At 39.3% G+C, this 144,179-nt stretch overlaps 8 protein-coding genes across 13 annotated transcripts in view; 5 read left to right on the forward strand and 3 right to left on the reverse strand.

Annotated features, from left to right (window-relative positions):
- Positions 1-3,107, forward strand: part of LOC141431012 (NPC intracellular cholesterol transporter 2 homolog a-like) — a 10,687-nt gene extending 7,580 nt beyond the window's left edge. The window contains exons 1-4 of one of the 2 annotated variants that reach the window (XM_074091946.1): positions 20-127; positions 822-935; positions 2,189-2,382; positions 2,873-3,107. In XM_074091946.1, coding sequence (XP_073948047.1) covers positions 55-127; positions 822-935; positions 2,189-2,382; positions 2,873-3,013 — 522 coding nt within the window. In that variant the 5' untranslated portion in view covers positions 20-54 and the 3' untranslated portion in view covers positions 3,014-3,107. Of the gene's footprint in view, positions 1-19; positions 128-821; positions 936-2,188; positions 2,383-2,872 lie in introns of those variants that run through there. The other variant, XM_074091947.1, reaches the window with a different exon arrangement.
- Positions 3,108-9,403: 6,296 nt separating this feature from the next.
- On the reverse strand, positions 9,404-34,727 carry LOC141431013 (uncharacterized). Its single transcript, XM_074091948.1, is given in 12 exon segments — positions 9,404-11,765; positions 12,902-13,312; positions 13,469-14,087; positions 14,090-14,153; positions 14,155-14,728; positions 14,730-15,727; positions 16,571-16,756; positions 17,997-18,097; positions 18,259-27,223; positions 27,365-27,431; positions 27,538-27,715; positions 34,550-34,727. Coding segments are annotated over 11 exon segments (13,521 nt in total). The 5' UTR covers positions 27,708-27,715; positions 34,550-34,727; the 3' UTR covers positions 9,404-10,399.
- A 2,044-nt stretch (positions 34,728-36,771) lies between these two features.
- LOC141431011 (uncharacterized) lies at positions 36,772-86,410 on the reverse strand. 4 transcript variants are annotated; one of them, XM_074091945.1, is made up of 25 exons: positions 76,596-77,272; positions 71,876-72,056; positions 71,197-71,275; positions 69,891-70,134; positions 65,887-66,016; positions 64,389-64,481; positions 64,069-64,137; positions 63,451-63,556; positions 62,638-62,883; positions 62,143-62,250; positions 61,848-61,959; positions 60,680-60,868; positions 59,884-60,002; positions 59,215-59,304; positions 57,642-57,749; positions 56,406-56,514; positions 56,005-56,126; positions 55,462-55,564; positions 54,281-54,340; positions 53,038-53,198; positions 51,525-51,629; positions 50,683-50,763; positions 49,240-49,302; positions 48,193-48,217; positions 36,772-38,401 (listed from the first exon to the last, which is right to left on the reverse strand). In XM_074091945.1, exons 1-25 carry the CDS (start codon positions 76,882-76,884, stop codon positions 38,376-38,378), a joined length of 3,018 nt encoding a protein of 1,005 aa, XP_073948046.1. In that variant the 5' UTR covers positions 76,885-77,272; the 3' UTR covers positions 36,772-38,375. The 4 variants fall into 4 exon arrangements, with proteins under 4 accessions (XP_073948046.1, XP_073948045.1, XP_073948043.1 ...); XM_074091944.1 differs by lacking the exons at positions 36,772-38,401; positions 76,596-77,272 and adding exons at positions 43,774-47,343; positions 85,962-86,410 and having other exon boundaries at positions 48,103-48,217; XM_074091942.1 differs by lacking the exon at positions 36,772-38,401 and adding an exon at positions 43,774-47,343 and having other exon boundaries at positions 48,103-48,217.
- A 1,375-nt stretch (positions 86,411-87,785) lies between these two features.
- Positions 87,786-112,386, forward strand: su(w[a]) (suppressor of white-apricot). Of its 2 annotated transcripts, none has more exons than XM_074091976.1 (17): positions 87,786-88,195; positions 90,338-90,507; positions 91,144-91,304; positions 92,100-92,316; positions 92,546-92,607; positions 92,743-92,941; positions 94,036-94,197; positions 94,805-95,065; positions 96,142-96,434; positions 96,734-97,046; positions 97,535-97,656; positions 98,831-98,921; positions 99,749-99,800; positions 100,627-100,662; positions 101,512-101,681; positions 103,624-103,802; positions 112,058-112,386. In XM_074091976.1, the coding sequence occupies exons 1-16, from the start codon at positions 88,002-88,004 to the stop codon at positions 103,800-103,802; spliced, it is 2,682 nt and encodes an 893-aa protein (XP_073948077.1). In that variant the 5' UTR covers positions 87,786-88,001; the 3' UTR covers positions 112,058-112,386. The 2 variants fall into 2 exon arrangements, with proteins under 2 accessions (XP_073948077.1, XP_073948076.1); XM_074091975.1 differs by having other exon boundaries at positions 87,787-88,195; positions 97,532-97,656.
- On the forward strand, positions 105,037-109,748 carry LOC141431475 (uncharacterized). Its single transcript, XM_074092665.1, has 2 exons — positions 105,037-108,348; positions 109,658-109,748. The coding sequence occupies exons 1-2, from the start codon at positions 105,257-105,259 to the stop codon at positions 109,746-109,748; spliced, it is 3,183 nt and encodes a 1,060-aa protein (XP_073948766.1). The 5' UTR covers positions 105,037-105,256.
- Positions 112,387-120,672: 8,286 nt separating the features above from the next.
- LOC141431017 (inositol oxygenase-like) lies at positions 120,673-127,844 on the forward strand. The gene is made up of 7 exons (XM_074091978.1): positions 120,673-120,753; positions 121,311-121,488; positions 122,517-122,725; positions 124,346-124,482; positions 125,597-125,731; positions 126,007-126,102; positions 127,061-127,844. Exons 1-7 carry the CDS (start codon positions 120,739-120,741, stop codon positions 127,167-127,169), a joined length of 879 nt encoding a protein of 292 aa, XP_073948079.1. The 5' UTR covers positions 120,673-120,738; the 3' UTR covers positions 127,170-127,844.
- A 7,238-nt stretch (positions 127,845-135,082) lies between these two features.
- LOC141431018 (inositol oxygenase-like) lies at positions 135,083-139,434 on the forward strand (the record flags this gene model as incomplete). The annotated part of the gene is given in 7 exon segments (XM_074091979.1): positions 135,083-135,190; positions 136,305-136,482; positions 136,992-137,200; positions 137,654-137,790; positions 137,897-138,031; positions 138,648-138,743; positions 139,116-139,434. Coding segments are annotated over 7 exon segments (876 nt in total). The 5' UTR covers positions 135,083-135,178.
- Positions 139,435-143,957: 4,523 nt separating this feature from the next.
- LOC141430780 (cytospin-A-like) overlaps positions 143,958-144,179 on the reverse strand; it is a 1,379-nt gene continuing 1,157 nt past the window's right edge. The window contains exon 2 of the mRNA XM_074091638.1: positions 143,958-144,179. This exon is cut by the window's right edge and continues 49 nt beyond it. Coding sequence (XP_073947739.1) covers positions 144,139-144,179 — 41 coding nt within the window. The 3' untranslated portion in view covers positions 143,958-144,138.

The raw sequence follows: 144,179 nt of genomic DNA on the forward strand, positions 1-144,179 counted from the left end.
TATTTAAGTAATGATGGCTTCATTTTGATAGCAGTCGCTATTGTCATTTTGACGATGCTGCACACGATTGTGATTTTTGGAGCCGTCCTGGCGTTAGTCAGTGGACAAACGACCCAGGTGAGCCAATGTGAGTATCCTTTTACTAATAATAAATATAGTTTCTATTAAAAAAATATTTTTAAAGACATAGGTACTTTTTTTGCTGACTGTACTTGCATTGTCGTCCAACTTACACATGTATACCAAATTTCAAGTCAACCCGACCACTAGAAGTGGGTCAAAATGAATTTGCAAGATTTGACTCAACAAAACGCCAATTAAGTAAAGAAAGACCTAGGTCCTCCTACACATACAACTCATCTGGCCACATCATCACCCTATTAATGACGAAATAATAATAATAAGCTCCCAAAAAAATACCCTAAAAATGAGCTTTTTATTCTCCCGGTGACTTTCATAGCCACATAGAGAAAATTACGTGATCCCACCAATGATGCTCATGGCCACATTGAGAAGATTACGTGATCCCACCGATGATGCTCATGGCCACATTGAGAAGATTACGTGATCCCACCGATGATGCTCATGGCATGGCCACATAAAGAAGATTACGTGATCCCTCCTATGATGCTCATGGCCACATAGAGAAGATTACGTGATCCCTCCTATGATGCTCATGGCCACATAGAAAAGATTACGTGATCCCACCGATAATACTCTTGGCCACATAAAGAAGATTACGCGATCTCACCAGGGATCCTATTGGCAGCTAGTGTGCTAAAGAAATATAAATTTTAGCAATTCAAAGTTGAACGTTGCAGGTACGAAGAACCCGGGTGAATTGCCGCTAAATACATACATTGCTGGCTGTGGTACGCCGCCGTGCCAACTAACGCAGCTTGAGGATGCAATCATTAACATTATTTTCGAAGCACGTAAGTCATCACCAGGGATCGGAAACGTCATTGTTCGCAATTTTGCAGACATGACGCCAAATTTAATTACATTAATTAATTTCTTACTCAATGACGGTTGAATTCAGGTGAAAATAAAATAAGACCAACTTAGGTACTCTATAGCCATACTCAATCACTGTTTTTGTCATTGACATCTATGTACTTTACGGTAAGTTTTTGTATAATCCACAAATATGTGCACGAAGATGCAAACAATGCACAATGCATCTGCAACTTCCTCCAGAACTCTGCCAGATCCAGTGGTGGCGCAGGACCTAAGTAAATTTGGCGTGGACAAGATAAATTTGCGAGGCCCTTATGATGACACACCACACATTATATCAGTGTTCCGCAAACTTTTTGTGTTCAAGGTACATCTAGGACAACGAACATTTTTGGAGGTACACCATAATTTAAATGAAAAATCAGTTTTAAGTATTTTCCGAGGTACATCAACTAATGTGCACGGTACACCAGTGTCCCACGGTACCTACACCAGCGTGCCACGGTACACCAGAGTGCCATGGTACACCAGCGTGCCACGGTACACCAGTGTGCCACTGTACACCAGCGTGCCACGATTCTTAGTTATGCAACGTTTTTTTAATAATGCTAATAATCAGATCCGTTAATATTTTACGGTCTATCCCATTGCAATTTAACTGTACCGGAACCAATGAGACTAATTTTATCTTGCATAAACAGGATGTCAGTTCCATTGAACTACTTGGAGAAAAAAAACAATTAGTCCCATAATGGAACTACTGGGATACGGGGCCACGGTACACCAGCATGCCACGGTACACCAGTGTGCCACGGTTCATCAGTGTACCGCGTGCACACCAAACTATACCAAAAAAAACGAGAAACTTTCAAGGCGCTAGGCCCCTTAGACCGAGAGGCCCGTAGGTCATGGCCCACGTCACCTAGTCCTAGTGCCGCCTCTGGCCCGATTGCACACACTCACAACTCACTCACACATGTCTCACACACATACACACTCACAAATTAACGCATGATATTCTCACAATTTGCCAATCAATTTTAACACTAACTGTCCGTCCATTACATGTAATGCACCATCAAACTAGCTCTGCCACATCTACGTAACGTTATAAATTGAAGATTTTGTACATTTGGGTATTACCTGTAATGCACGGAGACGTATCGACCCATAATTAGCGAAAGCGAATGCGAGAGACAGGTGAAAGTGTTATCCTTGATGTCTACAGCTCGCGCCATGAGTTCAATGAAGACTCTAGCGACAGCGTACCTCTCCTTAATCGGACTGCCTGTGCCTATCCCGTACGACTTGGGTGACAATGCGTATACCTGTAACTTCCTCGATAACTCCTACTGCCCGGTCGTCGAGGGAGAAATACTCGTGTACACTCTCTACATGTACATAGAGAGCACTTTCCCTGTGGTAAGCTTTAATTGCTTTAATTATAGCACGTTTTTAAGATACCAAAATGTCATAATGAGATCCTGTTTAATCCATAGTTAACTGGTTCATATCCGGTTCGAAGTTGCGTGGACTGTAGACGAAAACTCTGGTTCTTGATTAATTATAAATAATTAGTATGTTGGAGAAATTAAAGAAAGAAATGGAGCAAGTTTACAACAAGTATTTCGTGCCGGCGATAGAAACAGAGAAGAGTGGGGGAGCCCACAGATTGTATAAACCTTGTTGTTGGTGTTGCCAACTCTAACGCCGAACGAATTCTTTTTCGCTCTTGTTCAGCCACTGATTACCCCCTCAATCTATGTGCTCAGCCTAATCAGCTAAGGCCAAAATTAAGTGCTGATGCAGATAGATGTGGTGATACTCTACGCAAGCTGTCTTTAACAGCTGTAAGTATCTATTTGAATCATATAAGTACCTTAACCAATTGCCTTTGTGACCTTCGTTACAGGGCATCTCGCCGACGATAGAGTTCCGCATCGTGGACCAAGATGGCGGAGCTATCGTCTGCATCCGTGTGCCCATTACCATCACCGCGCCCAAAGCTCTTACAGCGCGCAACTCTACCGTCAAAGTCGTCGACACCGCCTGAAGAAGCTTGACTTTAGGTGGTTTCAGACTAGCATTTCATTTGCGCGTATAAGCTCGTTTTTGGAAGCGCATGTACGCGCGAAAACAGGGGGAGGGGGGGTACTACGAAATTCGAAGTTCGTATCGTTCCTCTCTCTTTCGTATTAAATAATATAAGCGTCAGCGGGGTGGCAAGACATGAAGTTCGAATTTTGCACTTCGTTGTAGGGCCAAATGCCGTTTTATTCGAGTGTTAAACACACAGAACCGAGTGCGTTGCGTACAGTCACCAGTACCACTATCTGAAACAACAAGCGTGCATAAATATCTGATATGACTCTATTTCTAGGGTCGGAAGGACGTGCCAGATATTAATGCTGGTGACTGTACATGCGCGGTCAGTTTAATATATTGCGTGTGTAAGCGCGTTATGCCAAAACCGTCCTATACGCGCAGAAAAACACGCGTCTGAAGCCGCCCTTAGCAACCAAAGCCGTCCATAGAAGTAGAAACCGGTAACATACCGGTATTTAGGTAATAATACTTGAAACTTGACCGAAATTACGGTATTCAGCTACTTATAGTAATATAATACAGATCATGTTCATGTTTGTATTAGTTAGTATTGTCTAATTCACTCGTAAGTAAATAATAAAATACTTAGTTAGTTACTTATTTTTATACTTCCTGAAAAAATATTTAGACGAGAAATTTGAGTGTCAGTAGACACAAGTAGGTTCTAAGTAGATATATACCTATTGCCATCCACGAAGACGCGTGATTTTGTCAAATGAGACATTAATGACATTGTAATAAGAACCACGGCATGCGTCGTCGTGAATGACTCTACCTATATATAGGTACAGTCACCAGCATTAATATCTGCCACAGCGGAGCGTGCAAAAATATCTGACACGTCCTTCCGGCCCTAGAAATACAGTCGTATGAGATATTTATGCACGCTTGTTGTATCAGATATTGGTGCTGGTGACTGTACCTAACTAAAGTATTCTTATGATAAACTAAAATTTTATTATTTAAGATAAATAATGGTACGCGAATTTACGTGTTTTTTATTCACTTCGACTTCCTTAAAACAGTTTAAGAGGACGATCAGTAACAGACAAACATGTCAAGGTAAAATTCAATTACAGAATTAAGCTCTTTACCGCCACAAAACAAACGAAGTGACGTACTCTCACAATTATAAATAAGTCAGGAACGGTCCGACTAGTTTCGATCTTTTTGGAAGATTTTGAAAAAGTTATTCTGAAAAGATCGAAACTAGTCGCACCGTCCATGAATACAAGTAGTACTCATGAGAGCTTAGATAATAATTACCATGCATTTTAGAACAAAATTAAGCTATTACGACCTAAGATTACGACTACTTATACAGTATTCAGGTGTCCATGGGCGACGGTAATCGCTTACCATCAGGCGATCCGTTTGCTCGTTTGCCTCCTATTCCATAAAAAATACGATATACGATCGAGACGATAAGATACGGACATTTTACTGCAAAGTAACTTCCTAATTATAATTACATACCATTTACTGTGACTCAAAATCTACACCTCAATAAGTAAGTCCACGCTACGAGATACTTCTGTATATTCCTAATCCTAGAGAAACTACAACCTCTACTTCCCCCCTGATATACTTAAAATCTACAAATTTAAACAATCTCCCCCTAAGTAGATAAACAACGTTCAAACGAAATTCCTCTTCGAATAACCACATTCCACTAACTTTGTTCGGCAATTCAGAATTTCAGAGCTTGCAAAACGTGGGACGTCAACGAGTCGCAACGATTCGATGCCGGCCATTTTGTGAGCACGTGACGGGAATGCGCAAACAAAATGGCGGAGACGCTACGTAGAGATGCATTCAATTAAGATGCGAACAGGGCGATACGATTATAAAATTAAAGGAGGAAAGGATACCTTCCAAAATATGTAAAATGTGTTTGTTTAACTTGTAGTAGTGTTTGTGTAGTAACTTCACACACACTATTGAACTGCTTCGCCTGTTTGTGCAGGGTTTTTCACAGTTTTCCTTCACCGTAAGAGCTAGTGGTAAATTTCAAATGTAAATATAAATTTTAAAAAACTCATGGGTGCGAGCCCGGATTTGATCCTCTGCTTGAGAGGCTAGAGGTCAAACTACGCCACCAACGGCTGGAACCTATTTTACTATAACCTAATGCTCTTATTATAACTTAGCTGCTTTTCACAGCTAGACTTGAGTAGCAGGTATTCGTACAACGTTAATTAAAAGAGGGAATACTCTCGTCAGGGCTGTCCACTGCTCATTCATAACCTTTTTTAACCGACGTGTTATAAGTTTGAACACAATGTCTGTCTATGATATTGTAGCTCTCAAGCAGATGGCCCGAATTAATGCAGTTTTTAGGGTTCCGTACCTCAAAAGAAAAAAACGAAATACAATACAATACAATATAATACAAAGACTCTTATTGTACACCAGACATAGTAACGGAATCCTTATAGGATCACTTTTGTCCGTCTGTCTGTCTGTCAAGACCCTTTTTCTCAGGAACGCATGGAGGTATCAAGCAGAAATTTATACCAAATACTCAGGTCTACTGTCTCTCGGAGCTGTGAAAAAATCAAACTTCTAAGGCAACGCAATCAAAAGATATAGCCAAAAACAACAAATGCTGCAAATTTTTGACGTTCGCAAGGGAATCAAAACCTACGGGGACTTCCCGTGAACTCAATCTTGAAATTTGGTACAAAAGCAATTTTTTTTACATTATTTAATAAAAATATTTTAATATTTTTTATTATAATTTGTAGGGAACCCTCGGTGCGCGAGTCCGACTCGCACTTGGCCGGTTTCTTTACGGGAAAGTGAGTTTCCTTGTAGGTGATTCTTCGCTACACAGTCGCCAACATCTCATACACGCTAACAATACATGGTAGAAATTTAGATTGTGAGTCCAAAAAGTAGGTAGCAGTAATATTTTAAAGTGGATTAGCAACCCTATTTGCATCTCAAAGGCAGGCTGAAGCCTGTTGCACTTGAATACAAGAAATCCTAATTACAAGTGTTGCTTTCTCGGGCTTATTCTTTTGTGCAAAATTAGTCACGATGTAGGTAAATGCAGTTTCTTTACTTTGGCAATTCACCTACTGGAAGTTAAAAGAACCTAGGTAGGTATTTTAGGAATCTCACCAGTGAAAATGTCTTTCAGGAATGGAAAAATAAAAATTATTTCAAATCAAAATGAATCAGTGAAACTACACACAGACGTATTTTTAAGCCGAAGAGTGATCGCGCCTGTCAGTCGTGTATCAATTTCTCTTTTGTTAATCCGACATTTGCTATCATCTTTTTTGCAGGTGTCATGTTTATAAAGATTCTAGTTCAAGACTGGCTCTCTTTTGCAGTTGATAGTAACGTAGTTTTCATATCTATTAACCTGTCCTCTCCCAGAGGCACAAATTTGTGCCCAAATTCCTTTGATCCTGTTATCCTGGGAGATGACAGATTAAATATCTCTTTTACTGACTGTATCATAACTCGTCCTGCAGATTCGGCAATGCGGCTAATATTCGTGGTGATACAAGCATCTTTTGCTGCAGTAGGTAAATTATATTCTATAATTATAAGCGATCCTTTTAAAACCTCTTCTTAATACCTAATCTTTCTTTGGTGCGTGAATTTGCTAGAACGAAAAAGGTGCAAAGGGCAAATATATTATGTTCCATGTGTGATCTACAACGTGCTCAAATGAAGTTATGCATTAATAGGTAATTTTGTATGTAGTGGGCCAAATGGTGTGCCGCTGAATATAGATAGATGAAAGCGGTAGGATTATTTTCCACTAGGTACCTACATACCTACACTAAACGAAAGGAATTTCCTCGATGGACTTACCTTGTACATGCTTGTACGTACCTGGGTGTTTTTCCAAGTATTATAGGTAAGTACACTAACTTCATTAAAAATGCATGATAATGAAACTAAATGGACTAATTTCCTGTTGGCACGGCACGTCATAGATATACCTACTGTCACGATGCACATAGGCGATCGCTGACATCTTAGTTAGCTCAGTCAAGCTAGATGGCGCTTCCTCAATAAGGGATCTCTGAGCAGAATGACGGACGAACTCTAGAGGTCGCCACCGTAGTTTTCTCTTGACTCATTTATTTACGTAATAATAATGTATTAATATTTATTTATTATTTACTTATTTATTTTATAAAAGTAGGCATTTTATTACATTCATTTACTACACGAGTTGTACGACTAAATAATAATCTATAACCAACTCACCCTTGACCGTTTTTGTCGGCCAAGGGGGTGTCGTCGATCAGCTGTGACCGGGGAATTCTAACTGTAATATCTCGCCCTTAAAAGCTGAAGCACAGCTGTAAAACACACATTCAACAGCTCAGACTACACTAAACAGCTCCTCGAAAGCTCCATACGCCCAGGATTGGTAAGTTCTCCGATATTTAACTCTTGTGTTTTTCTGTGTATTTTATTATAATTATTTTCTTTATAATTTAACTTTGTGTAATTGAACTGAAGGCTTCCCCTGGCCAGGGAATCTTTTATTTCAAACATTTCTTATACTTAATATTTTAACACTTGTTAATTTCTCTCATCCGTTGTTATAAACTCAGAACTATGTTAATGATTATTACTTTTATACAACGGATGCTTACCGGTGTTAAAATAAATTCAAACTCAGCTAAGTAACGTTTAATTTCAAATGTAATCTTTTAACGGTTATTTAGTGAACCGTGTATTCAAATTTTAACGGTCACTTAGGCTATTTATTTTTCTTTTGCTTTATAAAATAATTATATAAATCTAGAATCACTTTCCTTTGCCTGCCTGTAACTCCGTATGATTGTCTCTGCCACTCACTGCAATTCAGCACACCCTAAGAGTTGGGGCATCGCTGCAGAGGAGTGACTGGCAAACAATCTAGCACTGGACCACAACTGACACCACCTAATTTACAGGGCACCTTTGTACGGCTTACAACCTTCGTACAACTTTCAAAGCTCCTTTCGGCTACAGCTCTCACGGCTCAGGCGGCTCCTTTACGCCCTAAACCTGACACTAAGCCCTGACGGCCCTAACTTCCGGAGTTGCAATCCTTAGTGGTCATACAAGACCCTGTCGCTCCAGTGGAACATTTGTTCTATAATTATAAGCGATCCTTTAAAACCTCTTCTTAATACCTAATCTTTTTTGGTCGTGAATTGACGAACACTCAGCTGCACACCCGGTTATGTGGCCATGTGTGATCTACAACGTGCTCAAATGAAGTTCTGCATTAATAGGTAATTTTGTATGTAGTGGGCCAGGGAGACCGAATAAGATAGAACCAAGCGGTAATAATTTCCACTTTGACTTACTACACTGAAAGAATTTCCTCGATACTTACTTGTACATGCTTGTCGTACCTGGGTGTTTTTTTTGTATTATAGGTAAGTACACTAACTTCATTATTGTTTCATGATAGGAATAAATGGACTAATTTCCTGTTGGCACGGCACGTCATAGATATACCTACCCATCGTAGTAAAATCACGGGAAACCATAAAGGGTCGTCTTTTTTTTTCAGCGCCACCTCTACGGAGCGATTCAAATCATTTACTTTAAAACAAAAAGATAGACTTTAGCCTTACTTTAGCTTTTAGCAGTTGCGCAGTGAGATTGCAGATGGCGCTGCTATCGAACGTTTCAATCCCAATGAACACAAGGCAACCACAATTTTAATTTACAATATCTTCTGAAAGGATAACATCGTAAGTTCGTCGTTTCGAGAGAGGGCAACACATGAAATAATTACCAGATATTTAATTAACAGATGTCGCCACTTTCCTCCTATTGGCAGCAATTACAAAACATCTTCATTGAATTCATGCATCGCTGTACCGCACGCAGCTACGTAACGTTTTTCTTCATGCAAAAAAAAAAAATAAAATAATAATATAATTTCGTACGTATCATACGGCAGGTAAATCTATTCATCTGGTAAATTTTAGGAATCCAATCCAGCTGTCTGAAATGAAGTCTCGGCGCATTTCATAATTATAAATTTTCGTCTCGCTTTCTGTACCTACTAAAATCAGTAAATTGAAGCGGCGTAACATTCACACAGGTCCTTGGTAGTCATCGGGGATAGGCTTCGTCAGTATAAGGAAGTATTATCACATCACCATCCCTTCTGTCTTTAATTATCCAAGCTTCTGTAATTCCCGGGATTAATATAGTTTACGGCTTGAATCTTGAATTTCTTTCTAAGTTCGTCCTTGTAAATTTGGATACTGATCCCTTCCACTATCCCGGTAACTTCGTGTTTCAAATGAAAGCCAAGAATGGAAGCCAAGTCGCATTAGAAGGCATAAATGAAACAGGATTTTAATTGAAAAACTTATATTTACACAGTACGTAACCGATAAATTTAAGTATTTGGCGAATAAACTAAGTCAACATAAACATTCATAAGTCTTATTATTCAGTTTTATACGGATGAAATACCTCAAACCGTGAACTGACAAGATACAGATTATTGATTCTCAGAGACACCATTTTAACTTGCTATTTTTAATAAACAATGAACAAAGTATTCCTCGATGTCAGTTAAAACAGAAAGGAATTCTTCGTCAAAGGAAATAGCATTGAATATTTTCTATTCTACGCCCAAGGGTCAAATGGAAAAACTTAATGTCAATTACTTATGATAAAGATTTAAACAATAATAGCAGGGCTTAGGAACGAGTTTCCGTTGAAGCTATGGGAAGCGAAAACACACTATCAATAGCATTATCACTATCACTTTACAAAGAGAGCTGGCGAATGTGGATTTCAAGTGATTCGTCCACAAGTCTTCGCTATTCCTCACAGGACTAAACCCTGACTACCCAATAAATAAACTGGTTTTAATTCAGTTTTTGTCACTTAGCTCAACGTTTCTGTCCGAATATTATCTGAAAATATCTGTTCTTTTGTAAATAAATGGCTTATTTGAGATTGCAATTGATGTCTCTAAGTTTTAAAATAAACTCAGTACACCTAAGGTATTAAAATAATTTGATAACTTTTGATTACTTATTAATTATAGGCTTTTTCATTATCTTGTCAGTTCCCAGGTCAGCAATTGGTATGATTATAAAAGACAAAACAAAAAAAAATAACAAAAAGCTACTCCCCTACATTTACATTTATCGTGCAAATGACTGAATGACATCACTTATCAAATAATGCTCTACAACTATCATTGAATGTTGCCGAAATCACAGATTATCTTTTGCCATTAATTATAATTATGGCGCCAATACAAAACTATTCTTAAATATAATTAGTTCAGTCAATCCTGTACACAACAATATCGTTCAACAACCACTAAAAATGTTCACTTCTTTACATCTTTAACAACAACTTTCGGGTCTATACTGATGATTTCCCTCAGTTTTTTCAACGTAAATGGCACCATGGTATTATAGAATGGCATAAGCGTTGTAACGTTCGCGAAGTTTTCCCAGGCTGAAGGTTTAGTGCCATAGTATGAATACTCCTCCTCTTCACTCTCAGAATCAGAATCAACGTAAAATGGCAATTTTGTCGTTGATTTCTTGGCAATAGACTGCGAGCAAGGCAATTTAGTAGTAGATTTCTTCGCAACTCTCTTCAGTGACGACGCGCTCGTGTGTTCCGTTGCGTCAGCTTTCCTTTTAAGACAGTTTGTCTCTGATCCAGTATTTTCGGTTTTTGCATACGGGATGTAAGGACTGTTTTTGTACATAAGTTTGAGCGAGCTGTGAACAGCGTTATGATGGGATTTTAAGTCAATAAGACGAGGAAATCGCTGATTGCAATGGGAGCACAGCACAAAGTCTCTAGTGTCGTGTAGCAATTTGTAGTAAGCGTAGTTAATCGGCGTGGAAGGATGGTCAGCCGTATTGTGCTGCTGCATGCTAACTACGTCAGGTAATAGCAAAAAACACTCGCAACATTTCACGACCACTTCGCCCTTCTTACCAAACTTTGGAACATCTTTGCCATGAACATGAAGTTTGGCTTCCGAATCACTAAATACTTTCTCACAAGTCAAACATACAGTGTCATCTACTTTCTTGGAAGGAGCCATCAATTTCTTCTGAGGTTTCGATAGATCTAGAATGGTCGGCGGTCCGAGCGGTTTCTCAGTTCTATTAGCGAACGCCCGTTTGTCACTGTGCTTGGACGCGATATGCTGAAGCACCCCTACTTTGTTGCTATTAAATTCACAATACGGACACGTGAAGGGTTTGAGGTTATAGTGGCGTAAAATATGCGCACTCATGATTTGTTTATACTTGGTAGTGAAAGTGCAATGAGGGCAGTCCGTTTTCTTGCCTCTCTTTTGTGTTTCGTCTATAACCAGATTTTCATCGTCGCTGTCGGGGGCGGTGGATGCAGCTCTCTTGCGTCTCAAAGTTTCCTCTTCAGGTGTGGGAACATTTTCTTCATACCGTATGACTAGTAAAGAGTTTTCTTCAGAGTCGTTGGATTCGTTATCAGGTTGGAGGTTGGTAGTTTGTTCAAGTATAGGGGCAGCGGCGGAGGTTTTGAAAGAGAGTCTTTGAGTGCTTAGGACGGCGCTGACCCAAGCGGCGCGCACACTGGGGTCCCGCGGTGCTTCCACAGGCCGCGCCGCCTGTCCCGCATGCGTACTCTTACAGTGGAACTGCGCCTCGTGATATGTTGTGAAATTATTAGGGCAGTTGCTGCAACACCATCTGAAGATGAAAGTGATGTTTTGTTACGTTTGAAGCTCGCTTCGCTTGTCAGTGTACATATGTATTAACTAACAATTATACGTTCGTTCTTGCTCAGGAATCTTCATGCAACATTAAAAGCATCTGATGTGTGAGCATCTTCTTATTCTTCTACCTACCCTACTTTGTTTTTGTGTAGTTAATGTACGAATTGTTATTGCACGCTTAAATAATGCACGGCCTGATAATCCGTGCTTATGTGCACGAATTATCATGCCGTGCCCGTGCATTATCACCCCGTACCGAACTAGCAGGGAACCAATAATGTACGACGTGATAATCCGAAGCATTATGTCTTCCGATTATCATGCCTTACGATTTCCGTGATTGAAATAAAAAAATACCTAACGAAGGGCGAGAGCGCCCTCGCCCATCAACCTAACCCGGCCGGATCGGATCTGCTCCGACTATATCGATCTCGCTCGCTGCGCTCGCTCGATCCGCGGCGAAAAATGTCTATTCATTAGAATCGATTGGATTTAGATTATCACTACGTACATTACAGCGCGCGCAATATTTTATATGCCCTGATAATGCGCGACCATGATTAATGTACGGCATGATAATCGGAAGCAATAATGCTTCGGATTATCACGTCGTACATTATTGCGCGTACATTCCGAGTTGTACATTATTGTTTCCCCTTTGTTTCTCTACCTTTACTTATTTTGCTAATTTTAGTGTTAGTTTTGCTTTTTTTTAATGCAGTTTGAGCACTGGATCAATTTAGTGGACGGATGCATTCCATGCTTTATTTTAAAATGAAGTACAAAAACTTGCAATGACGATCTTCTAGTCAGTGTCAAATAAGTAATAAGGACCGCCTTTGCCCTAGGCTTTTAAATAAAAAGTTAAAACTGACAAAACTTAGCTTGAAACTCTTGCAGTAACATAATTTTTCGCTTGGAGGAATATTTTGGATTAGGCCACTTCACCACTGATGGAGCCAAATTCTAATTTTGAACAAACTAAAAACTCAAACGCAATTGAAAACTATTCACATTTCAGCTTGTAGGCCAAGCATAGCACTTCAGATAATAGACACCACGAAGCAATTTAACATGCAAAGCTTTACAAACAAAGAAATCATAACTTACCTTATCCTGGTCAACTCTAATTCTAAATGATCCTGCATAGCCACTTCTTCCTTAGCTTGAAATTTGCATTTTGGGCAAACGAACATCATGTTGCTGGCAGCTCCTAACGACCCAAAGGCTTTTTCCAATTCTTCAACCGTTAGTTTTTTCGCTGAGGTATTGGGCATTTCTACAGTCCTCGATGGTGCCGGAGCCGAAACCCTCTCGACTTGTATTTTCTGCTGCGCTAATTTGTCTCTATTCTTCTTGATAAGATCTTCTTGGTAGTCCAGTAATTTGGATACCCAGGCTTCCACATTAACATCGACGGGGAGTTCTATAGGCTCCTGGTTTTGTCTGTGTTCGGTCCACATATGTTCTTTCAAACCAGTCTGGTGGAATGCTTTGTAGGAACAAAGTCGGCAGCCCCATCTGGAAGTGAAATGGTAACACTAAGCATATGGGTACTTATTCGGTCGTTATATCGTATAAAAAATGCAAGTTGGGTATTGAGAGAGCAAGCAGATACAAAAGCTTCTATTGCTACATCCATCATAGTAAAATATGACACTTATGTAGGATACTTACTTTCTGTATTGAAGTTCTTCGAACAGGTGAGACTGCATAGCTAATTTACTGTCTTCCACAACTACTTTGCACAGCGAGCATCTGTAGTTAAGACCGTTCGGTTCGCAAAACTCACCAAACTTCTTACACAGGTCTTCTACTGTTTCTAAAACAGAGTTTGAGTCTGGGTCCACTTCCTGTTTTACTAAATTGAGGTTCACATTAGCAGGGGCGGCTGGCGGTCGGATTTGAGGCAAGATTGTACCCATAGCCTGTATCGTAGTATCCGCAATTTCAGCCTTCACTTCCTGAGTAGGCCCCAGACCTATCTTTTGCCTCTGCTTCTGCCAGTGAAGCGTGCCGTCCGCGGCATCAGGCATAGAGCCTTCGCGGTAGTAGAAGTAGAATATCTCCTGTTCTCTATTCGGATGTGACGAAGTCTGATGCTTAGTGACATTTTCCGGCATCGACGTTCGGAACGGGCAATAGGCGCACTTGTACTGCATCTTAGACTGGTGTAGTTTTGAGCAGTGATCGACGACTTCAGGGCGAAGCATGCTCTTGAACTCGCACAGGCCGCACTGCCACGGCTTGAGGTCCATCGTGGGCGCGGCGGCAGCGGGGCCGGCGGGGGAGGCGGGGCGGTGTCTTCCCGGACCACGACCACGTTGCCGCTGCGATGGCTCTCCGCGAGATGCTTTTCCAAAGACTTGGCGCTTGTAGTGATAGTATGGGCAGACGGAGCACGCGTACAGCCTCGTGTCGTGCATTTTGAGGTGGCCGATGATGCGGGAGGCTGTTAGCGGCTTTGACTTATCGAGGTGCTGGTGCGGTGGGCAGTGTACGCAGTGGTAATCCGTGGTGCCGGGATGAAGGGTCTCCCAGTGGCGGCGGAGCATGCCCTCGTCTAGCGAGATGTAGGCGCAGCCACGGGCGCCGCACGCGAGGCGCTGGCGCTCCGGGACGAATCTAGGGTAGCGTGCGGCGGCCGCGGGTGGCAAGAGGAGCGCGGGCTCGCGGGCTGGCCGGTCGGCCGCACGCACCGCCGCCGAACTCGACGCCAGGTTAACCATCTTGTCAAAGTGCTTCTCATTAGTCTCCAGATGCGGTACTGGATTGACGGGCGCGGTCTGCGCGACCGGCTGCAACTCCAGATGTTGCTGTAAATGCCGCACCATATTCAGACGCACTTTCGTGTGAAACTGACAAATCTCGCAGTGGACGGGCTCGTCCATTATGGGATTGATTGGTAACTTGTCTATTTCCGAGGGACCGAAGCGGCGTTTGGTGGGGTGTCACGGGCGCGCCGGCAGAGGGCTTCCGGCGCGCGACCCAGCTCGCCTTAGTCGGCCCCGGTTTCCCGGTCACGATGATCTCCCCCAAGTTTGCAGACGATGTGGTCACCACGAGCTTGTTAACGTTGTGACTCTGCTTCACGTGTCTCTTTACTGCCGACAAAGTTACCTCGGAACGCTGACATAAGCCACAGCTGTATCGCGTCGGCAAGCCGTGACTCTGGCTGTAGTGAGTGAGCAGGGCGTCTATGGTTTCTACTGGGTGGCCGCAATGCGCGCATTTCAGCTCAGTACCTTTCGCGTAGCAAGAGATTAGATGCTTCTTGAATCCGCCAATGGTGCTGCAAATCATACTGCACTTGTCACACTTTAATAGGTTCGTTATTTTTTTATCTGTCAAGAGCTGTTTCAGTTCCGGAGAAACGCCCGGTTGGCTAGTGTTCGCAGTTTCGTCATCGGAGAGGCTGATGATGCCTTGTTTGGAGTCCTCGTCGTCGCTATCCAGGCAGATGACGTCGTCAGAACAGACTTTCTCGGGTGTGGTATCTTTCGGTTCCTCTTTAAGGACCGGTGTGAGTTGCTTGGACAGATCTTGGTCTACGGGCGGGGGTGGGGTGATAGGGGGCACAGAAGTGCTTGCTTCCATGGGTACGAGCGAGGGGACTGGTATCAAAGTAGCCATAGGGTCTAGAGTTGGGCCTTCTAGAGGGTTCGGTTCGATATTATCGATTTCAGTGCTAAGGCGGTCGGGTATTTCCGTGACACGTGCGGAGTCGTCTGTCGGGGCGGCAGGGGCGGTCGGCGCAGGGGACGCAGCAGGTTCCTCCAGCACGCTTAAATGCCCGATGAGTTTCTCCAACTCGATGGAGCGCTCGGCCTCTCGCACCGGATTCTCTGTGATTTTGTCGGCTGCGACTTCGTCTGAAGGCAGTGCCGCCTTCTTTAATTCAACGAGGGGTAAAATCTTGAAGCTGCCGTTTCCACTCTGAAATTGAAATGAGATGAAATTAATATTCATGTTATGAAAACTCGATGATTTATAATCAATTAATATACTGAGCGGCAAAAAACACAGCCCCCAAATGTATGTAATAATAGGTAATTTTGTATGGAGGGTGGGCCAAATTTAGATATAACTATATTAGATATATCTAAATCAAACAATAATTTGGTCAGGTAGAGCAAGTTTAATCTTAGTGAACATTTCATAGTTTTCGAGATATTGGAACTTTTATGGAACCATAATCATACTGGATTTTTTTAGTGCCAGTATCTTGAAAACTATGAATTTTTTAATGTCAGTTTCATGTAATCCGATGGTGTATAAGGTTTATCGGTGTTTTAAAATTAATCCGGAATATATATTTAGGTGATTGCGTTAGTTAGACTGTTAGAGACTGTTAACTAATAGATATTTCCATGAATTAGTTGATGTTGAAAATGTGCCGCGTCGAGACGTGACTACATTTTAAACAAAAAAAAAATGAAAAATCTTTACATGTGTGTTAAATAAGTAATGACTTACTCAACTAACTCAATTATCCGCTGAAATATTCCTGATCCCCGCAACCACTAAGACCAACGCTGGGGTTTGGGATTGGTTAATATACGTCCGAGTATATATACCTAATACCTAATGCACACCCTGGTAATTCATGCCCTTATGTAATTTGCACACAGTACATAAATTCTCAGAGTGTGCATTATAAGTTCATACATCCAGGGCCTTATTACTACCATTCTATGGATCGAAATTGATCCTAGATAAATCATTATGAGTCGTACATTAATCACACCCGCTGACTCCTCCGAGTTTATAAAAACTTACCATGCCGCATATAGTGCGAATGTAAGCCAGTGGTGGCTTGGCAGGATGCTTGGCGGAGCAGTGGGCCAACAGTTCTTGCTCTGTATCTGCGCCGAACACACAGCTCGTGCAATGGTAAAGCTTCAGACCATGCGTCTTCAGATGAAGCACCAATCCCGTCGCATTGTCACTCACCAGTGCACAGATCTGTAAATAAATATGATTAATAAGGGTGACACTATTTACCGGCACGGACAATACCGACATGGAAATACCGACCCGATATTTCGTGTACACGCCCATACAATTAAAAAAAATATATATATATATATAAGTAAGTAAAAGATACAATCTTTTACTTTTTTACAACCTTTTTTAAAATATTTTTTATTTTATTGTATTAAGCATGTTCTTTATAATAATTATAATCAAATGTGATCATCATTTATATTAAAGTGATAATGTATTTTTGACAACTAGATAGCCCAGTGGTTGGGCAGCCTGACTAAAAAGCTTGAGGTCCGGGGTTTGATCCCTGGGTCCGGGCAGATATATGTGTGAAAAATACAAATTTTTGTTCTTGGGTCTTTAATTATGTATTTATTTATAAACATGTTTATCTGTTGCCTAGTACCCATAACACAAGCTTTGCTTACTTTGGAACTAGGGTCAGGTGGTGTAAAGTGTTCTGTGATACATTTTTTATTTTTATCCCTCCGTAATCTTGGTAAAGGAAAACATCAGATGTCCCACTTGCTTGTTTGCCTCCCTCTCATAATAAAAAAAATGCTAGTTGTTTGCCTCTAGGTAAAAAGGTTTAAGTTTATTGATAGGGATGTCTGCAAAGTAACCCCTGAATCAAGCTAAAAGGCCACCTATACTTAACTATTGCTTCCCTTTAATTTTTTTTCTCTACGCACCTCTATTTTCTACTGCTCAATAATGATTCACTGTACAATTATCATACAAATATAGGTACATATATAGGTATTTATATATATATTAGCTCTTTTACATCTCTTAACTTAACAGTATCAGTGCTTTCGGAAATACCATCATTGTCAAGAAAAATGTACCTCAAGAAACTGAGCAGAAAGTCAGTTATTAACTTATTAGTCATGCGTCACACACACTTGCCAAAAGAAAAGAAAAGAATGATGGCTTGCGATATCTCGGTAGTTGTAAGTCTTTTGTAAGTACTGAAATGATATCATATCGTCGAATTATATCCAAAGAATCTGATTTTGATTGTGTCGCCTCAGCCGTTAACAAATATTTATGTTTGCTTTGGTCATTGTTTTAGATTATGAGCATATACAATGCATCTACACGAAGTTATTATATTAAGCACAAATACAACATTATTAAATTTTTAAACCTCAATAACATGTCAATTTAGAACTTACATCGGTGGTACTAATTACAAAATAATTATGTTAATACATACATAGCAATTGAATCCTGTAGCTTCAGGGTGTCTCTGAGTCAAGTGTTCCCAAAACTTAGTGTGGGTGACTGTTCTGAACGAGCAAGCTCCCTCGCGGTCATCTACAATCAAATATTCATAAATTAGTAATGTCAATACTCCAAACATCAGATATCATAAAGCATATTAATACAATTACTTAATGATCACATTGTCAGCAGCGACTGTGTTTCAACACTTTTAATATAAAATGAAAGTAGTTCGTGCGATATCCGATACTTACTTTGTTTACAAATATAGAGCGGTACGGCTACTTCTCGCGTCAGGTGTCCAACGGTAACATCGCGGCGTGGCGGCGCGTTGGCCGCTTTCAGAACGGCGCCCTGCCCTGGCGTCACCTGGTGGACTCGAGCTATGTGCGCGCCGACGAGCTGACTTGCGGCTGCGCGATAGAAACACAATCCACAGACGAACTGACAACTCCCATGACTCTTAAACACGTGCGACACTAAGTCGATTGCGTTCCCAGACGAATCGAAGTCGCAGTATGAACATAATAATGCGTTGGTCCCGCCGACGCGTTGATGGGTTGATGCGTGAACTAGCGCAGATTCTGCCGAATAAGTAGTGAAGGAACAGAATCGACCGGCGCATTTGAAAACTTGAACCAACTTTGCTGGAGCCATCATGACGTCGAGAACGACGCGGTGTTTCTTCGACATAACTTCAGCTTGAGCCTCTTCGTAATTGTATTCTTTAGGGGGTTCATCTTCTTTTCTAGTAACTGGATAGGTCGGACTCGGTCGTGGCGGTTCCACCGTCGACGGCAAGAGGCTGACAACGTTTTCTATAACCGGTAACGCCTCTGGTGTTTTCACAAGCGCTTCAATCGGCGTGTCTAACGGCGTTTCTACCGGCTTTTCTAAAGGCGCTTCAAATGATTTGACAAGCAAGTCAGCCAGCGGGCGAACATTAATGTAGGTCTTAGGTGTCGAAGATCTCACTGGAGGCTCAGGTGATTCCAACGGTTTTACCGTTTTAGCTCCTTTCTCATAGACAGGGAAATCATCGATATGCTTATCAAGGAAATGAAGCAAGCATTCACTAAATTTGTGCTGTCCTTGAGGAGTCACGATAACTTTGCACACGAAACAGTAGCCGTCCCAATTTTCAGAGTGTTTGAATTGTACATGTTTTTTCAAAGAGATCAAAAGACCCGTCTTGTAATGATTGTCTGTACCGTTTATACAGCAAACATATTCCTTGTTGCCAGTATCTGTGTAGCGTATTTTGAAATGCGGGTAATCCATTACATCATCAGAAGCAGCCTGTATAGTATCACTTTTCTCAGTTCGTACATCTTCATCATCTCCGCTAGGTGTATCGTCAGGTTCATCAAATTGAGTATCTTGCTGGTTGTCTTCTTCATCATCACGCTCAATTTTAACTGCGGTATCGTCAGTGTTAGCTATGTTCGATATGTCACTGCCATATTCATCGGTTTCAAAATTAATTTTCGATTTGAATGAGAAATTTGGTGAATCTACAACTGGGGCGCCAGGTTTCTTCCCCACTTTAGCCAATTCCGGTTCACTCTCAGTAATATCGCTGCGATCGTCGCTCGGCTCCGTCAGGCTTTGGTTGGACCGCGAGCTCCTTGTTACTCGTGGTTGATTTTCCACACACCGCTTGGCCAGGCTATTAATAGTCTTTTTCGTCATAACCGCAAAGTTGATAGTGTACACCGCTGTTTGTTCGTCATTATGCCGAACAATAACGTGCGTTTTAAGATTCTCAAGCGATATCTGAGTAAAATTGCATTTACCACAAATGAAACCGATGAGTTGGCCTTTGATGTCTTTAGGCGGAGGTGGAATGTCCAAGTTGAATGGGCATCTTTTCTCATTGATACACTCCGAACAAAGCTGTTTGTATTCTCCTGTATGCATGCTGACCACGTGCCAGAAAAAGGCTTCCAACGACGCCTTCTTTTTAGCGAATTCTTTATAGCAGAATCTACAGGTGTACTTTTCAGTAGGTATTTTGCTGATAGCTTGAAAATTGATTTCTTCGCATTGTTCAATGGCCTCTTTGGCTATTTCCGGGCTCATGCGAGAAAGCGGAATTTCGGAATGGGGATGACGTTTCTTGTAATGAAATACAATATCTGCAGCGCTGTGCGTTGATTCGCATAGACGACAAGAGTATTCTGATAAATGCTTCGAGAAGCAGTATTTTTTATCCGTGAAGCAGTTATGATCTGGTATAGAAATCTTACGTTCAGTTTCAGGTGCTGGTTCGCTAGGTGGTGATTCAGCACGCTTCGTTTCAATTTTCCTTTTCTTGTGTTTAGGCTTAATAACGCCCGCTTGCCAGAATTTTCTCTTGCGTTTTGGTTTCTTCTTTAATTCTACAAGCAACTCTGAACTCTCATAACTTTTCGAAGATGCTAATGATTCATCATCAGATTCCGAACTGTTATCTAGAGCTTTATCACTTGCTTTCGAATCATTAAGCGAATCAGTTTCAAAATCGTACGGATCTTTATCTTCCTGAATTATTCTAGTCTTGGACTTAGGTCCTGGTTTATATTTCGCTAATGGTTTTTCCGCTTCGATAACTTTTTTCTCGTTAGGGCTTATCACGTCAGATTTAACTTTCGGTTTAGGCCCAGGCTTTTTCCGCAATGGTTTTTCTTTGGTGTTTCCGTCCTTTACGTCAATGTGCTTGACTTTTTCCAAAACCACTACTGGCTCAGATACGTCTATACTGGATACTCCATCATTTTGGGAAGATTTTTTGTCGTCTACCATTTTTGCCAATCGACACATACGGATTCCCGAAGCGTTTAGAATGTCTTCACTCATAAACATTTCTTTTATGGATTCTTGTAATTGTTTCAATTCTCTGGAGGGTTTTTTTTTAGAAGGTCCTGGTTTGAATTGTAATACGGCGGCTTCGGAACGGGTAACACGTTTACCTTCACTGGGTCTATTAACTTTCCCCTTTTTCATCTTTCTGGTTTTAAATCGTTTTAATACTTTACCCGGCATGTTTTTCACCGGAGAAGGTGACTGAGGTTCTTCGTCATTCTCAGGCATAAAATTATTTTTATCTTGCACATTTTCTGTTTGTTTCACTTGATGTGATTCCTTACTATCAGCCAATTTATTTATATCTACTGAATCTTCTGTTGCTGTATTTTCTGACTTGCTTTCCTGCTCGTTATCATTTTTCTCGGTTTCAATTTCAACTTTATTTTCGGAGAGAGTTTTACCTTTCTCAGTTTCCACTCCGACATTAACCTCATTTAAGTCCTCTTCATCTGAAACGATTTCACTGAGTTTTTCAAGCTTCTTCTTAATTTTCTCGTTCTCACTAGACTGACCCCCAAGCATATTGAGTAATTCTTTTATTTTTGATTTATCTTGTAGCATAGATAGTAAATTTCCAATAGATTCGATTTGCGTAGCAGGCTCATTGACCTCATTAGTCTCTTTCGATACCTTGTCAACAGTATCATGAGTAGATGAAATATCGGAATTCATTTCACATTGTTTTTCAGCAGTGCTATCAGGCTTTCTTTCTGCGTCAGAACTATTTTTTGTTACCACTTCGGCATCATTTGTACTGTCTGGTGTAGAACGGCCATCAAGCTTCACACAGTCGGCACTTATGTCTTTATTTGGCGTTTCATCTTCATTTACTGAAGTGGAAACAACAGCTTCTGGATCATTTGTGTCATCTGGTCGACTGATAACTTCAGTTTGAGCTTTATTTGGTTCTGGTAAATCATATTTCTTTTCGATTGAATCTACAATTCGTCCCTCGTCAAGACATGTTGTATTTGGAGTTTCTTCAGTTTTAGCTTTTTTGTCTTTTAATTGGTCTATGTTAGTAAGATTACTATTTTCTTTTTTTTCAGCGTTGTCTTCCGTAGCAATTACAGATTTATCGTTCTCAGTTGGATCACTACTCGCACTTTCTTTTAAAGAATCAAAAATGTCTTTCTTAATAGTTGTTATGTCAGGGCTTTGAAATGTTTTACAGGTTTCTGGTTTAGTTGGACTGGTAGTTATTTTCTCAAGCATATTTTCAATGCTTATTTCATTAAATAAGTCATTACAGGCAGAGCCTCCCTTGGGTGCATCTAGGTCATTGTCTAGATCAGCGATAAGTGCATTAATATTATCCAAAACAGGATCAGTAATAATATTATCAGAGAACAGGTCAATATCGTCCAAGCCAAAACTAGAATCCAACGCTTCTTGATTTTCTTCAAGTTCTTTATCCTTTTCACCTGAAGTTTTTTGCTCATTCAACTTTGGTTCTTCAGTAACATTGTTTTCGTTAGAATGAGTAGATTCGTCTTTATTTTTAAGTACGGGCAACTTTTTAGGAGACTCAATTTTAGATGTTACCTTAATATCATCGCCATTACCATCAGAATCTGAATGATAAATTACTTTCTTAAACTTTCTTGTTTTGACACCAATTTCTTCATCTTCGGATTCATTCATAGATTTGTTTATCTCATTTTTTCTCCCAGATTGCCTCGTAAGACGTTTTTCTGTTTTTTCAACGGTAATTTTTGATTTGTCATCACGTACTTCTTTTTTGGAGATTTTGTCAGCTACCGTTTTCTTCTCGGGCTTAGAAACTTTCTCGACTTTATTTGTTACTGTTACACATTTTGACTTTGTATGTTTTTCGATTTTCTGTCTAGCAGAGGTTTCTTTTGCATCGACTTTAACTGGCACAACTTCGACTGGCGCAACTTCCTCTGGTTTTTCTTCAGGTGCCCGCTTTATTTTTGGGATTTTATAATTTTTTACTAAATTTATAACTGGACTTTTTATTACAGTGTCACTCGAAATCCCGTAACTATGTCTATCTCGGGAATTTGAGCGATTTTTATCATTACGATCATCAAACCTACTTTGTAGTCTTTGTTGTTCTTTACGTTGTCTCGGGTCCCTACAGTTGAATTTTTTAGCGGGTACATTAGTTTCTTTTGCATTTGTTTTATTCCCATGTGTTCTATCTTGCTGTTTGTCATAACTGTCCCTACGACGTGGATCACGGTTTTTATCTTGCAGCTTGTCATAACTGTCTCTACGACGTGGATCTCGGTTACTATCTTGCTGCTTGTCATTATTGTCTCTACGACGTGGATCCTGGTTACTATCTTGCTGCTTGTCATAACTGTCTCTACGACGTGGATCACGGTTACTAATATTTTCATTAGTTCTAGATGGTATCGTACTCTCACTTCTAAATGTATTCTCCGTACGCCGATAGCGCTCAAATTCCGCTTTTATATCATTGAAACTTTTTTCACTCTTATTTAAGTCTCTTCCTACACTCTGTGCTCTGGACAGGTCCCTTCCCACGCTCTGTGCTCTAATAAACTTGCTTCTGGAACTGTTCTGTTCTGTATGGTGTGAAAAGTTATTTGGTAACATTCGCCCAATACTCGACTCTCTGGTAAGCGAACGACCTACACTCGAAGCTCTTTGTCTGCGGATATCGAAACTACTGCTATCGTTACTTCTATGCGAATCGATCAATTTTTGGAAGGTACTGTTGACGCTAGTGTCTATGGTAAATGCACGACCCGCGTGCGATTCAACTGATAATTTGTTACTTTGGGGTTTTCCAAACGTCCTGCCTACACTGGAGGCCCTCGAACGTTGGTCGGGCATAGATCGGCCGATGCTTTCCTCGCGGTGAGCAGTGCGTCTCGAACCTACATCTGCGTAACTCCTTGAATTATTAGGACCTTGCTTCGTATTTTTAGAATAATGCCCGTCTCTTTCGTTATCTTTGGGTAATGAATGTCCAACACTATGTTCGCGTCGTGACAGGTGTTCTCTACTATAACTTTGGTCGGGAGTGTAAGGTTTTTTATCATTCCTTTCTTCTTTTTGTTCTCTGCTTGAATTTCGTGGGTCGTTTCTTATGTATGTATAACGATCATTGTATGACGCCCGATCACTTCGGCTGCTAGAATCGTTATCATAACTTCTGTTCAATCGCGGATCTTGCTGTTTGCCGTATTTAGAAGTTTGGTTATTGTAGGAGTAATCAGACCGCCCAAATGGATGGCTTGGCGTCATTGGAGCTTCCGACCGTCCGAATGGATGACTTGGCGTAGTAGGTGCCTCCGACCTTCCAAATGGATGGATTGGCGTAGAAGGTGCCTCGGATCTTCCGAAAGGATGGCTTGGTGTAGAAGGAGAATCGGTCCTTCCAAATGGATGACTTGGAGTTAGCGGCGGTTCTGACCTACCAAACGGGTGACTGGGAGTTAATGGAGCTTCTGATCTTCCAAATGGGTGACTGGGAGTTAACGGAACTTCTGACCTTCCAAAAGGATGACTGGGTGTCATAGAGCCTTCAGATCTTCCAAAGTAATGGGATGGAGTCGCTGGAGCATCTCTACCAAAAGACGGAGTTGGTGTAGCAGGACATTCCGATCTTCCATAAAAACTCGGCGGTCGTAGACCATCTTGTCTAGTGTAGTCTTCTCTGCTACTAAATCTATCATTCCTAGATCTGTTGTTACTACTTTCATATTGAGAATCACCGTATCGAGACCTCTGACCGTCGTCTCTATGAGAATAACTACTTCTAGGGTCTCTATCATCCCACTTCCGAGCCGAAGTTGGGTCCCTATCAGGCATGGGTACTTTCCCTGGGGCTTCCCAAACAGATTTATTAACCGGACTTGGCTCTGGTGGCTCCCATATCGGGGTTCGATCACCGGTATTTTCCTGGGTGGGGAACATCGGGGCATAAACGTGCTTTTGAACGACTTCATCCATTTCAAACGGCCGACTCGGAGTCATTTCAAATGATTTAGTATTAGATTGAATATTCTGAACTCTGGTAGGAGTTCTACTGGGCGTCATGTTAGGAGTTCTCGTCGGAGTCGCGTTAGGGAATCCCATAAGAGGGGTAGGAAGTAAAGCGTCTTTATCTCGCCTGACGCGCGGATCTACTGGAGGAGCAGGCCATTTCGGATCCGTTTTTACCGGATTTCTTGGTTCTGGAATGTCATTTTTTCTGGGTTCAGTAGTTAACCCAAAAGGCACTAAAGGAGTTGGAGACATATTCGGCATTTTTCTCATATCTACGTCAGTTTTTGAACTCACTATTGTTGTTTTCACAGGATCGACTGGTATAATAACAGGAGGAGAAACACTAACATCCTTTGTAAAATCGATGTCTGGTGACTTGGGAGCAAAATCTATACCATCTGGTGACTTTATAGTTTCATAATTATCATCATCATCAGAGCTGTCATTCAATGCTATTTTTGAAATTAAGTTAAACCTTTCGACTTCTTTTTCAGTTAGTTTTAGGCTTTGTTTCCTGGATTCCTCTTTAGATAGAGCAATGCTAGGATCATTAACAAAGAGTGAAGTTTTATTTGGTTTAACAGATTTTTGTTTATAATTTTCTATGGTAATTCTTTTTTTAGGTAATTCTTGTACATTGGATACTTTAGTGATTTTAGGTTGATGCAAAGCAGGTGTTGAAACTTCAGCACAAGGTATGGCTATAGTTTCACTTAAGATCTCATTTTTTAATGCTTGTAGAATATCTATTTCGGATACAACATCTTTTGTGGCAGGCTTTACTGTTGGTTCATTAAGCAGAGGTATTTCTTGGTCTTTGTCAGTAGTTACTGTATCTGGACTTGACTTTTGTGGCTCTGTCACTATATTCCCAGTTGCAAATTTATTTTTCATGCTATCCATAATTTTGGAAACTTGATTCGAGACATCCGTGTCTTTTCCAGTCTCAGATTTTTGTAAAGAAGTGTGTTTTTCCAATTCAGATTTATCTGTTGTATTTTCTACTTGAATTCCCTGTTTGTCAACTGATTTACTAATAGGTACACCAATATCCACAGACTCTTCAAAGGATTTATTTTTGTTGTTTGCATTAGTTGCTTCAGCCGGTTCAACCAGCGGTTTGTAAAAATTTGCTTTGAATGGAGTAGAATCTGTCTTTGAGACAGCACTAACCTCTTGTGTTTTAGAATTATTTGAATCACCCTGTAGATCAAAATTATTCATATCAATGACTCCACAACTTAGTTCTTTAGTAACATTTTGCTCTCTTTCTGTGTCAACATCATCAATAGTAATTATCTCTTGTGATTTATTATGATTTGCTTCGGATGGTGAAGTTAGCTTCTTAGTTTTGAGACTACTAACACCTCCTTTATCTTTTACGGAAGACGGTGGGTCTGTATTTTTACTTCCGACACCATCATCAAACATCTCAAAATCAGTAATATCACATATTTTCTGTTTTTCACCTCCATTTTTGTTTGAAGTTGAGGACGTATCCTCTTCTTTATCAGAATTGATAACAAGGCAAATTTGAATTTTACGAGGTACTTTATCTTGATCCAACTTGTTATGATTCGATGAAGTATCCTTTCCTTTGTCTTTTTCAACTACAACTAGGTTGCCGTAAATGCTTTCAATAGCCTCGCTTTCGCTATCCGATAGTTCTCCTTCTTCGACATCATCTTTCTTATTTCTTCGTTTTTTATTTTTATAAGACTTTAAAATTAAATCGGATATGTCTTCGTTAGCTCCTGTTTGTTTTAATTCTCCCAGTATTTGTGTCCTCAATTCGCGCAAAGTTGTAATATCAACATCACCATCGCTACAATTAATTATCCTTGAAAGTATATCTTTTGTATTCAGAGAATTCAAACTTTCTTCAGGAACTTTTAACGTAATATTTAAGTCTTTAGGTTTACGAGAGTGAGATTCTTGCTTGGAAGACTTTTTTCGTTCTCGTTTGTGGTGAGAAGGGGAGTATCTTCGGGATTGTCGAGGAGGAGATCTTCTGCTGAAAAGCGGCTGGTCAGAAGCAGGTTCTTTGGATGCAGACCAATCCCTATTACTTCGCTCTGGTGACAATAATACTCGCGTGTAGTTCCGTTTTGAGCTAGACTTCTGCGGTGATTTGTCACTTGACGAATGCTTAGTAGGAGATAAAGAACTTTTGTTTGGCCTTCTTTGGAACAACGCCGGTTCTTTACTGCCCGGAACACAGACGACTTCAGTCTCACTGGCCCTCGCTATTTCCGGAAGTGTATCTGGAACGTGAGATTTATCTGCTACGGTTTTTAGTTTACTTCGTGCTAAATTTAAATCAGACTTAGCATTTGGTGTCATGACTTCGGATGCGGGTTCTATGCCAGGTAAAGTGTCCCCCCTCTGTAATCAAAGAAACAAAAACAATCTTAACGTTTTTCACAGGCTCTTTTTCATTCAAAAATCAACAAAAAAGCGAGTTACTGAAATAACATTACATAAAAGTCTGACATGACATGCATGAATAACACCTATTTAGCTTACCTGTTCTACTTTCGCATACAGGTTAACAAGAACTTGCTCGCATTTTAATAAATTCTCCATCTTCATTCTGTAACAAATAAAATTTTAAATATCAGAAATGAAATTTCTAAAATAGAAAATAAATTGAAAAATAAATAAATAAAGCACGATAAAAACAAAAATATCCTTAAGACCTTTTCTTCTTGTCTAGCAGGAGATCTCGCAGAGAGCGTATTTTATCGAGTTGGGCCTGACGTGGATTTGCAGAGGATGAGCTGTTACTCTCCAGCCTTTTGATCATATTCTCCAGGAAGGGGATATACTTCTTCATCTCCTCGAATTTCATGTCGTACTCTAAATCCATGTTGGCAGCTAGAAGAATTATTAATAAGCGATAAATACAACAGGCAAGAACAGGTCCTGCGCCAATTCAAAGTAACTGTGACAGTGCACAACGAAAATCAAATTATAATAAGCATTGCCCTTTCAGTATAATTAAGCTTTTCCCGTCTCTTCGCATTATAAAATTAAGTAATTACTCATTGCCTTTGTTGAATAGTGACTGATGATACATAACGATATTGGATTTTAATGTTGTAAGTAAGGTATTTTTACAGTTTCCCACAAGTTACGGCCACGTTAATTTGTCGAACAACAAAGACCAAAATTGATCGTACAAATTCTCTTTTCTGTGATTTTCAGTATTTGTGATTGTGCAAGCAGTGTACAGTACTGAACTGTTCGGTGCGTAAGTAGTTGCAAAGATGGTTTAAAAAAACAAGTTCCGATCACCTGGTTAACCCTCAGTCAAATTTGATTAGTTTCGAAGCAACTTCGCCGTATAAAGGTCAGGTCAACATAACAACAATACAATACAATAACTCTTTATTGCATACCAACACATAGCAAGCAGTACAGAAAACAGGTATATACACAGAGACTTTCTGAGGTAAGCAATAGGCGGCCTTATCGCTTCAGAGCGATCTCTTCCAGGCAACCTTTACAATGGAATGGATGGAGAAAATAAATAAATAAATAAATAAATATTGGTTAAATAAATTATCAGTCTTTAATCAGGTTTTTCAAGCTTTAGTCAAGCAAACGTTTTAGCTCGTAGAGGAGCAGGATGCTATAATAATTATAAAAACTAACACTTCAAATTAAATGCTTCACAAATTGAAAAATGGACTGAACAAACCTACAATGTTTTTGAAAAACCTATCTAACGATATCACACGTTACTTATATACACGAAAAAAAAAACTATCGTCCATCTTCACGTGTCGATGCCCCCCAAAATAAATATATAATTTTTAATATTTCGCACTTACTGTTTCACCATAGGCCTTATACTTAAATAGACTTAGACAGAGCTGCTCAGCGAGCTATGAAGAGAGCTATGCTCGGGGTCGAATCAGAAACGAGGAGATACGTAGAAGAACGAGGGTCACCGACATAGCCAAGCGAATTAGCTCGTTGAAGTGGCAATGGACAGGCCATATAGCACGGAGAACAGATTGCCGTGGGGGGCGAAAAGTTCTCGAATGGAGACCGCGGATTGGCAAGCGCACGGTGGCAGGCCGCTTCCATCCAACCGAAGTAACTACGAGTAGAACTCTATGGGGGAAACCAATGTACAACAGTGGATGTTCTACGTCTACGACTGATATGTATGTATGTAAACTCTTTATTGTACAAAAGAAAAGAAACAAAATACAATAGGTATATGATATGATGATGACGATTTCGCACTTTATCCGCGTAATTGCAAACCGTACTCATGCAAAATTACGCTTTCTAGCACCAAATATTGTACAGAAGATGCAAGCTCACAAGTCTCATTGATGCAAACTGAATCGCCTACCTAAAATTATGCATTTTCAATTGTAACACATTTTAACCTTGCCAACGAGTCATGATATGTGTGTATGTAAACTCTTTATTGTACAAAAGAAAAGAAACAAAATACAATAGGTATATGATATGATGATGACGATTTCGCACTTTATCCGCGTAATTGCAAACCGTAAGTCAGGACTTGTAAAGGAAGGAAGGGTAAGTTTATTTTCAATTGAGAATTAGTGTTTTTGTAACCTTGTGGTCCCCACTAATAATAATGAAATCAAAATGATTCTGAATCGAAAAGAAAAACAATTTAAATGGTAGTAAGTAAAGTACGCCGTACGCCAAATAAAAAAACATAGGGAATATGAATTAAGCTCTCCTATACTAAGGGGGCGACGGACACGATTGGACACCTATTGCGCCGTAAGTTTAGCATTACAATACTTTCTCCCCACTAAGGTGACGCAGGTGTTGCTATCTCCTAAATACCAGGATCCACTTGGCAGCTCGGGCGTATACGAAATTACATCAGATTGCGGAAGGAGAAGGACACGTGTGAGGGAGACGGGGCATAACGTGTTTACTAGAAACACACACACACATACACACACACGAAAGCACACACGGAGCCTTAAGAAGATGGACACGAATAATTCCGCGGTGGATGTGTCCTGTCCTTGGTGTTTGCACGTCTCATTTTATTAGGTTTGACAAGACAAGGTTACTTCGGGCGGGAGAATAGTTTTGTACCACGGACGACCCAAGAGCTTGAATGCGAGAACCGTGATAGTGGCTGGGTTTTGCCGCCGACTTGGAAGCCAGTTGTTTCCAAATGGACATTTGGCACATCAAAAAATACGCCAAATAATGATTTCGAAGACACGGCTGGCGTTTTTTGCTTACGGTCATGCAGTGAGAGATTCCATTCCATACCGCCTACGGATTTAACAGCACCGACGCAGTATCCCACTCTCCCTGTTGCCTCCGCACCGCACCGCGTGAAGCAGAGCAAGGGGCGCCACCGTCGTGAACGCACTCCCCACTCTTGAAAAATATCTTGATCTTCCGAAAAGATCAAAACTAGTCGGATCGGTTTAATTTTGTAATTTGATGAAAAAAAATAGGTGACCGACAAAGAAAGAAGGAGAAATTCGACCAGTAAAGAATTATTTTTTGTAATTTCACGTACAATTACGTACGTTTAAATTATGTTTTATTCGTCCCAATCCCAACCAACCCTGTAAATTGAATCTGGTTCGTAAGACAAAGATACCGCAGCAGAGTATTTTCAAACCTAATTATAATTAACCTATAGGCTACCCTTGGATTTTAAAATTTGAAATCCAAGGAACTGAACTTATCTTTAAAAAGAAAAGTATTCAACACCTGCGTCCTGCCAGTTATTACATACGGCTGCGAAACATGGTCTCTAACTAAGCATCACAAGGCTAAGCTGCAACGTTGCCAAAGAGCCATGGAGAGAAGCATGATGGGAATAAAAAAGCTGGACAAAATCAAAAGTATAGTTATAAGAAGGAAAACGAGACTTAAAGACATTACTGAGCAAATAGACCAACAAAAATGGAGATGGGCGGGACAAATGATCAGGGATCCACAAGAGAAATGGAGCAAGATTGTCTCGGATCGGTACCCTAGAGACGGCAAGCGCTGCCGTGGACGTCAACAGACGAGATGGGAGGAAGATTTAAAACTAACAGCTGGACACCACTGGAGAAGGGTAGCACGCGACAGAACCGAATGGAAAAGGTTGGAGGAGTCCTATGCCAACAGGCACGCTGAACTACGAGACATTATTTAACCATAAATTTATTATTATTATTTTCTCATGCTTGTGGTTCAGAATAAAGGGCTTTATTATTATTTATTATTATTATAGGCTACCCACCAAATTGATTTGTTTCTTTTGTGGAAACAACAACGTTATATTTTTTTAAGCAACTTCAAAAAAGGATAAGTTCTCAATTCGACTGTACATTTTGCACCTAGTTACCTCAGAACTTTCTAGGTAAACGGATTATTTTTTATTTGAAAGCTAGTGCTCTTCATGTGCTCCCATTCAATTTTGATTAAGATTTGACCAGTAGAACTATTGTTAATAATACGAACAGTGACATTAAGGGGCTGTTTCACCATCCATTGATTAGCGTTAACCGACGGTTAAATGTGATGCCGTCTCCGTCTATTCGATCATAACAAATAGAGACGGCATCACATCTAACCGCCAGTTAACACTAATCAATGGATGGTGAAACAGCCCCTAAGTCTCGACTTAAATTGGGGTTTTGTTCCGCGTACCTTGATTTTCTTGTTTTCTTTCTTTTAAGTTTCTAAAACATTGAGTGACATTAAGCTATTGTAACTTAGATTAATTACAATAAAATGAGAGAAAAAATAAATTGAATCGATTCCAAGAAATACCAATGTGGAAATAATTTTATGCCGGTTTGAAGTCTGTAGGTACCTACGAGCCAGCAAGAGTGATAGAAGCCCAATAAATAGGTAGCAAGAAAGAAGACTAAATAGCCCCTCATTGCTGGCACGTGCAGAAGTTTTGACTCCACCAAAGTGATAGAAAATTATTTTTATTATTTATTTGAAGTCTGTTTAATTATTTTTTTCATACATTTAATTAACAAGCATAATAGGTACTATAATAACCTATGCCTGTTTAACGCCGTGGTCCCTACAACTGGAGTCAGTCTAGTAGTAGCGGCAGATCCAGTATAGTTGTTTGGGAGGGCGTTGACCCTTTGTGCGTTAGGTTTTAGCAAAATAAAATAGGAAAGAACACCGCTTCACAGAAGGGCACGAGTCCTTTAGCTGGATTCTTCCGTGGCGCGGCAAGGTTGTTAGCAAAACGAGTATCGCAGCGGTACGTTCAAAATCCTATCTATCCACCTACCTATTTATCTTTTTTTAGAACAGCAACGTAATCATATTAAAGCAAATTGGACTGTTATGGTTAAGTCAATAGTACCGCGGGACAGTAGGTATAACACTATCTTCATCAACTACGGTTAACCTAACATTGCCAAATAAGTTCAGACAACAAACAGTAGGTAATAATTTTTAAAACATTGGCCACTCCGCGTTTACAAAAAAGGCACAAAAGTAACGCCCGAACCGATCCTTTACCTAGGTAGGTAGGTACGTATTTGGTAAATTCCTTAAAAAAATGCCCTGGCACAGCGCACGTTTCATATGCATGCAAAGCATGGAATGGGATCCCACAACGAACAATAGAAAACGGATAAAACATGATCGAACGAAAAGTTTGTCATAAAATTTATTGCCATATTCAAGAATTTTACGTCAAATATGTGGCTGTTACCTACGCAGCAAGCGCCCATATTCAATTCATATTATTTATTCTGGCACCAGGTACCTACCTAAGCGATTTTGGAGCAGTATGCCTACTTACTATCGGCCTTAGTTAATTTTACAATTTGTTTTTGCAGTATGTAGCATATAACAATAATGACAATATTTTGAAAATCCGCAAGAATCCTAACGGAAGGTTATCATCACTCAACTATAACATGTCTGATATATCTGTGCACTTCATTCGTTGGCTTCGCGTTGACAATCGCACATCATTCCATGTTCACATACAAAATTCCAATAGCAGCTTAGACACAAACGTACAATTGGCATTGTTATTTTGTCGAGTTAAAGTTCGATGGCCCTTTACGACATTTTTAAGACATGAAATGGTCAGGTGCAGTGCACAGACATTTCCGACCACGGGCAACTTCTTCAACAAACTGAAAACTACACGAAACGACTGAAAACTACACGAAACGACTGAAGCATAGTACCTACATCATGCAAAATTTCCTAGTTATGAAGAAAACAAAATCAACAGCAGTGGCGGACTAACAGGGGGGCGGAAGGGGCAGTCCGCCCCGGGCCTCTGGTTTTGGGGGGCCCCCAAATCACAGAACCATAAAAAAGATTTTTTATTGTTCTGTTCCCCAAATGCCTCCGCGTTCCCCAGATCTAATTCTAAACAAGACTAAAAATGTGCTTAGTACCTATTTTTCTTAAACTACATTTTTTATAAAGCTGGGGGCTTCATTCAGCTTTGCGGCCCCGGGCCTCTGACGGGCTTAGTCCGCCACTGATCAACAGGTAATCTACCTACCGTCAATTCATAATTGAGGAAACATTATCAGATATTAAATCGCATAACCCATACCTTGCTTGCACACTGGTCTGTACTACTGTCTAATCACACACATTCACAATATTTCAAAATATCAAAATTATGAAATAAAAATACTTCTAAAACAAAACATGATTCTTTCAACCCAAGATGGACGCCAGGACGCCCGCCAGCGCCTCGGTCGGTAGCACACACCGTCCCTCTTCGCTTCGTAACGCAGAGTGAAAACAAAATGGCGACGCATGCGGCCCCTCTACTCTTGTTCAGTTTCGAACAAAGACAAGATCACAAGAAACGAGTTTAACCGTTATAATTTTATAATGTTTACAATTACTTAAATCAAAAATAATCACGTGTTATTTTTTTAATATTGTATCATTTGGTTTTAGAATAGAAGTATAACGATTTACTAATCAATATGGAACTCAAACCGGATACGGATGGCTGCAATATAGGAACGTGGTGATTATACACGTACGCAGACTAGACTTACTGTCGATAGTCGATGTATTATTATATCTTTGTTCAATGCTTCGATGCAACTAGCAAAATAAAAAATGAAATGTATTCACGGGGTAGAAAAGCGTTTGTGTAAATTGAGTAGGCTGTTCTTATATTTGGCTAATACCAAATAACAAAAGTGGTTAAACGAAAAAAAAAACAAAAATCTATTGGCTGTTTAATAAGTTTCTACACGTACCTTCCACTCCAAACCATTATGTACTTTATTTAGTTACTTCGGGAATAATTGAATCCACTTCAATAGCTGCCAAATTAAAAACAAGTATAAAATTCAGTGACCTGCTCAAATGCAGTAAGTACCTTACCTTACTTTAGATTATGTAACAAGACATGACTAATTTTGTGGATGTTAGTAGTGCGGGGCCGTGAACAGTCTACTCCTTAATCTTTGGCACCGAGTGGACTTACAAACGCTTTGTCCGATTACAACATCAGAACGTTGATCTAAATAAAATCTAATACTCATCAATTACGAAATCACCAATTACTTTTACTATTGTTGAAAATTAGCTAAAGGTAAGTGTGCTAGCTACAAGCAATAAATCTAAGACGCACTCGAAATATGCACTGCGTTCATCTGACGCCATTTCATAAAATCTTTGCTCTGCCGTTTGCGCGTAGATATTTAGTAGATAATTCAAACTTCCACTAACCTTTTAAAAAAATAAAAAATAATACTAAAAATAGATTCCTAATCACTGGTCCGCGTGGCGATTAGTCGTAGGGTGCACATTTTGCCTTGGCTGTGCAATATTGCCGCGTTCAGCGTGTTCCTTGCCTTTGTTCGTGCCTCTCGGACAGGATGGCGACTGGATTGACGCGCTAGTCGGGCTCGGTCGGCGACCAACCCACGCCCCACCGCGCGCCGCTCGGCAATCGGCAGCGCCACAAATTCCAATATCATTCGACGGACGAGCACCGTTGCTGGAGCACGCCGCGTTCGTGCAGTCTTATTATTACTTCCCGGCTGGCTCTCGTCTGCCCTTACAAGTTACACATTTTACTCTGAACAGTCAGTTGATTGCAAGCGTTCTCGAAGCACGTTTAAATTTTCTTTGTGACGTCTTTTGTTTCAGTAATTTGCTGCCAGTTAGCCTGGAGGTTCAGGTTTGTCCACGTAAACGTAAAATAATTGATTGTCAAACGTCAAGTGTCAGTGAGGAGTTAAAAAAAAAACAAGTTAGAATGGAAAGATCTATTCTCAGCAAACGATGTAGGTAAAAAATTGTGACCTCGTAGAGCTACAGTTACATGCTTACGTAAATTGACACGGTTGATAGCGTTACGGTGAGCATCTAGCTAGCTACTTTCTTAATATGAATTCGTCAAGAAAAAGAAACTAAATATAGCAAGGAACGTTAATACCTACACTTACGGTACCTGTGTGTGAGATTATACTTGGTAGCATGGAAGTCTACGTTAATTAAGGTGAATAATATTAGCCTAGCCTATACCTACATTGACCTTGGATACTTGAATATTTCATTAATGGTTTCGATTAAGTTGTTCACACAATGCTAGGCGGTATATTACTTAGAAGGTAATTAACTACCTAATGAATGACTAATTTGTACATAATTCATTCTCATAACCTTGCAGTACCTACCTAGGTACAACATCAACATAAGATAGACAGTGGTAGCAAAATATTTTTAGTTGCGATTTCCAAACTAAACCGAAAATGAACCCCCTCAGGAGTTACCTACTTGGCTACTTACATGTTGTTAATACCAGAAATCTTTTATCTTAGCTAGGTAAAATAGCAAATATTTAGAAAGAAAGAAAAAACATTTATTTCCACGGAATCAGTTTTTTTATTTTGTTTATTTAGTAGGTATAGCGATATAGTACTCACCTTCACCAAGGCATTTAGTACTACCTACTTTTCCGTCTCAATCAAGCCACAAAACTAGCAAAATGTACCTATGTCTTTTTGTGCTCGGTAAAAGCAAATGAGAATGAATTGCTAACCTACTTAGGTACGTAATAACTTAGGTAGGCTAAGTTATGTTGTACTGTATAATATATAGCCGCTAGTACGCTCGTGGTTCATCCTCGTAGACATTATTTTTCCTACTAAACTTATCCCACCTCACCAAGATTAACTAATCTTGTGTCTGCAAACCATGTTCATGTTACGCTACCCATCCATTCGTTGCTTCTGCGACAGCCTTTCGTCTCGTTGCTTTCTGAGTCAGAAAGCACCATTCTGCGACTTTTCAATGAAGAAGCTGTAAACACAAGCTGAATATTTAGGGGCAACCACATCTGTGGTGGCAACCGAAACCAAATACGAGTTAACCTCTAAACAGGAGCTATACAGACCTTTGCGCTAATAAACAACGTTTTTTTTAACTAATTCAAAATATTTCATTACATCAATTTGGTTCCCAATCCGCACTGAGCCCGCGTTGGATCTACGGCCCAAGCCCTCTGGAGCCACTTGTAGACGTCCCTTGTTTTTACCGGACAACGGGCTATCTATTGCGGTGCTGCACCTATTAGACCGGGAGATGGTGACACGAAATATTAGATGATTTGTACCAGTATGGCGGTTCTTCAGGGGTCTAATTACGGAATGACAAAAAAGAAAATGATGGTCATAGCGCTGGTACCGGCGGCCCAATCGCGTGGGCGTTAATCGAACGTGTCGGATAAGTAACGAGTGTCAAACGATTTGTTCCACAAAAATGATTGTATTTTCCGATAGTCGATAAAAAAAGATGTAGGCGGTAGCGTAATGCCATACTTCTCCGGTGTGGCTTACAGCCCGCCATACCGACGCGAATACATTAATTAAAAAAAAACAATTCAACCATTTGTTCCAGGCTAATTTTTGCACATCTAATCATCGTCGAGTAGCTATTCACGAAATACAGTTGTGGTCATATAATTAAGAACGATTTTTTATAGAGAAGATTTTTTCAAACTGACAAGTGTTACTAACTGCATGTATATTTTTGTAATTCTCTCGGTATCGTAAAACTTTTCCTTACTAGCGGTAAATTCATTTATACATATAATTGGCTAAAAAATAAATAGATAAACTTTATATATTACATCTAAACCTAGTATTACTACTTACTGGCTGGTCATATAATTAAGAACGCTGAATAGTTTATTTTTTATTCAAATTTAAATAGAGAACGGACCGCCGCTTTGTGGTTTTAGGTTATTATTTGAATAATTTTGGCACCATTTAGTGCCGTAAAAGTCTTTAAGGCGATTGCTTCATATAAAAACAACGGGGAAAAATAAAAGTTGTGATAAATCTACAAGAAAAGTAATACTAAAACTTCGCGACAAGAATTGGTCGTATAAACACATAGCCGATCATCTGCAATGTTCAAAAACTATGGTTTTCCACGCCATAAAGCATTTTGCTACGTATCAAACTACTTCAAATGTTCCGCGTGTACCTAGACAAAGAAAGTCATCTCGTCGAGATGATCGAAATATCGTTCGTTTGGCAAAACAAAATTCTTTTAAAGGGTCTAATGAGTTGAGAAAAGAATATTTTGGCGAAAACAACCCTTCAGCAATCTTGGCACGCAGTATTCGAATGCGTTTGGTAGAAGAAAAGTTGCATGGAAGGATAGCAAGGAAGGTGCCTATGTTGAAACGGTGTCATAGGCAAGGCCGGCTTGCATTTGCAAGAAGATATGAAAACTGGACAGTCAGACAGTGGAAAAACGTTCTTTTTTCTGACGAGACAAAAATAAATAGGGTATGTTCTGATGGCAAACGATATGTAAAACGGCCTCCAAATAAAGCATTCGACCCAAAGTACACAAAAGTAACTTTAAAGCATGACGGGGGAAATGTAAAAATTTGGGGATGTTTTTCTGGACATGGTGTTGGACCTGTTAGGCTGATAGAACGAAACATGGATCAATTTCAATACAAAAACATACTGGAAGAAACAATGTTACCATATGCTGAAGGCGTGCTTCCGGTTATTTGGACATTCCAGCACGACAATGATCCCAAGCATACTGCACGTACCGTTAAGGAATTCCTCACATCGCAATCAGTTTCTGTCTTAGATTGGCCAGCCAACAGCCCCGATCTTAACACAATAGAGCATCTTTGGTGCGAAGTCAAGAAAAAAGTTTCAAATCGACAGTGTGGCAATTTAAGAGAACTGTATGACGTATTCTTAGAAGAATGGAACTCTATCTCTCTTGCGAAATGTCAAAAATTGATAGATTCAATGCCTCGCCGGTGTAAGGCAGTAATAAAAAGCCGTGGACATGCTACTAACTATTAATTTTAGTTAAAATGTATTACATTGCTTTTTTTTCTGTACAAACTTCACGTTAGTGTGATTTAGTTAATCTAAGTTTCAAATAAAAAACTTTCGAACAGTTCAATAAATCGTTCTTAATTATTTGTCCAGCTTCATTACTATTTGAATTTGTTACTAAAGAGAATAAAAACAAAATTTGTAAAAAAATGACAGTAATTTTATTCTTTATTCTAAATCCCGTTTGCTCTATTCATGTGGCTATTTCATAACGTAACTAGTTACTTCTAAGAAGGACCCACGACTACACATGACATGATTTAGTTAAAAATAATCTGGAACTTCAAATCGTTCTTAATTACATGGCCACCACTGTACACCATGCCATACGTTACTGGCGGTTCCAAATGGCCGCCATACCGTATTATATTTTTCAAAGGAGTATTTTTTTTCTTTCCCAAAACGATTTGTACCAGCCTAAATTTTTTTTTCACAGTTCTGTTCATCACAAATAGAAGTCTGATAATGCCATACCTGTGCTCCCACACTGCTTCTAAATTCTAAGATTTGGACCCCTGAAGAACCGCCATACTGGTACAAATCATCTAATATTTTGTGTCACCATCTCCCGGTCTATATAGCTTCGTCGCCGGACAAGTTTTTTTTTTCGACTGGATGGCAAACGAGCATGTGGGTCTCCTGATGGTAAGAGATCAAGTGTCCGGTGCATGTGCACACATTCACTGTAAGTAACCATACAGGTCCGCCTTATTCAGAGGCCTGTGCCCAGCAGTGGGACCTATACAGGCTGGGATGATGATGGTTCCGTGTAAATATTTTTCAGATCTTTTCAATTTTGGTTGTCAAATGCTTCAATTCATTGGCCGAAACTTTCTCTGTTCTATTACATACCTACTACTTACCATGTATGGTGTTCAATGAAGTCATTGTAGGTATTGTATTGTCGACGTCCAAAGTGTAGAATTGCGGAGTCAAAGGCGTAGATACCTAAGAACATTTAGCAATCAAAAGAATCCGATAATTAACTGTTTCAGGGGAACAGTCTTACTAACCCATATCGTCTGTTGAATTATCTATTCCAGATTAATTTTGAAGCATATTTAATTTTTAAAAGGTAAGTAGGTATGTTCTTTAATTTAAAATATTTTTTCATCGATACCTGCTTACTGAACATGTGATATTCTTAGATACAAGTTGTTATTGTTGTAATTGCCAACTGTTTTGTTACCTACAGAACCTACATTGTGCTCTTAAGATTAACGAAGCGATCTTATTAATTAATTTGCTAAGCTGATGTGCTAGTGCCTTTAAAATAATCTTAAAAGTATTTAAGTGAACAGAAATCAATGTTAAAAAGTCATCAATAAGAGTTTAACGGAAACTTAGTTTCAGACGTTACCATTAGACGGCTGTAATATTCTATTTAGTTTTAGTGCTAGTTCTAGTCTTAGTTTTAGGTGGTACTTTTGGAGCCAAAATAAACCTTTCTTTCTTTCTATTTCCATGAACACAGCTTTTAAATCATCACCTCGCTTGTATCAAATACAGTCCAATGTTTGTGATTATTTACGACGGTGTAGTTATTTGGCAGGCTTTTTGTTAACGGTAAACACTTATGCACATACATATTCATATAATCTAAACAGACATATAAAAGAGTACATTAGTAAATGATTAACAGACAGACAGACAACGCACAGCCTAAACCATTGGATCTAGAAACATGAAATTTGTCAGACATACGTATTCCTTGAGGCTCTCACCTCTAGAGTTTATTTTCTTCCCCCCGTTCCACCTGTCCCTACCAAGCTATCTCCACTGGTAGGGATATATAGATTTTTTTTCCACCTGTCCCCACTGGTAGAGATAGGTGGAACCTATTCAGACGCTTTTATTTTAATGGGATACGTGGAAATATTATGACTTTTATCTCTACTGTTAGGGACAGTTGCACAAAATAATTCCACCTATCTCTAGTAACCATGAAAAACTTTAAAATATCGTAAGTATGATGATTTTGATTAGCGGTCCCACAAGCCATTGACCAACAGTGGGTATCAGGTATGTAGGTAAGTTAAATTACTGGGTCCACTCCTGCTGGCTCATGCTGAGGCACAGACTTCAAACAGATTAGTAGAAAGATATTATATTATAACAGGGGAGACGGATGGAATAGGGGATAGATAAGACGTCCGCTTCGCCCTACTAGTAGGGAATAATGGAAAATAAGTCCAGGGCCCAGTTTCTCGAAGCATATTATTCTAATTATATTAGTGTTTTGTCTCATTTTATGAGAAAATGAGACAAACACTAATATTAATAGACTTGTAAGCTTTGAGTAACGGGCCCCTCCTGCAGGGAAATTCATTGGTTTGTGGGATGTTCCCAATTCGCGCTGGGCCCGCATTGTAACCATGGCCCAAGCTCTTCTATTTTTAAAAAGGTGGCTTGAGCCCTGCAGTGGGTTGTTGACCAAGATGATGATTCCTTGTGGGTCATAGAGATGTATTAACAAGTGATTTAAATATTTTTCTTTCTTTCTTTCTGATTTTTCAAAATTCTTTGATCTTTGATCTTCTTTGATCTTTGATTTCCACTGGAGCGAAACCGCGGGGCGAAGCTAGTTTAGAATGTATGTATAAAACGGCTAAGAGCATTCGGTTTTCTTATATTGATCGTGCACTTTGCCCCGCGTAGGTAACTGCGCAATACGCATGTCCATGATAAGCTTAAAATACACAGTAGCAAGCGAAGGCGAGAACTAAAGCAGTCTGCCAGTGATCGAGTCGAGGCACGGTCACTTTTGCTCCGTGTATTTAATAGATTTAACGTCCGACTTCGGGAGTCTTTATAAATAGATTTTTACATTTGGTCTGTCGTTCAGCGCCCGTTTGTTTTCTTGAGCATTTGCAATATTTAACAAGCGGGGTAGGTATCTTTAACCAGATATTGCTTTGATTTGGGTTGTTTCATGGCCTCGCACGGTATAGGTACCTGTTTGCGTGACATATTCCGTCGGTTAAATGAGGCACGTGGCAGTAGACTTCTTATATTTCTGAGCAAAAATTTTATCAAAAATATGTGAACTCGACTGCGTAAAAGCGTGTTCAGATATTTTTGATCCAATTTTTGCTCAGAAGTATAACTTGAATGTACTTGTTAAATTTATTACCTACAGTTACGGTATTTTGTAATAAACAAAACTCTCCGCAAAAGGTCCTATCGCAGATTTTATAAGTTGTACCTAGAGTTCGTAATTGTCCAGTTGAAATCTTACATGTCACATTTTGTCGGTTACCGCGTAATTTTCCATGGTATAATTTTCACTGTCAGGACAGTACAATGTTAGTACTGTTAGTACAGTGGAAATTATATACCTTATGGAAAAAGCTAGTCACGCGGTATTGCAGTATCACCGACTATTTGCAATCTTACCCACTAGGTCATCCGGCATCCTAGAAATCATAAAAATAAGCATAAGCGGCTGCCTCGCTCCGAGGCCGCGCAAGTGGAGACGCTGCCAAAGGCAGCTCAGACTGAGGCTCCTTTGAGCACGGCCAAAAAACCGACAAAATATGGCTCGGCTCGCGGTGCTCGGCCTGATGGATACGCGGCTATAGTACAATGCACTTGCATCAACAAAAAGTAGGTAGTTACGAAAATTTGTTTTCTCTGAAACATTGGCTACATTTTGCCTTGGTCTATATTATAATCTGCAGATTACGAAACATGTTACAATGATGCGGCCTGACGAGACAAAATGAAAAAAACTAATCCTTGTGGGGATATAGGTAAAGCATACTAGATGGCGGGGCTGTTTTCGAAAACATTCTTAACTTCGAATGGTCACACGGTCCTCCAAAGGGAGACAATGGTATCCTGTGATGATTGTAATTGCAAAATACCAAACTTTCGGCTGTAGTCTTCTGTATTATAGGGAAAGTATGTTGTTTACTGCATAAGAATATAGTGTTGAAGAAACTGAATCTCGTATACCTAGTGCCATCCACGAAGACGCGTGATTTTGAAAAAATTAGACATAATAGCATTGTATTAAGAACCACGGCACGCGTCATCGTGAATGACTCTACCTATGCCAGGGTAAAAAGTTCGCAGTCCATTTCACCCATGATTTCCTTAGCAAAAAGGTTCAGTGGTTCAGTTTCCTTGCACCTAACAAATCTAGAAATGTAAAATTAACCCCATCATCGAATGTTGCTAAAAATTCGAAATAAAGAAATTAAATTCAGATACCAGGAGATTTTCTTTGTTCATTTGACCAGACCTAAATAAAATCATGTCAAATCATTTTTTTATTCTATTTTTTTTGAAGAGCCCAAATCTATTTATTGGCAATTTAAAGGATGTAAGCTCTATCACTTCTGACGTATAAAAAAGGTTCACTAGGACTAAGTTCACTTGAACAGCTGGTACCTACCGTAAATGTTGTTTCAAAGAACAGTGTTCATTGTGAATGTTGTGAATTGTAAACATCGACGACACCACCACATTCCATTCTGCCAGCAAGTTGGATAAAAAAATCTGAGTAGCCAACTCATCCCTAAGTCATAGAAAAATATTAATGACTCCTCTGATTCGTTAAACTTTGGGGGTTCGTTTGGTTGTGTCCTTAATCAATCACACATTTTGGTCAACGGACAGTATTATGAACCGAACACATATTACATAAATAATACATATACTACGTAAGTGGTGTGAATGTGAAGTGGATAGACGTATTTAAATACCAGTAGCGCCATCTAGTTACACCAGCACATAACACTTAGGACCACAGACTACTATTACTGCTATACTCCCACGCGTTCGTGCTGCCATCTGCCGGTCCATCTTACGAACGTTTAGCATGATATGATGACTTAGTGATGCCAGTATATCGCTTATCTTATCAGCATGGACACCTCTCTATTTTCTAGACTGAGCATAGTCTGTCCGCGTGTATTTGGGGCACTTGCTCGCTTTGGTTATTTATACTCTGCGGCACAAAATTTGGCCCACTCGTACATTGAAAATTATAGGCGGCAATTACACTGAGTCGTTTGCCGCATGCTGCATGCGGCGACCGCAAAAGTGTAAAGAACACAACACGGCGAGCGACAGCTGCCACCACCTTAATATGGCCGCCGCAGTAGAGTAGACGAAAATACTAATGTAAAGACGACGTTCGTTCGCCGAAGTACTTTAAAACAAATTCGGCGACCGCATTAGGTGAACGACGCAGTGTAATTGCCACTTTACTGCATACATTTGAGGACCAGATTTTTTGCCGCTAAGTATATTAAACGCACCATACAAACGTAGGTCAGTTTTCGATGAACTAAGAGGTCCATTTAGATTCAAACGTTAAAAGAGTTTACTGCGTAATTCAGCCTGAAAGTTGCGTGAGCAAGATAAATATTCCGAGGCCCTATGATTGCACACTACACATTAGATGACGGATTTTTGAATGACTAAATAAAACGAGAAACTTTTGAGGCCCGAAGCCCCTTAGACCGCGAGGGCGTATGCGATGGCCCCACGTCTAGCGCCTCTGCCTAAAATAATTACAAATTAAACTACATTTTTGTCTAAAACAAAATAAAACGAATAAACAACTTTTAAATTTTCTTTAATCAATAATTTAAAGCTTACAGGAGACATATTGATGTTGTAATACGTAAGCGACCCCGCGTCAGCCGGGACGCGGCGACACAATCCGACAACTGAAATTTCGCCACTATTCACAACTACATAAGAACAAAAAAAACACAGCGCCGCATCTAATGTGGCGCCGCGGGGCTTCTAAGTCCTCGCAACCAGCCATGATTGCTTCACACTTCCGAGTCAATAATAATGACATAAAATATTTGAAACCTGCGCGACTGCTCCTGATGATCTGGTTGGGGCCAGGACGCTGTAGCAGGGACGGTGCAATGAATAAAGATGTGCTAACTCGAAACCATGACTAGAGTTATTCACGTAAAGAAACCGCAGATACACTAGTCAACGCTTATTTTTCGGGCTATTTTCACTTCGCGTTATTCCACATAAACTTATCCAAGTGACGACCTGTCATCACATTTTCTAACGCACTCTGAATCACAATCACTGAAGAGATGAGAAAGGAAAGAGATGGTGAATGCGATCCCGAGCGTCTGGGCATTAGACAATATGGCTTCTGGTCTCGCTCTTTCTTGATTCTATTATGTAGCTCCAGCTTAAACTCGAGTAAATCGAGTTAACACATCACAACCGATTGCTTATTGCACTGGTTCAACCTGATATTGCTTCGTTCCTGCGACAGAACGCGCCCGGCCCGTGCTTCACGATGGTCGTTCACACAAAGGCATAAGGCGAAATAAGGGTTAAAAGTATACACGATATTGCTTCCTTCGTCTTGAGCTGACTCTGACACTTCTGGACGGTAACAAACCCTAACTATTGTCCGAGGTGTCTTTCAAATCATAATTGACATGCACTGACCACGCGAGCTCAGGTCCAAACTTGTTCGAAAATCAATGGCAAAAAAATCCACATTATCGCTATAACATCGAACTCGCACAGTGGAAAATCGTAAAACGTTTAAAAAAATATACCTTTAGAGGAATACTAGCACAAATGCAAGGTCGTTACATTTGCGGATGATTCCAAAACATTTTAAAAAATCTACTTCGCAACGACAAATGAAGACATCATGTTTCCTTCCAGTAAACGAAAATACTTAACCTCCTTCCGAAAATGACGTAGTAACAAAAATGCTAACAAACACAACCGTAGATATAGATAATATAATACATATATATTTCGCATTTCGTTCGCACACAAATTCATTCGCTCATTCCGTTCACTCAGTAGACCAGTTCATTGTTCACACAGTCAATCTCACAATCAGTGTCTTCAGTTTGAACGCATATGGAAAAGTTCATGTAGCCACCACGTTCAGCACTGCAGTTTATACAAACTGTCTAGCAATTCGAAAACAAAAGATTCAACAGCATTTCTCCATTTGCCGACTCTCAATAGATCTGCCGAAGTGCCATTTTTTTAGAGAATTGCCGGTAGACAATAATATTCGGGATACTTAAGTTTTCAACAAAATCAGACAGTTTTTTTGTGGCGGCAAGGTCAAATCTCATTTTCGTATCTTCATTCACATTTCCACTTGTCATGGTGGTTGTAGCTTTTTACCTAAGTATATCTCCCGTTACACAAGTCAATGTTAGTCAAAAGGGAGCTGAGTCTGGGATAAAACATACATATAACGTTATGCCACATAATCTAAGAGTAAACTCACTATTAAAAGGAATACATCAAAAATTACCCCAGACACCAGCTGCAACCTCTTTATGCGCATCCTGTCGGGACTAGGCGCGAATATCTATTTGATTCACAAGTAAACCATATTCTGGATAATGTTCTCTTGGTATATAAGTGATTTGGGGATTTGTTAAAATTCTTGGGGACCAAAGAGCTCGGGGCCTCTTTGAAAGGTAAAAAAAGTGAATGATATTGACAAGATTAACTCTTTTTTTTTTTCGTGTAGGCGAGTATAATTTGACTTCGGGCATTTTATTATGAGTTATGACCAAAGTCAGTGACACTGGTCTGGTTCCCCTCTGATCAAGACGGCACTGGTTCCACAGGTAAAAGTAATGCCAAAAGTATGAAAACTCGATGCCCCTTCTTCTGGCTTATTTTATTAAGCTATATTAGTTTGTATGTTGACTAATGATGTTATTCGTTTTTATTCATTAATTCGTTGCAATAAGTGCTGATATTGATTTAAAATAAAATAATTGATTCAATCATCCTTTCGTTACATTTGTCACGCGCTCTTCTCCCGAAATGAATGCACTTTACTTCTTAGTTTTTTTTTTTGACAATTCAGCGAGAATTAAGTCGTCTCTTTTTGGAGACCCATTAGTTATAGAACTTCTGTCATCACATTAATGATTGATAATTGCACAGTTATCGTTTATTCAATTAAGTACACTAATGAGATAGTGGTGCAACATTTTTTTTTACGCAACTACCGAACTGTGGAGACAAAAGTTTTACAAAACACACAAAATTCACATTGAGATGCAATGGTTACAATTGCGTCAAAATTTAAGGTATTAATTTCATGTTGCTTCCGATTAATCCCGATTCACAAAATACGTTACATACAAACATTTTGAAATACACTTTGTATATACGTGATTCGAAAGCTTCATACAAAAACAACACGAAATTAGTTATTTCCCGTACCAGAGAAACAACTAACAGGTATGCTCTTTAAACATTCTATTACGAATATTTCAATGGTATAGAAATGATCGACTCTGAAATATACTGATCAATCATAACTTCATGCATGATATATTGATTGATCGATCAACAATAGCCAATGTTACATTAACGTATAAATACGCTTGATGGCTCTTTTGTAAAGGTATAGCCATACAATTTATAACATGTGAAAAAAGTAGTCAGAAAAAACACTGGTTGACACTGTGTCCAATCGGTTTTGGCTACCATCGGAATACTTCCCCTAATTATTTCGGTTCACATCATGGTATAATGTCCTGTTCCTCCAAAGCACTTAAATACCCGCTTTGCGCGCTTCGGGGAAAAAATCGCTCTAAAAACATATTGATAAAGACTACAATAAAATGAGGGAACACAACTTGAGGGGGCTACAAATACATGCATGGAGAACGTCCGCTCGAGAACCGACGAAGTCAGAATACTGTCAGAAAGAAACAAACCGTCTGCCGGTAATCGTGACACGGTAGAGCGATGAGTCACCGAGCTGTCATAGTTCAGTTCAAAGTCACAAATAATTTCGACACCGCACAAGGGTAGGCGAGCGCACCGTTGCAATCGCCGCGATCTGAGCAAAAGAAACGCGTCAGAAACAAAAGAGCGCCACTTACGAATAATCGAGGTCCGGAAGATTGGAACCGTCCGCTCGCCAGTTTGAAATAGTGTGTCGTTGGTGTGTGCGGGAGCTCGCGTGAGCTCAGTTGCGCACGGGCGGCGCCGGGGAGTGGTGGTGTCTCTCGAGGTCCTCCAGGGAGAGCGCGTTGGGCACGTGCACGGAGGGCAGCTTGCCGGCGGACGCGCGCGCCAGCAGCTCGGGGGAGAACCAGCGCGCCAGCTGGTTGTCGCCGCCGCCTGACCCGCCTACGCCGCCCAGCTCTAAACATAAATGTACTAATTACGATTGTTCTCGAGGGATGGTTGATACTGTGACTTTGTGTAAATCGGTCTCTAAGGACCACTCGTTGTTTGGTCAGCCAGGCTGGGCCGATCTTCCCGCTGTTATTGTATACTACCGGCTTAACCCATTCAGTGCCATTGACGCTCATGGACGTCATAGTGGACCCTTATATAATGCAATGCTGCAGTCGCTGATCGGCGTCCAATTTAGCTTCATCTGGATGCCGCAGACGCCGATGGGCGTCTGTCTACAGAAGCGTCGACATTGCGGCGAAGTACATAATCTGGCGCTCGGCAATAAATGAGTTAAGCAGGTTATTCTTCATCGATAAATGTGTGGCGACCCTAAAGCTTTTTTGACCGGAGAACACTTTGGTTTCATGATTATTATTAGGGATTATACAGCTAAAAAAAAAACTGTGACTGTCATTAGCTTTTCTTTGGCGTACCTTTCAAACCCGGCGCTGCCCGGGCATGCCGGCGCGCATTCGATCAAATCTTTCGCGATCCTCTAGCTTTTACGGACAGTGGTCAGGAATGAACTGAGCGTCAACAGTGAATACAGCAGGGCTACTGCGAAACTCGTTACTCGAAGTTCGTGTCGTGCGGTCCCTCTGACACCTACACTATTTAATACGAGAGCGAGAGGGACAGCACGACACGACCTTCGAGTTTCGAGTTTCGTAGTAGCCATGCAGTTATACAGAAAGAGTGTGCTAACAGTAGTGGCCGACTCACCGTTAAGACTCCTCTGGTGCGACTGCACCAGCAGCTGATGCAGCGTGGTGCCGCCGGCGATGCCGCGCGTCATATTGCTCATATTCATGCTATTCATATTGTTCATGTTGTTAAGCTGGAAGCAAAAAGAAATTCAATGTCAATGTGCTAGCGTATTGTATGTATATATAGTAGATTGTTGTCGTGGCCTGGAAGTAGGCAATTGCTGGCTGAGTATGAGTATTAAACGGACGAGGTTGCGAGTCCGTATAACTAATACGAAGCCAGCAATTGCTATTCCAGCCGAGACTAATATAAAGCTTTACTCAAATTATATTATAACATTTAATTTTATTCCAAACTTTTTCTTATGCTTTCCCGCCTTTTTTGCATTGCAAATAAACTGCAGGTGTATTTTTCCACCGAAAACACCACAAGCTGTTTCCGACCCAATAAAAAGAGTTCGGAGTTCCAACAAAATATTTAATACCGGCCATTAGACTTGGCTCTATACGACTTGTGCCAAGATTTCCAGGGCCTGTTTAACTTTAAAAAAAATTGTGATTGATTGCAGCAGGGCTATTACGAAACTCAAAGTTCGCATCGTACCGTCCCTCTCGCTCTCATATTAAATAGTATAAGTGTCAGAGGGACCACACGACACGAACTTCGAGTTTCGCGCGCTAATTTACTATCGTCGAGCTAGCGCGCCTGCAATCTTATTAGCTTTTTAATTTTTCGCTGACCATAAACTATGTACTTCACCTTCTGATATGTAAAGAATAATGTCAACTTTTACGGACATTTTTGAGAAAAACTATTTATTGTATAGAAACAAAACACAATTGACAAACTTTGAGCTATTTCTACAAAGGCGGACTTATCCCTTTAAAGCTGCGTTTCCACCAGAGATATGCGATGATGTTTGGGAGGAATGTGTTTCATGAACCAATAGAACGATTCATTTACCTATGATCGCGCAGCACAGCTCGGGTGGAATCAGCTGAGCGGAGCGAGGCGAGGCAAATGAAGCGTTTCTATTGGTTAATGAAGAACACATTCCACGCACATTATTAGTGGAAAAGCGGCATTACAGTTATGATTTACCAGATATTATGAAAAAGTGTATCGCTCTAGCTTTAAAAAAAAATAACTCACCGAGTTGGGCACTTGCTGCCTCTGCTGCGAGTGTAGGAATTGGCGCACGCTGCCGGACATTTGCTGCAACAAATACCAGTCAATCAACTTTTTAGTGCAGCTTTTTGCCATGGTAGCGTCGCCCGAGTTACATACTTATGTATTAACTTTTACCCGCGACTTTGCACGCGTAAAACAATTAGGACTAGCTGTTGAATTGATATTCGGGGATTTTGATTACCAAACAATTACATCGTTGGTTTTATTAACGTACCTAGCATAAATAAGCTAACCAATTCAGAAAAGTTCTCATCTCAAAAACAGCTCAACCACTTTTAATTAAACAGCCAAGAACCATCGTAAAAAAACTAGCATTCACGTAACAAAAAACGAATCAAAATTATTCGCAGTAGAGTTGTAGAGTCGCATTTGTTGTAGAGGCTAGAAAGTAAGCAATACATGAACGAGTTAGTTCGAAGGCCCTTCGATAATACGAGTTTATCTATTGCACTTTAGGCCGAAACTAAACATCGTGCTTTTCACGACCACTGCGAGGAAATAAAAAACATTTATCGCAAAACAAACAAGAATCCAAAGACTGCGTTGCTCCCGCCGATTTTAGTTTTTGTGACATAATTTTTTTTAACCGTTTTTAGTGGCCAGTATCCAAAACCACATATTTAAAAAATAAAAACTGCAGCCTGGCTGCAGCAGCAAGTCGAATATGACGAGAATGTATACTTGCGCACTGAGCAGCCTGGCTGTTCAGCCAGTGCAGTGCCGTGCGTAGAAGATTTAAAAAGTTAATGCTGTGGCATTTTTTCATGCTTAAAAAATTAAAGATTTTTGTGCATATTATGCATTTAAGGAAAAAAGAACACCTCACAAAAGTCATAAATGACGCATTCTCATTGGTCAATTTAATATCACATGCAGCAGACTATTACTTTTGATTGGTCCAATTCTCTTTTCAGCACGCCGGGAATAAAAATCTGAAATATACTCTAAAAAGTCGTATCGTACTACATATATAGATACGACCTGTTGACGTAATTTTGTTACACATTATATTACATTGTTGTCGTGTTTTGCTAGCCATAAACGAGTCAGCTGTCAAATGTACATATATACTGGATTTAGGTTATCTATGGCCACATTTTCGAGCAGTGTCGTCAAAAGGAGAATTATTAGTATGAAAAGAAAGGAACTAAAGGACCTACTGCGAGTAATCCTGTCTGACGAAATCTCTAGACGCGCGCGATTTTCGGAAGTCCATTTAGTTGAATATTTTAGAGCCCGCACCCACCTGCCGTTTGTCGGATCCGATTCATGTCGGATGTCGGTCATTTCTATAGAAAATCAGTGTCGGACAAGTGTGAATAGCTTAATTTAAAATGCTGCCACTGACACATCCGATTATAATGCGGGCCCGACATCCGACAAGCTCCAGCTCTTATTGGTTACCTGCTGCTGTTGGTAGTGATGCTGGTATTCAGCCGGCGACGGCGCGTAGCCCATCGGCGGCGCTGCTCCGCTTTGGTTGCCCTGCAAAATAGAGCAGTCTCAAAACACCATTTTGGATTTACTTGAAGACCGTAGTAACACGCTGCAATAATAAAGCTATGAGTTGCAACCACAGAATACAAAATATAAGAGGTAATTGCATGTCTACGAGACACGCAGATCATAAATAAGTTCACCACAACAGGTACGCGGGCCAATCAACTTTTTACCGACACTAATTTGTCCACAACATTTTTCAAACAATCGCAGATTTTTGTAAGTAAACATGTTTTTCTGTAATTTAATAGATGGTGTACATGTATACATGCCATCCTACGTAAGTTCAACCTATTAAACCGTGAAATATCTTATTGGAAGTACGATTTTTTGTAACGCCAGAGACAATTTTGGTAACGCAGGAGACGCCCAAAGTGTCGGTAAAATAGTTGATTGGCCCACGCCTGTTACCGTCAAAAATATCTGTACACTTTTATGCTTACTTTTTTTAGGTCGATGTAAGTATACATATTTTGACGGTAAGTCTATAAATTTTTGCATTCGACTGTACGTAAATTTTGCCGTTTTAGAGTTTGCTCTGAGGATGAACTCTGGTTGAGTTCGAAACTCTTAAGCGTAGTGAGGTATTGGTGGTATTTGGGTTTGAGTGCTTCGTGTGTTTTTCTAACAATGTGGAGGTAGAGGAATTTACAATGTTGTTCAAAGATACTAGCACAATAGAACCAAATTTTTAACACAGTAGATTCGCTATTGAAAGTATGGGTGTTCTGTTTAAATATGGTCACCTTGACGATGGGCCGCCCCTGAGGCATCTTGGGCGGCTGCGCCCACTGCTGCTGCTTGGGGCTTGGCGCCTCCAACTCTTTGTCTGCCGTCATCTTGCGGAGCACCTGCACAAACAATATCCTATTAACAAACATGTCGTGACGACCGGATACAGTCCCCGGCGATAAAGATTGCACATCGGTCTTCGGAAAAAGACAATTGGCTGTTCACGACAATTTCCGAACACTGGCGACCGCGTCCATCAATCGTCTTATTTATTAAGTGAAGTTTTATACTAAAGAAATACTGTACCTTTATGGACTTAATAAATTTACTTCGAATTAATGACATGTAAACGTTTGTGCGTGTATTTACGGAATTACTTTGTAAATGTCACGAATAAATGTTTTTCTTTCTTTCTTTGTAAACTTTGGATACCTATAGAGAGCTGTTGCAACTACTAGAAAAAGGATATTTCCCACTTTTTCCTAAAGATGCCATCGTACAATTTAAAGTTTTGGGGGGTTTCAACAACTCTATATTATAAATTTTCTCTCTATTACTAGTACTCTATTGCACCTGTACAACGACTGACAAACGAAACGTCACATAAGTAGTGTGTGACAAACGCTGTACGAAGCCGAAATTAGCAGAGTCTCTTTCCAAAGTGCAATCTTTATGGCCGAGTACTGTAGCCGAGTGGTTAGAATGACTACAAAAGTTTGATAGGGAAATTTGCCGAAGAACTAAAGCCACCTAAAAAGTAGAGAAGAATTGTGCAAGTCGAAGTGGCAATGAGCAGGCCCCAACACATGAAGAACAGATAACCGTAGGAAGAGAAAGGTCCTCAAGTAGCTTCCACCGGTTACCGGTTTTTCGGCAGATATGGCCGGCCACCCAGTGCCACTTCAACTTACTATTGTTTTTTCTCAAAAATGTCCGTAAAAGTTGACATTATTCTTTACATATCAGAAAGTGAAGTGCATAGTTTATGGTCAGCGAAAAATTAAAAAGTTAAAAAGATTGCAGGCGCGCTAGCTCGACAATAATAAATTAGCGCGCCTGCAATCAGTCACAAAAAATTTTTAAAGTTAAAAAGGCCATGGAAATGTTGGCACAAGTCGTATACAGCCAAATCTAATGGGCGGTATCAGATATTTTGTTGGAACTTCGGACTTTTTTTTATTGGGCCTGAAACAGCTTGTGGTGTTTTCGGTGGAAAAATACAGCTGCAGTTTATTTTTAATGAAAAAAGGCGGGAAAGCATAAGAAAAGTAATTGGAATAAAATAAATGTTATGATATATTTTGAGAAAAAGTTCAGTCTATTTCAGAATTATTCATCATTTTTGAGAAAAGCTTTATATTAGTCTCGGCTGGAACAGCAAGCTCGTCCGTTTAATACTCATACTCAGCCAGCAATTGCCTACTTCCAGGCCACGACAATAATCTACTATTATTGTTAGCTGTTCGATGTAAACTAGGACATTTCGCTGTTGGACAATGGAGGGTTGTGTGCGTGTGCGCTACTGACCGAGGTGGGAGTGAAGGAGATGGGAGTCTTGCTGGGCGCGTCGTGGCGACGGCGATAGTTCTCGCGCTGCTCCTCTAGTTTCTTCTTGATGAGCGCGCCCTGCATTATGGACTGCGTGTGCGCAGCCAGCTCGCGCGGCGACGGTATGCGCGCTGGCACACCTGAACACAATGTTAATTGTGAATACTAATAATAATAGGTTTTTGATGTAATTAGTGCTTTGCTTCGATGTCAAGCTATTGCCTGGATCATCTGCACACATAAGCGCATGCCTATTACAAAACTTTAAAAATTAGGTAAACAACCTTGACCAGTTTCCTGAAAAGAATAACCCGTTTTCAAACCATGTTACCACATGACCACAAAAATTGCTATATTATTATCACTTTCTTAATGAATTGGTGCATACTGTTTGATAGTTTGTTATTTCTATAAAAAAAAACTGGTTAAGAATTTCTAACCCTAAAAAATTAAGTATAGTAGACAACAAACAAAATAAGCGCTTTCCTACCGATTAAATTATGAAAAAAATATTTAATCTTCCAAAAAAAAAACGACCGCAAAGTAAAGAAATAAACACCACAGGACTCGCATCAAGAAAAACTATTTAGGCCTGGATTACATTATCATACATTTAAAACAACTAAGCCTGACGTCTGGCTGATTTGGTCTCGGCTGGGAAGGACTGGAAGAAGCCGCACAAGATCGAGCCAAACGGAAAACTCTTTTACGAGCCCTATGTGGGGGATAGTGAGGGATAACAGGAACACATCATCATCACGTCTGATGTCAGAGATTGATATGTTGATATAGCTTTGACGCACCCGAATTTACCGAAAAATCGATCAACCTATATCTGCGTATGATCGGGAAAGATTTCAACCGCCGTATTTTTTGCTTCTCCGAAATCAATCATTACTTTCATTCATGGTACCCATGCGGCGATTAACATGGCGACGAAGATTTTGCTAACGTGGTCCTGGTGCAATGAGGGTTTTAACAGAGGTGAAATATCGCTAGATGGCGTTAGTACCGTTAGGTCCGTTTGATGTTTGCTCGTGATTGGTTAAAAAACTAAATGAGCCAATCGCAAGCAAACGTCAAATGGACCTCGTGATACGCCATCTAGCGACATTTCACCTCTGTTAAAACCCTCATTTACAGCAGAATGCTAGAATGCCTTAATGCTTGTATGTACGAGAGCCAAGGATGTATGATAATGCAATCAAGCCCTAGTCAGTACCTGGATGGTGCACGGCCAGCGTGTTGGGGCTGGTCGGCATGATGGGGGACACGCAAAACGCTGCGTCCGGACACACGGCTAGTATAAGCACGGTGACATATTGGTCAGTTTAAGGCTCCATTTAGACTATGCGAGAACTTGCATGCAAGTTTCTCTACATTGCAGTATTTGTTTGATCAACTGAATTAACCCGTCGAACGCCCTGCGCGCCAAGTACTCGTGATTAGTCAATTATTGTTACTAGTTTCGATCACCCTTTAACATAGGGTACTAGTCCAAAATTATCCAAAAAAGGCGTTGGTCGCGCGACGGGTTAGTTGTTCCCCAATAGTCCGCGATGTATTGCAAGTTCTTGAATGGTCTAAATGGGACTTTACGCTAGAAATCCAAGACTGTGGTGTAACTAATGGATGGCTGACAAATGCAAAAAGGGAATACGCATGGAACACAAATATTTTCATACTTAATAAACCAAATGTTTTTTTTTTTTATGTAGCCTGTATTATGTCCCACTGCTGGGCAAAGGCCTCCCCTTTTCTCCGTTATATATGAAAAAAAAAAAACGAATGACGTAATAATCATCAATATATGTCGGAAATAGGTAAAGGAGATTCCAGCTATGGTCAAACACACCGACCAAACGTATATTTTTTTTATTGTTTTACAAAAGAATCACAAGTTTTTTTTTTATTTATGTATATTTAAACAAGTGGTACAAGTGAGTGGAAAATTACGAGCCACTATTGAAAACCCCTTAGGGGTCGACCGGATGGCCAAGTGGTTAGAGAACCTGACTACGAAGCTTAAGGTTCGAATCCCGGCCGGGGCAGATATTTGTATGAATAATACGAATGTTTGTTCTCGGGTCTTGGATGTTTAATATGTATTTAAGTATGTATTTATCTATATAAGTATGTTTATCCGTTGCCTAGTGTCCATAGTACAAGCTTTGCTTAGTTCAGGACTAGATAAATTGGTGTCAAGTGTCCCATGATATTTATTTATTATTATTAGTTAACCGCGCGTATGTAACTGGCTGAGCGCTGATACACTTTATTCGGGCGTTCGCTTTAAATCTCGTTTTATGCCTTGTGACAGAAAGAAGTGTTGAAAACGACCGTGATCCTAAGTGTGTTAGACTATAAAGCTACAGGTCAGGTTTTGGTTGACGTAATTATTACCTGGGTGCGGCAGCGGCGACAGGCGGAGCGGCTGGTGGTGCGGCGGCACGGCCAGATGCGGCGCCGCGCCCACGCCCGGCAGCGGCGACCCGCCCATCTGTTGCTGCACCATAAAACGTACCACGATAACGAACCACGGAATAGCAGATAGGGAGAACACGGTCGGCGTATACTTCCCATTGGGGTGGTTTCAGACTAGCGTTTTTTATGCGCGTATACTGTTTGTTTTTCGCATATGCGCTTATACGCGCCCTAGATTAAACTGAGGTTCAGGCGATTGCGTTTTGTGACACAGAAACAAAATTATTGCAAATTTCATAGCAATACGTGTGACAAGATTACTAAATACGGTCTAAATTGGTGTGACGTACTTTATGGATGACCCCTTATACGGATTTATTTTCTCCTTTTGATGAATGGAACAAAACAATGAACACAGCAGACTGTAGCTCAGGCCGCCAGCTCAGCTCCCCTCCCCTTATGGCACTACACAGGACCATTTAGTGACTCGACCATGCATTTCTATCGCTGTTTCTTTCTCACCTGTCTCTGTTGCTGATGCAGCCGCAATATAGTGAGCAGGACCTCGCGATGCCGCGACTGCAGCCCCGGGTTGCCGAGCTGCTGCATCAGATGTTGCACCGTGATCTCGCCCGCTTTCAACCCTGGAACGTTAACAACCAGTGTAAGGCGTAGTTAAGTACTATTTTGAAATCTGATTTCTGATTACGAATACATGTAGTTAACTACATTAATCAAGTTACATAAACTAACCGTTAATCTGATTACTGAAATCAAGTAGTTAACGAAATTTGTAACTTAAATTTGTACATTGCAAATAAAAGCTTGCATCAATGCTTTGAAAATTCTTTATCCTATCGTACACCTTGTAATAGGCTGTAATAAATAGGCTTCGTTATAAGCTGGAAATGAAAGCTTCGTACCGTGTATGATGGCTTGGGCTTCGGGCCGCTGCAAGAGCTCGCGGTCGGCGGGCGAGGGCCCGGGCGCCGGCGCCGGCGGCATCATCTCGTTCGCCTGCTGCTGCTGATGCTGGAAAACATTACATTGTCATCACAGACCTTCATAGAATTATGTGTGCAGGCTGGCGCGTGGTATAGGTGAAAAACTAAATAGTCTAAGAGTTGAAATACGTTTTAAAAGATTGGAAATACGTTTCCAATTTATAGAGCAACGAAATCCCTGCAGTTAATGTGCCATTGTATCATTATTAATAGATCCGGGCGCCTGGCAGCTGTTCAGCGGTGGGTGTGACAGTGGTTGGGCATCAAAGGGGTATTGTAAAGTCAATTGAAGGCGTGCAATTTATAGAACTCTGCGTTTGGTGTGATATTATAGCTATTATGTGTTTAATTCGAATATAACATTGCCAGACGTTTTATTTGGGGGAAAAGTAGTATACTTATCACATATATCACACCAAACTCAGAGCTCATGTATAAATTGCACGTCTTCAATTGATTTTACAACCACTTGTAAATCTGTTTAAAAAAATATACCTCGTTGAGTTTCTTGCCGGATTCTTCTCAACAGAGGTTTTTCCGAACCGGTGGTAGATTTTTTTTTGACATTCATAAGTGCTTGTTATAGCCTAAATTGAATAAAGATATTTTGACTTTGACTTTAACGAACCACTGTACACCCACCGTTGAACAGCTGCCAGACGCCCGGATCTATTAATAATCATACTATAATACACTAACTAAAGGGATTTCGTTGCTCTACAAATTGCAAACTTATTCATGTAGCTAGCTCTCCGGCTATAAGTAAATGACCTGTTTGTATGTAGTAGTAATGTGCCCCGTTTAAACAAATTGACGTTCCAAATTCGAAAGGGCGGTTATTCGAGCGATTCAACCGTCTCATTTATCTGGTCACATTTTTTACGAATTGGCTGTAGATTTTGATGTCGTTTTTACGATTATTCGTTAAGAGTTCCTGTTTTTCTACCAAATAACTAAAAAACTGTATCAGAATATTCGGTCATTTTTACAGAAACGCTCGAATAATCATTAAAAAGATTGAGAATAAAAAAAAATGGATAAACTAGATGTTCTCCCCAGTGAAGTAAGATACTTCGCGGTGGAGCAAACCCAGTTCCACTTAATTCTCTTCTGCATTCATGTCACAGTATGCCAGCAAAGGCATGAAAGCCAGACCTGTTGCACTTGCAGCAGTTTGTAGAGCAGCTCCTGGGGGATGTGCGGCGGGGGCGGCTTCTGCTGCTGCTGCTGCTGTTGCTGTTGTTCCATGCTCTTGTTCAACATCTGCCACAGACAATAAGGCATAATTCGCGCGAGAACTTTTTTTAACGTCCGTTAAAAAAGCGTTCAAATAGAACAAATGCAATCCCATGTACATGTTCACACGTCGTCAGCGCTCTTAAAACGCGGTGCTTTTTGTTGAACAACGTTGAATTTTTGACGTTGAGCGGTGGGCGATAAGTCGAATCTAATTTACCGCCGGTTTTATAACAAAACTCTCTACAAACTCTCTAGCCTAATGTAAAGCCGCGCTGGATATATTAAGGCCTCTGCCCGTGCCCACTGCACCGTACCATGCCATGACCATACTGTGAACGTATCAGGCACTGAATGTAACACGGACTGCATGTCAACGGCGTGTCAAACCCGTGTATAAGGGGTTTACTGACCATAGGACGGACGGACGGACAGACAGATATGGCGAAACTACAAGGGTTTTTTAAAGTCGGTTTTGCATTTTTAGTTCTTTTTTAGGGTTCCTTTTTTAGGTCCGTCCGAATGTCACGAAATTTTACTCGAAAACTACAAGATGTATATCAATGAAATTTGGAGTACAGATGTCTTGTCAAAGCCGCTATTTAGTTTTGTAGTTAAATTACAAAAATAAATATTTATAGGAGGGGAATTCCATACACGTAACAGAAATTGAAAAAAAAAAAAATTAAACTCGCATGAACGTGTGGCACATAGTTCGACAGCTCTTTTGAAAAGATAGTAAGGTTTTTCAAAAACTTTTTTGATTAAGTGAAGATTTCCGGAAATAATCGCTCCCAAAGTAGCAAAAATTGTGTCCCCCCCTCTATCTTGTAAACCGTTTGTCCAAAAAATAAGCAAAAAATATGGAAAGGCAACGCTTAATAAATACTTTCAACGAAAATTGGTTTCAACATGATCGGATATACCGTTTTCGAGTTATTGCCGAAAAACTGCGCTTCTCAACAAAAGGACGTAAGTGCCGTGAAAATACACTCTTTTTCTGGTAATAGATTTTAAGATTGTAGTAAGTGTTTTAATTGTGTTATAACGCATATAATATTACTTGATTTCTTTCGTAATGGCTACGGAACCCTATCTTGGGCGTGTCCGACACGCTCTTGGCCGGCTTTTTGTTTTGTAGTCCAATCAAAGCTCGATCGAGCATGTACTGAACTATGCCTTTGTTGTTACATCTTTGGTGTTAAAATTATTACACACCGTCAAAAATCACAAAATCGAATACCTGGGGCACGTATTGCACCATGACAGATTGATATCAGCTGCTGCAACTAATATTGATGGGGAAAATACAGGGAAAGCGGCACACTGGAAGGCGGAAAACATCATGGCAGCGGAATATTACGGAGTGGACCCGGATCTGCTGTGCAGAGCAACTGTTCCGGATGGCTTTTTGGAGCTAACGGCCAACCTCCAGTAATGGAGTGGCACTTTCAGAAGAAGTTTGGTGTTTGTTTGGTGTTGGGTGCATTACCTGTAGTAGACTCATGGGCTGCGGCGGCGGCGCGCGCTGCGACGGCTCAGCGGCCGCCGGCACCGCGTGCCCGCCGGACACTTGCGCCAACTGTACACACGACACATTTACACGTATATCAAAAAGGTTCCCCTGCGGCAGGGTTCCACCGAATGCCACATACGAACTTGCCAAGGTATAACAATGGTTCTAAGAATATTTTGCTTCAAATATTTGATATTTGATGATGATGATGGGTCAATCAACTTTTTAGTGTTGTTACTCTGTCCCGTAACCCAGGAGACATCAGTGATAAACTCGCTTAGAAAAGTGTTTGCAATGGATGTATACTACTAGCATGCTTAGGAGATGAGCCATGAAGGAATTGCCTCAGAACTGCCACAAATCCTAACTTTTAGTCCCCATAAAATCATACTTTTAATAAGTGACCCAGGAGACGTTACCATGGCAGCAAGGTACACTAAAAAGTCGACTGACCCTGATAGTTTGGCATGACAACCTCCATCTTTGCCTATATCTCTCACTGCTGGACACAGAATGAGCACTGTTATACTCACGCTGGCCCAGTGCGCATAGGGAACTTAACAGATATATAATAGAACTGATTCGCAGGGGTCTAATTCGCTAACAAAGAGGTTGCAGATTGTCAGTATGTCTGTGTGTACTCACAAGTCGTTTGAACGCGGACAGGTCGTGGTCTGGGTGCGGGGCGGGCTGCGGGGGCCGGAGTCTCGCCTCCAGCTCCTCGAGGCTGTGGATCTTACCGCCGCCGCCCACGTTGTTCATCTCTGAAACAAATCAATAAGACGAATAAATAAATAAATCGGTTAATAACATTTCAATATAACAGGTTGTCATGATAACGTCTCCTTGGTCACTTATTAAAAGTATAATTTTATGGGGTACAAATCTACTAAAAGTTAAAGAGTTGTGACTGTTTTAAGGCAATCCCTTCGTGGCTCATCTCCTAAGCATGCTAGTAGTATACATTGCAAACAGCTTTTTAAGGCTTAGAATCTCTAAGCAAGTGTATCATTGATGTCTCCTGAGTCACCTTAAATAAAAGGAAGACCATGCAATGGAACATAATGTTGCATTTTTATAAAAATAATATTTTAGGAAAATAAATACGAGTAAAATTTTCTATCTCCAATATTGAAATACTTTCCCTTCATAAATATGGCGTAGCCATGGGGTATGTGACATCCTGTATATCACGTTAATAGTAACGTTACCGAACGACTGACAGATAAGACTGGAGCTAAAGATTTGAACTTTTATTTTTAATCAAGAACAAAACTAAATTATTGCGGGTAGGCAGCAGCAGGTACGATGTGCAAAATTCGAAATTCGTGTCTTGCCGTCCCGCTGACGCTTATGTCATTTAATACGCGAGTGAAAGGGACGGTGCGATACGAACTTCGATTTTAAAATTTCGTAGCAGCTCTCCAGGGGTTTATCTTACCGGGTCTGGGGTCGGGGTTGGTGTTAGTGTTGGCGTTGGCCCGTCGCAGCAGATCGAGCAGCGAGGGCGGCGGCGCGCGCGGCGCGGCCGGGGAGATCGGCGCGAACACGTGCGCCGGCGCCGCGCCCGCGCCCGCGCCCCCACCCGCCGCGCCCATGCCCGCCGGCTCGCGCGTCGACTTGTCCAGATCTACAGGCAAATTGGTACGTTAAGAGCGTTTATACCTGCTGAGCTGGCATCGTGCATTTTGTTAGTTTTTCTCCATTATTCCATAAAAATTGAATGAAAATTAAAAATGTGGTCCGTTAGAACTGTTCTTAATATATAAGTTAATGTTCTACTGCAATAATTACTCGTGATAGACTTTTATATTCTTTAAAAACGAATTAACGTTTATTCGCAGTTTTAAAAGAAAAAGCGTTGCTAGCTCAGCAGGTATAAACGCTCTTAAATATCACCGTTTCCACCAATAATGTGCGAGGATGTGTTTTTCATTAACCAATAGAAACGCTTAATTTACACATCCTCGCACAGCACATCTCTGGTGGAAACGCTGCTTAAAGGTTATAGGAGTTCGTGTGTTCAGTGTGTGTGTATTTGTTTAGTTTTTAAAGCGTCCCACTGAAAACCAACGTTGCGGCTTGCTTATACTGGGCTCAATTTATGATATCCGATGTTTTTTCTTAAATGTTTTTCCTTCGAAAAATTTAGTTTTCTTGTAATACGAATATGTGTAAATCTCTCTCTCTCTCTCTCTCTCACTCTCACTCTCTCACTCTCTCACAAACCAGCCCCGGGACTATAATCTCAACTTAGCACGCACTGCGACTAAACACGCGCGTTCAATCGTATGTAGGTTTGAAACCGCAAAAAGAATAACATAACTTTCAATTCCTATTCTACCTATTCATGCCAAAATTAAGTATTGTTTTGGCCTAAGGTTTCAGGGCCAAATTTATTTGACGGATAAATGTGATGAACAAAACAAACAGAGACGGCAACACATTTATCCGTCAGATAAACCTAATCAATGGATGTGAAACAGGGGGTAAATCGTGTATGAGGTGCTTCATAGTTTATAGTTTGGGTCAGTCAGTTTGATCCCCACTGCCTTCTTCCTTGACCGACCCTCGCTCTTTTCTTTAAAGTGTAATCAAGCGTTACTCACCATCAACCATGTTGTTAAGCAGCCGTTCGTAGTGTCGCGAGTCGTTGGTGGGACTCTCGCGACGGAACCACCGGCTGAACCGGCTGCCGCCCTCGGTTTCTCCCCCACCATTCTAAAATATAATGCATACTTGTAATTCCCCCCATCTTCACACTTCTAAGGGTCAGTTCACGGCGAAACGCGACGCTGTATTTTTCATTGAGAGAATGCGTCAATTGAGTACTGTTTGACGTATTCTCTCGTCAAAATCGTCTCGCCGAAGTATGGCATCTACGAAATATGACTTTATACTTACGGTAAGCACGTCTGGGATAGAGTCGAACTTGAGAAACTCGTCGAGATTGAAGTCGGGCTGCTCACCCGTCGCTTCCTCCGGCTTCGACTCTACGCCCGAGTCCTTGTCCTGTAACAATAGTATTACACATCAGCACTAACACTTTGTATATTTAGCTAGATCTGTAACTTCAAGTAAAAAGAAGAATATGACCATAAGAAGTAATGTTACTCATCACTTCGCTAGGAGATCTACTTCGTAGTCTCAAATAAACTACCCTCGTTTTTAATTCACAAATGTATAGATTTATTTCATTTTTTAAAGTCCCAAGTGACTGTCTCATCAACGCACGGTGCAAATTTTGACCTAGAGAGCTGAAAATTAAGAGAGGTTTACTTTAAGATGAAGGCAAGTAATAAGGATGGATTTTGTGAAATTCCCACAGAATAAGGAATTCTAAAACAAGACGATCGTATATGAATGCCGTGACAGTAACTTTTATTCTACTTTACTTACGTTGCTAGTGTTATTGGAATCTTCGTTCGTCTGCGTGGCAGGCTCAGAGTTTGACTCGTTGCGCCACCGCTCGATCCGCTCGGGGCGTTCGTTTCGCTCGCTTCGCTCGTTGCGATCACTTCGCTCGTTGCGATCACTTCGCTCGTTGCGCTCACTTCGCTCGTTACGCTCACTTCGCTCATTGCGCTCGCTTCGCTCGTTTCGATCGCCACCCGGCGACCGAGCACCCCCGCTGTTATTCCATTTCTAAACACGTAAATAAATGACAGTTGAAAATTATGTAACAGTTTTTAGAAGGTGTCTAATTATTCGAGTATACTGATAGTTTGAATCCCGGGGAAGGACATAGGACAGTTTTTTTATCGCGGAAAATGGAATAGTCAAAAATGGAACCCGACTCTATTGTTAACGGCGTAGGAGTGTTCAGATATTTTTGATCAAATTTTTGCTCACAAGTTTATGAACTCGACTGTACCAGGCTAGTTGTATATGTAAATTAGAACAAACGAATGAACGCAACAAACATTAACAGGTTCACAGTCCCATGAGACACATGTGCCCCATGGCAATTGGCAATGACTTATCTTAATACGAAACTGATGAACACAGACTGTATTTAAATTTATCAAGAAGAGGTGAAAGATGCCCTGACGACTTCCAGCGACTTCGCAACAACTTGCTTTTATTTTTTTATTTTGTTTTGTCATAATCATAACTTGTATATAAAACTGTTTTTGAGAATAGCGAAAATGATTCTTATCCTTATTCTTATGGCATGGATGATAGAAATCTCCAATTAGTGTGTGAAGATACCTCGGTATCTTTAGAGGCGCGCTCGGTCGGCCCGTTTTTCTTGATCGGCTCGTCGAAGCCGCGCAACTCGATTGTCTCCAGCTGAGATGTCGGCCCTCCACTAAACCTGTACACACAACATTACGATTATAAATCACCCATTATACAGTCTGTTACAAAAATAACACTTAAGCGGAAAGGGATTAAATCGGGGAAAAAAACAAATTTGACAACGGAATTGACATGTTTCTATATAAACCCCCTTGCACAAAAATAGCGCACCTATGGTTTTTCAGATTTTTAGGCATTGAAGCTTAGAAAGTAAGCTTTCATGCACATAAAATACAAACACCATAGGTGCCCGTTTTTTTTTGCAAGGGGGTTTATTTATGACAAGCGTGTCTCGTTGACATGGCATTTCCTCTTGATTTTTTTGTCCCGTTAGTTAAATGATCCCTTTCCCTTGTAAAATTGACAAATGAAAACCGCTCAAGTCACTAAGATAGCAAAAGTATAATTAAAGTGAGAAATGTTTTTCCAGGTCAAAATCTTTATGAAATTGACATAAGATTGATTTTTACTTGGCCTGTGTAAAAACTTTTTCAGTGCATCTATACCACGTAAATTCCGGTAACTTACCATTCTGGTTCATCTTCTTTCTCAAATCGGCGTTGAGAATAGCGACCACCTGATCTGCGGTTGTCATCCCTGCGGCCAAGCAAAAGGTAAAATCAATACAAAATAAGATCACAATTACAATTAAGTTAAAAGCCTCTGAGCCTTATCATTATCACACTGTCTTGCGAGTTTAACGCATTCACTGCCACCGACGCACATATGCGTTTTCGGAACTTAGCCCAGTGACGCTGTCATAATTATTCATACATTTGAACGCACATGTGCGTCGGTGGCACCTGTGGAAATCAGGTGGCAGTGAATGCGTTAACTATCATCCTCACCTGTCTCTCGGTTTTTCGTTGTTGAATCGGTCGTCCCTTTCCCTCTTAATGTCAGAGGAGTAGGAGTCGCGGGTGAACGAGCGCCGCTCAAACCTGTCAAGTTTACATTTCATTACAATTCACATAATAACAATCTAAAGAGAAATGGCTCGTCTCATTTATTGACTCCTACAAGACCAAAATTTTAAAAAGACCTTTAACCCCTGAACCAAGTAATCAAGAGCCTCGACTTCGAAATCGATTAGGCTGACAAGGAAGGGTACCCAACTGTCCGACTCCGATTTGATTTATTTTGATATATGTTATAAAGTAGTCTAAAATAACGGACACGTATTTTTTTTTAGCTGCCCAAACCCAACCTGTTTGGAGAAAATGTTCTTCAAAGTACTGAAAATTGACCAAACCTTCTAATTTCTGTTGAGAGATTTGTTCAAGAAAATTGATAATTAATTAATGGTTTCGTTATATGTTGGAGAACATGAAAAAAGAATGGAGGCGTGTTTTGTCATTTCACCACAAACTCATATTTTATATTAAAAAAAACACGTCAAAGTTTCAAACTTTTCGTCGCTTCACTCACTTCCCTTTGGTTATTTTTTTGGCTTGAAAACTTCTTGATCCATGATCCATGGTCCCGAAAAAAAAATATGAGTAGGTCCAGTTTACCAAATGATGCTTTCCGAATGTAAATGCTTATCATGTTTTTATGCAATTAAATGATTTATGATTTATGATATCTTAATGCTAAAAATGCCAAAATCGCCATAGGTGTGCCTATAAATTTTGAGGTTTGCCCTCGATTTCCCTGGGATCCCATCATCAGATCGTGAGTTGGTGACAATGGGATCACCTCAGAGTGCCTGTTTGGCACATTTATTTAATACCATAAAAATTTAATGGTGCGTGTGAAGCTCTCAATCTGCACTGGGCTCGCGTGGGAACTACCCCCGCACCCGCGTAGTGCAACCACGCCAGCTAGCCGGGTTTGTTATATTATTTTCCTATAATCGTTTTTTCTTTGTAGCAAATTTTTATTTCGCTTTTTTTCACGAAGGCAATATTTCCAAGTCTGCTTTTTTAATGAAGCTTATTTTCACATTCGCGTTTTTTCTGTGTCGCACTTTTTCCAGTCGCGTTTTTCCCATCCCAATCGAAACAGAAACAGTGTAGATGGAGCCCTGGTATCACAATACTAAAACACAAAACCAGGCTTAACGGCTCATAGGTAGGTTTAGGTTATGTTAGTTTTGCATCGATCTGAAGGGCCAAAAGCACCCAGGATAGGAGCTCCGCGCTAGCGGAGCTCCGTCGAGACTGTTTCTGTACCGATTGGGATTGGGGAAAAACGCGACTGGGGAAAAATGCGACACAAAAAGAATGCGAAAATAAGCTTCATGAAAAAAACAGGCTTGTCAAAATAAAATTCGTGAAAAAACGCGAAATGAAATTTTGCTGCAATCAATCTAACAATTCAGCTAGCGTAGCCCCTAACACTGACCTGTCCCCGTTGGCGCGGTGTTCCGCGCGCGGCGGCCGGTAGGGCTCGCTGGCGCGGTACTCGCCCTCCTCCCAGCCGGTGGACGCCACGTCCCGCACCATAATACGCCCCGACCCGATGCGCCGACCCGCTGTACAGACAAACATTCATCAGCCGGAGGACGGCCAGTGTTAAATGTCCACAATGTCCAGAGAGTCAAAATTTTCAGAGGTTTCCTTTATGATGTACCAGGGTCGACATGCCATTAGTAGCACAAAGGTTCTACCCTGACACGTGATTAATTTTGTTCTACTGTAACTAGGACGAGGTATAATGGGGGATAGGAGTAAAATGTTGGCAATAATATACAATGTTGTGCCAAGTCTTCAAAGCACGCATCACCTGTATTTGCCGAATCAATATAGGCCTTCTTTGAACAAGTTTAGAACAAGACTTAGTTTGGAGAAAATGATGGATTTATTGTATGTCACATCATTTTAACTAAACAAAGTCCTCAGTACTATCGAAACTATAGTGGGTTTCGAAAGACCGAAAGGCCAAGAGTTCTGTATTAAATAAAGATAAGTTAAGCCGGTGATGGCCCAGACTGTAAATGTAGCAAGTATAATAAAAGCGGCTCAATCACAAGACTGTAAACGGACTCATTTTCCACCTAGTGCCATGCGAGGCGAGGTACGATGCGAAAGTGTAAGAGCTTGTGCACAATAGCGTTTTTGCTGGCAGTTTCACGGCGACGTACGGTCATTTGCGATCCGCGTCACCGCGGCGGCATGGTGGCGGCAAATAATCGCAGAGGTACCGCAGCGTGCTCGCCGCATGCGCGCCGCGTGCGCGCGACCTCCCGCGCCGCCAAGAAATGACCGGTAAAAACGCTAGTGTGCACAATCTCTAAATTCAATTTGAATTTATTTATTTTCAGACAACTTGGTCCATACAATAAAAACCTTACAGACTAACATACATAATCAAAAGTCACAAAATAGATTACAATTAATAAAAAAAAATACAATTAAATTAAAATCAAATCAAAATTACAACTATGGTACTATTCAATGGAAAAAATCAATTGTGTAAACAAATGTGGTGACTGACATTGACACTTGACTGACGACTGGCTGACTGACTGACTGACGTTGGCTCTAGTGATGTGAAAGCTCTTTAAGATACTTCAATCAGCAGTAAATAATTATTTTGAATTTACTCATATTTCATTATTTAATGTTTTCCCTAAGTTTAATTTTTTAAAAATGGCGAATCACGTATTCTTTTAGTCCTGTTCAAGAGTCATTCACAATGTTTCCATGTCCCTTTTAACTTAGAATGTTTAATAGCATTTTCACGAAGTTTTAGGATTAGGTATATCTTCAAATATATATACCTAACGTTTTTTCCATACAAACTTACACTCCCCTTTATACCCCTTTAAGGGTAGAATTTTTAAAATGGTGAAACATGTATATCCACTTATATTTTTTGACGTATATTTTCCCCAAGGTTTATGATGGAGTATTTTAGAATTGAAAGGGTCAGTTAAAATATGGATTAATTTAGAATTTTTTGCTGCTTAAGTAGCGTAGTAGAAAAAGGCAACCTGAGATATGTGTGCATAGGAGAAATTTGTATCTTGACTCCTGTCCAACGGTGGTGTAGGGGTTATAGTACGCAGTACGGATTGCTGAGGACCTAGGTTCGATTCCCAGCGCTGGTCTCTTTTTCTGGTTTTTCTGTGCATCCATGTCTCAGTTTGTATTTTCGATATAATTTAGAAGAGGCATTTTTAAATTTACATAAGACAGGGAAATGAGAGTAGACACAGGGAAGTGATTCAAAATGATTGTTTGGTCCAACAATGGACTCCACAGTAAATATGATAAGTACTAGTAAATAGAAATCTACATAATTTCTACTATAATACTCTTTTATCGTCCAACTAGTGTTTACCCACGGCTTCGCACACGTAAATCGTTAGGTCCAACAGCTGAAATACCGGGATTTTTAAAAATTGCCGTGGATATTCCCGAAAATTAAATCGTTGTTTTCATTGACATTACATTAAAAACAATCATGGTAAAATTTCATGACTCTAAGCCCAGCGGTTATTAGTTCGAAATTTTATCCCTATCTCGTGGGAATATCGAAATAAAAAGTAGGCTATGTTTTATTCCAGATGTCAAACTATCTATATACCAATTTTCAGGACAAAGCTGAGCGGTTGTTATTTCAAGATTTTATCCCTATCCCATGGGAATATCGGGATAAAAAGTATCCTATGTTATCTAACTTTTCGCCAAATTTCATCCAAATCCGTCCAGCCGTTTCAGCGTGAAGAAGTAACGAACATATTCACTCACTCACTCACAAACTTTCACATTTATAATATTAGTAGGATTAGTAGGATAGTAGGATAGGATTAGAAACCTTTATAAACCTTCATTAAATAGTGTAACTTAACACAAATAATTAATATCTACGAATAAATTAATTTGCAGAGCCAGCCATAATTATCGGTAGGTAAGGTTGGTTCAGTCAAATAATTAATTTTGTTGGTACAGCACTAAATTTCCAGAGACTAGACCGACCATAGACCAACTTCGGTGAGGAAAAAATTATCATGTCAATTTGACAAATATAACGGATTTTCGTCTTCCATTTAATTCTATAAAATAAACATATTTACACGATTATTTAATGATAAAATGATTGTTAAAAACAGTGCTGAGCTCATTGAGATGTGAATATGATCGGGATTGGCGTTCAAATGTAAGTAACTACGGAGTAATCGTGAAAAAATGCTTTGTTTACACAATTGATTTTTTCCATTGAATAGTATATTAAGTATCAACGTTAAATTAAATTACAGTTAAAATCTATATATATAAAAGAAAGTCGTGTTAGTTACACCACTTATAACTCAAGAACGGCAGAACATATTTGGCTAAAAATTGGTAGGGAGGTAGCTTAGAGCCAGGAGACGGACATAGGCTACTTTTTATCCCGATATTCCCACGGGATAGGGATAAAATCTCGAAATAACAACCGCTGGGTTTAGAGTCATGAAATTTGGTATGTAGGTAGTTGGATGTCTGAAATAACACATAGGCAACTTTTTGACTCGATATTCCCACGGGATAACTAGGGATAAAATCTCGAAATAACAACCACTGGGCTTAGAGCCATGAAATTTGGTATGTAGGTAGCTGGACCTCTGGAATATCACATAGGCTACTTTTTATTCCGATATTCCCACGGGATAGGGATAAAATCTCGAAATAACAACCGCTGGGCTTAGAGGCATGAAATTTGGTATGTAGGTAGCCGGACGTCTGGAATAACACATACGCTACTTTTTATCCCGATATTTCCACGGGATAGTTTTGTAACTAAGGGACCCCATACATCCGTGTATTATTGTTATTATTATTTTGTATTTTTTTCTTTAATTGTATACTTACTGTAGTTTTTAAGTATTTTATTTGTACTTATTTTATTTTGAAAAAATGACTTTCTGCCAAGCTTTTTGCGGCGCATTCTTCTTGGCAATGATGGTCTTTCCGAAAGTGCTGGTATTTAAAAAAATGACGTGTAAAAGTGCCCATTGCGGCCTATTTACTGAATAAATGATATGAATTTGAATTTGGATAGGGAAAATTTTTGAAATTTTAGCACTGGGTTTAGAGTCTTGAATTTTGTACAGTTATTCACAACACAACCTCAATGAAGACCACGATATAAATTTTGGAAATTTCCAGGGGAATTTTGTAAAATCCCGAAAATTTCAATTGCAACTACCAGACCGAATAGTTTACGCGTGCGAAGCCGCGGGTAAAAGCTAGTATCTATCTAAATCTACTTTGGTACAATTAGTTTATAAAATAAACCTGCCCAGGGTTTGGATTAACCAGAGCAGTAACGCAGTGCCTCTGCAGAGAACTATCCATGCGTCCAGCCAGTCCTCGTAGTATGCTATTTGCTAAATGCAGCATGGCAGTGAACATCGCACATACCTGGGTCAGGTTTGACGGGCGCAGTCTGCGCGGCGGCGGCTGAGAGCGGCGAGTCTGGCCGCGTGCGCGCCACGTGCGGCGGCGGCGGCGGCGCGGCGGCCGCGGGCGCGCCGCAACCCGACGTGAACGAGCGCCGCTGCGGCGACAGCACGATGCCGCCGCCGCTCGGTTCGCTCTCCTTGCGCACGCGCTCGCGAGGGTCCGCCGAGCGCCGCTCGCGCTCGCGCTCGCGACCGTACACCCCCTGCGACAATATTACAATGTCTATGACCCAAATATGTGGTCTACCACCCTAAAGTTGACGAATTGTAGTTGAGCTTAATACGTAGATAGATAGATAGATAAAACGTTTATTTGTTACTGCAAACACACACAATAAAAATTACATAAATAAGAAAAAAAAAGAACAGTCGTAACTTAAAAGTAAACCATTTTCAATTTTACTTGTAATCTTTAAGCAAGATTGTAAGGGGCGCTGTTTCACCACCCATTGATTAATTTTATTTGACGAATAAATGCAAGTCTCTGTCTATTCGAACAAACCAAACAGAGACGGCATCACATTTATCCGTCAAATAAATTTAATCAATGGACGGTGAAACAGGGGTACATCAGTTTAAAAAATATATTACTCATTGAGTTTCTTGCCGGATTCTACTAAACTGAGGTTTTTCCGATCCGGTGGTAATTTTTTTTGACATTCATAAGTACTTGTCACAGCCTAAATTGAATAAAGATATTTTGACTTTGAATTGAAACAATTAATTTGCTCACCCGCGACCTTACCTGGTCCCTGACCCTTCTCCTCCCGACCTTGACCTTAAGGTCGCCGGTGAGCAAAGGGTTTCAGTTCATTCATATGGACCTCCGCAAAGTAACGCCGGATTCAATAAATTATCTAAAGTTGCCCATCGTTAGCAGTTATAAAACAACAATGTAGATAAGACGTGTCTATCAAAATGAAAAGACTTGAAATGGGCACAATGCAGGGGAGGGAGGGGGGATTTTTAGGTTAATTATTTTTTACATTATTAACAAGCTGTCCCGTTAGTAGTACAACAAACTTAAATAGGAGATAGGCGGGCTTACTTTAGTTCTCCCCTCAAAAACAAATGCTGTGAGACTTTGTGTACCCACTATGTCTGATAGTATCTTGTTCATTACCCCTCACGAAACATAGATATTTAGATTTACCCTAAAGAATAAAGATTAGAAAAAAAAACATAATTTAGAAAGACCACATCCACAGCGCAGGTTAGTATCAACTAGAAACAACTATAAATAACATGACAAACCAAGGACAAACCTTATGGTTTTCGTTCGGAGCGTCCCCCCGCGCCCCCCGGTCATCCTCGTTGGGCGAATCGGACCTCTTTTTCAGTACTCTGAAATTATAAAGTTTCCGATATTAAATTGGCCGATCATTAATTTGTTCGGAATTCGGCATCAACTATACGCAGGAAACTTAGGGTCCTTCTTGTGTGTACCTATCAATTCTATTAATTTCTACCTAGAATACAACAGAAAATATTTGAAATCTGCAGGCATTCTATTCAATACAGAATGTACCTACCATATCGGGGCGTATATAAGTAATCTAAAGGCTGACCAGAATTATAAAAAACCTCGCAATATTGCGCAAAACCAACCAAATGTTCACTAAAGAACTTGTGTACCTACTAAATAGGTATTCTTCATGGATATCTTGTATGACAGACGAGAGTAAGACCAAATGTTTGTTAGAGAAATTTTATCTTGAATAATAATCCTATCGATTAGTATAATAAAATGGCGATTGTTTGTTTTTTTCATTTTAGTTGGTTCGCGTCCCATGCGAGGCAAGCAAGTTTTAGAAAATCTTTGAATGCAGTTTTGTTTCTTTTTAAAAATAAAGGAATGCCTCCTTTAAGTAAATTGAGCCAACTTAATGATTTAAGGCAGTTTCCCTCCAAGGCCCGACTTATTTTTCCACACTGTATACTGACAGCGCGAGCGCGTCGGCACCGGCGAGCGGCAGGTCGAGCGAGCGCCTGACGAGCGGCGAGTTGCGCAGCCGCAGCAGCTGCTCGCGCGTGTACTGCAGCGTGCGCCGCGCCGGCCCCACCGCCAGCACCGCCGGGTCGCCGCCGCCGCCGCCGCCGCTCATCGACCCGCTCTCCTCGTGACCTGCACACGCAAACACAAACAGCCTTATTCATAAAAAGTTAGAGCCTCCTTGAAGCCTCCTTGAGGGCCCGATGCTAAAAAACATGATTCATAAACGTCTGTTAGCGCTAATCAGTCGATCAAGGCTCTGCTAAAGTTAGAGGACAGTAGACCCTCCTTTATCTCCCTGCTAAGTCACAAAATGGCCGCCACAAGTTTGAACAGCTGACTTTGACAAGAGCAAAACCATACCGAAGATATTTTTAGTGAATTATACTTCTTGACAACCGTCTAACAAGCTTAATCAGTCTGCTAAGTAACAGACCGATCAAACCTCAATTAAGGTTTTTTTATGAATAAGGGGGAAAGCGTTTAACCCCTGCTATGCTTAGACGCGAAATCACGCTTAATTTAAGGCTATCTTAAGGTCTACGCACAACTCCACACCACTGCGACACCAACACACCTACAACTTTCGGTTGAGTCAAGTAAATGATCCACCCGATGGTCACTAGTGGACAATGTGGTGTCAAAGAGTAGGCAATGCGTAGGCAACTCGGTGAGCTCGTCTTCTTATCGTGTTCTCTGTTGAACATGGCGGGTTCCCCGCCAGCCGCGAGCGCATAGTCGCCGCGGGGCCGACGTATGGGCAACGCGTAAACAAATGAGTTAAAGTTGACCTCAACTGTACGAACGCGTAGAGCGTTCTTTTGTTGCCAATTTAGTGCCAAGCGTCATACATAGACATGTATCTCCGAAGGAAGCATCACACGAAACTATTCACAAAATAACTAATAATAAGGTACTTTATAAACCGCAACAAATAAACCACCATTGCGGTAAAATAGCTTTTTTTTATGGTCAAGCTGCTCCATTTGAGATGCTGATCCGCAAATTATGATCAGAAAGACCGGTACATGAACAAACAGACTATGGATGCAAATTACTTCAATTCAGCGCCACCCCTCGACTGTCACGGATTAAAAGGGGTGATATATAGCAAGCTAAAGTGGTACTGGATTAACGGTTTGGACACCAGTCTCGGCGAGTTTTCTGTCCATTGCGTTGTAGAAACGCTTGCTGAACAGTCGTTACCTACATGGCGGCACCCGCAATGGACAGAGAATTCATTATTCGCACCGTCGATCGAATTGGCTGGGACGTAGACGTAGACACAAAGCACTGTAATAATAGATGGCATGCTAAAAAAATTACAGGCAATGGCCATATCACGGATTTTTTCGAGTTAAGGAGACGTTTTTGTTTTGCTAACAGTTCATATGCCGGGTTGACCGTGTTTTAGCCTTTGCTGAAGTTTTACTGTGTATTTTTTTTATTGGTAATTAAAGAACAAACTAAGCTAACCTAACCAACAAAAAGTTGGTAAACCCTCGACTTTGTCACTTCAAAGTTCAATATCTCAAAAAAGGCTGAACCGATTTTGATTAAACATGTCTAAGAACCATAGCTAGAAAACCTGCTATCAAATAAAAAACCACATTGAAATCGGTCCACCCGTTTAAGAGCTACGGTGCCACAGGCAGACAGACACACAGACACGGCCAAACTTATAACAACCCTCTTTTTTGCGTCGGGGGTTAAAAAGAAGTCGTATACGTTCATTTCAATAGTATGATTATAGGTCTATTAACGTGTTTGCTTATCGAACGCCAAGATTATCTTATTATGATTTTGACAGGTCGTTCTACATTCTTATCTCTATATAAGTAAGTACCAACACGTAAATACATTTAAAATTAATATTTAAATAGCTACGTGAAATGTAAGGTGGCTGACTGACATATGACTGTTGACTTGAATTAAGACAAACGAAAATTAATTGCGCGACTACGAATATTCAACGCAGCAGGCGCGGCTGTTTGCATAGCTTGACCCTTGACCGTTCTACTTCGCGGAAATGAAAATCAAGATTATCCCTTTTGTTTTAATCATGGACCTCCGCAAAGTAACGTATACAAACAGTTTAAACAGCCCTTTTTACGATGCAAAATTTTACAAAACTGTGAAGTCCACTTATATCCGACGACCGGATGGCCAAGTGGTTAGAGTACCTGATTACGAAGCTTGAGGTCCCGGGTTCGGTACCCGACCGGGGCAGATATTTGTATGAATAATACGAATGTTTGTTCTCGGGTCTTGGATGTTTAATATGTATTTAAGTATGTTTATCCGTTGCCTAGTACCCATAGTACAAGCTTAGCTTAGTTTGGGGACTAGGTCAATTTGGTGTCAAGTGTCCCATGATATTTATTTATTTATATTTATTTTATTGATAGATTTTTTCATTTCTTTGTTGTTGTAGCGGCAATAGCAATATACATTATGTATATATTTCATGTCTACCCGAGCTTAAGATTCTTGAGATACCTGAGACAGACAGACGGACAGTTCAGCGACATAAGTAGGGTTCTGTTTGTCACCCCTCGGGTGCGGAACCCTGAAAAGAATTATTCCTATTGGTGCACTCGCACGTATCTGGTGGAGGCATAGCCATCAAACCGGATGTACAATCAAGTAGAGAACGCATTTAAAAACTATAGTTCACAATAGCAATTACCACAGCGGAACCATTGTCTCGTCGCGATATCACTATCACACTTTCCGCTCGCGTCGTCGAAGCTATCGGCAATTCTGGATAAATACAACCTAGGGCTCTTCAAGGCTAGAGTGTGTCTATAGTTTGTTACTGAACCAGTGAGATACACCTTTGGCCTCATCTGCACGTTTCATGTAAAAAAAAAAACATTAGAGTTCTTATGAGCAAAAAATTGATCAAAAATATAATATCTAAACACGTTTCTATTATTGTTGGCCTAGAAGCGTCTTCAGATATTTTTGATTGAATTTTTGTCAGACAGAAGTACCTATAAGGACTTGACTGTAGTCGAAGAAAATGAATCGCGTACCAGTGTGAGATTTCTTTGGCAGATGTATGGAGAGCCAATATAAATAAATATTATGGGACAGTTGACACCAATTGACCTAGTCCCAAACTGAGCAAAGCTTATATAGATATATAAATACATATTAAACATCCAAGACCCGAGAACAAACATTCGTATTATTCATACAAATATCTGCCCCGGCCGGAAATCGGACCCGGGAAATTTTGATCAAAAATATCTGAACACGACTCTATTGTTAACGGCTTAGAAGCGTGTTCAGATATTTTTGATCAAATTTTTGCTCAGATTTTTGTGAACTCGACTGTACCTACCTAACTATTTTCATTTAATTTTATTTATTTATTGGCCAATTATAAGCCCTAAAAGCTTTTACTTCCCAAAGTCCAAAGTTAACTGTCCAATTTAATGTGTTATTAAACCAGTTGATATTTTTAATAATCTCTGCATTACGCATTAAATATAATGCCACTGTTACATAGCACACGATGACGAGAAGCTATGAAGGTTCAAGTTTGATGCAATTCAGTAGCAATGCACAACTAATAGTAAAAAAAAAACGTTTCGTTCACTAGCCAATGCTGCAAAAACTAGAGACAGACGATCAAATCGTTTAAGAATGTTTCGGAGTCACCTTGGAGGCTTTTGACGGTAGACGTTTTGTTAGCAAAGCCTAATAATGAGAGACGTAGTTTTCTTTTTCCTCTCGTTCGATTTATGAAGATTAATAATAAAATAATACCGCCATTTTCGTAACAGAGCCGAGTCATCTTTCTCAGACAATCAGACATTTTTGTAGTAATGGCAGAAGATTCTGATACAGTTCCCAGTTGTCTGGTAGAACTACAGGACCTCTAATAACCGGAATCTACAGCCAATTCGTATAAAATGTGACCACCAAAATGAGTCGGATGAAACACTGGAACAATGAACCAGCCCTGAAATAAAGTTCTGCGTCACAATTGACATCTCGAACGCGTTCATGTTGATTTCAATTATTTCGAGCAAATCAGCAACGCCTCTGACGGCGCGTATCGGAAAGATGGTCTCTTTCATATTATTTGAAAAGTTAACGCGATCGTTTGCTGCGAGCAAAAACTTTTACTAAAAACCCTGAAATGCCTGCACGAGCGTCTTTTTCAGAAGTGCGCCGTACACTCAGTCAGGACGGCACTGAGCGACAAAGCAAGTCGCGTTCATTTGTGTTAGCCGTCTAGACTAGACTCTTTCCTGTCATGCATGATGGAAAATTATCCCTTTAATTTAATAACTAAATTGTAAAAGTATTAAACATACAGCCACGTGCGCATTTAGTTATTGTCTGCGAGTGTTCTTTCCCCCTTCATATACACATAACTAAATAATTGCTCGGAAGATTTCTTTAACTGTTGTTATAACTGAGCAACTTCGAGAAACATTAAAGGGCAGTCAGAAAACAGTTCCGAACAGTTCAGTTCCGATCACTGGACCGTTAAACTAACAACCTTCATTATGTTTTGATCAATCCCCTTATTTAGTTAGCCTTCGGCTAAAAAGGTCGTGATATAATGGTCAATTTATTTAAGCCGTCTTCACACAGTGTCTAAGTAGGAAAGGTAGAAAAGGTAAGGTTTGGAAATATGTCGTAATAACTTACTCCATGACACGCGTTTAACGCGCTTGGACGGTGGACCGGCGTGCACCCTCGGCGGAAGATGCGCCGGCACCTTCCTCAGAGCACTCTGGTAACGCATCAGGAACGCGTGGACGGCACAATTCACAGGACTAGAGTACTGGAACTTCTCTGGCAACGCGGTGACCGCAGAAACAGTGACCACTGATCTACGCGAACGTCGCTTCCCGGCACGATTCCCTGCTCTGCGCCTCCTCTTTTTACTCTTAGTCGCTACTTCAGTTACCAGCAATGGCGGATCCCTACTGACCATCTTCCGACCGACGCGAGTTTTAATCGTTATTTTGAAAGTCCACGGCGGGTGACGCGACACAACAAAATGGCGGCGGTGTGGCAAACTTTCGTCTTAAAAACTAACTTAAACGTGTAAAAATTAAAAATAACTATTATAAATTAAAATTAACAACACTGGATAAAATATTGGTAAAATAAGGAATTTAAAACTATGCTATAACTAAAAAAAGTGTCTTAGAGACAAATGTCCGCGATTCGGCTGCGTGTTCGAATGTTTCGCGTTAATTCTACGTAGCAGGTATCCCGGTAAAGATGGAGGAAAGGTATCAAGGCAAAATAATGTAGTTTTCGCCAAAACGAACGCGGGGTGTCGCGGGCGCACGGATTCGTCTCAGAGACTGGGTCGCTTCGAGCGCCGCGTTGGAGTATGAAGCAAACTACCCACATTTTCTGACAAAATTGAACATAGGTGCTTAATAGTTTTAATAAATACCCGCTTTTAGGAAAAATAACTGATTTTATCCGCTTCATGTCTTCGCTGTTGTCATTATAATTACATAAATTACCGAGGAATTTTCTAGTTAGTTAATAGAAAGTAGCTGTACTGTATAATGTGAATGTGTGTTGTCAACACGTATTCAACCACATGAGACAAATCTTTCTAGAATGTTAGCCACCGTTTGACAACTTAACTCGATATATCTAGATGAATAAAAATGTTGGGAACTTCATTTTAACCAAAAAGTTAAAGGGCATTTCATTGATTTTGATGTAATAATGATTAACCATCTTGTTTTATGTCATGTTACTTAATTTAAGAAATATACGAGATCGAATGTCATAATCATTTAGACCATTGCAACCTTGATTCACGTGACGACAGATAATAAATAATAAACCCTGGCATTGCACCAAACTAAAACAATTGTCAATCTTTCATATCAGTAGAATTTGCATGTTATCTTACAATGTTGACGCCATCGAATTTGTTGATAAAGATAATATAAACAAAGGTGCTAATTGGCTGTCGGTATCGTTTCATTTGATCGTAAAATCAAAGTGCACGTTTTAAAAACAAGATTCGTTGCAGTTTTATTAATAATGCTCCAACTTTAGTCAAAAGGCGATTGTGTTCGTTGATCATGACATGACACTAGCTCAATTAGAACGTTGTCTTCGTAAACGCCAATAATTTTGTGGCTTGTCAGTTTACTTAACATAATGTAAATGAACTATAATACTTTGATAATAATTAAGTCAAATGTGGTAGTTAAGAGTTAGCCGATCACTACCAAACCAAACTCGGAAACGGTACTGTTTTTGTTTTTTTTTTTGTTTTTGGCGACAAAACAGTCGAAAATTTTAATTAGGTATCTAGATACTGTGTCGTAAAGACATTGAGAAATTTCGCCGTATACCTATGTACAGTTGCGAAGAGGGATTGTTGAGACACTTGCTTCTGTTTGTAATTTAGCCGTGTAATCTACGAATAATAATTCGTGTAATACTATTCTGCTTTATTAATGATAGATAATAATATACTATAATAGTAATAAGTAAGTAGCTTAACAATTCCGGTTCGAATTGGTAAATAATCAAGGATTTGGATGAAACTTGGTATGCTACTTTTTAACCGAACATGTGTCATGAAATTTGGCATGTTTGTTTATACTGCAACGTCAATAAATACCACGATGTAATTTCTGGTAAACCCACAGGAATTTAGTAACATCCCGGAATTTCAATTCCACTGCTGGATCTATGATTTACGCGTGCGAAGCCTTGGGTAAACGCTAGTTCACGTTGGCGTAGGTCTTGACGTTGCGAATAACGAACCTTATCGCTTAGGTGATACGGGTCGTTAACTATTACAAAGTCGATATCGGAAAGGACTCATGCTTATCACTGGAACGATGTCAACAAAACTCTCTGGATCGTTAGTTTTTAACTAAGATTTTAACTAGCTTTAGCCTTTAGCCTAAAGTCGGTAGTTTTACGTTTCAACAGCTGTAAAATAAAATGAGCCCGGAATCTTGCTGTAGATAGTTGGGCTAGCTAGATTGACTAAACACCAACAGATAACCTAACTAGCAAAATGTTGGAAACTCCCGACTTTGTCACTTCAGTTCAATATCTCAAAAACGGCTAAACCGATTTTGATGAAACCTGTCTAAGAACCATCGCTAGAAACCCTGATGCCAAATAAAAAAAACCGCATTCAAATCGGTCCGCATTCAAACCCGTTTAAGAGCTACGGTGCCACAGACAGACACACAAACACACATAGCGGTCAAACTTATATTATAATACCCGTTTTTTGGCAGAAACTTCAGGACTTTCCGTATTTTGATATGGCGACCCTAGCCGCAACGTTCGTCAATGCTAGCGTTGCGTAATTTGATTCCATGCAGTACCACTACCATGAGTTTACAGTGACCGTACTCGATAGCGACGGCGCAAATTATTTGTAGAGGCGCTGTGCCCTTAGTGTAATTTTCGGTTACAAAATACGTCTCGATCGCGTTCTCGTTAAAATCACAATTTATATGGAAACACGAACAGCGCCTCTAGCGGAACGTTTGCGATGTTCGTGTTTCCATACAAATTGAGATTTTAACGCGAACGCGATCGCGACGTATTTTGTAACCGAAAACTTACACTAAGGGCACAGTACAATTCTCCATACAAACAATATACGCCGTCGCTATCGAGTGCGGTCACTGTAAACTCATGGTAGTGGTACTGGGGTTGCAACGAATATGAAGGTCACAGCTCCCCTCGCTACATTGATCTGGCTAGCTTTACGAGGGCTGATCAATGCGGTTATGCATGAATGAATCTTGGGCTTACGATTGGTGATGTTACCGGTAGGACTTAACAGCTTTTTTTAGTCGGTCTGGTGCAGCGTTTCCCATTAGCCGGGTCGCGACCCGGTACCGGGCCATCAAAATAAAATACCGGGTCGCAACATTCCCGCCTTGTTTTAAAAATAATGCCTGCTATTGATATCTTTAGTAAAAAATAAGCAGCAGCTCCATACTGCGCACTAAAATTCAGGGTCCTAAATAGGCGATAAAAATTGGTATTAATTCTTTAACAGATTAGTTGAACAGCTGATTTCGACTTACGTAACTAACTATGTACATAATGGAAATCTAAGGTACTAATTAACCATCTTCCAAGCGTAGCGTAATGAAAAAAAGCTGTTTTCAACTGATCCCGGAGATATGAACTTAATGAAATCTATCATAGCTGTTTTGGATTTCTTAAAAAGTCTGTAATGAACTAATGATGAAGCCGGAAGATACTTGGCATTCATCATGGAATATGTATCATTTGTTAGACAGGCTGTTTATATAGGCTGGATGATGTATGTATAGTATCATAGTCGTGTTTGCACTTGTGAGAACGGCCACGTAATAAGCTGACAGATAAAACACCATGCAATGCAGACGCACTGGCGGAGATAGAGGATGCGGGCTCATTCGCCTACTTAAAATAAATGTATAAATGCTAAAAATATTTCGTTATCAAAACCAAAAAGTATAAAATAAATTAATAGTTAAAAACCTTAATAATATTTAATTAGTTAGTTAGTGGTGGCCTAGTGGTTTGACCTATCGCCTCTCAAGCAGAGGGTCGTGGGTTCAAACCCCGGCTTGCACCTCTGAGTTTTTCGAAAGTCATGTGCGGAATTACATTTGAAATTTACCACGAGCTTTGCGGTGAAGGAAACATCGTGAGGAAACCTGCACAAACCTGCGAAGCAATTCAATGGTGCGTGTAAGTTCCCAATCCGCACTGGGCCCGCGTGGGAACTATGGCCCTAGCCCTCTTGTTCTGAGAGGAGGCCTGTGCCCAGCAGTGGGACGTTTATAGGCTGAGATGATGATGATGAGTTAGTTAGTGGTTAGAGAACCTGACTACGAAGCTTGAGGTCCCGGGTTCGATTCCCGTGTCGGGGCAGATATTTGTATGAAAAATACGAATGTTTGTTCTCGGGTCTTGGGTGTTTACTATGTATTTAAGTATGTATCTATCTATATAATTATATTTATCCGTTGCTTAGTACCCATAACACAAGCTTTGCTAAGCTTACTTTGGGACTAGGTCAATTGGTGTGAATTGTCCCGTGATATTTATTATTTATTTATTATTAAAAACCACAAGAGAAAACACGCTTTTATATATGTTTGACCGCTATGTGTCTGTGTGGACCGATTTGAATGCGGTATTTTTTACTTGAAATCAGGGTTTCTAGCGATGGTTATGACATGTTTCATCAAAGTCGGTTCAGCCGTTTTTGAGATATTAAACTTTGAAGTGACAAAGTCGGGGCTTTTCCAACTTTTTGTTGGTTAGGTTATTATTGCTCACATAATTGGATCTACATATTGAAAATACTACGAGCTAGAAAAGCAAATCAAGAAAAGATCGATTTTTAGAGTATCGATCTTTTTGACTTCGATTATTTTGTGAATCGATTTTTCAGGCCTCGATTCGGATCGATTCGAGAATCGATCTTTTCTGGAAACAATCGCCATCCTTAGTGCCTACCTAATAAATAACAGCTAGAGGTCAAGGGGGAAGGTGTGAGAGCGAGACCGCGCGGCACTGTTGCGAAGTTACTCAAAACATCATCATCATCCCAGCCATCATACGTCCCACTGGTGGGCACAGGCCTCTCAGAATAAGAGGGCTTGGGCCGTACCTAGTTCCCACGCGGGCCCAGTGCGGATTGGGAACTTCACACACACCATTGAATTGCTTCGCAGGTTTGTGCAGGTTTCCTCACGATGTTTTCCTTCACCGTAAAGCTCGTGGTAAATTTCAAATATAATTTGAATAATTTCGCACATGAATTTCGTAAAAACTCAGAGAGGCGAGCCGGGATATGAACCCACGATCCTCTGCTTGAGAGGCAATAGGTCAAACCACTGCCACCATGGCTTCCAAAACGTAGTATAATCTAAAAAAAAAACAACTTAAAAAAAAACCGAAAAATTCCGCATACAAAGTACAGACTTATCCAGGGAAATACAATCGCATGGTAATGGTAACCCACATTGCTGCAGTATAAAACGCTATAAGTCCCGCTTGTAGATATAACTTTATCTCAGTAGCTAAAAGAAATTGTACTCATCAAAGATGTCACTGGGACATTTATTATCAAACGGTACCAAAAGTCGAGATTAAGACAGCTTACAATGGAATAAAGAGCAATAAAGACTATGTAATAAATGACAAACAGCATCACATGATAATGTTTATGTATTCTGTATTAGTTTCATTGTAACTAAGTTACTAACATACAACATAATTAAGTACTGAAAATCGATTTTAACCTACTTCCCATAGTCCAATTGACCTGCAATTCAACATGCATATGTAAACATAATGATAAATGTTGACATAACAATAATATATTTACATCATCCATCACCATCAGCAATGAAACTGAAAAGTATGTGTATTAAAAACTTATAATGCCCCTCTTTTTGCGTCGATGGTTAAAAAATATTTTTGCCATAAAATCTTCGTAATAAAGTAGTAGGAGTAGTGATGTAGCTAATGTCATTTTTTTAACATTTGCGAATGCGAATATCTGCTACCGACATTCGCGAATACGAATGCGAATATTCAGTTTTTCGTTTTGGCGCCAAATTGTCTATGACAGTCTCGTTCGAACGAAGTGCGTTCCATTTGTACTTTGTTTCGAGAATTACCCAGTTTATACGAACGCATCGCAAAGTAAGTAAATATATAATACCAAATGATTAAGTGAAGACTAATAATGTGATTACGAGATTGTTATTTTTTTTTACAAAAAAACAAGAAATTATTGTATTTTGATTTTATTAACCTATCTATTATCTAATAATTGTATTTTTTCTGATTTTCATATTCGCAAAACATTCGCAGAATTTTTGCGAATGCGAATGCGAATATGCGAATATTCGCGAATGCGAATGCGTATATTCGTTACATCACTATTACGGAGCTCCATTTCAGTTTCCATTAAGTCGGAACTTCCGTTCGATACCTATTCAACATCCGTTTCGGTTCCGGTTCCGTTACTTTTAAAACGGAAGTTATATCGGATGGCAATGCTTACCGCGGCGAATGAGCGGCGTACAACAAAAACAAAAAAAGAAGGCTTTTCTGACACTCGCGATTACAATCTAATGACAGTTTTCGTATTCGAAAACGTTACGCAATACCATAAGGCTTAGTAGACCTACCCTTAACATCTCGTCCACCTATCACTCAAGCTCCGATTCTGGTTCCGGTTCCGTTTTTGGTTCAGACTCCGTATCTGGTTCTGATAAACTAAATTGAAAACGTCTGGTTCCGCTTTTGGTTCCGATAAAACCACATCCATTATATGCATCCTTGGTAAGATAAGGACACAACCTTATTGTCAAGCATACTGAATCACAATTGTTTTCACAATTTCTTTCTAACACAGAGTATAGGACGATAGTTGAAAGAGATAGTAAATACAATCAGAAGCATCCGCTTGTTATACAATGTTATTATAGCCACTATGGCTGTATTGCCTAACTTTAACTTCCTACCCTACCCTGCCCACAGACATGCTAGCACTAAAGGTTCCCAAAATGTAACTAACTCAACTAATCATCATAATCATTTCATCTGTAATATGTTTACTGTTGGATATAGACCTTCCCCATAGACCTCCAGTTGGTTCAGTTTTTAGCAGCCTGAATTCGTTGTTAACCCACGGCTTTAACCAGGTCATCCCTCCATCTCGTTGGTGGACATCCTATGCTACGCTTGCCAATTCGTAGTCTCCATTTGAGACCAATAAGTTAAATTAAAATTATGAGCTGTTACGGTTAGGCTATTGCATTCCACTACTAAAGAAAGTTTATAAGTTCATTTGTCTATATTTGGTTCAATTAAGTCTGTATTTGGAAACAAACATAAGATACTTTTCTGGAAAATTGCATTTTACATAGAAGTATCAGTTGTTTTTGTTTACCAACTATTTTTACTACAGCGTTAAATAGCATAGCATTGCAGCTAGCAATTGCACACTTTGTCATACATCATTTGCCTAACTTAATACAAATTGGTATCACAATGTAGCAATTTTGGAAGACTGCAAGTTGGGTCAAAACTCACTTGTGGGTCCTGAGCAGATATTGGGTGGCCCCCAGAAGTAATTATATACCATGAAAGTCATAATAATAAATTATCGTAAGCTACTCAAGTAAGTCCGGTAAAGCTGGGTTCGGTCCGAACTAAGAAATTTTTTTCAATGATGGTTGAGGCAACTTCGGGAACCACTGTGATAGTTTATTATGAGTGTGGGTTTAACTCTTTATTATTGTTACAAATTCTATGTGAACAATGTTGCAGAAGAAATGAATAATAACAAAACTTAAATACAGCAAAGTCAGCATATTCATTAACAAAAAACAAATAAGTCAATCTATGTTTGAGTCACAGTCACACATTTTTTTTATTGGTTTGTACATGAAAGACATTTGATAGTATATTACAGAATATTAGCTTTAGATAAATATCAATATGTTGTTGAGATTTGATTTAATTAGGTACATAAACAATTATGCAAGTCAACATTGATAAAGTAATGCTTCAGTTCTGATAGCAGTTTTAAAGAGTAAATTTTATTCTATTTAAGAGTATTCTCTTTACTCACCTGCATGTGATTGACCAGAGTGGTTGTTTTCCCATAATGGTACATGGTGCCCATACCTAGGGGGCCTTCGCCCCCAACCTCATGGGGGCCCCAAATGACAGAAATATTTGCTTACATGAATATAATTCACCTATATGACTATTTCTCAAAAAGTAGTCCATTTTCAGTTGTCCACTTATTTAAAAAAATAGATATATTTCCTGATGCTATTTCACCACAAAAAATAAGTAATATTGGTAAATTGATAAAAAGTCAGATAATCTTTGTTGTTGGATCCAATAGAAAGTTGTGATGTAGTTACAAAATTACGATTTTTTCCTCACAAGATTTCGTGACGTTTTCCTTATGTCAAGAAATTTTGGATGTTTTATGTAGTTTCTGTTTTATGATCTCGCCCTTAGGGTTAATAATAACTTGACAAAACTAATTTTTTGACAATTTCATGACGGGACAACTTTTTGAGAAATACTCATGTGTAATTGATAAGCGCAGCACATAATTAAGGAAATAAGGACAGGCAGAATAAATAAGGACCCACAGGGCTCATATCTAGTGCCTTATGGGGTAGTCTGATACATTAACTTACATGAAAATAATGTTTACTTTCTCGTTTGTTGGTTTATTATTGAGTTAGTAATACATTACACGCTTTGTAAAAGTTACGATCATTTATGGAGTTACAGACGGAAATTTGGAGTTTTATGAGTTATGAATTTTCTATCACAATCTCTGAACGCTATTAGGGCATTGCAAAGAAGTCTGTATTATATAAAATAGGGCTATATTTTTAAATTGACAGGTTTTTTATTTGTATTTAAGTTCTTGCCTGGCAATTAGTCATTAAATCCGTCTAGTTGGCATAACTTGAAATTTGGTGCGAAAGCATATTGAATAGCAAAAGAATGACCTAATTGAACTTTAATAAATAATTCAAGCATTAAACAAAAAAAAACAGGCCAAAAACATATTACTATTAAATTTTTCTCACAATGTTTGTTTACATTATTTTGCTCTAAAAACATGAGTAAAAGAAAATTCAAAAACTAGCAATGATGCAAGGCAAAGAAATGCAAAGAAAAAGTGGCAAATTTAAAATGTCTCTATCATAGAATAACAGTTATGTAGTGCCACTTTCTGCAGTATGACCTACTTGCAAATCAATTCCTAGTTCCTAGTTGTTAATAAGATGTTTACAGACAGTATTAGAGATCCCTTGACTATAATATTGGAGAACCAGTGCTTTTATACTCCAATGTGGCAGTATTCTTGTTTATTCTTATAAGATACACAAAAACGGAACAAAAACAAAACTAGGGTGTGAGCTGAAAATAAAAGAAGTTTTAGGAGGTAGTGGTGATTTAGTGTTGATACGATGGTAGGGGAAGAATGAGTTGCAAAATAATTACCTTCTTCGCTGGTGCCATCCTTTGGGCTCTCGTCAATCGGTTTCTCTTTCAAAGACAACAAGCTCACAGCTGACATCGCTCGCTAATCTCTCACTTCTTGAGATCAGTCTTCTCTCAGTTAACTACTAAAATTCTAAAATAACTGTACAATATTTACAAATCGTCCCGCAAATCTATCACCTATTATAATGTTTATATCACAGACTTTTCGTTTTTCACTAAACAATACGGAACAACACGTCCACGCACGAAAATACTATCAATATTTACAAGACTCTAGATAAAATAAACTTATTTACACATTAAAAACTAACGTTTATCAGCTAAATTTAACAAATACGCTCTAGCGGTCACAAGATACTCATAACTAAAAGAATTTATCAGTTTTCGATGCAAAAATATATAAAACGTCCGCCATATGCCTTTTGAGACCTCTATTGCGCAACGAATTTATATAGTCACCACTACCTAGTGTCAATGTTGAAATTCATAGTATTCTGATTTTAGCTGGATTATATCCAGTTGCCATTTCAAAGTTTTTTTTTTTCATAAAAAAACGGCCTATTCCTTCCAGCGCAGCTTTGAGGTATTCAACCGCACAAAGTGAAATTAAATTGAAATACTTAAAGGAATGTCAATGAATAACAAAACTTTAAAAACATAAATCACAGTTTGTTCGTATTATTCTAAAAGAATAAATTGAACATTATTACCCTTTTATTACCTTAGATTATTACCCATTTAGCACAGAAAAAAAGCAAAATATAATTTAATTTTCTTTGCTTTTGTAATGTATCTGTTATTTTTTGTATAATATTGAATGTAAATAAATGATTTCATGTTGTAATTTGTTGTAACCTCGTTGTACCTTAACAGTTTTAGTTTTACATTTAAAATGAAATAATTTAACGGAAAACACTATTAGGTACTCTGTAATTATAATGTGCCATAACAAAATTTAGTAACTATGAATTACGCAATAAGTCAAAATTTTGTCATATATTATAGGTATTTTATTTAGGTATTCTCTTCTATTCTATTTTCTATTCGCGCATTTCCTATTTGTCAAACTCAGTCGAACTGGGGCCTGTGGCCAAAACAAGCACGAGCCGAGCGAGCGAAGCGAGAGTGCTTAGGGAGCGGCCGGCGAGTGCCAAGTTTAATTTCGTATCAGTAATCGACTATTGTACCCTTTGATGAACGATTGTACCCTTCGGTGTTATAGACATTCGATATTTATAATTTCGACCTTAGAATCGTTCGAAATTTCTATTTTCGATATTTTATCCGTCGATATTAGGATTTTCGAAATTTTAACATTCGATAATTGTACTGTTCGATAATCTACTCTTTCAACATTTTGAATTTCGACCTTATGATCGTTCGACATTCTGATTTTCGATATTTTGACCGTCGACGTTTTAACCTTAGATATTTTAAATTTCGATATTAAAATATGTGCCCACTACGACGTGCAAAATTCGAATTTGCCATCCCGTTGACGGTTATATTATTTAGTACAAGAGTGAGAGGGACGATATTTATAATTTCGTAGTAGCTTCCTGACACTGGCTAAACTGAAATAAATGAAAACAAGACAATGCCAAATACTTCTGTACAAACTCTTTGGATACGACGCACTTTTCAATATTGCTCTGGCAACTTTATTAAATTGACAGTGAAGAGGCGTTTACCCAGTCTATGATAGTCTAGTCTAGTCTAGTTTTGTGGCATCAATGTTTACAAATAGTTATCTTACTTTACTTAGATTACTAATGTGACGGGAATCTGAAAATTCAATTTATAAAATTAATCATTTTCAAAACGCATTAGGAAGAAATTAAAAGATGTCATATAATTATTATTTGTACAGACAGAAGACAGAAGTACAAGTTTCTGTATTTGAAGTTGTATCTTGTCGAAAAACACTCAAATAATTTGTCACTGTCAAAAAAAATTCCGTATCTGACTCTGTCGTGTCGATTGTCGATGAAAATATGATTTTATTCTGTAATTAATTAATAATTTCAATAAAATAAAATGTCGTTAAAGTGGACTGGCAGTGTAAGTGACTCGGGTATATTACGAAAAAGTGAGTTCAAAGAGAAGAAAGAAGAGCTATTCGTGTTCGGCTACTCGTGCAAATTGTTCAGGGACGATGAAAGAGCCCTGCACATTGATCAAGGCAAACACCTCATACCGTGGATGGGGGATGAAACCTTGAAAATCGACAGGTTCGATCTGTTTTTTACTATAACTGTGGCGCTAAAAACTATAAAGCGATTTCAAAATAATGGAAAATACTTAATGTTAGAAGATCTAAGATTTTCGCAGAGGATTTTTGAAGCGTTTCGGGCCAAGATCTTGCGGCGGGCAGCCGCTGCATCGCATTTTGTAATGGTGACACTCCTCGGTGGTATGTATAACCTGAACAGGTATCATTGCGTACGTAAACTAAGTCTGATCTCCACAATTTGAGGTTATGAAACTAGTATTGTTTTGGTCCAGTTTCCTCCTGGTAAGGCAATGAATCGTAAATGCAATCGATAATATTTGTGTGTTGAATGGTGCTCTGTGCTCTGTATAGGTATTTTGGTTTGTTCCACCAGCTTATGTACAAGGAGCGGAATTTTCATAGCAAAAATCAAATGTCAAGAGGGATTGACCATTGTGTTTTTTTCAACTGTCGATGTTTAATTGTCAGTTAACACAATATGTTTCAGGTAATTAAATTAGACCGGTAATGCGGGAGGCCTTTGTCCTGCAGTGTGACACTATAGGCTACCAAAAAAAATAGACATGTGTGTTTGTTATAATTTAAACAAAACCGAAACGGAAATGTTAAACAGTGTAACTGATGATACTAACCTTCGTTCAAAATAACAGAATCGAAATCTATATATCTGTACTAATTCATTATATTTTCTTCATCTTGTCTGTAGTAACAAAGAATTGTCATTATTTTCTCTACATTGTCACCATTTAAACTAAGAGAAGTAAGACAATATTTTAAAATTAAGAGACGGTAAAAGAAAAACAATTAATAAATGAATAAAGCAATATTTATTCATTTGTTAATCGTTTTTCTTTTACGACTAACCATTTTGATTAACACGGGAACCTAATAAAATAATACTTATGAAAACTCAAGCAACATCAAATTTCAAATGTGACGTGACATAACTTATTTTGCTATGCTAGTGGCTTATCAAAGAGGGTTAATGTTACTGAATAATGTTAAAAGTCAGTAACATGCGAAAAATTGATAACTGGAATACTACTAATACTACTATTACTACTAATATTATAAATGTGAAAGTTTGTGAGTGAGTGAGTGAGTTAGTGAGTGAGTATGTGTTACTTCTTCACGTTGAAACGGCTGGACGCATTTGGATGAAATTTGGCAAAAAGTTACTTTATAACCTGGATTAAAACATAGGATACTTTTTATCTTGATATTCCCACGGGATACAATCTCTAAAAAACGACCGCTGGGCTTAGAGTCATGAAATTTGGTATGTAGATAGCTGAATATCTGAAATAAAACATAGCTTACTTTTAATTCCGATATTCCCACGGGATAGGGATAAAATCTTGAAACAACAACCGCTGGGCTTAGAGTCATGAAATTTGACCATGATTGTTTTTAATGTAACGTCAATGAAAGCAACGATTTAATTTTCAGGAAATCCCATGGGAATTTTTAAAAATCTCGGAATGTCAATTCAGCTGTTGGATCTAATGATTTACGTGTGCGAAGCCGCGGGTTAACACTAGTAGTCAATAAAACACAATAGTCAATCCCTTGTGACATTTGATTTTTGCTATGAGAATTCCGCTCCTTGCTTATGTAGCATAAAACTTACCAGTAATCTTGTGAACTATTGATATATTTTTTTTATTTCTGAAATGTTTTGAAACCTAGTTTCTGGTTAATTGGCACCTAAAATTAACGTATAGAAAAAACATACATAAAAGTTTCATAGTACAGTCAAAACCGTTTATAGACACCAGTTATAATAACAATGTAACAATGAAGAGAAAATTCCCAACAGGATTTTATATATGTACCAAAATAACACTGGTTATAATGAAGAACTATATTTGGCAACCATAATAATTATGCTATTGTTATAAACGGTTTTAGTCTGTCTAAGACTTAAGGTAAACGTACGAGTGCTTGTCGCTGTCCCAACAGTTGGCATCTTCAATCTTATGTCATTAGCAATAGAGGTGACAGCAGGGTGTCGTCTATTGGGCATTAGCGTGTCAAGCACTCGGACGTTTACCTAAACTTCATTTAATTATTGAATGATAGTCAAATGCTGAGAACAATCAGCCTTGTCCCAAAATAACCTCAGTATAAATGTGGACAGGTATGACGCCCGAGGTGCTCTCCACGACGTGGCCTCACTGGAGGCGCCACCAGGCGGGTTCGACTGGCGGGTGGAGCTGACTCGGTCGGAGCTGGATGTGGAACAGCTATGTGACGAAGAGCGCTACCGTGCACTGCACACCAACGAGGATGAGGAGGAGATGTACAAAGGTGACAAGCTTTATGATTACTTACCCACTGCTATCCATATTGTTGCTTGGTGCCTGCATGATAATGCAAGTATTACTTTATTTGTTCAAATGTATCTTTATTGTCTGAAAAACTAAGTTGTGGAAGAATTTTTTTAACATCTTGAATTTTTCAGTTATAACACATAATACAGGTAATTGGACTCAAATTATCTCCTATTGTTTTGAGTTCATGCATATTTCTCCAAAAAAGTTAATATTATATAATAAATTAAGGACCATTTACACTGTTTTAATACACACTATTTAAAATTTCAATTCTTGATTATCTTTTTAACAGTAAGAGTTAACCCACTAATATCTTAGAATACCTACCTACCTACCTACCTAGCTAATAGGAATCAAAAATAACACAAAATTTACAACTACTACAAATCAACATAATTGTTAACTTTCATACACAAAAAAGTGACACTTAATGGTAAATGAAGCACTTGTAACATCTGTGATATGGGGAGCCCTTAGGACACTCATAGAGGCTTGGTGGTCCAAGCCATAGGTTAAGTATAGCGGATTGAAATACAAGTTTGCAACCCCATACATTATGAATATGTGGCTGACAGAGACTAACTACTATTTTTTACTTGTGTAACCACAGAGGAAGAGCTGAAGCGACTACACGCAGCGGGCTACGGGCAAGTGGGGTTCAACTACGACCCGCCTGCGGAGACGCCTGCTGTTACTGCTCCGGTTGAAGTTGACGAACCCTTCGTGCCAACTCCATCTTATAAAGCTTTGTTTGCGCCAGATATTTTACTGGTGAGTTTGGTAATAGTATTTTATGCAACTGTATCATAATAAGGGCCATTGAGACACGAGTGCGAGTTTATGACATGAGGCGAAGCCAATAGATATTATACTGGTGAACTTTTTTTTAAATGTTAATTCCCGCCATTTGCAGTACGAAAAAGAACATTGTGAAATGTTTTATACTGAAATGTCAACATTGCGATCACGCAATGCACCTCATTGGATTACCGATAGCGATCTCATTAGTAGCATATACTATGCCAGTAGAAAAAATATTGCAGGATAGCGTTTTCTATCCTGAAAATAATTGAAAGAAAGTAGACATTTATTTGTGAAATTTGTTTTTTATATAATACTAGCTTAAGCCGCGACTTCGTCTGCGCGGATCTAGGTTATCGCGCGGTGGCGCCCTCTACCGGAATAAAAGGTATCCTATGTTGATCCTTGGGGTTCAAAATACCTATATACCAAATTTCATCAAAATCGGTTCTGTGGTTTCGACGTGAAAGCGTAACAGACAGACAGACAGACAGACAGACAGAGTTACTTTCGCATTTATAATATTAGTAGGGATATTAGTAGGGATTATAATCTGCAGTCAGTGCAATGACTTTCAGCAGATGCGGGCATAAGAATGCGCTCTCTCTCTCTGTCTCTGACAACATTGAAAAAATAAAAATGTGCATGTTACAAAATGGATCTTTTTGTTTTGAAAAATTACGAATTTCTCATGGGATAGCAATAAATAAATGCGTAGTAGGTAAGGTATAGCAAAAGCGTAAGTAAGCATTTTATTGTTCACAGCCTGATTCTGTCAAACAGAACACAATCATAGAGAAAACTGCCAACTTCATAGCATCCCAGGGGGCTCAGATGGAGATCCTGATCAAAGCGAAGCAGGGTGACAACCCTCAGTTCCGGTTCCTGGACATGGGGGCTCCGCTGAGGCCTTACTACTTGGCACTTATCACTCTTGTCAAGGCTGGGAAGTGGCCGGAGAAGATTGCTGAAGTCATTGAAGGTAAGGCTTAAACATAGCGATGGTGTGGCACAGTAACAACACGATTCTCATTGGGTTATCAAAATTTTTTCATAAACTGACTTGCTTTTGACTGAAATTACCATGAGCTCTGCGGTCAATGAACTTACAGCCCAAGCTTCCTAATTGATACAGATTTTGATGTCAAAAAAAAGTGTTTTGAAAATGAATTAAAAATATTAATGTTCTTAATTTAGTTTATTTTTTACAGAAAAACAACCAGAGACTGAAGAATATTTACATCCTAGTTTAGCGTCAACTATTATTGAGTCTGTAAGTATTATGAACAAACATCATGAACTTCTTAGTTGTATCAGAAGCATTTTCTCAATGGTATGGTAGAAATTATAATAGGCCAAAAATTTGTATTAAAGGCACTGTATTTCTATCATAATGTGTATTTTGTAGGCGCCATCGATCCCGAGTATCCACTACCGGCCGTCAGCGGATTGCGACTATACTATGCTGGTGTCGAAGATGCGAGGGCAGGCGGAGCCCGACGAGCAGTACTGGGTGGAGCTGGCGCCCGGCGAGGTGGCGCCCCCGGGCACCGAGCCGCTGCCCCCGCGCGCAGACATCTCGCGCGCGCCCGTCATGTACCGCTCCGGTGAGTGCCACTACTGACATAAGTGGTAGCTAAGCTTAAGCTACCTTTACAGTCAGCAACAGCAGTGGATGAGCGGTTACGGTGCTCGAAGTGATCTACACACAACTCTACTGCCAAGCTAATAGAGTTTTTATTTATATCGAGCAGCACAACCGCTCATCTACTTCTGCTGCCGACACAGTACAGCAGGATAATACGAAGGCGCGGTCACATGCAAGTCGCTCGACGCTCGTTTCCAGCGTCAAATCTGGTCACGTGACATATAGCGATAAAGCTGTTGAGCTTTATCGCTGGAAAAAAAAACCTCGGCAAAAACGCTTTTTTTTTCATTCACTCCAATTTCTTTTATTTGTACCACTGTCACGACTGCTACTAAATGAGATTAAGAAATTAGCTTCCAAGACCAAGATCATTCCTGCAAGCAGCCATCTTGTCGTTGCTGCTCGACGCGGGGACTTGACGCTACTTTTTTGAGTTGCGGGAAATTCAAAATCACATACAAAATGGGGTCACGTGACCAGATTTATCACTGCAAACGAGCGACTGCATGTGGCCGCACCTTGAAGGTTGGAAAGTCAAGATTAGGCAAATAGAAATACCAGCATGTAAGGTCACACCTACAGCATAGACAAAAGCATTTCAGAGACAGTAAAAAAAATTGCAACCGAATTTATTTTCTTCGCTAAACATGGGCTGTATATATGTATAGTACCTGGGCTACCGAGCTTTGCTCGGGCTAAAACTCGATAACAAGCGTTTTCCTAGAGATAAGACTTGGCCAGATCAATTTTTCATCCCCGAAAACCCCTACATACATTTCATCGAAATCGGTGAAGCCGTTTCCGAGATCCCCGAAATATATTTATATAGATATATATACATAAATATGCAAGAATTGCTCGTTTAAAGGTATAAGATCTGTGTTCAGAATAATAACTTACTAACTATGCACGCACAGTGACCCGAAGTGGGTCTCCAGAACCGGGGACATAGTCTGGCGTCATGCTTCATAATAATAAGGATTTGGCAAACTCAGGAGTTGTCAAATACCGTATTCAAGTTACCCTTGCGCTGAGCAGCGTTCCTCTGTGTAGCGGAGCCGCGGCCGGCCGCGCCGGCGCGCGCGCTTGCCCCCGCGCCCGCGCCGCCCGCGCCGCCCGCGCCGCCGAAGCCAGCGAAGCCCGAGGCACCGCCAAAGTCCACTGGGCTTAGTCTCATGAAGAACTATAACACCGACTCGGACAGTGACGCTTCTGGTGAGTGCAAAGGCCTTTTTAACCCTTTATAGGGCAAGAGCCAAAATCGGTCGCTCTTGCGAGCATAAGACTCAAAATTAATAGTGTTCACATACTGTTATAAATAGTTATAATATATTCAAAGCCTTGAGAACTTTTTGGATAGATTCTGGAAAAGATTGGCGCGAAAAAAGTCTTGCTCTACCTACAGGGTGGAAATGATAAGTGATCTCACTCGATTACTCTCGATTATTTCTAAACTATACAAGATATCGAAAAACTGGATACTGATCCTGAAATTACTTCACAAGCTCTATCAAACAGTATCAATAATAGGGTACAGAATAAACTGGATCTATCCGCAAAATTCAATGTTTCCAGCTTCCATAAATTTAGTACAGCCACATGCCAGTCATCTCTTGATATACCATAGCAAGTAACGCCTAAAACCAATGTTTTCCTGAACTAATTTGATATAAGAATGCAATTTACGAGTTTGCATTCTTATTCTAGTATCTCTGTGGCTGTACTAAATGTATGGAAGTCTAAAAGGGGGGGAGTCTAATCAAACTTGTTGTGCAGGTTTAAGGAAGACCCCTAATAAAAGCAATTAACACTTGTTCCACAGACTACGACTCATCATCCTCTGGAAGCAAAGACAAGCCTCTCATCATCACCCCCCCGGAAGACGTGCAAGTCGTGATAGACAAGATGGCCGCCTACGTCGCGCGCAATGGCGACGAGTTCGCCGATATAGTGCGCGCCAAGAACGACCCGAGGTTCACTTTCCTGGACCCGGAGAATATTTATCACGCTTATTACAAGAGGTTGATGCAGCAGAAGCGAGGGGGGGAGAACGGGAAGGGGGACGCGCCTAAGAGGCCGGCTGGTATGTTGTTAATATGGAAAATATGAACATACGACAAGCAAGTTCGCGTAGTTTTTCGCAGTAACACATGGGCCGTAAAACCCCGCCAAGCATATAGTACCTACGCCAACTTTGCTACTACGAAGTACGACAACGTTGCTTGTACAGACAAAGATGTCGATACTGCCAAAGTTACAAAAATACCTTAATGTTAAGTCCATAAACTCGTGTATACATATTTTTGTATCTTTGATCGTATCGATGTCTTTTGTAATAGACTGTGCAATTTTTAAAAAATGAAAAAGTTTTACGACAGAGTCGAAACATGAACCCATGTTTCTTGCTTTGCAAGCTAATTGTGCTGAGGGTGCTAAATCTAATTACAATAAAACGAACGCCTTCCAAATACAAAAAAAATGTATATTTTCTTTAAGTAAAAAAAAATGGGAAATAATTGTTCATCATCATCTTATATGAAAGGAATAATATAAACTTGAGTTTTTTGTTTGTTCAGAAGAATGTTTGTTGAAAGAAATTTATGCCAATATTAGCGTAGACGTGCGATCAAATAATTAATACTAGTGGTTTGGTCGGGGGCGCAATGGATTACGGTAAACTAAGAATAATATTTCAAGTCCAACCAAGTCAAAAAAGTCAAGTCCAAATCCAAGTAAGTCCAAGTGTTAGTCCTGCTACATTAAGTTTCTTTTGGGTGCTTACTCAAAATGACAAAACACTGCAAACTAACCAGGATTTACTTTATTTTTACAAGCTTTTCTTTAGCTTGCCCTGTTTTTTTAGTTACTTGTTTATTTGTTTGGGTCAAATCTCGGAAGCAAAACTTGATCCACTTACAGTGGACCAATTGACTTGAAATTTGACATACTTTCGTAAATTTGGTGACAATACAATAATCTGGCAGTGACATCTTGGTGGTCCTGTCAGGATCGTCTCCGCGGGAGGGAACTCCTCAGTGTTTAATAGTACCGACTTGAAATTTGGTACGGATATGCAGTTTAAATGACAATGCAAGTACAGTCAGCAAAAAGCTTGTATTAAAAATGAAATTTTTAACAGAAACTTATTTATTTTTGCAGCCCCTGTATCATTCTCAATAAAAAAGCTAAAGGAACCAGATCCCATACTACCAAAGCCGGCTTTACCATACGAGTCCAGTTCAGAAGATGAATCCGAGAAACAAGACAAGCAGGACTCCCCTAAAGCCGTTCCCAACGCGATGTACAGTCAGCCACCGCCCACTGTGTACAAAATGGAGGCGCAACACTATACTGTCAAGGCGGAGCCGGTGAAGATTGTACCCGTCAAGATCGTTGAAAAGATGCCGGAGGTTCAGACGGTGGTGGTTGCGCCGACTGTAAAAGCGGAGAAAGTAAGTCCGTAACTAACCTAACCTTACCAACTTAGAAATACTATGCGTTCTTCCCAAGGTCTCAAACTATCTCATACCAAATTTCATCTGAATCGGTTCAGCGGTTTACGCGTCAGGTGGTAACAGACAAACAGAGTCACTGTCTTATTCGCTTTTATATTATTGGCAACTATACATGGAAATATGAATACTGAATAGTGTGAATGATTATTCGGCCAGACCTATGTAATAAACTAAGAACAAAAAAATTTTTTTTCACTCTTGTGTGAATACGAATATGGTTAATTTCTTTTTCACAGGTTTCCCCAATGCCAGAAAACGCAATACAGCAAAAGGAAATATCACAGACTCCCGAGAAGAAAATTGAAAAACCGCGGGACAGAGACAGAGATAAAGAAAGTCCACTCATTAGAAGAGACAAAAGAAAACACGGCAAGAAGAAAGAATATCACAAATCTGAGAGCAAAGAGAAGAAGCGGGAGCGGAGTGATGAAAAAGAAAAGAAGAGAGAAAGGGAGGCTGTAAAGAAGGATGAGATTGATGAAGTGATATCGTTAGAAGATAATGAGGAAGACTTGATTGATTTGACTGGAGATCAGTCTGATACAAGAGGTAAGTGTTGTCATTGTCAACCTCTTAAGCGTTTCTGAAGTAGGCTAGATTCCTAAAGCGCTCGTTGTTGCGATATAAACTCAATGCGTTTATCGCTATCCCGCAGATAAAAACTACCCTATGTCCTTCCCCGGGACTCAAACTATCTGTATACCGAATTTCATCTAAATCGGTTCACCGGTTTATATGTGATGAGTTAACAAACATACTTACAAACTTTCGCATTTATAATATTAGCGGGACTTCAAACTTCAAAGCGATGTTAAGCTACAGGTCTGTTCACTCACGAAGGCGCGCCCCTCCACAGCTTATTATCAATGTGCACGAGTAAACCTCGTACTTACACGTTGTCTTAGTCTCAGTGTGCGTGACTGACGGTACGCTTGCGACTGAGGACACGTTCGAGCTATGCACACATAGACATGTCGTACAATTATAAAATGAGGAGAGGACGTTGTGTGTCGCTGACAGTAGTGCTCTCTCAGCAGAGTGTCCACCGGAGGAGCTCGCGAAACAGCAGTCGCGGCGGCGGCGCGCCGCCGAGTTCCTGCGCCGAGTCGGCGTCGACCCCGCCGCCGCCATCCCCGCCTCCTCCCTCGCCAGCGCCATGGTATGACACCTTTATGTGTGAACTAGAAACAATAGGGTTTTTTTATTTGTTCAAATATATTTTCATTGTTTAACAAACCGAGTTGTAAAATAATTTTTAATTATAAACTAAAAAAACCCTAAAAACACGTAGATATGGACGTTTTAAAGTGTCAATTAGACAGAGAGGTCCGTCATATGCTGCGACGGATAGAAAGTTCATACTAAATTTCATTTTTCCAGAACGAGATGGCATGCGAACTTCAATCGCTCATATCTTGCTTATTTTTCAACAAATGATTTTTAGTCATTCATTTTATTTTCCGGTTTTCTCTTATATAAGCACATTCCCTATTAACATTGAGCGGACCGGACCAGACGGCGTCCTAGCGCACTTTATAAGATGCCAAAGGAATTTAGAACGTCTGCGAAGTAATTTACACAGTTTGCGACCGGTCGGCTCCTCGCGCATTTCGACAGAGGCGTTCGACTGCCGTCGAAGCCGGTCGGCTCCTCGCGTACTCTGTCGGCTGCGTTCGGCTGCCGTCGCGTTCGATCGGCTCCGTTCGGCCTCTGTCGCGTACTCGCGTACCGTCGGATCCATTCCATTGGGCATTTCGGCAACCTACATCTACCGCGACGTGCTTGAAGAGCCGGTAGAACGCGGTGGCAGCCGAATCCGCCCGATCCGCTCAATGTTTTTTTTTTTTTACTTTGATCACCCGCGACCTTACGATAGCTACGTCTATCTAACAAATGTGTTCATGCAGCTGCTCTACTTGGAGAACACACACAAATCTTACAAATCCCACTATCAACACCACCACACTATGCTGACGCGTTTCGAACTAAACCAAAGTTCATCCTGAGAGAAACAAAACCGGTCACTGTGCTAAATCATTTTATATTGTTATGCACTCTATCTCTGTAATATGAAATGGCAATATATTGTAGTGGACGGACGGTCCACTAGCGTTATAATATACTATTATATTAAGAAAAACACTTCGTTATTATCTTTTGTATGTATTTCAAGTTCAAGTTCCTACGTTGGCAGCTAGAATACCAGTCTTCTGTTTAACACCCTTGCGTCCGTTCCATATTATTATTTAAAAATGGAACTATGCTGCCAGCATCGAATCAACGGACACAAGAGGTTAGTACAATATCAAATGTCAAGTATGTTTTTGATGCAGGTGGATACACTGGAGTCGATCAGGAAAAAGAAAGCAGAGGAGGAAGAGAAAAGGAGACGACGCGAAAAAAAACGCCACCGTTCCAGATATGGTACTATTCTTCTTTTGCTATTATTTTGAGCATTTCGACACCTTCTGCCAGAAACGCAATAATGCGACGTAATGCTTTCACTCGTGAAAAATCATGTACAAAAAAAACTTGATACGCAAATGACTTAAACAGGGTGTCCACTTTCTGGAAAGTCAGGGAAAAGTCAGGGAAGCTCAAGGTGGTCAGGGAAAAATCAGGGAAACTTGCTAAAAATCCAAAAAGTCAGGGAAAAAACTCGTGATTTCCCAAAACTTAGCTCGATATTTGGACGCCAGTCATCACCACCATAAAAACAGTCACCGAAAAAGTGAGCACGTTCGGTGTGCAGTGAATTCCCATGATCGGGTCTAGCTTAATATCTCGGGCAGTAAAAAAAAATGTGTCATAACCTGCTTTGAAATGTACATAATTGTTCAGGGAAACTTAGAAATGTGGTCAGGAAAAGTCAGGGTTTTTTTTTGAACTTGTAGTGGACAACCCTGTTAAATATATTACGCAAAAGACCTTACTTTTTTACAAAATACCTGTTGGGTAAATGACCCGAATTTTTTTCGCAAAAGGCCTGATACAAGATCCAACAAACTAATTAAAAATAAACATTCCGCCGCCATTAACAACAGAACTTCTTAGAACAGTTTCTTGCCAGTTTCTTCTCAACAGAGGTTTTTCCGAACCGATTGTTGTTTTTTTTTGAAATTCATAGGCTATACCTAAATTGAATAAAGATATTTTGACTTCTGCAATTAACGACATTCGCTGAATTTTACTATTTTATTTCGCAAGTTTTTACTTGCTTCTTATTTTCAACCTCCTGTTTTTCTGTTTAGAAAACGAAGACGACGAGAAGTCACATCGTAGAAGTAAACGCAGAAGATACAAGTAAGATCTCTCTCTATTTATTGTATTCTAACTAATATCTATTGTCAATGAAAAATGTATTTTTATAAGGTTTTTTTTTACTTCACTTCATATATTTCTTTGTTTGCTTCAAATCTTGTAAGTTAATTTTAATCCACTTTCAATGGTTGGATTGACTTGAAATTTAGGATGCGTTCAGGCACGGCGGGAATCACGTATCTATTTTGAGCATACCGTCTCTTTTCAGAGTATTGCTTGAGAAAGAGACGGTGTGTTAAAACCGCGCTATTCCCGCCGTGTCTGAACGCAGCCTTAGTGTGATTATGTAAGTTGAATGACAGTGCTAGTGCAGTCAACAAAACGTACAGTCAGGCAAAAAAAAGCTTGTATAATGTAACCCAACATTTCTTCTATTAAACTGTACTACTTTTGTCCCCTCGCTGACGGGACAGAATAACAACAAGAAATAATTGATCCACCCTTTGAACACAATCTTACTTGTTCCCTGTTCCCTCTTGAGTCCTCAAAACCTCAGACTTTATAAAATTTGGCATTTACATAGCATTTGTCACGGAAAAGGACAGATTACCTTTTATACCACAATATTGTAGACAATCGCGGTCATTACTAATTAATTTTATTAATTAAATTCCGGTTTTGTTCCGCGTACCTTGATTTGTCGTGATCATGGCGCATGCGACTGTGCCGAAATATCGAGATCCGTTAAAATCAATGTACGCGGAACTTAACCGGAATTTAATTCATAAAATTACCTTTATACAGATTTTTTAGGCCACTATCCCATTGTAATTAGAATGCCTGATTGACATTATGACAATATTTTCAGATCCTCAGACGAAATTGATGAATCAGACAATGATGGGTAAGAATATACATTTTGTAGTTGATGTTTACTTTGATTTATAAATAACTAAAAACCAGGGCTGATTTTCAGTTTAGTTAGAGTGCAACAATACAGAAAAGGAATTTATTAATCTTAAGGTTAACTAATTAAAAATAATGTTGCAGTTTAATAATATTTTTGAAACAAGTACAAAAACCTCCATAACCACTTCAACAGCTGGCAGTCCTGCTACAGTTCGTTTCTTGCGGGACTTTTTGCCACGCACAGTGAAACTTTGGAATCAGCTTGCAACGCAGCTTCCCGGAATTTCGAGATCTTAAAAAAGCCTACTCCTTTATCAATGGGCCGGCAACCATATGTAACTCAAGTGTCCATGGGCGGCGGTGATTGCTTGCCCATTATTATATAAAAAAAGTCACTTCTCATGCTCGTAATGTTGGTGTTTATGCTGGATCTAGGCGACATAAAATTATTTTTTATACTCTAGTACTTAAAATAAAATTATCGTCTAAGACGAAGGGTCAACAGCCACAAACAAAAAAGTTTCTATATACTTTTTTAATAATTTTTATTTGATGTAAAACTAAAACAGAACAATTCAAATAAATTAATAAAACTAAAAATTTATAATTATATAGCAATGCATGAAAAATAAAATGTTTCTATTTAATTTACTCTCAATCAAAGTGAAAAGCAGAATGTAAAACTCGAGCATTAAACCCATTTTCCCCTCGACGTGTCTATTCGTCCTCGCCGTACCGGCTCGGGCGGCTTTATGAACACCTCGGATAAAATGGCTCGTTTTATGCTCTTGTTGTACCAAGCTACTATTTTTTTTAGTTAAAGAAATTTAAACCCTTCCCGTAGGTCGAAGAAAAAGAAGCGAAAAAAGGAGAAGAAGCCAAAAAGTAAGAAGAAGAGGAAGCGCGAGCCGGAAGAGGAACCGGAGGAGGAGCACGAGCTGCCGCCCAACATAGACCTCACCAACACGCTCAAAGTGCTTCGGACCACCTCACCCACCAACGAGATTTGCCAAGGTACTGGTACTCATATAATAATAAATTGATTAAAAAATATATCGTTACAATAGGTTTTTTTTTATTCGACTGGATGGCAAACGAGCAAGTGGGTCTCCTGATGGTAAGAGATCACCACCGCCCATAAACATCTGCAACTCCAGGTGTAATGCAGATGCGTTGCCAACCTAGAGGCCTAAGATGGGATACCTCAAGTGCCTGGTTCCTCAAAACTAGAACTCCGCCCCCTAAATAGGTATTAAACCTATGTTTTAGGATAATAATAATATTGATTTATTTCAAGTGTGTAACATTAGAACATGACTCAGCAAATATGAAAAAAGTACTCATCATAGAAACAAAATAAACTTAATTAATAAATATACATTGTCACACATTATAGACACTAAATTAATTTAAATTATTATTAAGTCAACAGAGTTATTTTTATTTATAATCACATGTCTTCATAAACAGCGTTCCTCCCTGTAATAGATTGCGATCTTAGTTGCAAATCAGATTATAGAACAAATACCCCTCAAATTCTCGAAAGTCCTCTCATATGCTCACAAGTTATCAACCCTCACCTCCCTTACCCTCCCTTTGATGCTTACGTAATACTTAAATAGACCCTTATTGAATGGGCTTGTATTGACTTGCATTCCGTCGATAATACTCCAATACCGCGTAACTAGCATTTTCCATAAGACATATTTTTCACTGCACTAACGGCACTGACATTTTACTGTTCTGACAGTGAAAATTTAGTCTCATCCTACTAATATTATAAATGTGAAAGTTTGTGAGTGAGTGAGTATGTTTGTTACTTCTTCACGCTGAAACGGCTGGACGGATTTAGATGAAATTTGGCAAAAAGTTAAGACAAATAGATTAATGCTCGATTAAATGCACGGTTCTAGGTTTTCACATCGCTAAATGTCTTATCTTATCAATCTTACATTTATTACAACCAAGTACGCCAAACAAAAGCAACGCCGCGGATCGAGCGAGCGCAGCGAGTGAGATCGATGTAGTCGGAGCGGAACCGACCCGGTCGGGTTAGGTTGAAGGGCGAGGGAGGCGAGCGAGGCGAGTTTATAACCTGGATTAAAACATAGGATACTTATTATCCCGATATTCCCACGGGATAGGGATAAAATCTCTAAATAACAACCGCTGAACTTAGAGTCATGAAATTTGGTATGTAGGTAACTGGACGTCTGGAATAACACATAGGTTACTTTTTATCCCGATGATCCCACGGGATAGGGATAAAATCTCGAAATAACAACCGCTGGGTTAGAGTCGTAAAATTTGGCATGGGTGTTTTAATGTAACGTCAATGAAAAATGCAATTTTAGGGAATTCCCACGAGAATTTAACAAAATCCCGGAATTTCAGTTCAACTTCTGTATCTAATGATTTACGCGTGCGAAGCCGCGGGTAAACGCTAGTATAATATATAATCATCATCAGCCGACCTATGAGTAACCTTAGAACGCCACAATGAACGACAACACGCCACTTGCATCCACCGGTTTCCCGCCACTCTCACGATGTCGTCAGCCCACCTGGTGGGAGGCCTGCCAACGCTTCGTCTTCCGGTTCGTGGTCGCCGCTCGAGGACTTTTCTCCCCTAACGGTTATCGGTTATAATATATAATAATACATAAATATGGACACACTTGACACTAATTGACCTAGTCCCAAACTAAGCAAAGCTTGTACTGTGGATGGATACTAGGCAACGGATAAACATACTTATATAGATAGATAGATACATACTTAAATACATATTAAACATCCAAGACCCGAGAACAAACATTCGTATTATTCATACAAATATCTGCCCCGGCCGGGAATCGAACCCGGGACCTCAAGCTTCGTAGTCAGGCTCTCTAACCACTTGGCCATCCGGTCGTCGCATCGTATATAGATGATTTAAATTTTTACAATTTTAAAGGGTTAGAAGAGAGCGAACCGCAGCGGCAGGACTCTACTAGCGACGAAGACATGGAGGAAAGAGAAGAGAGGGAGGCCAGAAGGAAAAAAAAGAAGAAAGAAGGGCGAGAGTACAGCGAGGGGGAGTGGTCGAGTGACAGCGAAGAAGATTCCGGCTCGAGCGGCAGTAGGAATGACTAGGTGCGTTAAGAAAAAAAGTTATATTAGCCCAATAGTTTGCCCCAAGAAGCAGTAAATCGTGCGTTTGAACCTGGACATTCGTCTGTGATTTTTTAACCCCCGACGCAAAGAGGTGTGTTATAAGTTTAACCGCTATGTGTGTGTCTGTGGCACCGTAGCTCATAAACGAGTGGACCTATTTGAATGCGGTTTTTTTTTATTTGAAATCAGGGTTTCTGGCGATGGTTCTTAGACATGTTTCACCGAAATCGGTTCAGCCGTTTTTGAGATATTGAACTTCGAAGTGACAAAGTCGGGGGTTGGCCGACTTTTTGTTGGTTAGGTTATTTACGTTTGAAAATCACCATGTCTTTTTGAATAATTGAAACTCCAGAGAGTTGGGGATGTGCTGCCGGGTTTTTCAGCCGGCGAGAGTCCGACACTGACCGGGTCCCCCCGTCCCAGCCGTCCACAATGGATTTTTTCGACTGCACACACCCCTATCTCCTATAAAGCACTTTATATAAAAAAAAACAAGTAAGCAAAAGCAAGGACCTAGAGGCTCTTTCGTCCTTAACAGTGGTCATAAATGAGGCACAAGTGCCTCATGGTCAGTGATGTAAATAATGCAGTTGTTCTTTCAATAAATAATAAATTGTATTACGTATTATATTATATTGTTTTGATTCTTGAACAACATTTGGAAAACCAAAGTCAAAGTCAAAGTGTATAGCCGTAATATGTATTTTTGATTAGTTTATGTGTCGATAGATGTCGCTGTACGGGAAATTAAATCAACCTGAATCGCGCTGGCGAGATTTTTCCTAGGAAATATAAAAGGGGTGTCAAATTTAAATATATTGTCATTCGCCGAGCAACCGTTGTTTGATTTACATCAAGGGCAGCGGTTGAACATGGTCCTTCGAACCGGATCTCCAGTAACTTGGAGTTGACCAAGCGGACCGCGGCGCTTCTCGGAGCCGTCAAGCGGCAGTTCGGACTGAGGAAGCCGGACCTGCAAACGGAGCCACGGGACACGGCGACGTAGGGGCCCGAGGAAGCGGCGGCCGCTACCTTCCGGGACGAGGAAGGAGGGAGCGGGAGCAGGAAGGTGCGCGCGCAGAGGATAGTGTCGCGAGGTATTGCGTGCGAAGCGGGAAAACTGTAAGTGACAAGCCATTTAACTTTGTACCTTAGTGTTTCGGACGGAAGAGTCAAAGTTCAGTGCAATAGAAATCAAGCAAAAGTGAACCTTATTATAGTTAGTTAAAAAACTTAGAAAATTAGCTAGAAGTTGGACTTGTAAAAATTTAGCAAGAAAAGTGGTTCTAACGGGGAACCTATGCCCGATTTTCGTCAGAGTCCTTAAAACTCAAACACTTGTAAAATTTTGAGAATTATTTTTGGACTTAGAAAAATTTGGCTTTGGGGACTTAGAATTTTTTTTGAAAAAGTGGACTAATATCTTTGTAAAAATGGAAGTGGTAATTAAAATTCAAATGCAAACGTGCAACCAAATTACTAAAGACTTTAAAAATTATAAAAAATCACCAAAAGATCGGATCACTAAACCTTATATCGAGATAAGGCTCCAACGGTTGGAAGAACTCTGGAAAAAGTTCTGTGAAGGTCACGATCGACTATTAGAAGAGTATTCGGCAGAGTACGATACGAGTATTTACGCAGAAAAGGAAGTTTTTGACGTGACTAGCGAAATTTACATGGAGTATAAAGAGGAGTTATTGACGGCTGCACAAATGTTTATTGGTGAAGTTATGACCAAAAATTCAAAAGACCAATTGTCGGAAAATGCGGTTTCAAAACAAGTTTGTATTAAACTGCCGAAAATTGTAATACCAATTTTTTCGGGCAATTATTCGGAGTGGGTAACCTTTAAGGATTTATTTGAATCTCTGGTGCATAACAACAGTACAATTAAAGATGTTGAAAAACTACATTATTTAAAGGGATATCTGACTGGTGAAGCGGAATTGTTACTTCGCCAGATACCGATTTCTAATGCAAACTATTCAAAATGTTGGGAGCTTCTAAAGCAGCGCTACGACAATAAACGGTTCATATGCAATATGATTTTAAAACGCTTTTTGAGTCAAAAAAATGCTGCTGTAGAATCTTCAACATTCTTGAAAGAGCTCATTGACACTAGCTCGGATTGTTTGAGTGCCTTAGCTAACATCGGTGTAGACGTGAGTACATGGGACGCTATTGTCATCCATTTGCTCACTCTAAAGTTAGACCAAGAGACTCGCAAGCAGTGGGAATTGAGTGCAACTGGAGGTACAGATTCCAATACATTGCCATCTTTCCAAGAATTTAAAGATTTTATTACCAACCGATTCAGAGCTTTAGAGTTTGTGGAGACCAAAAAACCATCGAGTGGGATTCACCACTTTAGTCAGGTCAAACCTCGTGTCTTACACACCGTCCAAAACACTCAATGCCCCTGTTGTTCGGAAATACACAAAATTACATTTTGCAAACAATATGCAGCCCTTGATGTTAACGCTCGTCGTAATTTTGTTCAGGAGAAGGGTTTATGCTTCAACTGTTTGGGCAATAATCATTCTGCCAAGTTTTGCCAGAATGCGACTTCATGTAAGATTTGCAAGCGTCGTCACCATACCTTGTTGCATCCTACAGATGCTACACCAGCAAACACTTCTGGCGCTAAGGTTAGCAATGTAGGTACAGTCGAAGCAGAAGAGCCACCGCTTGTTACGAATTGTTTTGCAAGGGGGACTGGGCAAGTTTTGTTGGCAACTGCGATTGTCAATGCTAAATCCAAAAGCGGAGTATACATGGCAATTCGAGCATTATTGGATCAAGGATCGCAGGCTTCTTTTATAACTGAAGCTACCGCACAATATTTAGGGCTAAAAAAGGAGCCAATCAAAGGGAACATTTCAGGTCTTGGTGGGGATAATAATCTTATATCTAAAGCTATGGTTATATTGCATCTACAGTCTTTGGCTCATCCAAACATAAATATATCTGTACAAGCTTATGTACTGAAAACGATTACATCTTTTCTTCCAGCAAATAAGGTCATGGATTTAAATGGATTAAACATAACAGGAATACAATTGGCGGATCCTGATTATCACACACCTAATAAAATCGACGTTTTACTAGGTGCTGAGGTATATAGTCGGGTAATTCAGGATGGCGTCAGGAAGAATAACCAGGGAACACTGCTAGCTCAATCAACAACATTGGGATGGATATTGTCTGGGATAGTTGATTCATTTAACACAACATTTTCGGGAATAACGGTTTTACATTCCCAAATCAATGAAGACAATATTCTAAAAAGTTTTTGGGAGATAGAAGCTGATTCTTCATCGCAAAAGAAGTTGTTATCAGAGGAGGAAGAACGCTGTGAAAGCATTTTTGCTGCCAGCACTAAACGTGATTCTGAGGGTAGATATGTGGTAAAGCTTCCCTTTAGAGAAGAAGATCCCAGCTGTAAATATGGTCATTCGAACGAAGTAGCGGCAAAAAGGTTTTATTCATTGGAAAACAGGTTACACAGGGATACAGAGCTACAGTCTAAATATAAAGAAGTCATAGATGAATATCTTCATCTTGGTCATATGGTGGAAGTGCCTGAAAATGATAAAAATGAAAATGCAGTGTGCTTACCTCATCATCCGGTGGTTAAAATGGATCGAGAAACCACCAAGGTTCGGGTAGTGTTCGATGCTTCTTGCAAAGGAAAGAATGGGATTTCACTCAATGATGATTTAATGATTGGACCAAAACTACAACCAGATTTAAGACATTTGGTTATGAAGTGGAGAATGTATCCTATCTGTTTGGTATCGGATATTGTAAAAATGTATAGGCAAGTAAAGGTCACAGAAGAAGATGCTGATTTTCAAAGGATTTTATGGAGGGAAAATTCAAATGAAGTATTGAAAGAGTACAAGTTGTTGAGAGTTACATTTGGAACCGCTTGTGCTCCGTATTTAGCTGTCAAGGCTCTTCAACAGGTTGCCATTGATCACGGAAAGGATTACCCTATGGCATCTGAAAGAGTATTGAAGGATTTCTACATGGATGATCTTATGACGGGATGCATGACAGTGGATGAAGGAGTACAGGTGTATAAAGAAATGAATGAATTACTAGGGAAAGCTGGATTTGAACTACAGAAATGGACGAGTAATAGCAACCAGTTGATTAAAGCAATGAAGTTAGAGAACAATGGAAAAGAAATTGAAGATGAACTTAAAATAAAGCATGATGAAATAATCAAAATATTAGGTCTTACCTGGAACCGGAATTCAGATGACTTTCAATATTCAGTGAAACTGCCGCCGATGAAGAAACTAGCCACGAAAAGAACTATTATATCGGATATTTCTAGGCTATATGATCCGTTAGGATGGGTGGCGCCTAGTATAATTTTAGCTAAGGTAATGATACAGAAGCTTTGGCTAACTGGCTTGGGTTGGGATGAAGATGTGCCATGCAAATTATTACAAGAATGGAGTACTTACCGTGAAGAGCTTAATGAGTTGACTAAAGTACATATTCCTAGATGGTTGGGCATAGTCAATAAAAATTCGGAAATCGAATTGCATGGATTTTGTGATGCTTCCAAGATGGCGTATGCAGCAGTTGTTTATGCTCGAATAGTAGACAAAGATGATAATATCACTGTTAGTTTAGTAACTGCAAAAACGAGGGTAGCACCCATCAAACAAGTTTCAATTCCAAGACTGGAACTTTGTGGTGCTGTAATGCTGACAAGATTGTTAGTGGAAGTATCACAAGTCATGAACATAGCAAAAGATAATATACATGCATGGACTGATTCAACTGTGGTTTTAGCCTGGTTAAATAACCACCCAAGCAAATGGCAAACTTTTGTAGCGAATCGGGTTTCGGAAATTTTAACTACTTTGGAGTCAAACCAGTGGTCTCATGTGTCTTCTAAGCACAATCCTGCAGATTGCGCTTCGAGGGGGGTGAAACCATGTGACTTGAAAAACACAGAAATATGGTTTCATGGACCTGAGTTTTTGAAGCAAAAATTTATTAAATATGAGAAACCAAGAGAACTTGTCACCAATCTAGAGGAAGTTAAAGTGCATCATATTACGACGGATCTAAAAATATGGGACCGATTTTCATCACTTACTAAATTAGTTAGAGTAATGGCATATTGTAGGCGTTTTTTAACAAACATGAGAAAGCCAGAAGAAGAAAGAAGACGCACTAACTATTTAACGGGTCAAGAAATTCATGAGGCATTAAACATTTGTGTCAAACAGTGCCAACAAGAAAATTTTGAGCAAGATTATAAAAATTTATTAAATGGTATACCAGTGTCCAAGAAATCAACATTGAAAACATTGAATCCGTTTCTTGATGAGAATGGACTGATGAGAGTTGGAGGTAGATTAGAAAACTCTCAATTGGCATTTAATAAAAAACACCCCGTTTTGATACCTAAAAAATCGACTATGACTAATTTAATTATTGCCGATGCACATCTTAAGACATGCCACGGTTCAAATCAATTGATGCATAATTATATAAATTCGAGATATTGGATCATTGGAGTCAAAGACTTGATTCGTGGATATGTCAGTAAATGTGTTATTTGTGTACGGTATAACGCAAACACACAACCTCAGTTAATGGGTCAACTTCCATCAGCAAGAGTTACGCCAACACGAGCTTTTAAATTCTGTGGAGTGGATTACGCTGGTCCAATATCCTTAAGGACAGCTAGTGGGCGTGGGCACAAATCATATAAAGGATATATTTGTTTATTTGTGTGTATGTCCACTCGAGCGGTACACATAGAAGTGGTCAGTGATCTAACATCAACGGGATTCTTGCAGGCGTTTAAAAGAATGGTTGCACGGAGAGGTCATTGTCAAGAAATATGGTCTGACAACGGAACTAACTTTGTGGGCGCGTCAAGAGAACTAGAGGTATTATTTGGTTCTGAAAAGTCTAGAATTTTGCAGGAAATTGCTGATAGTTTAGCGAATAACCATACAACGTGGCATTTCATTCCTCCTCACGCTCCAAATTTTGGTGGGCTCTGGGAAGCAGGCGTGAAATCAGTAAAATATCACTTAAAGAGGGTTATAGGATCTACTACTTTGACGTTTGAAGAAATGTCTACGGTTTTATCACAGATAGAAGCATGCCTGAATTCGAGACCATTGTCTCGTATGGATATGGATCCAAACAATATTAATGTCTTAACCCCGGGTCATTTTTTGGTGGGTGAATCACTTGTGACAGTACCTGAACATGAGTATATGGATCGCAATTGTGGTTCTTTAAGAAGATGGCAGTTAACCCAAAGAATGATTCAGGACTTTTGGCGAAAATGGTCTCAAGAATATCTTAATAAATTTCTACAGAGATATAAGTGGTCAGGGCAAACTCCAGAACCAAAGATTGATGAAATCGTCTTAGTTAAGGAAGACGATTTACCTCCTAGTCGATGGTTACTTGGCAGAGTGATAGCAAAACATCCTGGTAAAGACGGAATTACGCGAGTGGTCACTTTAAAAGTCAAAAATTCTGTAATTAAGAGACCTACATGTAAACTTTGTGTTCTTCCGATTAATTAAATATGTGATAAAAATGTTGTTATTTATAGAATTGTACAATTTGAATTTGTGGAAAGAAACTGCATGTTTTAATGAATTTTTGTTGTATTTACTAATGTGGTTGTTTAATGTGATGTTATGTTTTGCCACGGTGGGCGGCATTTTTAAGTTAGGTAAATAAAGCAAATGGTTGTAAGTTTTAGAGAAATTAAATATTGTTATGTTTTATGATAAAATGTTATTGGTTTATGTTATGTTATTATTTAGTCTTAAATAGAGTGTCAAAAAGTTTATGTGACAATAATTATACCTATGTTGGTGAGATGCGAAAATATTTTGTAGGGACGTTTAAATTTGGTTATAATTGTGAATGTATAATTTAAAATTTGTTATGGTATCAGGTTGTAACTAATTGTATTTAATTTAACTAATTATATGGACACAATTGTCCATGGTGGGCGGAATGTATAGCCGTAATATGTATTTTTGATTAGTTTATGTGTCGATAGATGTCGCTGTACGGGAAATTAAATCAACCTGAATCGCGCTGGCGAGATTTTTCCTAGGAAGTATAAAAGGGGTGTCAAATTTAAATATATCGTCATTCGCCGAGCAACCGTTGTTTGATTTACGTCAAGGACAGCGGTTGAACACAAAGTGATTTATTTGTAAACATATGTATAACTGATTACAGTGGTGGAAAAGTTTGCCATGCAACATTATGTTTTGTCGATAGGCGTACAATAATCAAAGATAAAATTAAAATTTAAACTAGGATTAAAATAAAATAATATAGGTACAAAAACAAAAAAGAAAATTACTATGGGGACATTACATTACTTTATCATTACCATACAACGTTATCGCGGGAGCAAAAACGATTTGACAGTACTGAAAGATTATGACAAATAAGCAATAACAGAAGTGACACTTAAATCGAGCAACATTTTGTGCCCACGAGTTCATAATTTATTAACTTTATTTCTAACATCAGACCTCCATACTTGACTTGATTGAAGTACATACTTAAAAAGATTAACTACGCAATCGCAACGCAAACTCTTCAGTCACTTTTCCTATTGGACATTGCCATTTATCAATTATTCGGAATAATAATTGTGTTCATAACATAATTACCGAGTGCTTTAAAAAATGCCGCGAAGGAAAAAAACGTGCAATGAATTTGTATTTGGAGTTGTGGATAAAGGATTACCCCGAATAACAGGCTCGCGATACAAAATTATATTGCTCTAAGTGCAACGTTAGTTTCCTTCAAACAAAATCTTCTGTGGAACGACATTTCAACTCGCAATTTTAACTTCTTAGATGCTTAGAATTTGTAGGCAGAATGTACCCGTTTTACTAAATAGACATTCTGTTGTATCTATTCTTTAACTTATTTGCTTTTGCTGCCGCGCTACCGATGTATGATCATTACATTACTATGGAAACGTGTCAAAAGAACGCTGCACATTGCTTCGGGACAGGGAACCTGTCAAAGGGACTCAACCTCAAAAAGAATTGAAGCTGTTCAATGTAAATGTGTATCAAGCTATCAGTCCACCCTGGACGCATGTTAGAAGTACAGTCCAGCCCCTCCAAGACATCTATCAAAGTTTCGTAGACTTAATTTATTTTGGTAAATAATTTTCACATACTTTTTCTCTTTTTCAGGTAACCCGACTTTGTTAGATTTAAGTGTAAATAGAATTAAAAAGACATTTAAAATCCATATTGTTCATTTGATAGAAACCTAAACTTTAAGTTCTAATTGTCTAAATTGAAAGTTTTTTTTGAAGAAGTTCCATTTTATGTACGTAGTATGTATAAAACGATTTTGACCGTACTAGACTGAGTACAAATGATAATACACCATATTGTATCGTAGCAGTGTTTATTGTTGCATACGCGCTCTGTTACATGTAAATGTTATGCAATGTAAATAGATAAATGCCTTATGTAAGAAGTTATGATATATTTATAATAAAGTATGTTTCGTATCATTTGTTGTTTTAATATTTAATGAGGTAGAGGTATCTACAGAGATACTATAAACTTGAGCATTTACTTGTACTTAATGAGCATTCTAGCGAATGTTACATTACAGGTAAAGGCTCGCAAAATAAACAGAAGCGTTTTAGCCATAATTCTAACGAGCATTCAAGCGAAACTACGGAAAATTAGCTTCGAGCTTTTAGCCGAACATCTGACAAACAATAACATTAGAAAGACCATGTAAATGTTCGTAGCTGTTTGGCTCTATGCTTAGCTCAGTTCGTTGCTATGTGACGTTTTAAACGTTATTGGTTATGATGTCCGACTGTTTATTTTTAATTGTTGTAGATTTTTTTTTTTTTTTTAATTCGACTGGATGGCAAACGAGCAAGTGGATCTCCTGATGGTAAGATATCACCACCGCCCATAGACAACTGCAACACCAGGGTATTGCAGATGCGTTGCCGACCTAGAGGCCTAAGATGGAATGCCTCAAGTGCCAGTTATTTCACCGGCTGTCTTACTCTCCACGCCGAAACACAACAGTGCAAGCACTGCTGCTTCACGGCAGGATTAGCGAGCAAGATGGTGGGATTTAGGGCCAGCCAACTGCAAAATTGCCAAAGTGCCAACTGCCGAATGCCCATACATTTTGTTATTCCAGTTCCTTTGCAGTCGGCACAACTGCACGCTTACTGCGATAAAAATGTATGAGCAGTCGGCTTTTGCGGTTACGTTGCAGTTGGAATGCAGTCCGTCAGTTCTGGCCTTAAATCTACAACAATTAAAAATAAACAGTCGGAGATCATAACCAATAACGGTTAAAACTGTGTAAACAATGACGAAACTGTGTAAACAACAATGAAAAATGAACTCTGTTTATAGGTGGCTAGAATTCATTTTTAGTGTAAGGTGGTTAGTTATTGGACAGTGGCCAGTAATTGACGATTTACCCTACATTACAATTGATATTTAAACCACAACAATTCATTTTATCAAATTGTTTTGTAAATAACGAGAATTCTGAAAAATCATGTCGCCTGATAAAGAATCAAGACTTTGAAGGTTATTTGAAAGATTAATTGGAAGAGATGAAGATGCTGGATGCCTAATATCATATTATTTTAATTAAATTTTTGAAAATATAGCTCTATCGTTACTATCGATGTATGCAGTGTACTACATTTTAAAACTGTTATCGTCGTTTATATGAAGACCCGTGACAACAGAATCCTCGTAATCCGCTTCTTTGCGATATAAGCGAGATTGATAGAGAAGGAAAAACCTGCGATAGGATCTTTGAAGGTGATATTTGCGCGATTTGGGGACTAAACATTATCTCCTGCGTACAGTCACAGCACCAATATCTGACACCAGAAAGCGTGCATAAATATCTGCTACGACTCTTATTTCTAGGGCCGGTAGGACGTGTCAGATATTTTTGCACGCTCCGATGCGGCAGATATTAAATGTACAGCCACACAGTACAGGTACAGTACAGTGTAGGTAGGTACCATCAGCCAAATATGTGGTCTACCACCCTAAAGTTGATAATCCTTTGCATGTCATAAAACAATAAGGCCACGTGTCGTGTCAACTTGAAAGTTCAACTTTGGCGACATATTCATTTGATAGGAACTTGTTTAAAAATTGATAGACCACTTATTTGGCTGATGGTACAGTTAACAGATTGTAATTGGCTTTGAATTCGGAATGAGGTACCGTTTTCAGTCCGTCTCCACTCAAAAACTCAGGATTAGATTTAGAGAGTGGCGAGGGGGGTAGGCAAACCTAGGTACCTGCTACTACTCATACAGATCTTTAAAAAAAACAAAGACGCCATCTAAGAATAAAATTAAGTTGTCTGGCGAAGTGACAGACACAAATGAATGTTTGTTAGCATAAGCCTCTCAAGCATTCATAATAAGAATGAAAAGCTGTAGGTTTTAGGTACAGTCACCTGCATTAATATCTGCCACAGCGGAGCGTGCAAAAATATCTGACACGTCCTTCCGGCCCTAGAAATAGAGTCGTATCAGATGTATATGCACGCTTTGTTTGTCACATATTGGTGCTGGTGACTGTACTTTATACACGTAGGTATGATAGGTAGGATAACAGTAGGATTTAACACTTCAATGTGTTTAAATGGGCACTCTATTTACTCTCATATCACTATACAAATATTCGAGTTTGTTACCGATTTAGCGGTGAACTGGCGGATATCTAAATAATATTATCCGATAATAGTAGTCATAACAATCGTAAGACGTATTTGGTTACTGGCGGCTACTCCGAAACTCGAAACTCGAAGTTCGTGTCGTGCGATCCCTCTCGCTCTCGTATCAAACAGTGTAAGTGTCAGAGGGACCGCACGACACGAACTTCGAGTTTCGAGTTTCGGAGTAGCCCAGCAGGGTGATTCGGGAGACGTGACCAGAACCAACCAGTAAAGTGGGTTTTCACAGAGGTGAGATATCGCTAGTTGGCGTTAGCATCGTGAGGTGCGTTAGACGTTTGCTTGCGATTGGCTCATTTAGTTATTTAACCAATCACGTGCAAACGTCAAATGGACCTCACGATACTAATGCCATCTAGCGATATCTCGCCTCTGTGAAAACTCATTGGTAAATGGGTCGTTCACAGTCGTATTTAAATAAAACCGAGTACTGCCTTTTCGCAACGTAACGTTTGGCAACCTGTTTCATTTCGCAACTTTTCATTTCGCAAACTCTAAAACTGTAAATATTTCAGGATTTATTTCAGGGCCATCGTGTAGAACCCTTTAGGTTAGGTTAGGTTAGTTTTATAAAAATCCTGAAATATTTACAGTTTCAGAAATATTAAACAGTTGGGAAATGAAAAGTTGCCAAACGTTATTCGTCGAAACATTAGTAAACCAAATAAAACCCCATACCATTAATTGCAGAATGACCATGCACTAAGTTAATAATGTTTTCAACATTTAAAAAACGTTAATTTCACTAATACAGGTAGGTACGGTCAAGGATTTAATTCACGATCAACCACGGAACCACTTTACAGTAAGTAAACGTCTTAGTGACATCGCATTAATTAACAAGGAAAATCGTAATGATTTTTCCTTTGAAAAGGTTCCATAGTGGCTCATGAGTTACAGTCCTTGCCCCTACGATATAGTACCCTGTATTACAAATGCGAAAGTAACTATCTGTCGGTCTGTGTGTTACCTCTTCACGCTTAAACTGCTGAACCGATTTAGATGCAATTTGTAATGGAGTTATTTTATTACAGACTATATAGTCTGTAATAAAATATTTATACTTTAGACTATATAGTCTATATAGACTATATAGTCTGTAATAATATAGTATTTTATTACAGACTATATAGTAAATTATTTATATAAATAAAAAAATAAAATATCACGGGACAATTCACACCAATTGACCTAGTCCCAAAGTAAGCTTAGCAAAGCTTGTGTTATGGGTACTAAGCAACGGATAAATATAATTATATAGATATAGATACATACTTAAATACATATTAAACACCCAAGACCCGAGAACAAACATTCGTATTTTTCATACAAATATCTGCCCCGACACGGGAATCGAACCCGGGACCTCAAGCTTCGTAGTCAGGTTCTCTAACCACTAGGCCATCTGGTCGTCTATACTACTACTATGTTTGTTAAAGACGGAGTTTTGGGCAACAGCTGTAAGAAATAAAAGAAAATAATGTACAAAACCGAAGAGGGTTCGAATACACGAAGCTTATTTCACATGAGGGCCCTACTCGTAGTACTTAGCCAATTTCAATTAGATCATAAGAACCAGCGTATTTGGAAGTACCATACCATAATTCCCACAGACTGTACCCACACCCATGGCATTGTTATTGTTCTTATCACAACTGACAGAGTTTATCAATGGAGCAATTCCATAACACGGCCACACCCCCGTGGTTAACCCATGGTGTTATCGGACTGTCGCACATATTTTTACATAATAAAGTCCATATTGCATTGCTTGGTTCTGCTGTAGGTATACAGGGTGGCCCATTTATATCGGTCAGTATGGGAAAGTCTGAAACTATACGACATACGAAAATTTCTTCTTAGGAACCATGACATCGATTTTAAAAAACAAGAAAAACTGCATTCATTCATTTAAAAAAAAACCTGTACTCAGCTCGGGAATCGAACCCGGTTGATTTGAAAAAAAAACTTACACTATTTCTATTTAGATATAGATTATGTACGTCTTAAGAAGTAAATGTGTCCATGAAACATTATGTCTTTAAATCAATAAAATGCATTGTTTTCACATACTTTAATTTATTTTAGTAGGTGTTCGAAGTTTTTTTTTTTCAAAACAACCCGGTTCGATTCCCGAGCTGAGTACAGTTTTTTTTAAATGCATGAATGCAGTTTTTCTTGTTATTAAAATCGATGTCATGGTTCCTAAGAAGAAATTTTCGTGTGTACTATAGTTTCAGACTTTCCCATACTGACCGATATAAATGGGCCACCCTGTATATACTTAACATACAGTGTGGATGATAGTAGTAATTCAGTGTCAATCATGTCAGCTGTATTTATAAGTTTGTTGTGAAAACATACTAAGTAGTGCCGTTTATATGCGGTTTTTGCAGTTTCATTTTCTAATGATCCATACCTACTTAATTTTTTTTATTCGGCTGGATGGCAATTAAACGAGCATGTGGGTCTCCTGGTGATAAGAGATCACCACCGCCCATAAACATCTGCAACATCAGGGATATTGCAGATGCGTTGCCAACCTAGAGGCCTAAGATGGGATACCTCAAGTGCCAGTAATTTCACCGGCTGTCTTACTATCCACGCCGAAACACAAAAGTGCAATTTATTTCATTGCAGTTTGTCCATGTCACCTCAACTTACTTACACTTTAAAAAATACCACTTTGTCGGTGGTTTACTTATCTTATGCAAAATTAAAGTTTTCTAGCACCCGGACGGGCGGGCGGAAGAGAGGACATGACACAACTATAAGGGTCCGGCAGGTTCCTTGTGGGACGGCGAAACCCTAAATAATGGCAGAAAAGGCAAAAAAAATAGTGGTCGAATGACATAAGATAGTAATCTCTTATTATTGATTCTGCAGTGTGAACGCAATGATTTTTCGAAAATAAATTATCATATATCCTTGATGCACTACTTAGGTCTATGTATAAAAATTCGATATGACTAACTGACTACTTAACTGACTTAAGGTCGTTTGTCACGGTCAGCTAGGCACTACAGCGCCAGTAGATGACGTTAGTGTGCAAATTCCACGTATTTTTTTTTTTTAGGAATGAAATCGTGGATATTTTTATAAAATAATGTAAATACCGCCAATAGCGTGAAATTTGTGATATATCCTACAAGTTTCAGATGTATTTTAATTTAGAAAATACTTTCACTTGATCGCTGCAGTTTCGACTGAGATATTTTCGCACACATGCTTGTAATTTGTTGTAAACAGAAGTCTTTGTTAATTTCGCTCTCATGATCAAAGAGCAGATTGGCCTAGTTGTATAAGGCTAGAGTTTACCCTACCCACAGCTTAAGAAGTTCGGGTTCAAACCCGTTGTAAGCTTTAGTTTTTTTTTTTTTTTTTTTTTATTGTTCTTAATGATGTTAATATTTATTGAAATGTGTAGCTAAAATTTATAAGACCTAATTTAGGCACAAACATTTTTTTTTTAAATTTTAGGTAAATCTGAATATGCACAGCACAACTACAGTAAGTACTATGAGACTTATAATTTCTCACATCCACTCAAGGGTTGCTTGGTAGAGATCCCTTCGAGGGATAAGTTCGCCTTTACAAAGTCAAGGAAACCGAATCACGTACCAGAGTGAAACCCAAGTGGAACCTTTTCATATTCAATTGCGCTGTGATTTTTTTGGCAGGTGTATGGGATGTCAACATGACATTAGTAGCACATAGGTTCCCTACATAGCACATAGGTACCCTGGTACGTGACTCAGTTTCCTTGACCGTAACTCAACGATTGTTTATTTATTTTTCATTTACAATACAGTTTACATACTATGAGAAAATTTGTCAATCATTATTCCTATACATACTTACATACACAGGCCTCCTCTCACAATGAGGGCTTGGGCGTTATTTTCAACGCAGGCCCAGTTTGAATTGAAATATACACACATTAATTATTTAGCAGGTGTGTGTACGTTTCTTCACGATATTTTCCTTCAACGAAAAACACGTGAAAATATGAAATTAGACTTGTTTATTTTTATTTCAAATTTAATTGGTTGGGTAGTAATCGAAGGCTCTATTGAACAACAAATAAAAAAAGTCCATCACTAAGTCAGTTTTTATTTATTTATTTAAATCAGTCAATTAAATTAGCCCACATACAACCACTGCTGAGTGCCTCTTGCATTTTCACGCCACTTTTCCAGTCTTGCGCCAGTCTCATACACAGCTTACCAGCCGACAATGTATGTTATGACAGTGTTTTTCACTCTGTAATTAAATATTTTATTATGAAAATAAAACATATTTTGAAGAAGCATATTTTGTCAAATGAACTTTTCTCTGAACTCCAAAATTACCGAGATATGAGGCTCAAAAGTTAGTCCGCTACCAAGGGGCTGGGGAATTGAAAAAAAAAACAGTCATGGAAACAGAGACTTTAGGCCTCCCCCATATTTCCCCGTGTTGCCAATACTCGCCACGATTGATAAGCGGGTTGGCGAGCGTAGTATATGATGTGGGGTTGCTTGGAAAACGCTGCTGCCCATCTTCTGATATTATCCCTCAGCCGATTCCTACGGTACCCACGGGGGTGGTGGAAGTTGTATGTTGTACTCAGCCTCTACTGTACTTACTTTTTAATTTCCTTATAATGCGTCTTTTCGAGACCAGAGTATTGATGCTTTATGTAGGTAACTTTTCGCAAAGTTCGTGGCTTCATAGTTTCCAATGTGAACTATAATTCAGTTCAATGCTTGAAAATATAACTGCATTCACGTTATAGATTATAGATAATGATAATCCCGCCAATTTCGAGGAAAATTGCGATAATTTAATTTAGGAAAAAATACTCCTTTAGTTTAAAATGTCATGACAACCAATGACAACAAACGAACAAAAAATTATGACTTGACGAATTTGACATTTGACTTGATGTTTTTTTTTTTATTCTATGGAAAAAGCCACAAGCCATGCAGCCTTTATCTGATTTTATCACTACTAATTTATAATCCGTTAATGCAATTTTCCGTACTTATTTGTTAATACGTTCATGTTATGTGATTTCTTCCTAATTCTGTCGGAAACCCAAAGAATTGGCAATGCATTTGTTCGTTGCACTTCAGTCTTTTGACTGACGGACTTTGTACCTATGGCCAGCAAAAATATTTAAAAAAAAGTTAAACGAGCTTCAAAATGGTAATTATGTGATTTTGATCAGACAAATCAAACGAAATCTGGCAACGTCGCTTAGCATACAAATTGTCAGCGAGTTGACAACGTAGCTGAAACACACACTACTAACCGAGCCGTTGGCGTACGATACTGTCGCCGTCCACTCACATATTGACAAAAATAACTAAAATAATCATCTAGATTAAGCTATTAATCAAAAGCTTTCTTTAGGTAAATAAAAATGCCTCAAATAAAGAACAAAATAAAAGTCAACAGATGTGATTTTAATTTCAAATTATTCTTTCAAGCGCACATGATTGTGTTAATACATTAGTATGGAAATCGTTCCACCTTAACAATGCGCAGCTCAAACAGTTTATAGGTTCAAATACACTTGAAGATGAAATTTTGCTAAGACAAGACCTTTACGGATTCCAAAAATTTGCCAAACCAATAGAAAGAAGCACTAGGGCAGTCAAGACCTATATCTTTCTGAGCTCTGACTTTTTCTGAGGTGTTGTGATTGATAAGTTTGATAAGTTCTGGTAACATTAGAAATTATTTAAGTATTAAGTATGCAGGTATATGTTATTTAAAGTTCATTATTCATTGAATTAATTATAGTACATTCAGTAGGTACCTAGTTATTTTTCAGATTCCTTTTCTATTCCGAATTTTCACGGGATGCAGCCGAACTTGCAGGCAACGCTAGTATAAAAAAACGCAAAAAATCCATAGAAACATTATGATGTTTTGCCAACTTTCAAGTGCCTTCCGATGGATTACCGCTATCTCCTTACCTTTGATTAAACAGCAAACGATAGCACACGTCACGACAGCTATCTCGGACCCTAAGCCCCCCTGATGGTTTCAAGAGCCCTAAAACCCTATAAAAGACACCGTGACATGTTGCCTGCCCCAGAAGTTCGCCGACTAAGATACGTGCAATTTCATCATGCCCACCGAAGTGGTAAGTATCCATAGGTACATAAGCTTCGTTACAAAATTGGATTAAATTATTCGCAGTATTTTCTTTTATCTAAAATTCTAATGACCAGAAGGAAGGAAATAAAAGGCCGAAAATGAAAAAGGAATCGTAATAGATGTAAAGAAATTACAGCGAATACGCAAAAGATAAGGGCCTCGGATATAATCGGTAATATGAAAAAAATGCGTTTATTTTAATAAAAGTGTTTGTATTGTATTATTATAATGCAATATTTCATACCAACTTGTCCACACAAAAACTCCAGTGGGCACGTGCCCAGTGTGCCCAGTGGGGAAGATGGGCCTGCAGGGCTACTACGAAAATCGAAGCTCGAAGTTCGTATCGTACCGTCCCTCTCGCTCTCGTATTAAATAGTATAAGTGTCAGAGGACCGCTCGACACGAACTTCGAGTTTCGAGTTTCTGACTGCTGACTATAAAGGTTCCGTTTTTGCCATTTTAGCTTCGGAACCCTAAAAATGTACAAAGAGCCGTTTGCAGCTTATACTTACAGAATAAACGTTTAGGTTTTAATTTTAGAACCAACCCGTGTCGATGATCGACCCGTCGCAGCTGCTGCGGCCGGAGGCAGCGTTTAACGACAAGCCGATCGAGGCGTTCCGCGACTACTCCATCGACGACGGCGACCCCATCAAGGAGCGCGTGCGCAGGACCTACTACGAACAGCACACCAACATGACCGTCGACTTGGTTAAACGTAGGTTTTTGTAATAGAATGGAAAATAAACTGTCGCAAGAAGCGCGTATATCTCAGTACTATCATATATTCTGTGATCTCCCTTTAAAACTTTTATCTAAAAACTTTATGTTCACGCAATAAGAGCGAAAACAACGTCGATCGGCTCGAAACGACGTTTACAGACAAAGTTTACCGACAGCAATGGACGGCAATAGGCGGACCGCGGAAGGCCTAGCCTCGGACCGCCAAGTGTCTTCGAATATAGGTATTTACCTACTCAACTCAGCTACTTACGAGTATTTTGTATGTGTATACGTTACTTATTTGCATATAAATAAATAATGCTTTTATCACAAAAACAAATTCTGGACTTTGATAAAATTTTAAACAGTATTCTCGGACCTTACTTAACTAATTGCCGACCCCTGCCCTAAAGCAACATTGCAGTGCGGTCGTTCATATTCGATTGCTTGACGTTTCACTATCGCTGTTGAATCGACATCATTTCAAAATATCGAGCCATATAGCACGGAGAATTTAAGGTTTAGGCACTTGTCCCACCGCCAACGATGAGCGAGAAGCGAGTAGAGCGAGTAACTAGAAACGAGTGGGCGAGCAGCGAGAAGCGAGTGTAGTTTGTCGCTCGGCTGTAAGCGAGTGTTCGCGTGCGACGGGCGATTACTCGCTCCACTCGACTTGCTCGTGCGGGGCGGCCGCCAAGCTGACATCGCTGAGCTAGTATCTATAGCTCAGCGAGTTTTATAGCTCTTGTAGCTGCGACAAAAGATGTAAGAGCGAGTTCTCGCCGACAGTGTGAACAGCCAGCGATCAACTATTAATATATGTGTCTCTTTTACCCACACAGGATCTTATATCTTTTGTTCGTTTCTTGAGCGAGAAAATAGTCGATAGCCAATCGCTTCCTCGCTGGCGGTGAGACAAGTGCTTAAGTGGAAAAAAAATATGACAAACGATGATTCGGACCTAAATTACGGTAGGTATGACTATACAGGTGAACACTGCTTACAATAACCTTATTCCCTCAGAGAAACGAGAGAAGTGGCTAAAGTTCAATCACTTCAAGGCGACCATCAAAGACGCCCTGATCAAGCTAAACGAGCTGGTGGACGAGTCAGACCCTGACTCCGACCTGCCCAACATCGTGCACGCCTTCCAGACAGCCGAGAGGATCCGTGAGGAGCATCCCGATGAGGACTGGTACCATCTCACTGGGCTGATCCACGATCTGGGAAAGGTAGGCCGTGAGACAACTGAGAAAAGCTTTATGATCTGAGCTGATAAGCGTTTGACTATACAGCTCAAGCTTCAGGCAGGCACCTATGCCTTTTAAGGGTTCCGTAGCCAAAATGGCAAAAACGGGAACCCTTATAGTTTCGCCATGTCTGTCTGTCTGTCCGTCCGCGGCTTTGCTCAGGGACTATCAATGCTAGAAAGCTGTAATTTTGCACGAATATATATATAAACGATGCCGACAAAATGGTACTTACAATAAAAAAATCAAAATAAAAATTTAGAGTACCTCCCATAGACGTAAAGTGGGGGTGATTTTTTTTATCTCATTTAACTTTGTAGTGTGGGGTATCGTTGGATAGGTCTTTACCATTAGGGGGTTGATAAAACGATTTTTCGATTCAGTGATTTATTTGCAAAATATTCAACTTTAAAGTGCAAAATCGAGCGTCCCCACTAAAATCTAAACGGTGGGTGGAAAATTTTAAAAAAAAACAGTATGGCAGTAAGTATATCAAACTTACATGGAAAACTATAGCGGTTAAGTTTTCTTGACAATTATTAGTAGTTTAAGAGTAAATAGCAGCCTAAGGTATAAAATATACCTAAACATGGAATATTCCGTACAATATACGAAATCCTTAGAAATATACTACTTATTTTTTTCGTAATGGCTACGGAACCCTATTTCGGGCGTGTCTGTAGGTATAGGGCGTGTATGTTTTTTCTGTAAGTATAGGAAGATAGCTACGAGATACCTGTAGTTAGTACAATGTGTAGCTAATGTACCCTGTCGCTGTCACTCTTCTTTGCTTCAAATTCAAATTCAAATCCATTTACTGCCAGATTGTCGATAATCATACAGGTAGTGTGTCACAATCAACCCTTTTCATGCCTCGATCGTGTTAAGTTAAGTGGAATTTGATCTCACATAAGGACACATGGGTTTCTTGCACCGATAAGTTCAGTTGGCACACCTTTTTGTATTGAACCTTGCTTACTGCCCATCCACGATAACGCGCGACCGATATCATGTCAAGTTTTGTAATACATTGCGTGTGTTGGCAATTAACCGCTGGAGAGTAAGCGTATCAACTGAGCAACGAACATAGAATTCACTCACTGTCCCGTCACCATACCCTTGCGTACTGTGACGAAAATAAACAACTAGTAGGTAATATGTAAACATAGCTGTTTATTCGTTGTATAGGCAAAAATATTGATTTAGTGGATTTATCAACGTTCGGAGCTCATATTTGCAGGCTTTGCCCGGTTTAATGCCTATAAACATCAACATACAGACCTTTGTCAGTCACGTACCTGTACTAGACACCCCCTTAATGTACATATTTATGAACTCTGATATCTCTAGATAAGTAGTATTACAAAAATTAGATTGAAAACGTGAACGTCTCTACGTTATCCACGATTCGAAATTACGGTGTCGAAATATTCGAATTCGCCGCCGGTCCCGCGTAGTTGTAGCCTGGGTAAAGTGGCAAGGTGCATAACTGCACGACTAGCGATTGGGAAAAGTTTTGCGTCTTTTAACAAGCTTTGCACTACTGGCAGCATAAGTCGATGCCGTTGCTGACAATATAACTTTGCCATGCGATTGTGTCAGGTGATGGCGTTCTACGACGAGCCGCAGTGGTGCGTGGTGGGCGACACGTTCGTGGTGGGCTGCAAGTGGGCAGACTCCATCGTCTACGGGCCGGAGAGCTTCAAGGACAACCCTGACACTTACAATCCTAAGTACAAGTGAGTTGGCTTCGTATCTGCTAAAGTGAGGTGGAGAAGAAGTTTATCAAAAAAAAAAAACAAAATCATTTATTCAGTAAATAGGCCGCAATGGGCACTTTTACACGTCATTTTTTAAAACTACCAGCGCTTTCGGAAAGACCATATTTAGTGTTAATAAGAAAAATACTAAGGTGTCGCGTCGTATCAGAAGGTTAAAGGTCACAGCTCATTAGAGCCACCCGGGACCCGACCAGCACTGCCTCGACTTTCGGCGACCACTCGTTGTCGACAGGTGGTCCGCGGGTGGACGGCGCGTTGACAACGAGTGCACGAATTTCCTAGTAGTCGTGCACTATGGCAGCGAGTAGCGGGCTGTCACCGAGTGGTCCACTCGCCGTCCGCGCGTGGCCACCTCGCGAATGAGGCGATCCGGTGACGCTACGGAGTTGATGTAGTGAGCGCATACCCATACAATACGGTGCTGGTCAGGTGCCGGGTGGCTGTAATGAGCCGTGACCTTAAGAGTATGGCTCATAGGAGAGATGAGAGGAAGATACTCCACTGACAAGCGTGTAATTCTTAAGTCTGAAGAAGAAGAAAAAGACAAAGTAGCACGAAATAGTCCTAACACTAACATTACATAATGTTGGCCTTGGAGCCAACGCTGGTCTTCTGTTGGAACAATAACAAGCGGGCGTTATTGAGCTCGTTAAGAACGTTAAGAACTTATGACTTAAATATATTAATATATATATTATTAAGATTGTTTTTTTGGAATCTTTTTGTATTTTTTATTTCAATTCCAATTTTTTTACTTTTACGGTCATCCCGTAAAACCTAAATTGAAAATACAAACTGAAATATAGATGACCATCAGTGGTGTAGCGGTATAGCACGCGGTACGGATTACCGAGGACCTGGGTTCGATTCCCAGTGATGGTCTTATTTTCTGTTTTTTCTGTGCATCTATATTTCAGTTTGTATTTTCAATTTATATATATTATTATTTTTATAGCGGCAACATTTCCTATTGTTATTTTTACTTATTATGTGTCATTGCTGTTATAAATAAATTATTTTCTTTCTTTCTTTCTTTTCTTTCAAATAATACTATTATCTGTACTTCTTGCAGCACAAAGTACGGTATGTACGAGCCGAACTGCGGACTAGACAAGCTCTGGATCTCTTGGAGCCACGACGAGTACCTCTACCAGTTCCTGCAGCACAACAAGGCTAAGATCCCGCTCAAGGGCCAGTACATGATCAGGTATAAAAACATACATACACACTCTTACGGCGCCACCAACGAGGTGGACGGATGACGTGGTTAAAGCCGCAGGTTCTCTGTGAGTGCAGGTCGCTTCCAACCCAAGCAACTGAAGATCTATAAGTATGTCCTACAGTAAACGTTCTACGGCTGATATGATTATGAAGATGAATTCTTACAATTTAAGCAACTAAAATGCCCAAAGAAGGCGAAGCCTTAGCTCACCAGTTGTCTGTGGTTAATAATAGATGTCGCTACAAGTTGTGTCGTTGCAGGTACCACTCATTCTACCCGTGGCACGCCGGCGGCGACTACCGCCATCTGACGACCGAGAAAGACGAAGAAGTTCTCCAATGGGTGCTGGATTTCAAGTAAGTATGGCGTACCTGTAGTTTATTGCTTTGGAAATTTTAATGAAATTGTGTAGTAAGACAACATTTTTACACATATTTGATACACAGAAAAAACACGTTAGGAAAAAAATCGCATAGTATAAATGAGGGCTATCGTTTTTTGTCTCACTAGATGGCGCACTGTTGCGTGAGGTTTTTAAGTATGGCTTTCAAAGTCTGTTATTACGGGCGTGAAAACAAAGTTTAGATTAAAATCATATTTAATACAACTTAAAACCGTACCATAAAAATATCGAGCATGCCACAGTGTTGCATAGTCCCTGTTTTATTCGGAAAAAAGGGAGGACAAAAGTTTCCGAAAGACAAAACTGTCTCAAAACACAGACATTCATTGCCCCGGAACGCATATTTGCCATAATTATTTCAGATATTGCAAAATATTCACAAAATTATTAATTATAAATAAACCCGCGTAGCTCACCCAAAAACTATGAGATTTGACATTTCGGAGACCTCACGCTACACTAGCGCCTCTAGTGGCGAATTCATACGCGATAGCCGTCATTGGAGCCCACTCAGCATAATGTTGCGGCAAGCCACAATGCGGTTTTGCATTGAAGTGGATTTGAACGTATCCTTGCCGCCACCAATGCCCAGGAAGCTGTGTTTTAAAATCACATTTGTAAAAATGATACTCGAAAGTGGTAAAAAATTGTGCTAAATTCCATTATAAGTAATGTCACAAATTTTGACAAGTCGGAAGGATCTACAGAGATCTGAATTTATTATAATACATTTATATAAGTCTTAATTTAAATTGTTAAATTAACGTAATAAACCTACTTGCATGTATACTCGTACACTAAGATACGCACTGATTTCTAAACCATTTGTTAGAATTAGTGTTTAAACTCTGTAAGTGAATGTTTGTATTCTTTTGAGAAAATAAAAAAATCTTAAACCTTATTTTTTATAGCAAATACGACCTCTACACCAAGAGCGAAAAGGTTCCTGATATCGAAGCGCTTTGGCCCTACTACGAAGGACTCATTGAGAAGTACATCCCAGGCGTCTGCGAGTTTTAAACGTTACCAAAAACATCCAGGACTTAATAACAAAAAATATCTCGTTTTAATCACCGCTTTAATGTGGCTGAACATCAAGGTACCTACTTAATTAAAACATGGTATTTTGGGTGATTAAAGTCCAGGGGGTAAGGTGAACATAAGTGAAAGTTACAAAAGTTTAAAGTATTTTACAATCAACATTCGCTAAACATACTTTGACTTTGAATTGTATTATTGTACTTGTCGAAGTTACATAATAACATTATTATGTTACTGTAACAGCTAATTTTAATCTAATCGCGAATAGTTTTTATATTCGACTGGATGGCAAACGAGCAAGTGGCTCTCCTGATGGTAAGAGATCACCACCGCCCATAAACATCTGCAACACCAGGGGTACTGCAGATGCGTTGCCAACCTAGAGACCTAAGATGGGATACCTCAAGTGCCAGTAATTTCACCAGCACTGCTGCTTCACGGCAGGATTAGCGAGCAAGATGGTGGTAGCAATCCGGGCGGACCTTGCACAAGGTCCTACCACCTGCAATGACAGTCATGCATGATGTTGATATTTATTTACCGCTTTGCATTTTGACACTATCAAAGCGCTCGCAATTATAACTATACATATCAAATATTATGTTAAATTTATTTTGTACAATTGAAAGCAATTTTATGTAAATATTTACCCAATAAATTAATAAGGATTTTTTATGATACATGGTTTTTTTTATAGCGCACTTAATTATTTATGGTTCTTTAAGAATGTAGGTAAAGTAGGTAGGTACAGTCAGATTTATCCACCTTATGTAAATAAAGATGGAATATTTTATAGCCCATAATTTATGGATTGAAGTGCATGAGTGGAAAAACACTTTATGTACACGCAATAAGAGCGAAAAAGAAGTCTATCGATTTGGCTAACATTCCATCGAAGTCTTTCTCCCAATCGCATCTTATTGTAGGTACAAAGATAGGATTTATAAAGGATCGACCACACCGATGCTCAAAATACGATAATCGCTGACGCACCGTAAACGTATACAGACGCTTTGTGCGTGACGTCTTTATGTGTACCGTCCACACTACTGTTCGAAATACAGTGACGCTAAATATATCAATGAATTTCGGTTTGAAAGTTAAGCGTCATAAAAATACTTGAGTCAAGTCACTGCAGTTAGGGTGCCTCAGCGTTTTTTGAATTGCTTCGTGGACGGTACGCATTCATGGTTTCACTGGTACCATCAGCCAAATATGTGGTCTACTCTACCACCCTAAAGTTGATAATCGTTTGTATGTCATAAAACAATAATGCCAATAGACGTGTCTGTCAACTTGAAAGTTCGACTTTAGCGACATATTCATTTGATAGGAGTATGTTTAAAAATTGATAGATCACTTATTTGGCTGATGGTACATGCGCCTCATGGCAATGACGTATCTTAATACGAAACTTTACGAGCGTTTACTATTGTGGTGTGGGGTTGCGCCCGTGTGGGCAATGAGTGTACGACGGCTCTTGGTTATGGAATATTGATGTATTTAATATTGAGAGCTTATATACTAGTCTTAATTAGTAATTAGTAATTACGTATATAAGTAGAGGGGGTAGGATTAATTTGTATTCAGTGAAACAGTAATGCTTACAGACTGTTTCGAGGTATTGAATGAGCCGATACCTATTCCTAATGGCATTCCAGACCAGATTCGTGTCTAGATTCCTGTCCAGCAGTGGTGTAGGGGTTATAGCACGCAGCACGGAACGCTGAGGACCTAGGTTCGATTCCCAGTGCTGGTCTCTTTTTCTGGTTTTTCTGTGCATCCATGTCTCAGTTTAAATAGAATAGAATAGAAAACGTTTATTCGCATTTCGCAAATTACATAAACACAAAATAAACAAGTATAAAGTAAATATATATGAAAGTATTTGCGAAATCGCAAAAAATCGTGTTTGTGTTTTCGATATGGTTTCACGGGATACCCGTAAAAGTAACAAATTTGGAGTTGAAATAAAAAATACAAAAAGACTCCAAAAAACCAATCATAATTCCAGGCCACCTTGGTCTCTGGGAAACCTACCATAGTCAGTTACCTACCACACTATTAGGACGTGTCGAAAAAAGGATCGCACATGCACATTGCTTCGGGACTATGAGCCTGTTAAAAATGCGACGGAGAAAACATGTCCTTGCGTTTACGATGCGTCAATGTATTTTGAGGTCGCTCCTTAACAGAGCAATAGGCGTTCGTTATTCTTGTGCAATAGATCCTATGACGATGCAACACTTGACCCATCTTATCAGTTATCACTGGCATTTAAGATCTGCGGACTCTGAGCACCCAGCATTGCAGCCATGAGAGCCGCCGAAGTCACCGCCATGAAGCCGAAGACAGTAAGCTTTAACGTAACGCAGATACATACTATAAGAAAATAAAGACATTCCTAAAACACATTATAATTAGACAGTCACTTCAATTTTCAAAAAATATCGGATAATTGTGTATTTTCCCGTGTGATGTCAATCGTTGTAGGTACTTTTACTAAGAATAGTGTAGTGAAGTCACGCCCGGCTCCCATGACAAGTTTTGAATCGTATCTCCTACTTTTGCACTACAGATAGAATTATAAATCAAATGGCTATCGGTTCTCCAATCTTTAATCTCAATTTTTGTCTAGGTACCTTTTGGATTTTGAAAAAACTGAATCCTTAATTTTGTATGATTTTTTTAAACATTGTCTGAAAAAAAAAAACACTTATTTCGTATCTCTATTGACGTGAAAGATCTAACATATACGAAATCTACATATTTGGGTTCGTCTTTGACGTCTCTAAAACTGGTCGAGGTTTTCATCTGAAACTAATTAACACAAAGTTATGGCCAGATAACCAGTTTTTTGGCCTAAAATTGTTCAACTTTGATGCCAAATATCTCGAAGACAATAAACTTGAAGTAAATATGGGATACTATATTGCTTAAAGCCGTTGTTGTTAATATAAATAAGCTACAAAAAACATTAGAAACTAAGGAATTCAGGTCGAAGGCCGCTGTGGAACATGGTTCACGGTGGATGCAAGCCGCTTCCAACCGAGGCAACTGGAGGTCTATGGGGGAAGCATGTCCAACAGTGGACGTCCTATGGCTGATATATTATGATTATGATGATAATGAATACAAATGTTCTGTATATATTTAATGTACCTATTTAGCAAACCATTTTGATTGGGTAGATTCCTAGGTGAAAAAAATATCTTTGTATTTAGTCGATCACTTAGATCAGGGATGGGGAAACTGCGGCCCGCTGGCCATCTCCGGCCCGCGAAGGCTTGAAATCCGGCTCGCGACCATCAAACAAAAATCAAGAGATTTCGTATTGTTTACAAAATTATTCGGTAGGTAGTTATTTCATTTTAGATTAAAGTAAAGAAAGTAATTGAAAATAATAATGCTTAACGTAACTGGTTTTTTTAATGCAGTTGTAATGTTCTGATTATAATATATATTGAAAGATTGTAATAAATCCAAACTAATACTGTAATTATAATAAATATTTTTTATTGTGGGTATATAAACTATCTAAGAATATGATTTAATTGTTCAAATTCTACCATTACTACCATAATAAAAAAAATATTAAAAACATTGCCAAAACCGGGGAAAAAACCGGTTTCCGGTTTGGGCTCTCAAACCGCAATTCAAAACCGGTTTTGAAAACCTTCCGGTTTTGCACGCCCTATTTCGTTAACATATCGATGTTTTACACGGTATTCCAACAAAGTATCAAAGCAAGACTATTCGTGATTTGTTAAAGATATTATATCGTTAATTTTTAAGATAGTTACGCATCAATAGACAGACGAAATAACATCTGAATTGTAAACTAGAAAGTTGCAAACTATTGTCATTTTATTTTACATGAACCGATCATTTTATAAATTAAACAGGTAAGTAATTTGACTTGTAAACTATTGATTTAACCAATTAACCTATAGATAAGTGTATCATGTATATGTTATGATATCATACCAACACGTGACTTGGAAACTTTCTTTAAGTAAGTATATAGTAGTGCTTGTTATAGCCTAAATTGAATAAAGATATTTTGACTTTGACTTTGACTTTATACGATGTAAAGAAGAATATAAAAGCACCCGCCGTAGTAGCTTAGTGGTTTCACCTATGGCCTCTCAAGTAGAGGCTTGTGGGTTCAAGCCCGGGCTCGCTCATCTGAGTTTTTCGAAATGCATGTGCGAAGTTCCTTTGAGCTTTACGTTGAAGGAAAACTTTGTGAGAGAACCTCCGCATACTAGCGAAGAAATTAAATTATGTGTGAAGTTCCCAATCCGCTTGGGGGCCCTCTCGTTCTGAGAGGAGGCCTGTGCCCAGCATTGGGACGTATATAGCCTAGATGATGATGATAGTTAATTATTCTTGTAACATATTAACAAATCGAGCTACCCTTGAGAATTCACCCAGAACATAGAGAAACAAATCTGTTTCCTCGGCACCAGCACCACACAACAAATCGGTTTGACACTAATGTCGGTGCGGATTAGGAACACACACACCAATTAATTATATATCAAAACTAGCTGTTGCCCGCGACTCCGTCCGCGTAGAAGTATGAAAAATAGTTTACGTCCTATTCTCAGATCTCCGAGCCAAGCCCCAAGCCGTTTCGGAGGAGTTTGGTCACAAACACTGTGACACGAGAATTTTAAATATTAGAAATAAGCTATTTATGTTGAGACTTCTATATCAAACATTAGAACAAACAAAACAAACTTGTAAAACCCGTTTTTTTGCATCGGGGTTAAAAAATGCACGTTTTTCCCGCACGTGCGTTGATAAAGATATAACCATGGCAAAGTAAATACTTACTTCATGTTATTTTTCGCCGTTTTATAGTCAACTTGTTATGTTATTTATATGATAACCCTGCTTGCGTTCACGACACGGGCCACGTCGCAGATTGGACGGCGTGATAGTTATTTTCCATGGTGTTTATCAGCCATAACTGAGTATTCTATGAGGTCTGTTGTCTAGGTTTTGGGTGGCAACAATCATCATCAGTCAGTCAGATATTATTATACTAGCTTTTGCCCGCGGCTCCACCCGCGTGGTATTCCGTTATCGCGCGCTGTTCCCTCGGTAACTGTGCATTTTCCGGGATAAAAAGTAGCCTATGTCACTCTCGGGCCCATAAACTATCTCTATGCCAAAAATCACGGCGATCCGTCGCGCCGTTACGGCGTTAAAGACGGACAAACACACTTTCGCATTTATAATATTAGTATGGATGGATGGATATGGATTTTGCGAGGCTTTACGATGGCGTACCATAATAGGTACGAGTATCAGATGACAAAACTTTAAATGAACAAAAACTTAGTATTTAACGCTGTGAACAATCTCGCTCTACCTTGATCAAGGGCTAGGAGCTGGCGCTCCTCGAGGACTCTACAGACGCTGGGCAGTCGCCAGTCGCTGATGTCGCCAACGCTTAATGTCGTCACCGGATACAACGGCTGATTCGGGTAATATTCAGCCTATCAGTCACCCTGTGGCGTGCATTGAGGGTAGGCAGGGCTAGAGTTGCCTATTCCCACGTGATAGGGATAAAATCTTGAAATCTCAACCACGGGCTTATAGACTAAGAGGGGGCCCTATGCAACCCTATCTCATCGAGTAGCAAGATGCGACTTATCTCGGGTGGTGCATATTAAAAAGGTATGTCTTTAATTACAGGGTTGCCTGGCATAAACCTGGAGCATTTTGTACAGTGAGCAAAGAAGTGATCATTTTTTTAGGTGTAAATTACCTCATCGAGTAGCAAGTAGGTACGTAGTACATTCGATAGTGCTTATCAAGAAGTGCCAAAATCTATAGGGTTGCCTCGCCCAATCCTGGCACTTTCGTGAGTCAACCTAACAACACTGTACAAAATGCTCCAGGTTTATGCCAGGCAACCCTGTAATTTAAGACATACCTTTTTAATATGCACCACCCTAGATAAGTCGCTTCTTGCTACTCGATGAGGTAGGGTTGCATAATGCCCCCTCTTAGTCTATTAGGCCACGTAGACCGCGCGTCATACGCACGACATCGTCATTTGACGCTTGTGTGCAGCTTGCTTGCATATTACCAATATTACGTAGAAAGGAACGCGTGTCCACGGTACTGAGAATTATTCGTAGGAGCTGCTTGACGATGCGTTTTTTCGTGGACACAGTTTCGTTTTTTCCCACACAGGATGCTGCACACTAGCGTCAATTGACGAAGTCGTGTGTATGACGTACGGTCTACATCAGTAGTTCCCAAACTTATTTTTCTCGTGGACCACTTTCAAAATTTTACTGGTTTCGGTGGACCCCCTGCTGCTACATTTCTGCCACATTCTTAGTCGCCAAAAAATAAAAATTGTGTCGCTTCTGAGTTCTGTCCAGTCGCTTGTCCTATTAAAATATTATCTGCTTAGTTAGGTACTTAAAACAATGTAGGTAGGCCCTTATAAAAACTATGCTTACATTTTGGCTCTTTACTATCAAAAGCAGATAAATTTTCGTGGACCCCCATTAACATCTTATGGACCCCCATTTTTTGTTCACGCCTACGTAGACCCCCAGCAAGTCTCCCGTGGACCCCTGGGGGTCCACCTGGACCACTTTGGGAATCACTGGTCTACATGGACAGTAGGCCTCTATTTTTAATGCAATGGCAATGAAAACTACGATTTTATTTTGAGTCTTCTCATGAGTATTTGCTATGAGAGGCCTATGCCTGCAGTGGGATATTATGATGATGTGATGATGATGAAGATGATGAGATCTATCCATTAAGCATGCGAAGCCACGGGTAATGTCTAGTATACATGTACATAAGTATAGATTACCCCCACTTTACTTCTATGGGAGGTAATTACAGCTACAGCTACAGGAAAAAATTACAGCTTTCTAGCATTGATAGTCCCTGAGCAAAGCCGCGGACGGACGGACAGACAGACAGAGAGACATGGCGAAACTATAAGGGTTCCGTTTTTGCCATTTTGGCTCCGGAACCCTAAAAACCAAATCAAGTGCGAGTCAGATTCGCATAATGAAAATGCCGTAGAAATTTAAAAGCAAGCAAAATAATTATCGATAGCTAACAGCATAGATACAAAGTTTTAAGTAGGTGGGTACATTAGAAAAATTACATAAGTAAATGTTGACTCAAAGCATGCACTTAAATATTGTTTATTTGTTAATTTGCTTAGCTAATTATATTTAAAGTAAGTACATCATTAACAAATTAATTCTATATAATAATAATAATAATTTATTCAAAAAACTCATTTTACATCATATTTAACTTAAGAACTAAAACATACAAAATAAATATTTACAAGAAATGCCTGAACTATATATAAATATAAACTATCTATAATTAAAATATTTAACTACTAAAGATCGGCAATAAGCTTCATCAATCCATCCGTCCGTACTAATACTTATTTTATGCGAAACTAACTCTCTGTCTGATACCTCTTCACGCTTAAACTGCCGAACTGAATTTAGAAGAAATTTGGTTGGTATGGAGAGAATTTGAGATCCTATGGATCACCAATATTTCAGTTAGTTTTATTCCGGAAAATTTAATATTTCCCGCGAGATAGCGTTAAATGAATTATTTGCAGAAGGGATAACTATCTATAAGTAAAATTTAAAGTTCTAATTGAAATTTGCCAGACCATGAGTATCACAAGTGCACAAAGTAGAGATTTCCAAAATTGTCACGTGACAGGAAACATAAAATATTAAAAAAATGAGCCCTATAATAAACAGATAATTAAAAAGAATCAACAAGCATTTTGCCAGTTCTGCGTTACGTAGACGATATTATAGCGCGTGAGCGGGACCTTTGCCGCCTGACCTGCGATACCCTATCATCGTTCATCGTTCCTATGGTATCGTTATCGGTGCCATTTAAGATCTGCGCGTACGCCGCTCGGCTTATTGTTGTCCTGTCAAGCGGCAGACGCTCTCAAGATGCCGCAAACTGTAAGTGCTTTTTAAGGATTTCTAAATATAGCCTCCTGAGATCCTGCGTACCTATCTATTTAGAGGTATCAAGAAAAGTTGACATTTGCTCAGACATTAATATGTTTAAAATTTTGTAGGTACGCTGGGTCTTAGGAGAATAGAGTAGAGACTGATGCCTGCAATTCCTGCAGACAAACTGTGAAAAACTGTATTTTTGTAAAAGAAACATTTCATTCATTAAACATTGTCCTAAAAGTAATTTATAAACGCGAATGTGAGTGTTTGTTACTTTGATTGCTACGTTTTCACGCCAAATGTACTCAACCGATTGAGATTAATTTTGGTATCTAGTTTTTTTATACCCTGAGAAGGACAATTATACAGTTCCAGTATGTGCATAAGTAAATGAATTTTTCGTAAACGAAGTCGCAGGCAACAGCTTCTAAAACAATAATTTCACTACGAAACTAATATTTTTTTACAATCTACTGCTGGCTGTAGTTTTTTATCCGACTACCTGAGGGAGGTTTATGTTTTTACCTGTTCGACTTCACAATAATACACAATACAATGACTTTTTATTGAACGCCATGACAGTAGGTACGACCACAACACACTCACAAATATACATTAGGGCGTCTGCTACGTTATCACCTGCGTTATCAACGTTGAAAGCTCGCTATCAACTCGCCCGCAAATCGCAAGTGTATAAGGCCTTTAAAGTGACGCTGGCATTCGAAAGACGTTACTGGGGGGATACTACGAAATTCGAAGTTCTTAACGTACCGTCCCTCTCACGCTCGTATTAAATAATATGTGTCGGCGGGACGAGCTTCGATTTTCGAATTTAGTGGTAGCCCTGCTGACATCGCGGTCGCGGCACCGCTACGTGAACGTTGCGTTGACGCTGAGCGGGCGTTGACAAGACGACGACGCTCGCAAGACGCTAAGTAGATGTGAAGGAGTCCTAAGCGGGTGCACGGCGTGGGTGCCGTTGTTTAATGGTCATCTAATAGAGCAGCGTTGAGTGAGGCGGCTAAGCTCTACGCAGCGTACGCCCTTATTTCTCGTACGTGTTGGAAACCCTAGCGCTGCTAGCCCACCACATTACCCCCCTATCTCAATCTTCCAGGAACGTCCAGTGAGCATGATCGACCCGTCCCTTCTCCTACGCCCGGAGAAGGTGTACGATGACAAACCCATCGAAGCGTTCCGCGACTACTCCATCGACGACAGCGACCCCATTAAGGAGCGCGTGCGCAGGACCTACTACGATATGCACACAAACCAGACTGTGGATTTCGTTAAAGGTACAGCTCGAACTTTTGGTAAAAACTAAGCGTGAGTTATACAAACCATAGCTGTCAAATTTTCTACGTAGGTATTTAGGTATGTACCTACCTAATACAGTTGAGGAAATTGAATCTGGTACCAGGGTGGGATTTTTTCATAATAACTTAGCTATGATTTCTTAGGCAGATGTATAGAATGTCAATATGACATCAATAGCACAAAGGTTCCACCTTGGTTCCGTTTCAGTTTTTGATTAGGTTTCTTGAGTGTACCCACAAGTATATCCACGAGGGGCTGATATAATGAGAATCGAAAAGTTACCTAATTATTCTGTGTATTTCTTTTTAATTATAAAAAAAACTGAATCGACAAGAATGATCAAATTTGCTCATAAAATATGAGAGGAGAACGGACAGCCGGTCATTAAAAAGCACTTTTGCCCAAGTTGAAACGACGATGCTTCGCTCGCGCTTCAAGCTCGCTTAGTAAAAAAAAAACTGCAACGAAATTCTCTACACTCTTTCAGGTAAAATGGAGAAGTGGCTCAAATTCAACCACTTCAAGTCGACCGTGAAGGACGCCCTGATCAAGTTGAACGAGCTGGTGGACGAGTCAGACCCTGACTCCGACCTGCCCAACATCGTGCACGCCTTCCAGACCGCCGAGAGGATCCGACAGGAGCACCCCGACAAGGAGTGGATGCATCTCATTGGACTGATACACGACTTGGGGAAGGTGCGTGCAATATTCCTTTAATCCCATCTCGAACCCAGATTTGGTAACTAGCTTCGAAGCGAGAAAGCATGCCTAATTCTCATTTCGTAGCTAGTTGCCAAATCTGGTTATGAAATGGGAAAATCGTTCCCATTTGGTGCTAGCTACAAGATGGGAAAGCACAATTCCTAGCTAGCTACAAATCTGGCTGAGTGAGATGGAAATCGTTCTCATTCTACATATGTATATCAAGTCAATCCTAGCACGACTAGTAAAACAAAAGATTGTACCTATACATATTAGACGGCGGGACAGTAGTATAATATTTCCTATCACTCGTTTGAGTTAAAATGTAAGCAAGACAGTAATATGATTTCAGGTTCTACTTTTAAAAAGACAATTCCAGAACTATTGACTCCAACGCCATTGACGTTATCGGTGGAAGACTTTAAAGCATTTGTCATCATTTACCAGGTGATGGCGTTCTACGACGAGCCGCAGTGGTGCGTGGTGGGCGACACGTTCCCCCTCGGCTGCAAGTGGGGGCCCAGCATCGTGTACGGAGACGATAGCTTCAAGGACAACCCTGACTCCTACAACCCCAAATACAAGTAAGTACATGAGACCTTCATCATTTCTGGTATACAGTTCCTCTGCTGGACACAGCGATCAGGAAACAGTGAGCTCGTGTTATTCATTATTTTCTTAATTTTTCAGTACCGAAAACGGTATTTACAAACCGAAGTGCGGTTTGGAACAGCTGATGATGTCGTGGGGACACGACGAGTACCTCTACCGGATGCTCGTACACAACAAGTGCAAGTTTCCCAAAGACGGGCTCTACATGATCAGGTGAGAAAAAAACGTTGCAAGTCACGGAGAATCCATCTTGTTTGGAGAGCTAAAACCAATGTAAAGATTCAGGCGTTACAGCCCAAGCTCTCCCATTCTGAGAGCTGTATCCAGAAGTGGGATACGGTGATGAGATTATTTTATTACTGGACGACCGGATAAACACACATATGACTATAACTAAATAAATAAATATCATAGGACACTTCACACCAATTGACCCAGTCCCAAACTAAGCATAGCTTGTACTATGGATGCTTGTACTTGTGTACAGATAAATACATACTTAAATACATATTGAACACCAAGACCCGAGAACCTACATTCGTATTATTCATACAAATATCTGTCCCGGCCGGGAATCGAACCCGAAACCTCAAGCTTCGTAGTCAGGTTCTCTAGCCACTTGGCCATCTGGTCGTATAAAGAGTTCGATACGGTCAAAGTTACAAAAATATATGTATGCACGGCTTTATTCCCTTAGTTGACGTATCTTTATATTCGTGCCGTCATATTTTCGTAATTGACTGTACAAACTTTGCTCAGTTTGGACCTAGGTCTTATTGGTGTCAATTGTCCCATGATATTTACTCATTTAATTATTCATAATTTCTAGATACCACTCCTTCTACCCGTGGCACGCGGGTGGTGACTACAAGCACCTGCTGATTGACAGCGACGAAGAAATTAAGCAGGCGGTCCTCGAGTTCAAGTGAGTATATATTATTTCGTTTTAAACGCCTTTTTAACCCCAAAAGCAAAGGGGGGTGTTATGACTGTCTGATTATGCCATTAACTCAGTCTCCTCGCGTTGTTTCTTAGCAATGTTTGATAAAAATCGTTCAGCCGTTTTTGAAATATAGAACTTTCTTTGGAATGACGGTGTCGGGAGTTTTTCTACTTTTCTAATTCGTTAATGAAGCTAAGTTTTCACACTCATTTGTGTGAAGGTACACAGCTTTTAAACTACGTTACACAAAGGACAAATTTAGACGTCAAATTTAATTTCCTCTGTGTCCTGCGGTATATTTTCAAGTAAATTATTAGTAACTTGTGCCAGTATTTATTTAATTATGATTTACAGCAAATACGACCTGTACACGAAAAGCGCAGAAGTACCTGACATCGAAGCGTTGTGGCCGTACTATGAAGGACTCATCGAGAAATACATGCCCGGAGTATTGGAGTGGTAAACCGATGAACTTCCGAATATACTACCTACAATTTTATAAAAATGTGATTGCCTGACTTGAAACAAAATTATGATATTTGTAACGCATTGTATATAAGTGTAAATAAGTGTACTGAACAGATGGATTGGCCAATTTATCTGATTGATTGAATAAATTTAAGTTAAACAGTTGAATTTGATTTGACTTCACTCTTTAAATAAACAAATGATTTGAATGAGCAGGAATTTAAAAAACATTTTAGATAATTTTCTACCAAATAATCTTTATCTTGTAGCTGAACTAGTTTTTGCCTGCGATTTACGGTCATAGCTCATTAGAACCACCCAGCACCCGACCAGCACCGCCTAGAATTTCGGCGTCCACTCGTTGTCGACAGGTGGTCCGCGGGTGGACGGCGCGTTGACAAAGAGTGGACCTCGCGTGGTCCACGAATTTTCTAGTAGTCACTATGGCGGCGAGCAGCGGGCTGTCACCGACCGGTCCACTCGCCGTCCGCGCGTGGCAACCTCGCGAGCGAGTCGATCCGATGACGCTACGGAGTTGATGTAGTGAGCGCATACCCATACAAATTCATACGAAGAATACTAAACGCTCGAGGCGAGGCGGTGCAGGTCGGGTGCCGGGTGGCTGTAATGAGCTGTGTCCTTTAGTCTGCGAACTACGCTTGCTTTATATAATCATAGGAAAAAATAAATTTAATTTAAATCTTATAGCAGGTGACTCAAGGGCCAAGGGCCAATATCTGTAGCAAGCATGTAACCATTAGACCCGATCAATCCGACATTCAATAAAAACGAAAGTATAAATAAGGAACTTTTATTAGGCTATATTTACACAGGTACAAACATCTCAAAATAGACAATTAATTATTTTGAATACATTCAACAAAGGTAACACAGGCTTTACCAAGTCATACATTAAATTATAATCAAATGATCTGGAAATAAAATACCAAATCTTTAAATTAGAATGCAATCACGGATGGAAAAACAAGAAGACAGTCTCACGTCAAATTTATAACTGGGGCTATTAAAGATAGAGTTTGAAGTAAGACTGTCTTCTTGTTTTACTTTCCACTATGCAACAGAGATCCAATTCAATCTCGATTTTAAAACAAAATAAATTTAAATTTAATATCAATAATCATCACAAATTTGCAAAATAGCACACTCAATCAAGTCATGCACAGTCAATTAATTAGAATTAAAATAAATCATTCATATCTATTTCACGTGCCATTCAACATTCGAAATTTAAAACACAAATTCAAGAAAACGTTCATCATTTCTTTTGCAATAAAAAACTCACTTCTTATTAGTCAAACGCTAAGTAGTTAGGTTTGATTTCGATTCTAACCTCTATGGTATTTTTAAAGGTCATTCAAATCAAATTTTAATACAACCTAACTTTGTAATAAATAAACTACAAATATTTGGGGCTGAGTTAACACTTTTACCCTAATCGCCCAATGTCTTTCACATTTTGCTTGCATGAAAAAACATAGTTTATAATAAAGGTAAAGTCAAAACCATAATACATTGCATGCTTGCAATGTTTTTCATGCCATAATATAAGTATAAACTTAAGAAGTTCCCGATACTGAAAAGTATTATGGCCAATAAATATTGCATAATGCTTAAAAGAATTTAAAATCATAACTTCAAATAGTGGAGACGATCTTTTATCCAATTATCCAATTCTTAAACTTTTTTTTTAATATGCTGATTACTAAAATGCAAGACTTAGTTGAATATACTTAGTATACATACATACCCTAACACGTAGAATGAAAAAGTTTAAATATAAATCTAAGAGTAAGAAAAAGTATAAAGTGGATAATGTTAGACTAAAGCTTTTTTAATAAAAATATTTACATATTTTATTGCGGAGGGCGTATACAAAATATATATTTTTTAGGTTTAGTACATTGATTACAGACGAGTAATAAAGTTTTCGTTACACATAGGAGGAATTTCGTATACCTAATTTCCTTTGTGTAATGCACGATTCTTATAAATCGAATAATCTTAACGTACATCACTTATAGAAGAGTTTAAGCACAGAGTTTAAGTATAAAAGACGAAGTACTATCATTTTGATTTATCAACAGTGGAATAGGAACTGTTTTATTTTTGACAATAGATGTAAGATTTTCGAGGTCAGTTTTTGAAGGACAAAAAATTAACTTTTAAACACTAAAAGTTGATGGTCCTTAAAACCCTACCTTGGAATGTTTGCGGTCCACTGAAGACAGTCAAAATAATAATACGCTTTTTAATGAAGACCTTAGAATGTCACAGCAGATGCCAACTACTGGTACAATGCGCACACTGTTAAGTGCACATCCGTGGACCTTGCTACTTTATCACAAATCCAAGACTATCTAACAGAGTTGGCGGCTGTACCTTAATACGAAATTAATCCAGAACATTTCGCGGAGTGCGTGGAGTGAATGAAGATCCTGCAGAGATATTGAACCATACGTCTGTCAATATCAGCAAATAAACAAGTGTTTACTCATCTTTCTCTCTCCTGCGGCGCTTGCGCTTTTGGGTCTAGGCCGCTTCAATTTTTTTTTTCCATTTTGCTCTACCTTGGCCTCCTTTGTCCACAAAGTTCTCTTTTTACTAATGTTCTGGATTCATTTCGTAACAGCCTCTATAGTTTTAGTACTCTCATAATGATACGTTAAGTTTACATAAGCTACATAGATAATATTGAAAAATACTTAGTGGAAAAATATACTAAATGCATATATCTTAAGGCCATTGATTCATATCATTTCTAACTTTCTTAAAAGAAATAGTTTTGCAGCTCGAATTATTAGCAAAAGTTCGCGTGCGTGTGATACAGAAAGTTCTATTTTGATAGGTAATTGATAATTCGTCACTACTTTGAAAAAAAATCTTGTATTTAAAACCAAGTCAGGTTGGGCTCAGAAGCACTTCAACCGCTATTCCCATGTGTTACGAAAATCTAAGGTTAAAATGTCCATTAGCTGAAATCAATGCAGGTTTGCAACCACACTCGACATCATACATAGTGGTGGTGGTTGGGGTTTTTAGTTGACGAATAGACTCGTATATATCGATTTTCGTAACACACTAGAAAAGACGGTTGAAACGCTTCAGACCTCCACTCGTCAGCAAACTTGATCCTTAAAATAAAGTTTATAAAGTGGACTCAGAAAAAACCAGCTTTTTTTTAAATTGTGACGAAATATATCATAGAGCTTTGTCATAATGACTATAATGAGCTTCGTAAATCCCACTTTAGATATGCAAGAAAAACCGTTCTAGTTGCTGTTCACTGCTGTGCTCGTTTGATCATGTCAAACTCGTTCTCTCTACGGCACCGAATTTTACCTGCAAGGTCTAAACTGGGCATAAGAATCACCAACATTTGTTAGTAACGCGATCCGCAAAACGCCTACAAAGTTGTTGCCTAGCCTAAGTCTAAATCAGTCTTGCACACACAGACGGTAGCTTCAACAATTCCTCGTCATTTATTTAAGCCCAAAAAGGCCAAATTAGGGATTTAATAAATGTAGATGCCGCCACTACACTTCGTTTTTTTTTTAGTATTAGAAAAGGGGTTAACAATCTTGACGAGTCTTTTTATTGAAAAAAAGTTAAAACAATAACTATAACTTATGATACTAAAATAATGTAAATGATCATAAGTCCTTGCTAATTGCTACATATTTGCTGTGACTTATTTTTCCAAAGTGTTTTTCAATGAAAAGACACGTTAAGATCGCTTAATTTCTTTCTAATGCTAAAAAAACACGTATAGAGCTTTTTGTAATCACAAGCTGATATAAAAATGTTTTATTTATACTTGGTTTTTTTAATGGAAAAAAAAAGTATTTTTTATTAAGACAGAAAGGTCCTAATCGTAATTAGTATTATTTCCGAAACATTTTTATTTCACTAAGTTATTGATAATGAAATAAAAACCCTAACTAGCATCCAATAAGACACAATTTCGTTGGTAGCCCGTGTCTAATGAGAGGTGAAATATCGCTAGATGGCGTTAGTATCGTGAGCTGTGATTAGTTAAATAACTAAATGGCAAGCAAAACGTCAAACGCACCTCGCGATACTAACGCCATCTAGCGATATTTCGCCTCTGTGGAAACTCTCATTCATTTGGTAAAAAAAGCTCTTAAATCTCATTTAATGTTTTTTTTTAAATGGCAACATTTACATTTACTAAGACCCATATTATTGCAAAAATAAGTAAAACGCAAATTCAAGTTTCACTCGCTTAATGCGCATAAATTACGTATCACGATATTACATAGCTGTAATAACTGTTTTAGTTCAGGAATGTACATACAACCATTTTGTTGGAAACATATTATGATTCGTTTTGAAATATATAAGGGGAGTTATTCTTTTGTCTAGTGAAGTGGCATTGTATTCAAAAGCTGTTGGTTTATTTTTTATTTCACACATGGCTGACCAGACCAGTAAAAGTTTAATCAAATTTCGGTTTAATTATTAAGCATGACATGACTGTCACAAACTCAAATAACTATACATAAAAACTTATTTAACCAAATTAGTTTTTAATTAACATGTTTTTTTGTCACTTTTTTGAGATCACCTCGGAAAATCTATTTTTATTTGTATTGTTCTATCATAATTGAAGATAGTTGATGATACAAGAAGTCAAATAAAAAAGTATAGGAAGTAAAATTACTTACCGAATTTCATAGTGACTATCAGACCAGTGAAAAAACCAGTCATAGTGAAATTAAAATCATCCTTATTTTACCACCACAAAATTTGAGATTCCTAAAAAAATACAGCGAATAACTTCGCTTACCATTCCAAAACGTTTTTCTCCCGCGTTCATACGTCATGAGTTTGACTGGAATAAGCGAACAGTTACAGCTTGAGACAGAGTCTACGTTTCAAAGTGTTTGTAGATACTGGTGACATAAGCCA

The sequence above is a fragment of the Choristoneura fumiferana genome, chromosome 9, assembly GCF_025370935.1.
Source record: "Choristoneura fumiferana chromosome 9, NRCan_CFum_1, whole genome shotgun sequence".
NCBI classification, from domain to species: domain Eukaryota; kingdom Metazoa; phylum Arthropoda; class Insecta; order Lepidoptera; family Tortricidae; genus Choristoneura; species Choristoneura fumiferana.

Coding starts and splice junctions, on each gene's coding strand:
- LOC141431011 (XM_074091942.1), bottom strand. CDS start 76,884: ATGGTCAGTAGGGATCCGCCATTGCTGGTAACTGAAGTAGCGACTAAG. Junction 72,057..76,595: donor CGTTAAACGCGTGTCATGGA/GTAAGTTATTAC, acceptor TTGCGTGTGCAG/GTCACGAGGAGAGCGGGTCG. Junction 47,344..48,102: donor GCACCAGAGGAGTCTTAACG/GTGAGTCGGCCA, acceptor ATTTATGTTTAG/AGCTGGGCGGCGTAGGCGGG.
- LOC141431475 (XM_074092665.1), top strand. CDS start 105,257: ATGGAAGTGGTAATTAAAATTCAAATGCAAACGTGCAACCAAATTACT. Junction 108,349..109,657: donor AAAGTACATATTCCTAGATG/GTTGGGCATAGT, acceptor GGATTCTTGCAG/GCGTTTAAAAGAATGGTTGC.
- LOC141431017 (XM_074091978.1), top strand. Junction 125,732..126,006: donor AAGGGCCAGTACATGATCAG/GTATAAAAACAT, acceptor GTGTCGTTGCAG/GTACCACTCATTCTACCCGT. Junction 126,103..127,060: donor CAATGGGTGCTGGATTTCAA/GTAAGTATGGCG, acceptor TATTTTTTATAG/CAAATACGACCTCTACACCA.